Consider the following 144,179-nt stretch of genomic DNA (forward strand, 5'->3'; position numbering starts at 1 on the left):
TCGTTCGTGGCTCCAACATGTCAGGCCGGTTCCCTTCATTGCCCCTCACTCAAGCCAGCCAGGCGGGGGGGTGCAGGAGCCTACGTCCCGGGTCTGCAACCACCCTGGGGTGCTCAGGACCTACAGGTACAAGAGCGAGAGTCGAGTCCCCCAGCAGCCAAAAGGAGCGTTGCTCAGTGTACTCCAGGCAGGTCTTTTGTACGAGATACTGAGGCCCAGAGTCAGCCCTGTGGAAGGTAAACGCCGAGTGGGGTGTGCGAGCAGCCAAACCTCCACCCCAGAGGCAGCTGCAGTTTGGTGGGGCAGATTCCGTGTCCGTGGCGAAGCCCGGGGGGAGAAAAGTGCTGTCGAAACGTGAAAGACGCCCTTAAATCACAGCCTGGGAAGAGGGAATGCTGCAGAGCCAGGTGGGGAGGCCTAGTGTGTCACCAAACCAGGAGAGGATACAGGCTTGGCCGGTCTGGACACCATCAGAACCCAGCCTCCCAAACCGCACCTAGAGACAGTGGTCTTCACCGCGGCTGCCACGCTCCCTCCCCGACACTGCGGTCCTCAGGCGCTTCATCTCTAGGGCCCCAGACCTGCTCTGGGATGTTCTCCTGGGCTGCGTCTAGACTGGCATGATTTTGCGGAAATGCTTTTAACGGAAAAGTTTTTCCGTTAAAAGTATTTCCGCAAAAGAGCGTCTAGATTGGCACGGATGCCTTTGTGCAAAAAGTGCTTTTGCACAAAAGCATCTGCGGCCAATCTAGACGCGATTTTGCGCAAGAAAGCCCTGATTGCCATTTTGCGCATCGGGGCTTTCTTACGCAAAAAATTCCTTCCCTGTTTACACTGGCCCTCTTGCACAAATACACTTGTGAAGGGGGCTTTTTCCCGAGCGGGAGCATCAAAGTATTTGCACAAGAACACTGACAATCTTACGTGAGATCGTCAGTGCTCTTGTGCAAATTCAAGTGGCCAGTGTAGACAGCTGGCAAGTTTTTGCGCAAAAGCTTGCCAGTCTAGACACAGCCCTGGTGTTTCTGAGGCTCCAGGGATGGGTTCGTAACAGGGACCTCCCTGAATGCCCAGGCATGGGCTCTTCCCAGCCTGACCCCGGAGTAAGAGTTCTGGGGAACGGCCGTGCTGTTTGGGGCTCCTCCGCTTAACCCTTTCGCAGCCTGTCCATCGAAGGGGCTGGGCTTCTTCCTACTGGGAAGCCAACCCTGCCCTCCCCAAGCCAATGCCCTATCCTCCCTAGAACCTACCCCACCTCCCTAACTTCAGGGCATCCCTTATCCTGCCTTCCTCCATCCCTGGGGCAGTTCCATCCCGGAGCGCCCGTTCAGCCTCGCCGGGGCTCTGTTTAGCAACATGGAAAGAAAGGGCAGGGGGGGTGGCCCCCTTGAACTCTGTGCCCCCCCCCCCCCCGCTCCCGGGAGCTGTGATGTCCCAGGCTGAGATACCACGACCAACCCAACCACTCCCCGCACTCCCCCGGTTAGGAGCTGGGCTCTGGGCTGGAGCACCGGTGGGTCCCGCCCTGCTGCTGCTGCTCCCCACGCGCAGCCAGACGGAAGGAGGTTTGGACTCAGTGCAGATGCCTGTCGGGCACACCCTGGACACACCTGGGCAGGCGAAAGGCACGGTGGCCTGGATGCAGCCCCAGACCCAACCAACCACCCCGGCTCACTTCTGTCTGCACACGGACGTAGAAGAATACCCTGAGGGCCTCCCCGGCAGGCAGACAGACAGACAGACAGACAACCCCCCCGCCCTTTCACATTCAACAGGGAGCCGCCAGGCCAAGACGCACCGCCCTACAACATGCCAGAGCTGGGCCCCACCCGCCTGGCCCTGGGAGAGACAGTGCCGAGGGGCAGGGATGGGGGCCACATGCCCGGAGCCCCCGCCGCAGGCCAGGGAGTGCGTGCCCTCGAGGAAATGCGCTCACTCCTGCACTTGGCCTTGCCGCGCGTCTATTTTTATTTTACTTTTCAGGCCAGTTTCCTTTTTCCGGCTGTTTTGCAGCCATTCCCCCAGCGAACCGACCTGCCTTTTCCCCTCCCTCCCTTTCGCATTTTCCTTCCTTTCCATTCACTCATTCCTCCCTGATGGTCCATAACGCTCCGCCTACCCGGCGCTGGATCTGACCCTCCCCAGCTTGCTTCAGCCCCCCCACATCCAGCACACCTTGCTCAGGGGTGGCTGCCGTATTCGGCGGGGGTGGCCGCAGCGAGAGACACCCGCTTGGGGGAGGAAGGGGGTTGGAGGTGATCATTAGCTGTTCTTTCTTTCAACCGTTTTAAAACCCCAGCACCGCCATGGCTGGGCCTCAGACCTCAGCCCCCGAAGCTGGCGGGGCCGTGGCCTAGGCGACCCACTGGTGAGAGACATGTTCCGACGTGCCCTGGGGCAGGGAGTTCCACCCCTCCCTTCCCACGCACGTTCCCTCTTCGTACCTCGGTCTGCTACCGGCAGTGTAAGCCGCCTGCCGGCTCCAACTGTGCCCACCCTGCTCCCTGGTGGTCCTAGCCGCCTGCCGGCTCCAACTGCGCCCACCCTGCTCCCTGGTGGTCCTAGGGGGGGACTCTGCGGCCGGCCCTGAGCTGTGATGTCTGGATATAGCTCTCCGGCCAGGCCCGTCGAGGCTGAGCAAGGCCTTGGCTGTAGTGTCCAGGACAGCAGCAACCTGGGAGTTTCAGGGCTGCTCCATGTGACGCGCCCTGGGCCAAGACAACCGCAGGATCTGTCCAGTCCTTGCTCCGCTCTTTGGGACTGCGTGAGGCATTGGGGGAGAGGGGAAGACCTAACTCCACGGCTCCCAGAGAAACCCAAGTGAGTCATTTAGCCAGCACCAAGTCACAGCCCATCCTGTCACGCAGCCACCAGACCCCCCACACCGGGAGCTGGCGGAAAGGCATCTGGACTCCCCGTGGGAGGTGGGCGCCGAGCCAGAGCCCAGTGTCTTGCAGAGCCACTGGCATTTGCACACGGAGAACACGCTGCCAGCCCCTCGGCCCCGAAAGGCTCCCCCCGCCCTGCCCTAAGCGACTGATCTGCCCGCACGACTGAGGCTCAAACCAGCCGGCGCCACCTTCCCGAGCAGCCACGGCCCACGCTGCAGCCACAGCCGTGGGTCGCTCCCACCGGGCAGCCTTGATCAAACCCCTGGGCTCCCACGAAACCCCTTTTTTGCCACTGGCTCTGCAGCAGGGACGGGCAGCGTGTGCCATGGGGCGCGCTCACCTCGCCCTCCGACCACGGGGAAGCGTTCGCTCCAGGGGGGCCTACGTAGATCGCGCTGCTGGCTGAGACCAGGGACTTCTCCCCGCAACAGTGTTACAAAACCTGGGTGCAAACTGGCAAACTCATGTTGCTTTTGTAGAACGCGCCGGCGGGTGGCGGCTGCAGGCCGGGGTAGCTCCCCTCCCCCCGCCTTACTGCTTAAAACACTCTGTGCATTTGATCTTTTGTTTAGGAACGAAGCCCAAACCCAAACAAGGGTTCCAGTGCAAAGCCCCCTGCAGCGCCCGCAGCCCCAGGCTCAGCAAAACAAGCCGGGGTGTGTTCCCTGCGCAAGCCACAGGCGCCCGGCAGCCAAGCAGCAAACTCGGCCCACCCTGCCACCGCCAGGCTGCCTTTAGGGCTGGGAGGGGGGTGCCCGCGGGTAAGTGCTGCTCCCCACTGAGAGGCCACTGGGGGCACGTATGGGGGGGCTGCTGAAGGGGGCGCTGGGCGTTCTGTGGAGGGGCACGGGCTCCCTGCAGGGGATTCCCACCCCCGCTGCTCTCCAGGGCCCGTGGCGCAGGGCTGAAAGTAGCTCACGCTGCTTACGGGTCCTGTCGCACTGCAACCTGCCCTTGGGAGGGACCTGCGGAGGGGGGACTGCGATAGGACGATACCTGTAACTGTGGGAAGGAGAGCCGGGGCTGAGAGGTGCGGGGGGCTCACAGCAGGGGATGGGGTGCAGGAGTCAAGGTGGGGGGGCTCAAGGCAGGGAGCGGTGGGAGTCTCAGGGCAGGGGCTGGGAGGTGTGGGGGGGCTCAGGGGATGGGGGTACAGGAGACAAGGTGGGGAGGCTCAGGGCAGGGGTGTGAAAGGTGCGTGAGTCAGGGCAGGGAGTGGTGGGGGTCTCAGGGCAGGGGCTGGGAGGCGTGGGGGTCTCAGGGCAGGGGATGGGAGGTGTGGGGATCTCAGGGCAGGGGCTGAGAGGTGCGGGGGGCTCAGGGAATGGGGGTACAGGAGACAAAGTGGGGGTCTCAGGGCAGGGGCTGGGAGGTGTGGGGGGTCTCAGGGCAGGGGCTGGGAGTGGTGCGGGGGCTCAGGGGATGGGGTGTGAAAGGTGCGTGAGTCAGGGCAGGGAGTGGTGGGGGTCTCAGGGCAGAGGCTGGGAGGTGCGGGGGTCTCAGGGCAGGGGCTGGGAGGTGCGGGGGGCCCAGGGGATGGGGTGCAGGAGACAAGGTGGGCGAGGTGCTCCGGGCAGGGTGTGAAGGGTGCATGAGTCAGGCCAGGAAATGGTGGGGCGTGGGGGGCTGAGGGCAGAGGCTGGGGAGGGGGCTCGGGGCGGGGGTACTGTGCTGCCCAGCCCTGGGATCCCCAGCCCAGGCAGCCCAGGGTGCAGGCAGCATCCAGCGCCTGGCCTGCCAGTGGCCAGTCTCTTCCCGGGGCACCGCACTGAGCACACCCGCTCACCCTGGCGCCCTGGCACAGGCTGCAGCGGGAGGGAAGGAGCGGGACCCCGCCGCCGCGGCCGGGCCAGGGAATGGGCAGGCGGGGGGGGGGGGTGGAAGGGGCCAGAGACACAGGGGTGGGGGCCAAGAGGAAGCTAGTTTGGGGAGACCCCTGGGACCGCAAACCCTTCGCCAGGCGGCCACCCCCGCTCTCTCCTCCCGCCCGGGCCCCTGCCGCAGCCCGTCCCGCTCCCGCCGCTGGGCTGGGGAGGAGCCACACGCTACCGATTGGATCCCAAACCGGGCGAAACCGGAGCCCGCTCCTGGAGCAGGGGATGGGTTGCCAGCCCGTTTCCTGCCATTGCCTGCAATGAGCCGAGGGGCCCAGCCACCAGCCGGCCAAGGAGCCCCCGTTATTTGGGATCTCGTGATTTTTAAGCCTTTCGGGGGCTTGTCTCCAGCTCCCGGACGGCTCCGCTCGGTGCTGCCCCTGAGCGCGGCGCAGGGACATCGCCTGTCCCCTGGTTCTCGCACAGGGACTGCCCGCCCCCAGTGACTCGCACGGCCGTCCCTGCAGGGAGCAAGCCGCCGGTTTCCCTCTGACAAAGAAGATGGGGGGGGGCAGCAAGCTGGGATCCTGCCCAGGAGCCCGAATTCCACCCGCCGGCGCTTCTGCGGGCGGCCCGACGGGACGGCCCGGGCGTGGGTGGTCACAAGTACACAGCGGTCCCCGGGGCACGGTGAACGCGGCTCTTAGCACAGCTGTGCGGCTCTGCCCTGCCACCTAGCGTCGGGCAGGGGGGCCACAGCGCTCCCGAAAGGCCAGCAGGCCCCTTCCCGAGGCCAGGACGCTCTGGGCTCCCTTCCCTGTAGCGCCCGTCTCCCCTCACAGGCCTGGCTCCAGCTGGAGTCCTACCCCACCGTCCTCTCCCACGGGGGCTGCCAGCCCTTTGCAAAGGGAAGCTCTTCAGAGCATGGGCCGTGCCTTTGGGTGCACCCACCCAGCACACGGGGGACCCTGAGCAGGGCCTCCGGGCACTCCCTGACCCTGAAGATTATCCCCATTTCACAGATGGGAACACCCGGGCCAGGAGTGAGACTGGGGTTTGCCTAATGTACAAAGAGGGCCAATAGCAGCGCTGAGGAGATGCCCGCCTGCCCTGTCCTCTGTTTTAGAGCATGAGCAGCCAGACCCGGTCAGACCAAAGGTCCATCCAGCCCAGCATCCTCTCTGCCCACAGTGGCCAGTGCCAAGTGTCCCAGAGGGAGCGAACAGAACAGGGAATCATCCAGTGATCCCTCCCCTGGCACCCATTCCCAATCTCTGACAAACAGAGGCCAGGGACACCATTCCTACCCATCCTGGCTAATAAGTATTGAAGGACCTAACCTCCATGAATGTATCTAGTTCTTTTTGAACCCTTTAAAGGCCTGACCTTCACAACCTCCTCTGGCGAGGAGTTCCACAGGTTGACTGTGCGCTGCATGAAGAAAAACTCCCTTTTGGTTTAAACCTGCTACCGATTCATTTCATTGGGTGCCCCCCTAGTTCTTATGTTAAGGGACCAAGTAAATCACTTTTCCTTACACACTTTCTCTGTGATTTTATAGATCTCTATACTAGCCCACGCTTCCCCCCCTTGCTAGGGGGCAGGGCAGGGGCCTGGCTCTAAGAGGGAGAGTGCTTTCCCTTTCAGGGGAAGGAACCTAGAGGGGAGCCCCCCCCCCAAGTTTGTTTGGGTACCAGCCATAGCCAAAGGCATTTTGTGGAGTGGGGAGGGATGGGGGGTTGCCAGGACAGCACTCAGCAGCAGGGCAAAGAAGGGGGTAGAAGTGCAGAGAGGGGGTGGGGGGGAGCGAAGGGACATGCGAGGCTCATGGGGAGAGAAGGGCCTGGTGGAAATGGCTGCAGCCTGAGCCCTTGCAGCCTGCCCCACTCCACAGGGCACTGGCCGCAGGGCCCTCAGGATCGGGCCCAAAGGGGCTAGCAGAAGCCATTTTGTCGTCCCCACCCCCCAGGTGTGCTGCTGCCGGCCATGGGCAGGAGAGGACAGAGGCCAGCTGAGCGCATCCTCTAGCAGCCGCTCCAGCCTCGCCGACACAGGCAGGTTTCCACAGGGCAGAGCAAGGGGGCTTTGCAATGTCCCTGCAGAGCCCAGGCGTCCCCACCAGGGGGGCCCTCGGCCACTCGCAGCGCCGGCTTCTGCGGGAGCTGCCTCAAGAGGATGATCACTGACCTCGGCCCAGCCTCCCTCCCTCCCCAGGGCAGCGTGGCTTCCCAGAGCACGGGACGCTGGCTCTGTTCCCTGCAGACAGGCAGCAGCCTGCGGGCAGGGCCGGCCTTACCCATACACAGAATACGCAGCTGTGTAGGGCCCCTGAAAATTTGGGGCACCCCGGGTCTGAATGTCCACCCACCTCTGGTCTGTGCTCTGGAGAGGAGCTAGTGAACTGAAGTGACACAGCCTGCCAGGGTTACGAGCAGAACCTCAGGCCTGCAAAAGAGCCAGTGCCATGGTAACGAAGCCACTGAACAGGCACATGCCAGCCCATCAGGTCTGTACCGTTGGGTTCTGAATTTCCTGGGTGAAGCTGCAGGACCCGCGTGCCAAACTGGCTTTCAAACTATTTCATTGGGGTTTTGCCAAAGATTATAAAATCATCTCAAAAAAATTCATTCCCCACCACGTCTCGGCTGCCATCGGGCACAGCGGCACCAGTTTAATAGCTCTGCCCATAGATCTTAAGGACGTTGCCGCAGGCTGGCCCTAAACCATGCAACCATAGGGCCCCCATGCTCTGACCTACCGTCTCTCCAGGTAGCCCAAGGGACACTACATTTATTCCCCCTCTCCGGTTCCTAACAGACTGGTCTCATCCTTGCAGACTCATTTGCACGGCTCCCGTTCTCCCGTTCTGAGCAGTTTGGGAGAGATTCACTTCAACTGGCTCAAGAGTTTGTCTTTTTTTCACCTGGCGTGTAGCGCGCCTGTGGACACCCCTGCCACAAGATAGCACAGAGGCCAGGTGCCTGGCAGGGTTCAGAGCAGGGTCAGGTATGGATAGGGAAAGAACAGCAAAGATGAAAAGCTGCCAAGAGTTTTAAACCCTCGTGCTTCAGCACACGAGGCCACTTCGAAAGGACCAGGGTCAGGAGGAAACTCGCCCCGTGGGCAGGTTTTCCCTTGCCTGCCTGCTGCACCTTGCTGGGAAGCACCTGGCCCTATCCAGCATCAGGGACAGGATACCAGCCTAGATTGGTCCCTGGCTCAAGTTGTCTCCTTTCTGCTTTACAGCAGGGGAAACCGATCCGACAGGCTGGACGACTTGGCCCAGGCTGGCTCTGGCGTGGGGAGGCTCTGAGGCCTGCAAGGCGCCTAGAGAGCACGTCTCAGAAGGCACCCCCATTTCTTCCCACAACCGCTCTCTTGGGAGCAGCCTCGCTCGCTGGCAAAGGCTCCCCGTGGGGGGTTCTGCACAGAGAGAACTGAAATTGATCGGGAGCTGGTGTAAGAAGGGCCCTGTTTTCCTCCACTGCCCTCTTTGGCTCCCCTACCGCCATCCCATCTGGAGGCTCTTACTGCTTCCTCCTTTCCCCTAGGGAGTTTTCATTCTCAGCACCGTCCTATTCTAACATCTCACCCCCTAGGCCAAGCCTGGGCCGCCCCAGGCAGCCATGGGCACCAGCTCTGGCTGCAAGTTCCAAGAGGCCTAACACAGGGACATGCGACAAGCCCGCTTCTTAGCAGGGCTGTCCCTCGGCAGGGACACCGCTGAGCAGTCTGACTTGTCGGCTTTGCTGGAACTGGGCAGTGGGTGATGCTGGTTTCATGCTCCCCTCTCTCTCGTCATCCAGGCGTTCAAACAAGGACTGGGAGCCAGGAGATCTGGCGTCGCTTCTTGGCTCTGCTACCGACACTGAGAGTGACCTTGGGTATGTCACTTAGGGGATGGCTACATTGCCCAAAAAACACCCGGCAGCTGCTCGTCTCCAAGCCTGCAGGCTGAGGCTTGTGCTAGGGTGCTAAAAATAGTGGAATAGATGTCCCCCCGCCCCGGGCACAGAAATCTGGGGAGCAGAGAAGTGTGGGGTGGGGGGGGGGTTCATACCGTGAGCTGCAGCCCAAGCAGGAACACCTGCACCTGTACACGGGCCATAGTATTAGCCGATGTCTGCAGACACAGGCTCTGAAACCCGCTTGCTGCAGGGCTCCGTTCTCTCTGTGGATCCGTTCCCCATCTGCACTCCAGGGATTTCCAGCGTTTCTTCGCTCCCAGGCATGTTGTGAGCTGGGAGACACTGCGGCAAAGCCAGACCATGGAGATATCTAGCCAGGTCGCTGCTAAGGGTTCCAGCGGCGGAGAAGGGATTGTTCCCACAGGAGACAGGATGCGCGGATGAGCCTGTACTTCCTCCTTCCGCCAGCAGAGGGGGCTCTAGTTCAGTGATAAAATCTGGTCCCCAGCTGGAAGCGACATTGACAATTTTTGAAGCTAGGCAGGTAAGATGCGACTGTAGCTCAGACTGACCCGATCTGCAGCAGGTGTAATTCAACTGGCACAACTAAAATCAGCAGGAAAGGCACAGAGGCCCGGGCTCCCCCTCCGGCTGTACCAGTTCTAGAAGAGCATGGGGGAATCCGAGTTGTCTAGATAAATATCCAGACTCTGTAGGGGACAAGTTTTATTCCCCAGGAAGCCAATGGGACACTCATGCCCAAGACAGGAAAGCAGGAAGAATGGGCAGGGAGGAGAGAAAATGTGTTATTTGTGAAAAACTATCCACTCACCTCCCCCACCGCTGGTTGATTTTTAATTAGCACCATTGGGGCACTGCATATGCTGGGGATTTCTGTTTTTCCCAGGCTCGCAGATTAGAAGGTGCTTTGCTGGATGTCTGCAAAGGTTTTGCTGTGGGGCTTGGAAAACAGGCTCCGTTCTGCCGCTGTTCCTTCAGGGAGGCTTGTGTAAGTGTCAGGCAGTAAGGAACCGGCTGTTTCGTTCCGATCTGTACTGACGTTCGTCCGCATGAGGGCGGCTGATCCTCACGAGGGCTCATCTTCTACACAGCCTCGGTGCTTCTCAGGGAGCTGGAGGAGCGTGGTGAATCTCCAGCGAGCTCTTCCTGACCTCAGACTGGGAGCTGGCGTCTGTGGGCTCTATGCCACTAACCACAATGGAGTGACACTCCCTAATGCCAGCGGAGAACTTGGCCCTTAGCGTTGTGCTTCTGACTGAGTAGATGCCTCAACCAAGGGCCGCCAGTGCAAGTCGGGCTTGGCTGCCACCAGTCAGGAGGCAGAGAATAGCAGTGCCATTATCCTGTAATGAGCAGAGAGAAGGGGATTCATAGATTCGAAGGCCAGAAGAAACCACTGTGATGAAACACTGTTCACTCCTCCCCTGCCACAGCCACACCACTGACCTCTAGCAACAAGCAGGAGCCAAGTTCTGGGGCCCTCTCATACAGACACAAGGGTGCTTTCAGCAGCCACGGGCAAGGGTGTCCCTGAAGGTCCTAATGCACTGCAGATTATGAATTCAGCATCCTTTAGAGAAGCAAATGGGAGCACAGCAATCCCATAACACAAGAACTAGGGGTCGCCAAATGAAATGAATAGGTAGCAGGTTTAAAACAAAGGGAAGTTTTTCTTCCCGTACCATGCAGTCAACCTGTGGAACTCCTTGCCAGAGGATGTTGTAAAGACCTGGACTTTAACAGGGTTCAGAGAAGAACTAGATAAATTCATGAAGGATAAGTCCATCAATGGCTATTAGCCAGGATGAGCAGCAGTGGTGTGTCTAGCCTTTGCTTGACAAAGGCTGGGAATGGATGACAGGAGAGGGATCACTTGTAGATTCCCTGTTCTGTTCACTCCCTCTAGGGCACCTGGCTTTGGCCGCTGTCAGAAGGCAGGATCCTGGACTAGATGGACCTTTGATCTGACCCAGTCTGGCCGTTCTTATAAGCAGCTCTGCCTGGCAGGCTGGCACTGTACCAGCAACAGCCGCACAGAAAGCCGTAATTTTCTGCCGCTGATCAAAGGGCACGCTCTGCTGCCTCTTTGCTAAAAGCAGGGATCGGCACTGTGGCCAGTCAGAAGAGGACAGTAGTTATGACAGCACACGTGAAGAGCAATGAAAGGCTGGTCTGACATCCAGACAACAGCCTCCCCTTTTACCCCATGAGGGACGCTGCTTCAGCCCACACCTAGAAAGAAACGCTCCGCTTACTGAGTCATCAACCCCATGTCCAGCCGCACTTCAGCTTCCCGGTGGCCTCCTGCAAGCAGCCATCCTGCTCACCTGCCCGTCTTCCCAATTGCTAACGCACAGCCCCGCCAGAGCCGAGTCCCGGGTGCGGGAAAGCCCCACAAAGTATTCAGAACACAGGAGCAAATTCAAGCCTGACATCTGTGGATGGTGCTGAATCTGGCCCGGGGTATTTGCTCCCTGGAGCAGTAGCCGAGGGGGACGTGAGCACAGAGAAGGCTGAGAGGCATTGAAGCCAGCCCCGGCACTGCCTGCCTCACCCACCGGCAGAACCAAGCAATCAGAAGGCACGGAGTTGACATCAAATCAGTGTTGCTGGCTGGCTCGTGTGGAGCGGTTGGTACGTGCCCCAGCTTGCCCCACACCGCCTCCGCCCGACCCTATGTGTCCCAGTCCTTCGAGTGCAGCGAGAACAGCTTCTCCCAGCAGGTGACCAAGCTGTCCACCACGCGCGCCATCTCCCTCAGCTGCTTCCTCCTGCTGCCCTGGCCTCTGCGGCGCGGCTTCTCGGTCGCCGTCGACAGACTCTTCTGTTCGCAGGCAAGGAAAGAGAAAACAGTCACAGCCGGGCAACCTGGGGTCTGGACACGGGCAGCCGGCAGGACCGAGACCAGCTCCGGGCTGTTCTGACCCCCAGGAGCATGGGGGGAAAGCAGTAGGGAGGGCAATCACATGGGAATAGGAGGGCCCCCAGGCGTGTATGTAACCCACAGGGGAGGGGGTGGGACCTGCACTCCCCAGTGGGTTACGTGTGCTCTCCCAGGCACCCATCCCAATGGGCACATGCACCTAGAGGCGGGAAGCCAATTGTACCTTCAAGCATCACTCCCCAAGCAGGGTGGGTCTAGCCCAACCTGGTGGACCGTTCCAAGGTAAAACTTCCAAGGGGGGTGGTGGTTTCTACTAGATCTGTCTCTACCCATTCAACACCAGCCTCCAACCCTCATGAACAGAGCCGGCGTGGCATGAATTAGCCCATGTCCAGAGCCCACACCTCCTAGTACGGAGGAGACTCCTGTGGCAAGGGGAGATCACACACACAACGGGTCCCTCCCCCCCACGAGTCTCCATGCCGCGGCACTCTGATAGGCTGCTCAGACCAGTCCGCCACCTCTTCCCCGCCCCCGGGGAGACACCACCAAATACATTAATTTCCCTGACAAATGGGGCGAAGGAGGGGCGGAGCCAGGGATTTCCCGAGACCGTGTCTGGTAACCTGAGCTCCTGGGCCGAGTCTTGCACAAGGGCTTCAGACACCAAATGGATTCCCTCGGCCTCCCCGTGACTCTCCTAGGGAAGGAGTATCGGAGAGTGAACCCTGCCCTACAGCCAGATGGGAGAGGGCGGCGCTCAGCCCGGGCTTTCCCCGGGGTTCTCCCACAGGAGACGGCGGAGGGAATTCGTTCGGCGCTCATTTCAGACAGGGTGAGGCCTGGCGCAACGGGGCAGCTCGTTCTACAGGGATCCTTCTTCTGGGAGAGCCGCGCCATGCACCCGCTGCTGGGAACGACCCCTTTCCCCGGACTGCGTTGCCCCGACTGGGTGCACGTCTGGCTGCCCGGGGAAAAGCTTGGGAGTTCTTCAGGCTCCGTTGGCTGCTTTCAGCGGGGAGGAAGCGTAGCACAGGTGTACTCCTGACTCAGCTAACAGCCCTGATCTTGGTCAATCGGGATTGTGAGCACGGATTTACCCGCTGCTCTGTGCCCGACACCCCAGCTGCTATTTTTTGCCCTGGCCGAGGAGAAAAAAAGCAAGCCCCCACCTTGTGGATTTTCCTGCAGTTCTGTCTGGTCACAGACTCTGTGTTGCTGGTCACCTTCGTCACAGCCACCACCTCAGGATTCTTCCTCGGGCCTCTCACCATGTCCCGGAGAGACAGGCTCATGGTAGAGATGGACAGCAGAATTTTCTGCTCCTGAGAAAGGAAGGAGGCACCATCCGGGTGGGCAGGGCCGACGCAAGTAGAAAACAGGAGGGTTTAGTCGACGAGCCAGCGCTAGCTTCAGACCAGCGTGGCGTCCTGGAGTCTTAACGCACTGGATTAATTAGGGGCCCAAAATGGAGCCGTCACCCCGCCCTGCAAAAAACAAAACCCTCCACCCCCCGCAACCTTCCTCCCTCAGGCTGTGCCTCGCCTGCCAGGTCAGCGGTTTTCAAACGACAGGTCACGACCCAGTACAGGGCGGTGGGATGTCGGGCGCTGGGACTCCTTGCTGCAGGGGGATCAGGTGAGCACTGGGGGGGCTAAGGTAGCGACCCACCTGTCCTGGCACCGCAGACGGGGCTGCATCCCAGAAGCGGCCAGCAAGAGGCCTGGCTCCTAAGTGGGGAATGAGGCGCACAGCTCCGTGCACTGCCTGCCCCGAGCACTAGCTCCGCACTCCCGTTGGCTGGGAACCTGCTGCCGGCTGCTTCTAGGCACAGCCTGGTCTGTGGTGCCAGGACAGGCAGGAAGCTGCCTTAGCCCTCCCTGCTGCACCGCTGACTGGGAGCCGCTCAAGGAAAGCCCCTCCTGCCCCAGCCCTGCCCCCCCCCCAAATCCAGACACCCCCCCCCCCACTCCGAAGCCCGCACTCCAGTCCGATGATGTTGGGTTGCGGCATCAATAATTTTCTTCAGCTGGGTCATGGGGAAAAGTTCGAAACCCGCTGGCCTAGAGCACAGCCCAGGGGAGCTGTTCTGCGGAGGGAATGAGGCTGTGGCCCCAGACAGCGCCGCTTTGGAAGCGGCACACGGCAGGGTGGGCCCATCAACCTGCCTCATCCCCTTAGCGCTGCTGCCCAGAAGCCTCCAGGGACCTTCAGCTCTGCCCTCAGAAGTCAGAGCCCGGGCACCTCCATTTTCCTTTTTGGATGACCCTCCCCCACCTGTGAGAGCCCTCGGCTAGTTGCCACACGAAAGCTGCAGGCCAGGAACCCAGCGCTGAGCAAGCGGCAAAATCCTCAGGGGTTCGGCGTCGTGGGCAAAGGGTAGGCAGCACCGTGGAGTGTGTGTGTCCACCGCTGCCTCCTACTGGATGGAAGCATCACTGCTCCCCTAGGGAATGGTAGTTCGGGGGCCCACGGGGTTGGAGTTCAGTCCCCCATGGTGGGGATGCCCTGGCATAAAGCCCAGCCACAGACCTATCGCCCCAGCATCAAGAGTGAGACTGGGACATCTGCGACTCTCAGACTCCTGGCGGGGTGGGCTTTGTCTAGCTGGGGGAGGGATCAGTCACTGCTCTCTTCGAGTGCAGCGAGGACCAATGGCCACGTCTCTGCTGCCACCACGTGCCAAAGGGCTGTGGCACGAGAATTAGTAACTGCCGAGCTGTTTGGGTGGCTACTCATGTACTCCCCGAGCCCTGGCTTCCTGGGACTGGCATGGGCCCACCCCACCGCTGGGACCTAGCAGGCGTGGCGCCGGTGAGGTCACGCTGCAGACGCCATGTTGAAGAGCCCGCCGCTCCACCCCGGCTGGTGCGCGCTCACACATATGGCGTGCAGGTTGCACGGGCGAAGAGCACGCCATTCCAACCCTGCCAGCACCATCGCGCATGCAAGGTCACAGCAGCGGGGGTGGAGCGTTGGACTCTCCAAAACGACACCCCCCCCCACCCCACACACACACACACACACACACACACACACACACCTCAGCCTCCACTTTCTCAATCTCTCTCTCACACACACACACACACCTCAGCCTCCACTTTCTCAATCTCTCTCTCTCTCACACACACACACACACACAACACATCTCAGCCTCCACTTTCTCAATCTCACACACACACACACACAACACATCTCAGCCTCTACTTTCTCAATCTCTCTCTCACACACACACAAACACACACGACACATCTCAGCCTCCACTTTCTCAATCTCTCTCACACACACACACACACGACACATCGCAGCCTCCACTTTCTCAATCTCTCTCTCTCTCACACACACACACACACACACACACACAACACATCTCAGCCTCCACTTTCTCAATCTCTCTCACACACACACACACACGACACATCGCAGCCTCCACTTTCTCAATCTCTCTCTCTCTCTCACACACACACACACACACACACAACACATCTCAGCCTCCACTTTCTCAATCTCTCTCACACACACACACACATCTCAGCCTCCACTTTCTCAATCTCTCTCTCTCTCACACACACACACACACACACAACACATCTCAGCCTCCACTTTCTCAATCTCTCTCACACACACACACACACACACCCCACATCTCAGCCTCCACTTTCTCAATCTCTCTCTCTCACACACACACGCACACACACACACACACACAACACATCTCAGCCTCCACTTTCTCAATCTCTCTCTCTCTCACACACACACACACACACACCCCTCAGCCTCCACTTTCTCAATTTTTCTCACACACACACACGACAACATCTCAGCCTCCACTTTCTCAATCTCTCTCACACACACACACACACACCTCAGCCTCCACTTTCTCAATCTCTCTCTCTCTCACACACACACACACACACACGACACATCTCAGCCTCCACTTTCTCAATCTCTCTCTCACACACACACACACAAACACACACGACACATCTCAGCCTCCACTTTCTCAATCTCTCTCACACACACACACACCTCAGCCTCCACTTTCTCAATCTCTCTCTCACACACACACACAAACACACACGACACATCTCAGCCTCCACTTTCTCAATCTCTCTCTCTCTCACACACACACACACACACACACACGACACATCTCAGCCTCCACTTTCTCAATCTCTCTCTCTCACACACACACACACACGACACATCTCAGCCTCCACTTTCTCAATCTCTCTCTCTCTCTCTCTCTCTCACACACACACACACACACACACACACAACACATCTCAGCCTCCACTTTCTCAATCTCTCTCACACACACACACACACACAAACACATCTCAGCCTCCACTTTCTCAATCTCTCTCTCACACACACACACACACACACACACACCCACATCTCAGCCTCCACTTTCTCAATCTCTCTCTCTCTCACACACACACACACACACACACTCACTAGCCTTCCGCTGCAAAAACAATGCTCCTCCAGCTAAAGGGAAGTACTGACTGGCAGCTAGCAGTACGGGGCTGATGACACACAGTTGAGCAGTGCACGCACGCACACACACAGCAGAAAAAGCACCTGTCTCGCAGCCAGCATTTACCTTGTTAGAGTGGCAGGTGAGGCCAGCTCTCCCTCGGCCCCTGCTTGGGCTTTCCACAGATCCAGTCAAGTTTTTCTGTGTGAAACAAAAGGATTGCAAGCTGCTCAGCTCCGGGCCTGCTCTCCCTCCCGCCATGAAGTGACAGGCCCATGCTTTGTGCATAGCGTGAGCTTTACGTGCGGGGGAGAAGCCCATTGTTCCCTCTGGGGGTTTTTCCACCCATGGGTGAAATGCATTTTGCTGTGTGCACCGAGGCATGTGTGGATGTGCACCACCTGTAGACACACTGGCTGCCAGCGGTGGGCGCTCGGCTAAGCAGCTGGGAGCACTGGAATGTCTCCTGAGCAGTTGCCCAAGCGCTCTGCTGCAGCTGGCTGGATAGCGTGGGGAGAGTGCCCCTTACAAAGCGATCCTGGCACTGTGCATGGAGGTGGGGGGTTGCTGCTGGCTTGGCAGCTGAACACCACTGGCCCTGGATGTGGGCGTCCCCTTCTCAGTGAACCCCCTTCTAACCCAGCAGTGCCTAACAGCCCAGACTGCATAGAGGCCCCATCCTGCTGGGCACTGTAAGCCCCCTTGGCCAAGCCACAGTCCTTGCTCCAAAGGGCCGCGGCAGCCTAAGGCCACATGGGGTCACATGGCCAGAGGGCAACATTTTCCTACACGCCTGCTCACCAGGTTCTGGAGCTCATCAAAGATCACGGCTTGGTATTGCCGCAGGATTTCCACAATGCTGCACCTCGCCTTGCCCTTGCCCAGCACCGAGACGACCAGCAGCAGCAGAACAGCGCAAAGGACAGTCCTGGGGAGAATCTAGAGGTGTAAAAATAACTCAGCTTCCGCCGGGCGCTGCAAGCCTGCCTTCCCCCTTTTGCCTTGTAGGCAGCCAGGAGGCTGGCTTCTCTGTCGGCTGTACAGGGAGGGGTCAGCATGGCCTTAGATCCCAGCCTCCTTTTTGCACAGAAGTGTGTTCGGGTTGCTGCTAGATAAGAAGTGGAAAGCATTAAGGCCTGGTCTACACTACAGCGGAAGATCAATTAAGACATGTTACGTTAATTACAAAGCTGGAGTCGATGTATCTTAAATTGTGTTTCCGTGTTGTCCACACAGCCGGTTCCCTTATTCCTTGTGACGAGCAAGAGAACTGGCACCGATGGGGATGCTCTCTGAGTTTGATTTAGTGGGTCTTCACTAGACCTGCTAAATCAAACTCCAGAAGATCGATCGCAGCAGCATCGTTCTTCCACATAGTGAAGACATGGCCTAAGAGTGCATTAGATTGCAGTATCAATCAGGGACCCTTCAGGGCTACATGCCTATGGGGCAGCTAATCAGGTTGTGCAGCCTTCCTGACAGATTTGGGCTTTGTCCGACTAGCGGAGAGGAAACTCTCAAGCTGGAGAACACACTGTGGCAGTTCCTTTTCCTTCAGTTCCTTTTCCTTCAGTCTGACCCCACCTTTGCCCCTTGCGGCCAGGAGAGAGATGCAACCTCAGGTAGGAAGATCTCAGGCCATTTCAGGCCAAAGACTTCATTCAGAATTAACGGCAAAAGCATCTGTTCTTGAGGAGACGAGGAGTGGGGAGTCACCGGGCCCTGCACCCCTATCTGCAGTCAGATCTGACTCTCAGACGGCCAGTAGAACAGAAGGTTTATCAGTCGACAGGGACACAGCGTAGAACAGATTTGTCAGCACAGGAACCAGAAGCCGTCAGTACAATCCACCTTGGGGAGAGGGGGGCCCAGAGCCAAGGGCCCTGCCCCCCATCAGTGCCCCCCAAGCCAGTGAGACCTGTCTTTCCCTGCAGCCAGCCCTGCCTCCGGCCTTTGTCTTGCTTTGGGGGCAAAAGGTGTCATCTGGTCACACATCCCTCCCAGTGTCAGGTTGCAGAAAGCACCTGCCACTGCGTATGTGGCACCGAAATTCCCATCACCCTCTCACTATCAGTGCGGTGCCCAGGGAAACCGAGGCACACACCCGGGGTTCCTCCAGGACAGTAGAGTTCACGTGCAACATAACACAGCCAACACAGCAGCTCAGTTTGGGGGGGGGGGAGGGGCGGGTTATGAACGAAACGGGAGGCAGAGGTTATGGGGGGCATAGGGACAGAAGGAAAGTCTATTTTGTCACATTTTAAGAATTTGCTGCCTAAAAAATTCAGGCCCAGGAAAACCCAGGGAGAGAGACAGGCTCTTCAGAGACTGTTCTGGGCTGTGGAGTGGTGCATTCATACCAGGTTATCAGAAAGTGCCTTTGTTCCAGGGGCTCGACGGACTCCCACCGGAACAAAACAGACGCGCTGGATGGCTCCCGGGGAATAAATAGCCCAACGCCACTCTCTGCTTTCAATGGTGCAGCACAGATCCCCAATCAAACCGTCAAGCTTCATGCTTTCCATGCAGTACGGAAACCAGCCGTGGCAGAGCCCGGAAGCCAAAGCTTTGATATCTGAGACTGCTGAGTGGACAAAGCCAATATGTTTTACCTTAGGGTGGGCCCTAGCTTGAAAAATCAATGACCCTCAGATGTGTCAAGGGATGGGTCTAAGGTTACTTCCTCCTACCCCAAGCCATGGGGAGAAATTTTTCATTGGGGGCGGCAGAACGTTCTCCTAAGCCAACGTGTTCTCTGCTCATTCCCCTTAGAGAAGAGAGGTATCACGCCAGCGTGAGCTTCAAAACAGCACTGACGATATAAATAATTCTCCGAGCCATGCATCCAGATGCAAGCTTTGCTGCAAAAGGAATATCCCCTTCCAGGCAGACTCCGGCCAAAGTTGAAGGGTTGCTCCGGAGGAAGGTTTCCCCACAGAGGAAAAGCGGCCATGGAATTTCACATGAACAGTTCAATACAAGAGCAAATTCCAGAAGAAAGCTACACTTGCACCATTTCCAAACAGCTGGGACGGGTACTACGCTGACAGTCCTTAATATGGGGAGAATTACAGTTTGTTGTTAAGAAGACAGGCTGGATACACCCTTCAAGGCCATGGCCCGCAATTCCCACAACTCACGTGACCAGCCTGACGAAGGGGTGCCTGTAAGAGAGTCATGCTTGGGGAAGGAAAACTATAAGGAACAAGCCGTGAGAACTGTTTTCTCTTAGCAATTGGCACTGTTCAGAGGTGGAAAAAAGTCACCACAGTCAATTCGCATGTGTGGGGATTACAAATTCCATGCCGGGAAGGCTTTGTGGCTTCCCTCCTAACACCCACCCACACAATCAGAATCAATTAATGTTTCTTAAACAAAATACAGGACTATGTAGCACTTTAAAGACTAACAAGATGGTTTATTAGATGATGAGCTTTCGTGGGCCAGACCTACTTCCTCAGATCAAATAGTGGAAGAAAATAGTCACAACCATATATACCAAAGGATACAATTTTAAAAAAATGAACACACATGAAAAGGACAAATCACATTACAGAACAGAAGGGGGATGGGAGGGGGGGAAGGAAGGTGAATGCCAGTGAGTTAATGATATTAGAGGTGGGGAAGGGGAAATGTCTGTGAGTTAATGTCTGTGAATGTTTCTTAGTTACACCCAGCAGAGGTCCCCCTGGGTTTAAAAGTCCCCATGCTCCTGGGAAGGACCAGGAATTAGGAGTAAGGGGAAGAACATGTCTTGCAGCCCCATACAAAAATGTCAGCATGTCCCATTCTGCTTTGCCATATGCCTGGAGGTGCTAATCTCTTCTTTCCTGCTTTAATCCTCCGGCAAACACTCAGAGATAAGGGAAACCACCAGGGATGGAGGGAGCAGTTCCTGGTGGTGGCCCAGGCACTACATTCCGAGCCATGCCCTGGAATCGGCTCCAGCAGAAATCACTTTGGTCCTCCTAGCCTGGGGGGAAGGGGGGGGACAATCAGGCAGCCTTGCAGGGCAGACAGGGGCTGGCTTTGCTTTGAACCTGACCAGAAGCTTCCTGAAAACTAAGTGGAGCCTGAAAGAAGAAGAGTCCAACATGCTGCTAATTAAGGCCAGAGCTTCCCCCCCTCCAGTGCCCTGATTTACATACCCCCCCCCCCGAGGGCTAGGACTTTATTCCCCCCTCCTCCTGCAAAGGAAGGGGGATGTTTCTGGCTCGGCTGCCCCCCCCCCCGCCTCCATCGCACCAGCAGCCTCCTGCCCTGTGGTCTCTCCCCAGAGCTGGGAAGAGCCCCAAGCCCCCCCCGCAAGAGCTACACACGCCCAGGCCGGGAGCTGGGGGGCGGGGGCTCCTGCCCTTTCCAGAAACAAGCCGCCGCTGCTGCAAAGAGGGAGAATTTACAGGAAAGGCTGGGCCGTGGGGTTTCTCGCTTGGCCGGGGACAGTCCCTGGGGACCGGGGCGGAGTGGGAAATTCCGGCCCCTTCTCCGGCTGGATCCAGCCGGGATCGGGGCTCCTCCCAGGCGGGGAAGGGGGGGCGCCCCCCACGGCATGAACGACCCCCCCACCCCGCTCCACTCCTCACCCCCCCCCCCGGGGTCAGCTGAGATCAACCCCCCCCCCCCCATCCCCTTCCCCTCCCCAGGGGACCACTCACCATTTATCGCCCGCCGCGCCGACCCCCGCAGCTGCGAATGCCCGGCAGGGAGGCGAGGCGCCGCGCGGCATGGCCCCTTCCAGCCCCTCGGAGGATGCGCGGCGCAGGGGGGTCCCCGCTCAACCCGCGCCAGCTGGGTCCCGGCGTTTGAACTTGGCTCCAGGACCCAGTGGGAGGGGAGAGCTGCAGCCTCCGGCCCCGCCCCCAGACCCGTCCGACCCACTTAGCCCAGCGGGAGCGCTCCACCTGCCCTCCCAGAGCCGGGGAAAGGGGGGGGAGAAGAGGGAAGCAGCCCCTTCCAGCCGGGGCAGGGAGTCGAATCAAGGCAGGTTCCCCTCCTCCTTCCTCGCCGCGGGTGGCTGGAACCAAGAGGCTCTGGGACAGAGGACTTAGAGTTTGCAGGGAAGGCAGCGCTCACAAGGTTTTGCGCACTCAGCACCCACCTCACTTCTGGTGCCTTTGCTACCCTGCCACTTTAGTAATAGGAGTAAGGGGGGAGGAGAGAAAAGGGGGAACAAACAAACGTGAGGCTGGAAACCAGCGGAATCTAGCAAGTCTGCACATGGGCCACAAATAGAGCTGCACTGAGCCACAAATAGAACCCCACTGGGTCACATGAGGCTGCAGGTTACCCACCCCTCTTGTAACTTATTTTAAGCTGGAGCTGGAGAAGGTGCCATCACTTGCTTCCCAGTGCAAACTCCCGGGAAAAGAGCCACTCTGGGGAATCAAATCCTATGGCACTTGGTAAAACACAGAGGGTGCGATTTTTCCTCACAGTGGCACTTATGGGGGCTGGGCACTCAATGGACTTAAAATCATGGTGGTTTTCAAAGTTATGAGGGCTATAAAATCACGACTGCTGGGGGAAAGGTGAAGGAGGAAAAGTTCGACTTGTTCCCATAACAAGAACTAGGGGTCACTACATGAAATTAAGAGGTAGCAGGTTTAAGAAACAAAAGGAAGTCTTTTTTTATGCTGCACACAGTCAATCTATGGAACTCCTTGCCGGAGGATGTTGTGAAGACCAGGAGTTGAACAGGGTTCAAAAAAGAATTAGATACATTCATGGAGGTTAGATCCATCAATAGCTATTGGCCAGGATGGGCAGGAATGGTGTCCCTAGCTTCTGCTTGTCAAAGGCTGGAAATGAATGACAGGATAGGGATCACTTGATTGATTCCCTGTTCTGTTCACTGCCGCTGGGGCATCTGGCATTGGCCACTGTCAGAAGACAGCATACTGGACTAGATAGACCTTTGGTCTGACCTAGTCTAGCTGGTTTTATGTTCTTAAAAGTAGCCATTCTTCTACAAAGGAATTTCACAAGCCAACTACAGAGTGTGCAGAATTTACCTTCATGCAAATTTGACACTGTCTCCCTGGACCTGAACAAAGACTCGAACTGGTTAACATAACATCACACCAGCTTTCCTTACATTCAACATCCTATTGACATCAAAAGCTAAGTACAGAACATTTCCAGCCCACTCAATTAGCCTCATTAGCACAGGCACTACAATTGACAGGTAATATTTTTCTCCCCCTCTCCCTTCTTATTCTGAGGGTCCCCTTTTTTTCCCCTCTCCACTCAAGATCATCTTGTCTGAAGAAGTGGATTTTGCCCACAACAGTTCATACTACAGCCGCTCCCCGAGTTAAGTTATGAACAAGTTACGGACCAACACTTGGTCCGTAACTCAAAGTGTTCGTAACTTGGATCCCATAGAGTTCCATGGCGACCGCGCTGTTCGTAAGCGCGGATCGAAGTTCGTAACTCAGATCCGCATTTACGACCGCTTTGGTCGTAAGTGCAGATGGTTGTAAGTGGAGGTGGTCGTAACTCGGGGAGCGGCTGCATATACATGTTAGTCTCTTTAAGGTGCCATAAGACTATTCGTTTTTCAAGTCACAGACTAGCACAGCTACCCCTCTGAGACCTTAAGATGATGCTTTTTGACCTGTCCCTGGAGCCACATGAGCAAGTCACTTTTGGGTTTCAACTGAAATTTCAAACAGATTCTGAACTTTTTGGGCGCAGGGACCTTATTTTGTCTTTGCACGTTGCCGAGGCCTGGAGTCCAGGATAGGGCTATCCTAGTACAAGAAATAAATAGCTATCTTCCTCCTACATGTTTCGGACAGCACAAAGCATTGCAGAAAGTCCCCTGAAAAGCTGTTTAAACCTGAAGAGCTTGGTGCAAGCTCCTTCAGCCGGGCACAGGCCAGAGGACACTTCCAGAGCAGCATCCAAAACACTACAGATGTAAAAAATTATTAAATGCATTTAAATGTATTCATTTTTTTTAAATGAAAATTCACGTGGTAGACAGGTTTAGAAGAAAAGACTCTGTACACCTGGGTTCATGCTTGGAATACAGGGCGCCCCCGCTATAAGTCATCCCAGTATACATCCATTCCACACTAAAGTTGTTGACGCTTGTAGGAACTAATGCATTACAACTCCTCCCATTCCCCGCTCTTAAGTCATGCAAAAACCCCCCAAACAAACCCTATTTGCGCAAATGGAAGTCAGCCAGCCGCAAGACAAAAATTCCCTGCTTTAAGTTGCTTTCGCTGTAAGTCCAAGTTCTTTGGAACGTATCTTGGACTTATAGCAAGGACAGCCTGTATCTAAAATTAAAGGCCTTGTTTAGAAAGTCACAAGATACACACAGATGATCAGCGTCAACCCACATTTAGGTGTGTAAACTTAGAGGTATGGTTAGGTCATAGTGACTAAGCGTATGAGACCACCACCCCTGGGAATACTACTTCTGAAGACAGATGTGCTTCAGCCAAGCAGCCAGAGAGGTTTGAAGATCCTGACACACAAGCAAGAGGAAACACTTAGCTCTGCTTTGGAAAGGAGGCGTTGCTCCACCTTTGTCTCAGAACCATCTTTCAGGGCTGAGAATTATTGCCGTGGAGCTAACTGCTTCAATGAATGGACACAAATCTGATATTAGGAATGGCAGCATACAAAAACCTGTAGGGGAACACTTCAATCTCCCTGGACACACAAACCTGTAGGGGAACACTTCAATCTCCCTGGACACACAATTGCAGATCTAAAGGTAGCCATCCTGCAGCAAAAAAAACTTCAGGACCAGACTTCAAAGAGAAACAAGTTTGACACAATCAACTCTGGATTAAACAAAGACTGTGAATGGCTCGCTACATTTCTATCACTAACTACAAAAGCAGCTTCTCCTCTCTTGGAATTCAGACCTCCAGATCAGCTACTAGAAGTGAGCCTCATCCTCCTTGATTGGCTCCACCTCGTTATCTCCAGCCTGATTCTGGCCTGCATATTTATACCTGCCTCTGGATATTTCCACTACATGCATCTGACGAAGTGGGTCTTTGCCCACGAAAGCTTATGCTCCTACACTGCAGTTAGTCTATAAGGCGCCACAGGACTCCTTGCCGATTCTTCACACAGGCATCGTAAGGAGTAGCTGGTCTTTCATAGGTTACCCACTAATCAGATCCAATCACCCTGCCTTAACTCTTTGCCATGCAACAGTCACTGGAGGACTGGAGTCACTGGAGGAGATGACGGCCAAATAAAATTCAAAGCAAAATGTAAGACAGAGCTGTATTTTATAGCATCTCATTACATCTGTACAGTTTACCAGAAAAGTGACTGGCTTTCTTCAAACAAAATTTTATGATAAATGGACTTGAAAAAAAAAAGTCATTCCTAATATACAAATCCTATTAAAGGACGCAGAAGACATTTGTATCTTTCAGTTGGTGAAGAATAAAACAGACAATCTCTCTGCTAGAGGACTCTTCACTCCAAGGAGGACCAAGAAAATGAAAGTCCTCCCTTTACAGAAAAGAAGGGCACTTCTCCCGGGTTAGGAAAACCTTGTTCATGAACCAAGACAACTTACGGGGTTATAGAAAGAGAGATGGCTCAGATGATCTGGGAGCACATGGACAACAAGCTAGTTTTTCCAACCGAGCTTTGAGACGTTTTTCATATCCACCCTTCCTGGAAATCCGCTTCAGCTGTTAAAGCACATGGCTTCTTAATGGCTCTCAGAATAAGGGCTTTTCCTTTAAAGGGTTTTGAGCTGTTTATACCCTGTTTTAATACTACTGCTGTGGTCAGTGAAATTATTCTATTAAAAGAATATGCTTATATTATATATTTAAAACTTACAGAAAATATCACTAAAATAGGCTCTGGTTATTGAATTTCACAATATGCTTAATTAAAAAGACTTTCCACACACATATGACCAGGATTCTACCTCAAAAGTTAAAGAAGCGCTGTCACACCCTTCCACCGCAAAATTCCAAGCGTGTTGGTGACAACTGCGCTATTTACTTTAAGCCTCACTATACTTAAATATCAAGGAGACTGCTTTGTTGACAGATCCATCATGAAATGGGCCAAACACCAAGAAACTGAAGGGCTGGTTGACAGGAAGAGAACTCATGCCAGGGGGAAAAAAAAAAACAACCAGAGGAGCTCCAACTCATCAGAAACTGAACAAGTAAGAATTAAGGTTCAAATGTACAGAATGGGTTCAGACATCCAAATGACAATGCCTACCACACCTATGCAAAACTTCACAGCACCGACACCCGCCAGCAATGTTCACAGAAGTTATTACGATACAAACGCATCTGATTATGCCATAGCAAAGACTGCAATGTGCAGTGTAAAGGGCTGCCACAGGAGGGGAAGGGCTTGTCTCTGGTCATCATATTGTTCTTGGAAAACCAGAGGTCTTCGTTTGCTCCACCAACTTCCTTTGTTTGCTCCAAGCAGTTGTGTCACTGGCAAGGCTGAGGGTGCTGAAACTATGTACAACAAAGGGACCGTGTCCTCCGGGGATGACTCTGCAGCTGTTCACAGCATACTCTAGAAGGCATTTTTAATTTTGGCTGCCACAAGTACAAGGATTTCTCCAATTTTTTTCTGCCAGTTCTCGATATCCTTGGACACCTCGCACCACAGCTCTCCGTGGCGGGGCTCAGCATTCTCACAGCGCTTCTTCACCTCCTCCTGCTGCTCCTACAGTGAAACAAAAAGAACAGGCTGGGACTGAGCAAGAAGATCCGCTGATCCTAGTGCTGAAAGTCAAGAGCTTAAACAAGCCATTTTTAAAAGTGGGAATCAGGGTTATGAATAAATGGAGGTTATAGACTGGCAGCAACAGCCACTGTTCGGCTTCACAAAGAGGCTCAATAGGCTACCACAAATTTTGGGTTCCCCCCGATCCTGCAGCCCCATAGCAACAAGAGACTCTGCCAGCCAGTAGAATAGAGGGGGTTTATTGCTCCTCGAGGATACAACAGCATAGACGTGATGTGGTTACAGGAGTCAAGGCCAGGATGCCTCAGACCCCTTGGGTTAGGGGGTCCATTGCCCCTCCCCCCATCCTCAGCACCCAGCTTAGTCTGTTTCCTTCATGCTCTCTAGCCAGAAACTGCCTCGTTCTCAGATCCTGCCCCCCAGCCAGGTGTTCATCTCCGCCTCCCTCCCTTCGTCTCTCCCCCTGGGAAGGGCAGTGTTATCTGCTCACGCTGGGATTAGGTGTCTGGGCCAATACACATGTGGGTGAGTCAGTGAGAATCACGCATCACAGCACAGGGGAACCCCTGGTTACAGAGCAGACAGCCCCCCCACTGTCACATCACCATCTACCTTTGCTCCCACACTTCACATAATTGCACTTTAATGTGAATCGAAGATCTGTTTTGAGAGAACCCACAAAAAGTGACACTTTGTCGAGCTGAGAATCTAATACATTGTTCTATTGCCTAGACTTAGTACATTCTAGACTGCCAGCCAAGGGAACTGTTTCCCTACTCACAGCTCCGGCAGAACAAAGAAAGGATGGTGGATTCTTTCTTCGTGTTACTGACACATCAAGCATGTTGAGGACGACTGATCTCCCTGAAACTGAGCAGTCTCACATCAGCTCAGTACCAGACTTCTCGTAAGCATTACATAGGAACTGCCACACTGGATTGGAACCAGGGTCTGTGAGATCTGGTTTGCTGTTTCCAATCACAGCCCATAAAGGTATTTCAGAGGAGGGGGTGTAAGCCCCCATCCCAACAACTATAGGGAAGCTTCTTACTAACCCCAAGCAGTCAGTGGATGGCTTATGTCTGGAGGAATGAAGGTTGGTGTCATACCATTTTTATATCAGTTAATGTGACTGTGCATGGCAAAGAGGGGCTGCCAACTGTGTTGTTTATGATGGCTTGTGTGACACTGATTCCTGATGTGGAAATATCTTTGGAGCACCACATAGAAGAGTTAGTGGCAGAACCACAAAGGAAAAACAGATGGGGATCCACTTGTCAGAAGGTTGCTCTGATCTCTAATCAAACACTAAACCTGTACACAAGTGTTTCCCAGCCACCTACAACTGTCTGTTAAGATACATACTTTTGTTTAGCGCCTTGAGCCAGCTGCACTGAAAGGTTCTGGATTCATAAAATGATTAAGTCATTTGTGGGTTTACATTTTCCTTTTGTAAATAAAGGCAGTTGCTTGCCAATTTCTCAAGGTGAAATCTAAAAAGTAATTCCATCTACTAACAATGCCGCTATTTAAAACCATCATGTTTTAAGTCACACTGCTCATAATTATCTAGCCAACGTAGGTTCAGGGTCCTGAGGCTGTGCGCGCTGTGGAGACAACACACACTCTGCATGAACAGGGCGTTCTGAATGACTCGTCGTGGATTCCTGTTGCTGATTAATGAACCGTGTCTATGGGCTTCAAAACCAATCCTGTTAGCCAGCAGAGGGTGGGCAGGGAGACCACACCATTCCCCAGGAGATCACGGCCTCTCTCTCTAGAGAGATACTCTTACCTCAGTGCCATGCTGGAGCTCGAATTTGTAAAAGAAAGCCCAGGCATCCCCCAGGTCTGAATCTATCTTCACTGTCCGATGGAACCATTCTCGGGCCTTGGTTATTTTACGTTCGCTCCAGAACAACCTGTTGTGGGACAGAAAGGAAGAAAAAGCACAAGCGGGCTATTAGCAGGTCACTCTACTTACAGAGGCAACCGGCCACCTGACACTGTTTGATGAGTCAGCTCTTGGTGCTCGCCACGAAGAGGGGGCAGCTTTAAAAAAAAAAAAAAAAAAAGGAGCTCCTCCTGCCTGGGAAGACGGAGGGACTTCGGAGGTAAAAAGGAACATCCATAGTTTTGTTGCTGATAACTGACTAAATCTAAAAGGGTAAATTAGCCCCCACCCAAGGAAGGGTGCAGGGAGAGAGTCAGATGTTCTGAAGAAAGATGGGATTACTTTTGAAACCCAGAATCTTCCTCCCTCGCTGGCTTGCTGTCAGTCTACCATTGTACCAATTCATACAATGAGGGAATCATGCAGGCAAACAGATCTCCCATCCCCCATGTTCCTAATATTTTAAGATAATCTTGTAGCTATCTAACAAGCAATGTACTGCACCTATAGAAAAAGGTCCAGATTTACAAAGGCCAGGATCTGAAGCGGAACCTATAGCTCTGTACAGCAGAGCCATGTCTAGAAGTGCATGTATATGAGCGATGAACAACCAAAAATAGGAAGGAGGGAGGGTCATATGAGTGGCCCTACTTCACCTTAGCAGTAGCCCGTGGCCACTGGGGTTCCACCCGTGGGCCAACAGCACCTCATCTCCCCCATCTACACCCCTATCACACTGGGGCACTGGAGCCCTGCACTTTCTACTCCGTCCCTTCCTCCCTGCACTTTCAGAGCACAGCGAATCTGCTAATTCGCACTCCATTCCCCTTTCTTCCCCCTCCCTCCCAGAGTCGGGATGCCAGGTATCAGTTGTTCATGGCTGTCCAAGGTCTGAGAGGGAGAAGGAAGTGTGGGGCTCTGGTGCCCCAGTGCATGAGAATTGTGTAGGGAAACGGGGGGCAGACTGCCCACCTCTGATATATACAGTAAAATACTAAATATCTGAAAATAAGAATACTGAAAATCAATTTCAATGCAAAAGGGTAGGAGAGATTTAAGTGGATTAAACCCCAACTTTTGCACTCAAGTTGCCTGTCGCCATTTCTAAAATTTGCTCGTGCATTTCAAAACTACTCCCCCCACCCAAGAACTAATTAACGGCAACAATATTTTATGGGTTTGGTTTCTGCACATCAAATAGAGTTCAATTAAAACTAGCAAAGTCTTTATGAATAGTAGGCTGTGTGACCGGCCGAGCTGTTATGCTGTATAATTTTATGGCTTGATAACATGATTGTTTTTTAAGCCTTATGATACTTTTGATTGTTCAGTGTTAGATAAACTGTGATTTAAAGAGCATGAACGCTGATAGGAAACAGACAAAAACACCTGCAAAGTAACACTTTGCATAACTTATTTACTTTGAACAAAAAAGCTTCACAATCACATTACAGCCCTAGGTATCAGAAAAACGTACATAAGACTCATTAATGAGAGGCGGCAGCAACTTGTGCTGGATTTTGTTTAGTTACAGAATAGTCTGAGGCAGCACCAGAAGGGGCCTGGAACCAGTTCCTCTAAAGCGAAAGTTAAAATTCTTCTTTTGCTGACAAAACTGAACAAGTCAGCTGCCATTGTCTGGCAGACCCTGATGCCACAGTAACTGGAGTGAATCCTGTAGGATTTGCTTTGGTTTACAAGGAAAGTTGTGAAAGAGTTGGACACTGTTTTACACACTTCCTCAATTAAAGTCTTTTGGTATTTACAAAGGGAAAAAAACAGCTGGTTCCAATCACTATTGCACTGAAGTCAACTCTGCACTTGAATGGAGGACCTAATATAAAAAAACAAGAAAAAACCCCACGAGGCACAGTGGATTCAAGTACTGGCCTTTCATCATTGGAAGGCTCAAAACTTGGTCTAGGCAATGAGAGCAAATGACATTTGCCTGCTTGACAAAAGCAATTTCAGCACAACTGGCAACTTATACTCAGGAAAGGCCCAAAATGAAACAGCATGGGATGATGGATGCAGCAGAACTGGGAAAACAGAGTACAGCAAGTCAAGATGATGGGCCTTTGGTTGAATTTGGGGACTAAGAGGGCAGGAGAAGAAGAGAGAGGGAGTTTAAATAACACCTATCCACATTAAGCCTGGGCTGGCCATGGACAGGGGCTGCTGCTGGAGCAGTCTCTGTCCATGGCCAGACCAGGCTGCCACGAGCCAGGACTGAGCAGTATCGGCTTGTGCTGGTCCAGGACCACCGCGGCTCTGCGCCCAGATCTTACTACATTTAAATTGCAGAGCCACAGTGGTCCTGGGACCAGCTCAAGCCAGGACTATTCAGTCCTGGCTTGCACTGGGTCCCTGAGCTACCTCCACTGCGGCTCTGCAGTTTAAATGTAGTAGAAGGCGGACTGCCTGCGCACCTGGCTCCTACTACATTTAAACTGCAGAGCCGCAGTAGGGGTAGCTCCTGGACCAGCACAAACTGGGAGAGAGCACCTTCCCTTATCAACTAATCATGTAATTGATACAAATTGTATTGACTACACAATTAGTCAATTACCTGCCTCTTAACATCCTTACTCCCCACTGCACTCCTAGCTTCCCAGATGACATTAGTACTCTTAGAAAAGGCAGAGAGATTGTTTTCAACTGAAAAAAGCTGATTTAAATTAATGCTCAGAGGCAGCAATTCCTTGATTTAAGGCATATCAATGCTGTATTGAAGCAAAACTAGATCGTCTGCATGTGACCTTAACTTGTGTCCAGAAACAAAATGTCTATTTTTCTTCCATTACAATAGGAATAGCTTACTCACTTGGCTACAGCCAACAGGACATGAGGGTCGTGCTCACACTTCTTCAGGGCATCCACACTTTTGGTCTTTCGCTGTGGTCTTGCCTCAAGGAAAATTGCTTCTGACCATAGGATTCCTAAAAACCAACACACAAATAATTCAATGTTTTTTAAATTCCAAGATTAAACACTACATTGTCCATAACAAGTATGGTAGGTGTTTACATCCAGAATGGAACATGTAATTACAGTAGAACCTCAGAGTTACGGCCTAACTGATCAACCATGCACCTAATTTGGAACCAGATGTATACAACCAAGCAGTAGCACATGGGGCAATAAAGAGCAGCTACAATGTTATGTTAAATGTATAATAAAAATGAAGAGACAGTTTAAAAAAGATGTAACAAGGCATTTCTGTGCTTGTTTCATTTTACATTAAGATGGTAGAAAACAGAATTTTTCTTCTGCATAGTAAAGAAAGCTATATTAAGTTAGCGTTCAGTTATAAACTTGTGAAAGAACAACCCTTAATGTCTTGTTCAACGCTGTGAACGTTTCAGAGTAATGAACCTCCATTCCCAAGGTGTTCGTAATTCTGAGGTTCTATGCTACTGTCTCAGACTTTCGAGCCCGAGAGGAGCATTATAATGATCTAGCCTGACCTCCTGCATACTGCAAGCCACAAAATCTCACCCCTCCACTCCTGTAGCAGGCCCACAACTTCTGGCTGAATTACTGAAGTCCTCAGATCTTGACTTAGTACTTCCACTTACAGAAAATCCACCACTGATCCTAGTTCAAAACAGCCCCTGAGCTGTACCGCATGCTGCAGAAGGAGGTAACCCACTCTGGGTCTCTGCCAATCTTACTTGGGAAAAAAATTCTTTCCTGACCTCACATAGGACAGTCAATGAAATTTTGCTAACATAAGTCACGGATCAGCCTTATGTCATTGTAGGCAATCCTACCATCACCTCCATAAACTTACCAACCTCAGTCTTAAAACAAATTAGGTTTATTGCTCCCACTTTTTCCTTTGAAAGGCTGCTCCAGAACTTTCTTCTTCTGATAGTTAGAAACCTTCATCTAATTTCAAACCTAACCACTTACTGATGGCCAGTTTATATTAATTTATTCTCATGCCAATGTTGGCTCTTAACTTAAATAACTCTCCCTCCCTGCTGTTTATTTCTATGATGTACTTACAGAGAGCATTCATAGCTCCCCCACTAGTTCATTTTATTTGGCTAAACAAGCCAAGCTGCTAACATCCCGTCTTGTAAGGTAGGTTCTTAACTGAGCATTTTAGTAGCCCTTCTCTGCACCTACTGCAGTTTGAATTCATCCTTTTAAAGACAGGAGCTCAGAATTGCACACAGTATTCCAAATGAGGTCTCACCAGTGCCTTGTATAATGGAAATAACACTTGCCTACTTCTACTGGAAATACCTCATCTGATGCATCCTAGGATTACATTAGCCTCTTTCACAGCTGCATCACATTGGTGGTTCACAGTCATTCTGTAACGGACCAACTTAATGCTCAAATAGCTCTCATCAAAACTCACTCATTTTGTACTGAATGCTTGTTGTGTGTTCGTCCTGTATATTAAGTCTCCATCTATGAAGAGCTTCTAAAATACACACACTAACTTTCCATCTGCTTTGGTAATTAACACACTAGGTATGTGCCAGCCTGAAGTCTTTCAGCTGAGTCCACCACACAACCGGAACAGAACTATCCTCAACCCTCTTCTGGAGACCTTGTATCATGCAACACAGAAGACTGGTGTTATGTGGTAGCCACTGGTCATTTATAGATACATCTGAGAGTGATTTTTGAACAGCTATCCCACAAGTGCAAGTAACACTGTAGTTGTACAGACAAATCACATTCATTGTCTGCATACTAATTCAGTTAATTCACGAGTACCAAAGGTGCAGCACACCTGTCAACTTTCCAGTGGTTAGCATTAGAGATGTTAAATTTCAGTTAATTGAATAGTTGAGTAACCCTATGAATTCTTATTGGTTAGTCGACTATTCTATAGTCTCTGGGGGCGGAGGGCCAGCAGCCAGTGCACTCCAGCCCCACGCCACTCCATGCTGCTGCCTCTGTATCAGAGGCAGCAGCACAGGGTGCCAGGTGGGAGATGGTCCACAAAGGGAGCCAGTTTAAAAACCAGTTCCCCTCACAGACCAGCTGCCTGTCCCTGTGTGCTGCTGCCTCCGATAGAAGCAGAGGCAGCAGCGTGGGATGGTAGCAGCCCCTGTCTAGGGGTGATCTGAGCTCCCGGAACTGAGCCAGGCTGCTTGCCCGCCTGGCTCCTACTACACTTTAAACGCAGAGCCACAGTGGGGGTAGGTCCCGGACTCAGCATGAGTCAGGATTGAGCTGGGCAGGCAAGGATGCGCCGGGGGGGGGGGGGGGGAGGGGGGGGGAATGCATATAGTCTATAGCATTAACCTATAGGCTTCTGCTTATTGGTTAATCGGTTAATCAACTACACTATTACATCCCTAGTTAGCATGATGGGATAAACTAGCGAAACTTTCCTGAATCATGCACCCAGTGCAGTTCCCAACAACACTGCCAGCAATTAGAAACAAAGCTAAAATGCCTAAAAATAACTAAGTTTCTAGGAGTCTGTTACAAAGGGGCATTTAATGTGAAAATAACAGATCACCCATAGTCATTATTGACAGATTGGCCATAGCCAAACCTGAGCCGGTCTACACTACAAAGTTTTGCCTGTACAGTTTTGGCCAGGAATCCGGGGAGGGCAAAAATCACACCCCATAGCGAAGATAAGCTATGCCAGCAAAACACCATGTAGATGAAACTATGCTGACAGAAGAGTGAGGTGCTTATGCTGCATCTATACTACAAAGCTCTGCCAGCCCCGCACTTTTGCTAGGCAAGCCCATAGTAAACAGCCAAGACCAAAAAGGTTATCAAATCTCTTGAATAGCCAGGTGTGAAATTGCATGTAATTTGTAGGGGACTCACTACATCTATTAAAGAACTATCAACTCTCATCTCTTCAAAGCAAACACAACAGGTAACTATTCTCTGGAGGAAAAACATTAAGAGCTGTGATACATGCCACCTGGAAGCAGTCTGAAGAGTTTGACAAGAAAACTGATGTCCTCCCAAGGATACTGACTGTATACACTGTAGTCAACAGACCAGTCATAGTGGGACAAGAAAAAGTGCTCTCAGTGCCCAAGGAAGTTTAAGGTTACACATCCCAGAGAGTTTTTCTTTCCTTGCCAAAAGCTGAAAAGGAAATCTGCTCAAATGAGCATGAAATCTTCTCTTTCACATGTCAGCCAGCCACACTCGTCGAACGTTCTAGATCTGGGCAAACGTTCAGAAGTCTCACATCTGCCAGGATTCCATCGGGTGGTTCAGAGCAGTAGCTCCCTGTAAGTGGCAGCTGCTTATGCACCATAGGTAAGGCTACAATTTCGTCATGAATATTTTTAGTAGAAGTCACGGAGAGGTCATGGGCAATGAACCAAAATTTACAGATGCTGTGACCTGGCCCTGACTTCTACTACAGGTTGAGCTTCTATCTTCCAGGACTCCGTGGTCCAGCAGAACCCCAGCCACAGAGAATGCCAGTGGCTGGGAGCTCAGCCAGTCTGGCAGCCTGCAGGCCCAGTGGCCTGAGGGCAGCAAGCCCAGCCAGCGGGTCAGGAGCCAGAGTGGGATCGGCAACTGGGAGCACAGAGCTCCGCTAGTCACAGCAAACCAGCTGTGGCCCCCCAGCTATGGACAAGGAGACCCTCCAGCCAGGATCTAAGCTCCACTAGCCAAGCTGGGAGCTAAGCTCCACCAGTCACAGCAGGACAGCTACAAGGGAAGGGAGCCCCGTTAGCTGGGGACTGAGCTCTGCTGGGCACAGCAGGCAGACTGCTGGGGCAGAAATCACCACTGGTGTGGAGTGAAGCTCTGCCAGCCGGGGACAGGGAGCCGTGCCGGCCATAGTGGGGCTAGGGACCCAGACTGGAGCCCTACCAGCCAGCCAGGGGCAGCACACTGGCCAGGCTGACGGCCAAGAGAAGAGTCTCACAAGAGTCCCAGGCCTGACCTTCCCTGGTCAAGGACAGCTCAGGTCCCGAGGGTGCCAGACCAGGGAGGTCCAACCTGTAGAAATATTCCAGACAAAACAAGGGAGGAGGGTCCAGCACTCTGCCTTTTTCTTGCAACAGCTGGGGGGAACGGAAGGGCCCGCCTCAGCACAGTGTCTGGGAGCTGGATGAGGTCTCCCTGCCTACCTGCAGGGCTGGAGAGCTGGGAGGGGCTGCCAGCATCATCATCTATGGAACAGGCATGTTAAGAAGCGGGTATTTCACCAACTGTGCACTCAATGAATTTTTATCGACTACACAATTAGTCAATAAGGGAAGGTGCTCAGTTCTGGCTCACGCTGGGACCTACTCCCATTGTGGCTCTGCAGTTTAAATGTGGTAAGAGCCGGGCAGGCAGAGGGGGCAGAAAGCCCGGCACCAACCTGCTGCGGCACCAAAAGCCAAGGCTTTCATCACACTTTAACAACAATTAAGCATTTCAAAGCTCCAGTGGGATATGATGGATAAACTAGGCCACAGGAAGTTATCACTGGCTGATGTCAACTGATTAAACCACACCTACCATAAAATGTGTTAACTTTTTTTTTTTAAACTTAACATCTTAAGGACAATCTACTGATGGATGGAAATCTGTTGTGGATACAAACTCTTTAAATCAGTTCAGATGCACAAAACCTAATTCTTAGATAAAAGGCAGCTGCTGTAATAGTCTTCTGAAGAAAAAAACTACTAAACCAGCTTCACAATGCAGACATTGTCAAGGTGCCAACACGCTCCAACATAAGGAATTCTCTGCACGCCTACTCACAGGCGTTGCAAAGAAATCTCACCATTCTTCCACTAAACCATGCCCTGCTGAATAGTTCTACTCCACAAACGATCTCATAACCCAGAGTGCTTGCATTCAACCCCAGAACCCAGCACCAATGTTCCCTCTTACATTTTTCCCATGTGTGCCAACATGGAAGTGATGTGTGACACATCGCTTCCATACTGGTGCATATAACAAAATTCATCAAGCATAGTTGGGACCGAGAGGTTCAGCATGTGGGAGGGGACTCAGGGCTGGGGCAAAGGGTTGGGTTGCAGGGGGAGTGAGAGCTCTGGGACTCTCCCCAGCTTTCTCTTCTCTCAGAAGCTGCTGAGGGAGAGGTGTGTCTCCGCAGCCATGGCAAGTCCAGGGCTAGGAGAGAGGCGTCTCTCCTCACAGAAGTCCTTGAGCACCTGTGCAGCCTTTGATAGGCTGCTGCACAACCACGCAACTTAGAAGGAACTTAGGCCAGCACCTCTTAAACAGGAGACATCAGTTTAATTCTCAGATACTAAAAATCACTGTGTCCAAGATGCTCTCTCGAAAAACCAGGAACAAGATATTGGGCAGTCCTGGTAACAGAGCCCAAACACCATGTCAAGAAAACAATCACCTGTGAACAATCACGCCTTTCTCTTCAGGCAAAAGTCAAAGGCATCTGGGACTGCTAACAGATCTGTAATACTTATCATAATTTGACCAGTTCATAAGAGGCCATCACTAGTAGAAACATTTTAGAGAAATGAGGAACCCTCTTATCCATCAAACAAAAATAACTGCATTTCAGAAAAAAACAGCTTCTCCTTACCCGAGTTGGGACATTCCTGCAATGCCTTGGCCATCAGTGTGTTAGCAATGTTCTTCAGTCCGGCTCTGTATTCTAATCGCACAGACTCTAACCTGGTGTGGAAAAGACACCGTTTTAATATCTCAATCCAGTATCTAAGAAAGCAGGAGCCAATCTGAGAGATTTCATTAGAAGGAGATGGGACTTAAGAACACATCTACCACGGCTCTGTGCAGGTTCTAGGGGACTAATTTTGCTCGCTCTAATAAGCTCATTGGGCTAAATGTGTTCAGCACGAAATCTTGGAAGAATCAATGACAATTATAATTTCCCATCTAATTGGTTAAACGATAATTGTGACCCACATTTTGTAAGAGTCATCTTAAATAAAAGCATTTAGAGGAGACTGAATCAACATGTAAATCGAAAGACCTGGTTTCAGAAAGGTAGCTTTGCTTAACAGTTTCCATTAACAGAAAACAGTTGGCAACCAACTGCACACCCAAAACTTGTATGATGATGACCGCTGTGCCCTAGAAGAGCCCCCTCGGGGAGTGCAGGTGCGCAGAGAGGAATCGCTGTCCCCAAAGCAATATAGCGAGACAGTCAGGATTTCCTTCAGGATGCATGCAATAAAAGAGAATCTACGCTGGAATGGCAGGAGGTCAGGGAAGGGGGTGAGGTGGTTAGCATAAAGACTACATTGTCCTCATCGTACATGTGTACTCAAGTTCAGCTGCACGCTACTCACCACAGGTCTGGATTCTTCGGATTCTTCAAACGAGACTTCTCCAAGATGGCTCTTGCTCTGGTCAGCTGCCCGACTTTTTCCTCCAGCCTGGACAGCAAGAGCCAGAGAGGTGTGGAATGGGGGCACTTCTTCAGCTATTTAAAAGAAAGCAAAAGGGTTAGGGGCAACAGGGAGAGAAAACGATGATGGGGAGTTCATATTATTGCCTGCTTTTGACACCCAAGCTGCAGAGTCACTTCCAGAGAAGTGAATCCCCAATGAAATGCCATCTCTGGAGTGTCCGTGGAGGAGGAAATGGGAGGCACTGGTGTAATTTGATGTTTTTCACACCCTCTTGGTGAGTTTTAGAAAAGGAATCCCTGTGAAATAGCTGTTTGTCACTAAGTTCTAGAAAAAATAGAGCAATGCATTGTGGATTACTGAGTCGCCTCGGTGCTGTGAGGAAACACAGCTTGACTGAAAGGTATATTTACAATCTGTGCTGTGCCTTGAGATGAAACATGTATTGACGCACCAGCAGAGAAATGTCGTACCCAGATGAACGTTTCCTTTGACATGAACAGACTTTATGCCACTTTCAGTCTCCAACAACTAACATGTCTCCACATTAGTTTCAAGGCTAAATTTAAGAGCATTCACTTCTTTTCCACATGACACGTAGGATATGCCTCAATACATCTGAAGTATATGGCAACAGGCATCTTTTTGGAGGCAAATGCATTTCATTGAACTACATAAGCTCTCTTCTTGCACTTTGCTCCTCTTACCTACAGACAGACACTTTTTTTGATAGCCATAGACTATTAAATAGCAAAAGTATGCATTCTAAAGAGGAAATTCAATGTCCCCTTCCCCCAATCAAGAACAAACATATGGCCAGCTTCCTCCTAACACTGTCAATGTGCCCAAAATACTAGGTATCTCAGTTATAGCATAACAGCCAATCTACTTGGAGGTGTGGTTTGATGTTTTAAACTACAGAGCATGAATGTGTGGCAAAGATGAGATGAGTTTCTCATTTTACATAAGACAAATTGGAATGCACCATGAAATAAGAATATAAAAGTGGCCATACTGGGTCAGTACGTGTCTAGTATTGTGTCTTCAGACTGTGGCCAATGCCAGGTGCCCCAAAGGGAATGAACAAAACAGGTAATTATTAAGTGATCCATCCCCTGTTGTCCATTACCAGCCTCCAACAGAGGCTAAGGACACCATTTCTGAACTACTCTGCCTAGCTAATAGCCATTGATGGACCTATCCCTCCATGAATTTAGCTAGTTCTTTTAAAAATCTTGTTAAAGTCATCGTCTTCACAACATCCTCTGGCAAGAAGTTCCACAGGTCGATTGTGTTGTGGGACGAAATACTCCGTTTTGTTTGTTTTAAACCTGTTACCTATTAATTTCATTTGGTGACCCTTAATTCTTGGGTCATCTGAAGAAGTGGGCTGTGCCCATGAAAACTCATGATACCATCTACATATTTTGTTAATCTATAAAGCGCTACCAGACCATTTGGGTTTTTTTTAAGTTTATCCAATACAGACTAACTCAGCTACCCCCGAAACTTCTTAATTCTTGTGTTATAGGAACAAGTAAATAACTTTTCCTTATTCACTTTCTCCATACCAGTCATGATTTTATAGACCTATACCATACCTCCTGTTAGTCTCCTCTTTACTAAGCTGAAAAATTCCCAGTCTTATCTTGCCAGCCGTTCTCTGCCTCTAATCATTTTTGTTGCCCTTTTCTGAACTTTTTCTAATGCTAAGATCTCTTTTTCTGAGATGAGGCAACCACACCTGCATGCAGTATTCAAGATGCAAGTGTACCATGGATGTATAGAGAGGCAATAAGAGATTCTCTGACTTAGTCGCTATCCCTTATTTAATGATTCCTAACGTTTGCTTTTTTGACTGCTGCTGCACATTGACTGGATGTTTTCAAAGAACTAGCCGCAATGATTCCAAGATCTCTCTCTTGAGTGGTAACAGCTAAATTAGTTCTCACCATTTTATATGTATAGTTGGGATTATGTTTTCCAATATGTATTACTTTGCATTTATCAACCTTAAAATTCATCTATCATTTTGTTGCCCAATCACCTAGTTTTGTGAAATCCTTTTGAAGCTCTTCACAATCTGCTCTGGACAGAACTATCTCGAATACAATTTTATTTCACCTGCAAATTTTTGCCACCTTACTGTTTACCCCTGTCTCCAGATCATTTATGAATACACTGAATAGGATTGGTCCCAGGACGGACCCCTTGGGGACATGACTAGTTACCTCTCTTCATTCTGAAAACTTAACCATTTATTCCTACGCTTTGCTTTCCATCTTTTAACCAGTTATCAGTCCATGAGAAGACTTTCCCTCTTATTCCATGACAACTTTTTTTGCATAAGAGCCTTTGGTAAGGGACCTTGTCAAAGGCTTTCTGGAAATCTAAGTACACTATATCCACTGGATCCCAAGTTACGCTAGCAGAGAATAAATTCTACCCAGATACTTTAGCTTTGAGCAAAGGGTGAACATCTTTCTCATCACTTAACCATTCCTATGTGATCATTCTACACTTTTAGCAAGAGGTCAGTGTTTGGCCCACCAGTCTGCCAGGGACAGATTCCTACAAGTTACAGCGTTTGCTTTGAGGAAAATAGACAATACATGATTTCCCAATATGGAAGGCATGAAGCAGAACCAATCATGTCCATCCTTACCCCCTGATTATAGGCTTCCCGAGCCTTTTCTATTAGCTCGTCTTGCTCCTCTATCTGCCCTTTCATCATCCACAGCTTGGGGAAGTCTTCATAGTGCTTCAGGGCTTCCTCACAGAGCTCCTGGGCAGCAGCAATGTTCCCGAGCACCCATTCCAATTTCACCGATTTCATAAAGACCTAAGACCAGACAAGAAGGTGCTTTATCATTAGCAATTATTGATCCAGTATCGATTCCATGTTCCACAAGCATACCACTATTAAATGCACAGACTACATGCATATTTTTCATGCTTATAATTGGGACAATTCATTTAAAGCTAAAAAAATTCTGGGAGTCAGCAACAGCTAGAGATAACACAAAAGTTATCCAGGATTTGGAACAATACAATTAAATGTAACCCTTGTCCCAATTATAAGCAGAATGCAGATAGTGATATTAAGGAAGAGTTCTAGGCAAAAATATTTAGGCAGTAGTAGAGCAAATGAATATGAGTTTGCTCGATGGCTTTCCTATCACATCCACTTTCATTTTCCAAGTCTCTACCATAGTTGTAAATCTGACTCCCAGGACCTCTTTCCTTCCTTCCTCATATGCCAAAGCTCTAATCTCCAAGGCTAAGGCCCACTAGGTGCAGTTTTCAATTATTTCCTTTACCATCTAGAAGTACAGATGTTAAGTATCGGGTAATTGATTAATCAAATAGTCCATGCATTTTTGCATCAACAGTTCGATTAGTCAATAGGGCGCCTCTGCCTTTGAAGTGTAGCAACAGCTCTAGAAAAATATGCATTAGAAAGTCTTATCTACAAATAGGATTGTTTCATTTTTCAAAGTGAGAAATTACATGAAAAACATGCTTTATGCAACATGACTATTACTTGAACTGTCAGCTGTAACTGGGAATTTCTTGACTTTTGCCATCTGTGTAGCAATTAAAAATTGTAATGGATCCTAGCCTTTTCCTCATAATACATTTACTGCATGTTGCAATGAGTTGGGGAAGCCTCGTCCCGCAAAAAACAAATAGCAGGATGCCATCTGGTAAGTCTCTGGAGCCATGGAAGTGAAGGAGCTCCCTCTTCTTCCCTCCCTTCTCCCCCCACTCCAAAAGATGACTCTTTCCGCCCATCATGTGTTCTTACTCTGGCTGTGGGGGCACTGCTACGCGCTTTCGCCAGTAACCTCCTCGCTCTTTCATATTCATTGTTTTCAGACTCCAGCTTCACTGCAGCCAGCCAGATCTCTTCACTGTTGGGGTTGGCCTACAGAACAGAGCAACAGTCAAATATATACTCTGATTCATTAGACGATTTAATCCTTTGTTTGATTCAGATTAAAATTGTAATCCATCTACATGGGGATCCTTTCAGTTCAAACTCTTTCCAATCATCATGGCCTTTTAAGGTTACAAAGAGTGCTCCCAAACAGACCCACGATCCAAGGATCTACGCCAGTGTAGGAATTGGACCTTTCATTTCTAAACTGCTCAGAAGAGTTGCCCCTTGAACCTTCTTCTGAACTGTCAGTTAAAGTGGTGGAAAGATTATAAGGCCGATACAGGGAATCTTTTATTACCTCTGTATACAGTGCCTGTCAAAGTGAACCCTTGATCCCGGATCAGGGTCTGTAAGGGCTCCTGCAGTACAAATAACTTCAGGGCATCAATGCTGGGAAAGGTTCAGAGCTCTATGAACAATTAAAAATCCCCAGAACCTTGCTGTGAAATGAAAAATCAGTCACCACCACCAATAAGAAAGAGTCTCTGTTTGGAAAATCCATTCTCTACAGCACCAGCACTATGGAACGTCCCCCTCCTTCCAGTGTCTGGAGGGGAACTCCCTTCATCATGCAGTGGGCTGATTATACTGGTCTCAGCTACAGACTATTCCAGGGAGCAAGCATGAGGGCTCGACACTATCCGGGGGTGCAGTCCTGGTCCTGGAATCCAAACCTTTTATGGACTTGAATAAAATCTTCACTCATCTGTGTCCAAAGGGGAGGTCAAAAGGTGCAGTGGGTTATTATTATTATTATAACCCATACATACTGAGTCAAGCACACACAGTGGGCATGTAAGGCTGGTGCATATCGTTGTCTTGTTTTAACAGGGATTATGTGCGCGCAGAGGGGAACCGAAGGTTTCTAGCCGGCCTGCCCAAAGTCCAATGCATGCATGCAAGGCAGTTGAGCGGCTCTGTATAAGCGAGGGACACAGATGATCTGCAGAGTGTGTATGTGGGGGGGGGGGGGAAGAGTAGACTCATTCATCCAGACAGGAGCGGGGAACCTTTCTTGGGTTGGGGGCCACTGACCCAAAGAAAAATCAGTCAGAGGCCGCACACAAATGAGACGCTCCTGACGGAGAAGGAAAGAGACACTCCTCATATTCCCCTCACACACCAGATCCTAGGAGGGCCCAGGCTAGCAGACTGTGCGCACTCCAGCCCTGTGGGTGGGTGGCAGGAGGGATGGAGCACCAGTGTGGGCTTTCCAATGCGGGGGAATCCCTGAGCCTTGGAGGCTGGATCTAGGTAAGCCAAGGGCCACATCCAGCCCCAGGGGCCTGAGGTTCCCCACCCCTGATCCAGAGGAGCCTGCTTATCATAGGGAGACTGCTAATTCAAGAACTGGGCTGGGAATGGCAACTGTGAAAGGGTTGTCTCCTACAGGGTTGCTTCCAGCCTGCTTTTTAATTCTACCAGGGAAACGCAGACCCAAAAAGGAATGGAAGCGCTGCCATTGTGAAAGGCTGACTCTACTGCTGTGGGAGCTCAGAGCCGTCTAGAGAAAGGACCTACCCACTTGCTTTCCTCGGTCCCATCCTGGCAGTAATTAAATTATGCAGGTGCCACATGCTCAAGTCTGCCAAATGAAGGTTACACCCACCTGGAAAGCCAGGGCCAAAATGCTTCTGGCTGCAGGCACATCTCCAGCCAGCCACTTTGATTTGGCTCCCATGAGCCACAACACTTCTGCTTTAGGACAGTGAGCCACAGCTCTCTGCAAGAGAGCTTCCAGCGACTCCCTGAAAGAAGAAAAAAAGTGAGCTATGCTAACTCGAAGGCACATGAATAAAGCTGAACTGCCAGACTTCCATTATTACTTGATGTTATCAATAGTTATAGTTGCAAAGTCCAATGTTGTAAACTTTGATAAAGCAGGTCTTTTCCAACATTATCAGCTGAAGTAGCCTGGATCACACTGATAAGAGGTTATGCTTTCAGTAGAGTAAAAGTGTATTTCACAAGTGAAATGAAGGGGCTAAAAGTCAGTGACCACCAGGAAACTCAAAAGGCTATTGACACTCGTGGAGAGGGGGAAAAAAAAAACCTTGAGAAAATGCTTGAACATTACAAGCTTAACCTCAGAGCCAACAAACATATGAATAGTCCCATTGGTTTTAGTGGGATTACATGTGTGTGTTTATGTTTGTAGAATTGGAGCCATGGACATGTATATGTTTATCCCCTCTACCACCTTTCAGAGGAGAAAATATTAGATGCTTGTGACACAGCACACGCTTTAAGATGAGCCAAGCCACAGAGGTTTCTTTTTCTAAGTTTAAGTTCAAGAGAAATCTTAATCAGAACATTTATCTGATATAAATCAGCAAAACTTTTAATTAAAAAAATGACTGAGGATCTCCTTGTACACACAGTGAGTCACTGACCACCTGTTGTGCCTAGAGAAATTTAAAAGAAACAGATGCTACATTTCTAGGGGTATGTCTACACTAGGGGATAAGGTCGAATTAAAATACGCAACTCCAGGTATGTTAATTGCGGAGCTGAATTCGAAGTACCTTAACTTGAATTTTGGCACTATCCATATGGCAGGACATCAAAGGGAGCACACTGCCCCTTCGACTCCCCTTACTGCTCATGGAAGCAGGAGTACCAACATCAACTGCAGCACCCCTCTCTCTCAGTTCAAATTAGCATGTCTTCAAGAGAGCCGCTAATTTGAACCCTGGAAGATCGACTGCAGCAGCTTCGATCTTCTCTGTAGTGTAGACATACCCCATGTAATTTACCATCCTACCATTTGTAAGATGCCTCATTCCCAAGAGGCTTAGCCCATACCTCCATATCACACCCGCCTCTTTTTAATGACTCCACACCAGTCCTACCCCACACACTTCAGAAATCTAAGAACGCCCTTTTGGTAGCATCAGAATTTTTTCAGTAGACGTACCTGGTTCCATGGTTCTTTTCGAAGTAGGCTGCTCGCAACCACACACTTTTTTTGCTTGGGAAAACTTGTAAGGCATAAGCATAAATTGCCCGAGCACACTCTAAGGCATTGTGAGCAACACACTAGAGAAAAACAAAGGGGGGGGGGGGAGAAATCAAAATGGAGTTAGTAGAGGGTCTAGCTATGTAAAGTGCAGGATAAGGATGTTAAATTGCTTTATCTGGCTAAACATGTAGTCGATACAATTTGTATTGGTTACACAATTAGTTGATAAGGGCCACTCTGTAGAGTCGCAGGGGGGTAAGATCCTGCAGCCTCCCGCACTGCAGCTCTACATTTTAAATGTAGTAAAAGCCGCTGGGCTCTTGCTACATTTAAAATACAGAGGCGCAGTGACCCAGACCAACACGAGCCGGGACTGCTCGGTCCTGCCTTGCGCTGAGTCCAGCAGCCCCTGTTCACAGAATCCAGCAACCAGAGCAGCTTCCCCAATCTTCCTCTTCCCCCGCTGCCTCTATCAGAGGCAGCAGGGGGTGGGAGGCACCACCACAGAGACAGTGCTGGGAGGAACTGGCTTTTAGGCCGGCTCCCCCCAGCACTGGCTCCTGTTTCCCCCCCACACACCTTCCTGCCTTTCATACAGAGGCAGCAAGGGGGGAGAAGCAAGTAGCTGATGTGCTGGTCAACTACCCTGTGCTTACTGGGTAGTCAACTACTTGCTAACATTCCTAGTGCAGGATACAATAATGTACATATCAATGGTAGCAGAGCTCAAGGTTTTACAAGGATTCTATTGAGTGGTATTTACCAAATCCATATATTAGCAACAGGACAAAAATACTAACAATCACTTAGTAGATATTAATTATAAACTGGATTTGGAATAATTCTAAGTAAGGTGCAATGGTGGGATTCTCATCAGCACATGAGTGTCCCAGGAACATGTATGCTACTGATTTCCAATTGGGCTTGTGCTCTTAAAATCACTCAGGTGACTTTTAAAATTCATTATTTTTAAAATTGGCCATATATGCTTATATATGCACTGCTTACTTACAGAACTCCCTAGTGAGCATGCTTACATGTGCACAAATGTTTTATAGGCTCAACTGCAGGCCAACATATTGAAAATGTAGCTAGCAGACTCACCTTGGGGAGGCCAGATCTAGAATAGCAAGGTTGCAGCAATTCAAAATTGAGATGTGCTAACAGAATTCAGAGGCAAACTTGCACAGTGCTTATCTGCATCTGGCCAGCAGCAGCATCTCTTCATTTTCACAAAAACAGATCTAACTTCCCAATAGCCAGTCCCTTTTACCAACTGCACTTTAAAGAAGACAGAAGGGCCATAAGCAGACATACGCTATCTGCATCTTCCATCCAAGTATGTTTCCGATCTTCTTCTTCGATCCCAATTCCAATCACAGCTCGCATAATAGCCTGACATGTGGCTACACTCCCAGCTTTATCACACTCCTCAGCATCCTAGAAAAAATGAGAGCAACACTAAGACAGTCTGATTTCAGTCTGAAAAGCCAGCAAAGGAGACAGTACATTCTATAGCAGGCCTGGGAAAATATTGCCCCGTGGGCCAAATCCGGTACAACAGGGTTAGCCTCTGGCAGGATGCCACCACTATATTTATCTGCACCTCTGTAAAAATTACTTAGAAAACCTAGATGTCTTCAAGTCACCAGAGCCTGAAGAAATGCATCCTACAAAACTCGAGGAGCTGATGAAGGAGGTAGCTGAGCCTTTAGCTATCATCTTTGAAAAATCATGGAAGTTGGGAGAGATTCCAAAAGACTGAAAAAAAGGCAAATATAGTGCCCATCTATAAAAAAAGAAATAAGAACAACCCAGGAAACTAATGGCCAGCCAGTTTAACTTCTGTGCAAGGAAAGATAATAGAGCAGGTAATTAAGGAATTCATCTGCAAACATCTGGAAGAAAATAATGTGACAGGTAACAGCCAGCATGGATTTGTAAAGAACAAATCATGTCAAACCAATCTAATACCTTTCTTTGATAGGATAACAAGTCTTGTGGATAAGGGAGAAGCAGTAGATATGGTATACATAGACTTTAGTAAAGCATTTGTTGCAATCTTGCATGGCCTTCTTACCAATAAACTAGGGAAATACAACTTATGGGGCTATTATAAGGTGGGTGCATAATTGGTTGGATAACTGTTCTCAGAGAGTAGTTATAATGATTCACGGTCATTCCGGAAGGGCATATCAAGAGGAGTTCTACAGGGGTCTGTTTTGGAACTGGTTCTGTTCAATATTTTCATCAGCGATTTAGATATTGGCATAGAGAATATGCTCATTAAGTCTGTAGATGATACCAAGCTGAGAGGTGTTGCAACTGCTTTGGAGGATAGGGTCATAATTCAAAATGATCTGGACAAACTGGAGAAATGGTCTGAGGTAAATAAGATGCAGTTTGATACAGACAAATGCAAAGTATTTCACTTACAAAGGAACAATCCGTTTCTCACACACAGAATGGGAAGTGACTGTTTAGGAAGGAGTATTGCAAAAAGAGATCATGGGGTCATAATGGACCACAAGCTAAATATGAGTTAGAGTAACTGTTGCAAAAAAAAAAGTAACCATGATTCTGGGACTCATTAACAGGAGTGTTGTGAGCCAGACTCGAGAAGTCATTCTTCCGTTCTACTCTGCACTGATTAGGCCTCAAATGGAGTATTGTGTCCTATTCCGTGCACCACATTTCAAGAAAGATGTGGAGAAATTGGAGAAGATCCAGAGAAGAGGAACAAAAATGAGCTAAGAGGGAAGCCTGAAGGAACTGGGCTCTTTAGTTTGGAAAAAAGACGACAGAGGGGACACGATAGTGGTTTTCGGGTATCTAAAAAAGTGTCACAGGGAGGAGCAGGGAAAATTGTTCTCCTTGGCCTCTGATGATAGGACAAGAAGCAATGGGCTTAAACTGCAGCAAAGGAGGTTTAGGTTGGACATTAGGAAAAGCTTCCTCACCGTAAGGGTGGTTAAACACTGGAACAAATTGCCTAGGGAGGTTGTGGAATCTCCATCACTGGAGATATTTAAGAGCAGGTTAGACAGACACCTGTCAAGTATGATCTAGACGGTGCCTGGTCCTGCCATGAGGGCAGGGGACTGCACTTGATCTCTCAAGAGCCCTTCCAGGTCTATGATTCTAGGTATGGGAGATTGCAGCTCCTGTTGGCTGTGGATCGTTGTTCCCAGCCAATGGAAGCTGCAGGAAGCAGTGTTTTGGTCTGCACCGCTTCCCACAGCTCCCATTGGATGGGAACGGTGATCTGCAGCCAAGAGTTGCCATCATATTAATCTGCGGAGGTGCAGGTAAATATAACAGAAGAGGCCCGCCAGGGACTAACCCTGGTGAACTGCCACCATTTAATTGCCCACCCCTCTTCTATAGCATCCTTTGCACAAGAAGAACTGACAAAGCATGACCTCCCCAGTCTGGAAGAGCCCCCTCTCCATTTCATCAACTCTCTTTGGACTAAGCCAACTGTGGATTTTGCCAAAATAAAATGCTGAAACTATGTAGAGAAGTGGGGAGGAGGAGTGAGATGGGATGAGAGAGAGCACAAGATAAGAAATGCTCCAACATAGACTGAGCCATGAAATTAACAAAAATCATATGCATGAAAACAAATGCACAAATAGAGGGTGGTGGCATGAATGCTCAGAACCTCAAAATTACTGAGCTTCCTTTCAGTTTGGCTTGATCCTTAGATTTCAGTATTTAAATAAAACCCTGCTGGTCACCACTAAGTTAAGGAACATTTTGTACATTTATCAGAACACATGGGGGAGGGGGGGGGTTGTTTTAATATACACAACTCAAAAAAATTAAACAAAGTTTGTGCAGATTTGCCAAATTCTGCTTTTGACAAAACATCCAGCATTGAAAATTCCAGCATTATGTTAGTTTGAGAAAGAAAAACAGCAAGGTTTATAATGGAAGTTTATTTTCAACCTTAATTAGATTGGTTCCTACCTCTATAAATAAAATGGTATCTGTTTTCGATTAGAGATATGATAGTGAAAAAATGTAAATTGTTAACCAATGAGCCTGAGCTCATCAGTTAACTCACACAGTAATATGCAGGCTCCCCTGCCCTGCACTAAGACAGCAGCAGGGGGGAAGGCAAGAGTTGGTGCTCACAAGGAGCCAGCTTTTAAGCCGGCTCACTCTGAGCACCAGCTCCCAGGGAGTCACCTCCCCCTCACTGTCTCTGATACAGAGGCAGCAGTGCAGGAGGACAGGTGGGAACTGGTACACATGAGCAGCTGGCTTTTAAATTAAAATTAAAATTAATGTATTAAGGTAAACACGTAACTGCTGACAATTTCAGCCGCTACAGGTTTACATAGGGTATCAGAGACAGCAGGGTGGAGGTGGGCAGATGCCTCTTCCCATGTAAACATATAACTGCTGAAAACTTCAGTGGCTCTATATTTACTGAAATAAACACATTTTAACATCCCTCATTTAAATAATGGGAATGGTAGTTTTATAAATTACCAATGATTTTCCTTAGTGAAATTCTTCTGAGTGGTGTGCCAATTGTGCAATGCAGAGGTGAAAAAGCTGTGTGTAGCCCAAAAGCTTGTCTCTCTAACCAACAGAAGTTGATCCAAAAGAAGATCCCTCTCACTCTCCTTGTCTCAGTGCATATATGAGATCGAAATTAACAGAGGTAGGCTCAGACACTGCTTTACCTGAATTTTAGTTTTCATTCAAAACTAGAGCATGTTGTATGAAGACATGGTGCTGCAAAGAAGTGTAGTAGGCCAATAATATATTTTCTACTTTATTTTAAAATAATTTTCTGCCTTTAGGGCCATGGTTCCACTACTTTTTACTGTCCACAGGCAACAGTTACAACCATTTCTTATAATGTGTTGTCAGAAAAGGTTTCCTCCTGATGAATGGATGACTTTTAAAGCAATTCATCCGGGTGTAGAAAATACTCGAAAGCACAACTGGAGGCATGTGCCCCCCCCAACACCTTCACACAGCACCTGATTTATCATGAAGTAGAATATTTTTAAAAAGTGAACATCTGACACTAGTATACTACATTTTCCAGCTAGACTGTGTTATTCCCAGACATACCACTTAATTATGGCACCAGCGTGGCTCCTTACAACCTAGATAGTTATTGATCAGACTTAGATACATGAACACGGATAAGCTACACCAGAAAAAGCTCCATATAATTTATCTGCAGGAGGTTTCAGAACAGGAATAATGAATAATCTGAGATGTATGACTGTAGTCCAATACTAGCATGCACACAAGGTTTTTGTTTAAAAAGGGCACACACACAAGTACCTGGATCCACTGCTCTCTGTTGATTTCTACTCCATTTGCTCTGAGAGACGTGATAGCTCTGTCAATGATTTTCTCCACCATCTGAGTGTTTCCATTGGCTTCCTCCAGTTTGGCAGCAGTTATCCAAATGTGACGGTCTGTTGGGATGTTCTCACGGGCTTTATTTAAGACTTTACGAGCATTCTCGTATGTCTCCAGCCTTGCCAGAGCAAGCCACAGCTGGACACCAACAACAAGGTATATATTAAAACAAGGGCATAGCAACACTTCAAACAGTCAACATGGGAGACACAAGGTTTTGCACCATACAGATACTCTGGTAGACTTCTCTCCTTTCCACACTATAGGCAGGCTGCAAGATGCCAATATACAAGTAGTAAAATAATCAGAATTTACCACTGGCCTTCAAAAATTCAATACCTCTTATTCCAAGAATGTGAATATGTTGTCTCTGTAAGACTTCAGCAATAAAATTTTCTGTTGTCAGCCGGATTTATAGCTCAATATATGGTTCAGTGTTTTTAAATTAATAAAACAGCAGCCTAAGATATCAAAGTAATGTGTGTGTGGGTACACAATAATAAATGCATGTGCAAATTAGGTAACTGTTAAAGCAAATACACCTAACTGGCCATTTACGGGTACAATAATAATTTACATACACAATTACAGTAATAAGTACAAGACAAAATGAGGTGTAAACGCATGCTGAAAATCACCATCTGAGGAGTGCAAGTTAACCCAGAAAAATACTACCAGACCTGTCTTGCTGTCAGTTAAAATACTTGGCAAACCCCCACACTGCACTTTACAAGTACTGAAAAGTAAAGCTGACAATAAACATCAGCCACTTTCTATAGGAACATCCTTAACCCAAAGCAGAGAGAGATCTGTTGACTTACTTCCACGCTGGTTGGGCAGCATTCCACTGCTCGGCTCAGCATTATCCTAGCATCTTCGGGTTCTTCTAACTCCACTGCTGCCTTCCACAAGCGTACTGAATTTGGAACATGCTCAAGGGCTAGAAAGGTAAAACAGTACTATTAAACTTGGTATAGAAGGCTTTTAAAAGAAAAAAATGTTATACTGGCAATAATCACTACTGCAAACATAGCTATCCCCATTCTTTCATAATGAAGTACCTAGGGATGTAAAATTTCAATTAACTAGCTAACTGAATAGCCAATTCAATTTGCATCGACTATTCGATTAGTTGATAAGGGCACCTCCATCTTTGAAGTACAGCAACAGCTGTTGCTACAATTCAAAGGTGAAAGCAAAGAGAGAAGCACGGGGCCTCATGCTCCCTGTGAGATTTCAAAGTGGCAGCACCGCATGGAGCCCGGGGTCAGCTGGGGACCCCGAGCTGCACATGGCATTTCAAGGCAGCAGATCTCGGGTTCCACGTGGTGCTGCTGCTTTGAAGCACCCCCTCCTCTTCTCCCCCTTCGCTGCCTCTTTGCGATAGAGGTAGCAAGGGAAAGAGGGGAGCGACTAGTCGACTAGTGTGTCGACTATCCGATAAGCATTTGCTTATCAGATAGTCGACTAGTTGTTTACATCCCTAGAAGTACTAGAAGGTCTTCTTGTTTCTCTTCAGCCAGTACAAGATGAACTGGTAGAAAATCTAACCTGAAATTCCACAACTGCAAAAGTTTTAACTGGTAACATCTGTATTAATTCTTTCAGAAACTGCTTTAATGGTTGTCAGAACACAAAAAATCAGGAAAGCAAGGAAGCTATAAAGCACTGTTTCCCCCAATTCAAGCTAAACAAAAATGATTTTCAGACAACTTTTGAACAAGTTAAAGGCTTTTCCACTTCATCTTAACTGTGCCCAGTTTGAGATTTTATATCTGTTAGATATTACAGGTCTAAGTAGGGTTCAGATCAGTTTTAGAACATTATGACAAATGTTTTATCTCCTTAGTACAGTCATTTTGTTATTACAGTAATAGAAATGTAGCCGTGTTAGTCTGGTGGAGCTGAAGCAAAATACAGGACTATGTAGCACTTTAAAGACTAACAAGATGGTTTATTAGATGATCAATCTGATCTGAGGAAGTGGGTCTGGCCCATGAAAGCTCATCATCTAATAAACCATCTTGTTAGTCTTTAAAGTGCTACATAGTCCTGTATTTTGCTTCATTTTGTTATTACATTTTTCACTCAAGTATAAAAACAAGTATATAGGGATTTGTCCTGACAAAGGCAAATATGACAGGGTGTTCTATGTGTTTACAATCTTCGGCTCTGCTGAAGTTGGATTAATACACGAGACATATATTGCTCTCATCCATCCAAACAAATCTGGTCCGCTCCAGCATGTAACCCAGAGCACCCTAAATCCTCTGTCCCTGCCACACAGACATCTTGGTGTGCAAGTATATGCAGTACACCCTGATATTGAAAATTCCTATGCAAGAGTCAAGTGCCTCAGACACCAGTTTAGATTTTATTCAAGAGCAAATTGGTTCACTAGTACATCATGCATTGGATACCATTGTAATTGTCAAAAATCTCCCTCAACAATTACTCTCTTTTAAGCATTTGCTGACTGTTTAATTGACACAGTTTAGCTTTCCCCAAAGCTATCAACCAACATGGTGGTTTTGGAAGAGCTTTGAAAAAAATGTTTCAGACCAACACTGAACAGATACAAGGCACTGAATTCCAAGTGCCTTTTCAGTAACATAATGATTCCATTTAACCAAGAACTTTTCATCTTGTTTTAAACTCGTCAAAACATTTTTTATCCTTGATAGAAACTTATTCCAGAATTTCCTGGATCTGCTGTGTGAAACATTAAACTTCAAACAAAAAACTTCTCTCAGCCTACCTTTGCAATTTAAAGTGTTACTGGGAACTTGAGAAAAACAAACAAACTTTCTTTTAAGTCTAATTACTATAAGCAACACCAAAAAATTACAAACAGAATATTTGTCTACTTTTCAGATGTTTATCAGCTGCACTTTGTGCACATTCAGTTCCACTGTTTTGTCAGGTTAGTTTTTCCCATGCTTATATGGCAATCTGTCAGAGCAACAGGAAAGAGAAACGTTTTTAAAAACAGGTGGTGTAAAATCACCAAAAAAATGGAAAGATAATTCCAAGGCAAGAATATCATCTGAAATTACTTTTAAACTTAGTTTTTGAAGTTGAGGTCTCAAATTAATCATGTTCCTTTAATTTTTCCAACCGAGACTGAGGGAAGACAAAGATTGTCATTCTGAGCTTCTTTCAGATTCAAAACCAGAAGGAAATACATATAGAAAAGTATCCTGATTGGGATGTAAATGTTTAACAGGTAAAGGCTGCCCCCGTAGGAAGAGGTTGCTCCGGTGTCAGGAGTAGCCACTGCCTGCAGGGGAGAGGGGTAGGGGACTGCTCCCTACAGCTCAGCTGAACTGGAGTGGCCCCCTTACCCCCTCCTCCCTTAACCAATTAAAACAGTATGTTTAACCAGTTAACCAATTAAATGGGATTTTACATCCTTAATTCCTGACTAGCTGGATGTTAATTATTCTCTTTCAAGTTTACAGTAGTGGGAGATTTTTTTAAAGCATTTTAAATGAGTAATGTCAGCCTTTGACAGCTTTAAGTGCTACTCGGCAGGAAAGAGCATGTCTTCATAGAGCATTAATTTCTACACCTCAAAATGAATTCAGGCACTCGGCTTGCTGCCTCACTGGGGAGGATAAAAGCATTAAAAGCTCTAAGTGCTTGCTGGGTGACAGGATCACACAACCCACAGAAATAAAAGAGAAACACATTATGGGATCATATTTAAGTGCTGCTACTTGGCACTTAGCCCTGATTATTTTCTGGTAAACACTAGTTAAAATTGCCAGTTTTCACATGATACCTGATCCAAACACCTCCAGCCATCAGTTTTGTGATGCTCCATAGGATGCAGTAGCCTAACGAACACCATGAAGTGGATAGCAACATGTGGAATTTAGAAGCACCATGGTAAACTCATACTCTTTTCTACCAATATAGATAGCTATAACCAAATTTTCCCCTCAGATAATACTCAGAAGTGAAAATAAAATGCTTTTTACAGAACATACAATATCGCTAATAATTTAAACAGAGGAGAAAAATAACTTGCATACTTAACATGTTCTAAATCATTGATGTAATCCAGCTCAAGTCAGATCCAGAAATCGATCATTTTCCCATGACTAACATCTGTTTTTCTATTTGATACTAATTGCAACTCTTATAGACACACACAAAGTTTAGCAGCAGCTGTGAATTCTTTTGCAGAATTTAATCCATAACTAAAAAGCCTCACACAAAATAATTAATATCTGAATTCTTGCAAGTTCCAGAACCACAACTGCAACCCTGAAATGCAAATCTTGTATTAAAATGTTGGAATAGGCAATTTACGCCTCTTGGTCCTAATTGCGGATGTAATCGTTCTAGATGCTATGCAGTCATGTAATACTGTGGATTGCTGCATATAAAAGATCTAGCAAAGACTTTAAAAGCTTTTTCTCCTTGGATACCTAGAAACTGCAGTAAAGACTTTAAATGCTAGAATTCTGCAGCTTGACAAGGAGGCAGCAACTGAAATGGGACTGGAGCATCGACTTCAAGCAGTCAAAAAATTGATGCTATGGTGCCATGGACAAGACCTCTAATTTCAGCACATCAGGATGGATCAGTCATGAGAGAGAAGTGCCAACCATACTGATACTGTGTGCTAGTTAATGAACAGGTATTATATGAGTTTGAGGAAGGCAATACATTTCAGATGGATGAGCCAAAGAAAGAGCTGCGATGGCAACAGCATAAAAAAATGCAAGCATTTGAATAAATGTAGAAAAAAAAGTGCGTCACAGAAACACAGGAATTTCTATACTGGAGAGACTCAAGGTCTGTCCAATCCAATCTCTGGATCCTCTGACCAGATGCTTCAGAGAAAAGTACATGATCTCACCCCCTGTAAGTCTGTAATAGTTAGAGACTGACTTAAGTCCTGAATCTCAAGATTTAATACCACTTCCACAATTTTTGTTGTCAAAACTATAACTGTATACTCAATCCCATTTTGAATCCTGTTAAGTTTGTAGCCTGAATTTCCCATAGCAATGAGTTCCACAGTTTAACAACACACTGCATGAAAGAATATGTTCTTGGTGATGCCAAGAATCACATTTAAATCCCCAGGCCATGCCCTAAAGCGTTTGTGTTTTATTAATTTTTAGAAGAACACTTACAGGAAATTGAAGGATTAGTTCTCGTATTCCTGTAGAACAGAAGTGGGGAACTTAAGGCCCACGGGCCGTATGTGGCCCCTCACTTGCCTGGATCTGCCCCCCAAGACACAGGGCTTCCCCCCCAAACACTGGGGAGCTTACACTGGCATTCTAGCCTCCTTGACATCCCCCCATGGGGGTGGAGCACACAATCTACTAGCCCGGGACCCCCTAAGCTCTGGTGTGTGAGGGGAACGTGAAGAGTGTCTTTCTCCTTCTCAGTCAGGGGCATCTGTGAGGGTTCGGTTTTTTGTTTTTGTTTTTTGCTTTGCTTCTTCCTTATGTGCGGCCCCTGCCTGATTTTTTCTGTGGATCAGTGGCCCCCAACCCCAAAAAGTTTCCCCACCCTTGCCGTAGAAAGTCTCACCTTTCCTAAGGACACGTTTCTTTGCTCGTATATCAGTCTCCAGTTCTGCTGCTCTGATATAAATCCGGACAGACTGTGGGAGGTGGCGGACTGCCTGGGCCACCACAGCCTTTGCCGTATCCCCAGGCTGCAGACGGGCAGCTTCTAACCAAACATCTTCACTCTGTTGGTGAGCAAATAGAAAATGTATACCCTCTCCATCAGAGCAAACACTGGCAAAAGTCCCATAACAAGTTTAAACTAGAACTTTTGGGTAAACACTCTTTCAGCCCCTCTGATAAGTTACAAGAGAGATATTAACCAATATTGAGAAGCTTAATGGAGGAAACTGTGCTTTTAATACAAGAACTCATCACACATTCTTCATATTTTTTGCAATAAGCAGCAGAGGTGCAAAACAACTCTCACCTTGGGGCACATTTCTGTTCCCTTCATGATGAGGTTTCGAGCTACTTGCAGTTTGCCTGTGACCTCTTCCAGTCGGGCTGAAGCTATCCAAGCTGGTGGATGATGAGGATTGGTCTCCCGTACAGATTTCAAAAGTAAACGAGCTTTCTTGATGTCACTGGTAAAGAAGAAAAAAAAGCCAAAGCTTTTAATAAGCTAAGGAACACCTCTCATTCACTAGTAAGCTCCCCACACTCAGTTCCTCGCAATCAAACTCAGATGCACATTAACTTGGACCTCACATTTTTACACAGAGATAACACAAATCTCTGTGGAGAATATATTTCAATGTAACTGAGGTCAAAGTGAAGATTGCATATCTAATAGGGCTATCAAGCTATTAAAAATTAATTGCTATTAATCACATGATTAATTGCACTGTTAAACAGAACACCATTTATTTAAATATTTTCCACATTTTCAACTTTTTCAAATATATTGATTTCAATTACAACACAGAATACAAAGTGTACAGTGCTCAGTTTATAATTATTGTTGATCATAAATATTTGCACTGCAAAAATATTTTTCAGTTCACCGTATACAAGTATGGTAATGCAATCTCTATCATGAAAGTTGAACTTAAAAGTGTAGAATTATGTGCAAAAATAGCTGCATTCCAATATAAAACAACATAGACTTTAGTGCCTACAAATCCACTCAGTCCTACTTCTTGTTTAGCCGATCACTCTGATAAACAAGTTTGTTTACATTTACGAGAAATAATGCTGCCCATTTATTTACAGTGTCAACTGACAGTGAAAACAGGCATTCACGTAGCATTTTTGTAGCTGGCATTGAAAGGTATTTACATCACAAATTGGTCTGCCCCTCCATGCTTCAGCCACCATTCCAGAGGACATTTCCATGCTGATGAGGTTTGTTAAAAAAAACAAATCTGCATTAGTAAATTACACTTTCATGATAAAGAGATTGCACTACAACACTTGTATGGTGTGAGCTGAAAAATAGTTTGTTTCATTTTCAGAGTGCAAATATCTGTGATTAAAAAAAATATAAAATGAGCATTGTACACTTTGTGGTAACTGAAATCAATGTATTTGAAAATGTAGAAAAACACCCAAAATATTTAATACGTTTCAATTGGTATTCTATTGTTCAGCAGTGGGAGTAAAACTGATTAATCATGATTAATATTTCCCAATATGATGAATGTTTTGAGTTAATCAGGATTAATTGACAGCCATAGCTTTTAAGTAAGGTTTTGAGGAATTGCACATGTGCACTAAATTTTGTTGCATGCTGGAAGCAAAAGCTTGTTGTGGACTTGACAGGTGTGTAAGCATTTTTGGCTACACAGGTTGGATCTCCCTGGTCCACCACAGTTGGGACTAGACTCGTTCCAAACAACAATTTGCCAGATCTGGGGAGGTGTCCCCTGCTATGGGCCCCAAGCCAGCAGGCCCCCTGCCTCTGGCCTCCTCTAGCCTCCTGCCTGTTCTGCTGCCTTTGGCGGCCGAGGTTCTCCGGCCCTGGCCTGCGTTGCTGCGTGCAGCCAGATTTCCCCAGCCCTGCGCTGCTGTGGGCCGCTACACTCTCCAGCCACCAACCCCGCACTGCCGCTGGCTATCGCGGTTCTTTGGCTCTGCGCCACTGCAGGCTGCCACGGGCAGCTGGGCTTCTCCAGCCCTGAACGCTACACTGCCACGGGCACCGAGGCTTCTACGGCCACGGGTGCCTGGAGTTCCCTGGCCTCTAGCTCCACGTTGCAGTGGGCTGCCGGGGTTCTCCAGTCCCTGGCCCCAGCACTGCTGTGGGACTCTGCTGGCCCTGGCCCCAGTCAGGCTGTTGGCCTCTTACCATGCAGCTCTGGGGCTCTCTGGTTCAGGAGCATCTGTTGCCAGACCAGAGAGTACCAGTTTTCAGAGATACAACCTGTATTAAGGCTTAGGATATTAAAAGGCAAAGGAGCAGAGATTCTTGCACATGTAAATTTTGGGTTTCACCTGACAACTTCCTGGATTTTTAGTGCTGGTGCTGAGAAAATGGACTTACACTTCCTTAATTGCAAGTATTCTTTGTATATGACTAAATACGGATGTCAAAGGATTGGGCTACAGATATTTTCACACAACCACCAGTCAAATCGAGGTCAGCACTGACTAACAGTGGTCACTGATCAGCAGTGTGGGCAAAATGTACTGGATTATTTCCTAGGAAATAGGTAACTGCACCACAAAGCTACCAGAGCATCTGGCCTGTTTATTGGTGGTCTACACAAGAACCAGCTGTGTGTTTAGACTGTACTCCTTTGAGCATAGAGGCAGCTCACCCTGACCAGAATCTAGGTATGTTGGTGAGGAGAAATTGCAATACCTAGCCTGTGGTACATAAGTCCCCAACGCTATCAATGGAGCAACTTTTACAAACACAACATATTAATGAGGAGTAAACAGGAGTTGACAACGGTCAACTAGAAGTCATTTTGGCCAAATACTTTAGAAATAAACATCCATTTATATGTAGAAGGGTCAACCACTTCTACCTGCCAAATCAATTCACCCCAAACTAGACTTACTTGATATCTCCTCCATGTGTAGGTATCATAGAATTCAAGTCCGTCAGATATCCCTTTGGGTCCACCACAGTTTGGCCACTCACAGAATCGGACACCTGGGAACGTAAATCCAAAGCTGATGAAATTGTTGGCCAGAGAATGACTATTTTGGCCCAATGAAAAATACATTAATAGTGAAAACACACAAAAACTGTTCTCTCTCAGTTTACATGATCATCTGGCATAAAAACCATGGAGTAAACTGGAAAACTTTGCTTATACTCGTGGTTTTTTTGTTGTTCTATAACAATTGACAGCTTTATTTTGCAGAGAATTATTCCTACGTAATATATTGCAAAACAATTTACACAATTAAGACATATCAGAGTTAAAGCAAACACAGGGGGATTAAAAGGTTTAATAAAAAGAGAAAAATGTTTGCATAAGATTAGAAATTAAAGGGAAATTAACTGAGGTAAAGATCCAGAAAGGGTATTCTAAATGGCAGCTGCAGAGGAGACAGCTTTTGTATCAATACTAGTAACTATGTAAAGAAACAGAGAGGAAAGGACTGAATAGAGGGGGAAAAAAATCTGTGATGCAGGATGGAGTCTGTCCATTGAGGATGCTTTTTATCTTGATTCTATTACAATCAGAAAATAGGTACTGAAACGAAAGTGATGCAAGCAAACTGCTCTACATGAGAGAAAGCAAGAAGAAACAGTCACACACGTGTAACTATGACAGACTGAATTTCCAGGTTACCACTGACCTATAATCTTGAAATCGTGTGCACTTAATACGAAATGCCAGATACAGAACAATATTTACATTTAATATTTTAACCCTTGGTCACCAAAAGTTTAATGATGTACATTTACCCCAAAAAAAAAAAAAAAAAAAACCCACCCACACATTAATTTCTTCAGTCAGCTGATCACATTAGGTATTAAGACAGGGGTGGGCAATAATTTTTCATCTGGTCACTCCAAGATTTTGGAAAGTGGTGAAGAGTCTCACCCTTCCATGATATTAATGGAGATGGTGTGGGGTCTAAGATGGAGGTTGGGTGCAGAAGGGAAAGTGGGGTCTGGGAGGGAGTTTGGGTGAAGGAGAGAGTTGTGACCTAGAGCAGGGGGACTGAGGAGCAGGGTTCTGGAATGTGACCTAGGGGAGGAGGGGGTTGTGATCTGGGGCAGGGGACTGAGGTGCTAGATATGGGAGGGAGTATGGGTGCAGGAGGGAGGGCAGAGGACTTGGGTATGTTGAGTGCGTGTGAGGGGCAAAGGGTTGGCAAAGAGGGGCTGGGGTATCAGAGGCAGGTTCTGGCCAGGATACTTACCAGCTAGCAGCCCAACCAACCTTACTGCCTGCAGAGTAAAATGCTTGCAGAACTTACAAAGTTTCTTAGCTAGCCAGCCTGCCCCATGCCTGCACAGCCATGTGCTTGTGTGAATAACTGAACCAGAGGGGAAGTGGAAGTGGTGCTTCCTGTTATTCAAACAGGCAGCTCCCCAATGGCCAGTTTCTGGCCAGAAGCTGGCTAATGGGATTATGCTGGGGGCAGGAGCAGTGCCTGAAGCCTTCCCCCACTCACCTCTGGGCTCACGGTTTTTAGAGAGAAATGACCCCACAGCCACTTTTCTGGGCAGTGTGCAGGACTGAGGGGCAAGCAGGGGAGTCTGTCTAGGGCTCCCTGCTGTATCCGCGGGCCATATCCAGTGGCTTGGCGGACTGTATCCATCCCATGGGTTGTATTAAGACCTTGTAGCCTGCCAAGCTTTATCTGTCCTTGCCTATCCTTTTTTTTTTCCTTGATATATTTTGATAGCATGCTAGTAATGCAAGGAGCCTACAGAATTAAATTTTCTGTATGATTGCTTCAGCAAAAATACGATAGTTAATGATAAGTTAAGATTTATTTCTGGTTATGTTTCAAGATATGTATCAGGTAAGAGCTTTTACAGTTGGCTTGACAGGCCATTATTTAATTCTGATCAGAACCAGCAAGCCGAATCCACCAACTGATTTTTCTTACTTCCGCAAAGGCTGATGCACCATATTTCCTGAACCTAACCGCAGATTCCCGCTCTTTCTGGCTGTTCTAGGATTGGGCCCAAGAAAATGTCACTTCTCTCTCATACATATGTATGGGCTACCCCCATATCTCTTCCAATCAGGTATAGGCACCCACAGAAATCTTAGGGTACCAAGCCCAACTTTAGGCAAGGGGTTGAACATCCAGGACATTTTGGTGCCATAAGAGCAATATCATCCCAGGAATTGGGGAAGCGGGGGCTGCTATATCCGTCACTGACAGAGCCTGCTCCAGAGTGTTACTTGTTTTCTCTTAAAGTCAGAAACAAAATACTTATCTCTATTCTATTTTCATATCTCTATCGTGTTTCTTATATTTTAAGTCTTGCTTTCAGGAATTTCATACTACACCTACTCCAAGACCTTTCAGGTGAGGGGAGACTGGTCCTTCCACGCCTAGCCTTGGGGAAAATAAGATCCTGTGGGTATGAAATGCTGTTAGATAATTAGTATCTGTGTACTTAGGTAAGTTTTAGTTTGATTTTGTTACTGCCATCTGGGGAAGAAATCCAATTAATGTGTGTTCTTACTGCCATATTCTGTGTGTTTCTTGAAATTGTTATTCCCATGGCAATAAAACTGATTTCATTGCATTTCCTGATTTAAAGTATAACTGTCAATTGTCTGCGGACCCTTACAAGGGGGAATCTTATGGTTCTACCCACTTGTAACCTGGGAGAGAGAGGACAAACTTAGACTCCCTGATCAGACTGATGAGTCTTACCCATCTAAATTCCTCTATATCTCCTTCCCAGGCTACAACCTCCAGTTTCGAGACGTTAAGGGCATCTAACATCACCTGTCCTCCTGGATGGATTTCAGCCAAGAGAATTGTCAGAGGCACAAGAAATTGCTGCAGGCACCAATACTGATAGTCACCCTAGCCATGAACAGTAATCTGTTATTACATTCACTGTTTAGTTTTATATTTTGAAAAGTTGACAAATAGCTAAGAACTGTTGACTTTGCAAAATATGGCACTGGTACCAGCGTGCGATTAAAGATAACATGAGGCTGGCTTGCTTAAGGAAAGGCCTGAAAGAATAAGCTCAGGAATGTAGCTGATGAGTAAAATAACAATATTTCATTTTACTAGGGAGAAGGGACAACTAAAGAGAAAAAAAGTTTTTGTAATATTGTCTATAGAAACATCCCCATGAGTATGTCACTAGTGGGCATTTGCTTTTATTGTAACTATTCATTCAACATTCTACGACCATGTAAAAACACCAAGTTATTCAACGTGCTCTATGTATTTAATCATAGATGATGTTAATGATATGGTGCATTTTACATCTGTGACAGCACTATGTATCTAACATCTGGAAAAGGAAGACAGAGTCTGTTCTGTCACTTGCATCAACAGGACTGTTAGTGAAGTTCCAAACATATGTCCAAGTTTTGCCTCTAGTTATATTGTGCAATCCCTCTCAGATAACAGGTTGGACAAGCAGAAGAGGGTGCAATTTAGCCTAATAAATCTTTACTGTTTGCAAATATACAACAGAGTCAAAAGCCATACAACTTGACTTTCAGATCCCAAGGGGAAAGTGTAGTGCCATGGCTTAGAAAAGTCATCTTTTCACATCTAACCCCAGAGCAAATTTGCTCTTGAAATATCTGAAACAAATATAAAAAGTCTCAAGAGAGAAAGCCATGTTGATCTATAACTTTAAAAACGAGCAGTCCTGTGGCACCTCATGAACTTTCATCATTATCTAATATATTTGTTAGTCTCTAGATGCAAAAGGACTACTTGTTATTTTGAAACAAATATAGAACTCTAGAATACCATTTCAGAAAAAGCGCTGTGTACTTAATGGCTCACTAATCAAGATAAGAGCAACAACCACCACATCAAACTACAAAATGACTCCGTAGGCCTGACATCCATTTCTGCCATGACTGGCAAGCTCAACTTCTCTGTGATGGTCCAGCATACACTGACCCATCTCCAAGAGAATTCCTCTAGAACAGATCTAGAGTTGAAGGTTCCAGCACATTCTTTTAATTATTATTGCCCTGCTTTTCATTTGTTTTTCATTATTTAAGATCCCAAAGAGAACATAACAATAGTTTTCCAAAACTTTACAAAACAGGTATACATAGATACACCTTTCAGGGTTATTATGCTCCTGTGTCCTTACCTGGCTCAGTCTCATATCCATCAAGGTATTCCTGGCTTGCCCAATCTTCCTCATATCTAGTTCACCTGTCCCAGGTGTCATTAGCCCAGGTGTCATTCCTCCTGGATAAGGAGTGTTCAAACCTCCTGGATATGGAGTGTTCAGACCACCAAATTGCTGCCAAAAAAATGACACACGAAGTTTTATACTGTGATTTTTAATATAACTGAAGGGAGTTAGGAGCTCAGCTCCTAGGAGTGTCAATAGGGGCTAGATATTTAACTCCCATCTAGGGCTTTGAAAATATGACAACACTGCAAGTACAAGTTGAACAACTGCTTCCTGAGTATGAATAGCGGTTCTTCTATTGGGAGTAGACGGTCTATAGGAAATTATTCAAATGGTACTATTCAATAAATAGTATGATCACTTTGTTTCATTAAGAAGTGTCAAACGATTATCATGTCAATATTAACTGAAAAATATTACATATAAATTATATAAGCATGTGGTGTCAATTTAAGTCCAATAAGCTTCTCTCCTATCAGCCAATCACAGTGCTCTGCATCCATTTAAACAATTATGATCCAAAAATGTCAACCAATGACCTCATTGTCAACTAGGAATGTAAATGGTTAACTGGTAAGCCTCACCCTTAATAGGTGAGGCTTTCTGGTTGTGGTTAACCAGTAGGGACTAGACCAGATCCCCACCTGCCCCAGGCAGAGGGCTGCTCCAGCCCCGTGGGGTCCACCACAGGTAGGGGCTGCTCTGGTTGCACAATCTGAGCAGCCGCTGTCCATGGCGGATCCCCCCCAGCCTCCCTGCCGCAAGTTATATGCTGACTCCCTGGGAGCAGGGCTAACAGAGGTTGCCAGCCCTGCTCCCAGGGAGCTGGCTGCAGAGTCCACAGCGAAGCTTCCACCCTGGGAGCGGGGCCAGCAGCCTATTTAAGCTTTATACTGCAGAACCCACAACGCGTATAACTGCTACGATTTTTAGCGGTTACATGATTACATTTAAGAGCCTTTTTACATCCTTACTGTGAACTGAAAGGGTACGTCTAGATTGCACTCTAAAATCGAAATAAGATATGCAATTTGCGCTACGCAAATTGCATATCTTATTTTGATTTTATTTTTAAACAGACTATTTCAAAATTTGGCACATTTACACGGCACTAAATTTTGAAATAAAGCACTATTTCAATACATCCCTTATTCCTGGTGGAATGTGGTTTATAGGGATGCCAAAATAGTGTGTCTTATTTCGAAAATAACAGCCTAGACATACCCAAAGTGAAATGTCTTAATTCTAGAAGAAACATCAGCCACTAGGGGAAGTTAGATTCCACTTCACATTACAAATTTAGAAAAGCATCAGCCAATAAGAAATTCAATGTTGGTTCATTGACCAAAATGAATTATGGCCATCCCTTGCCCAAACTGAGCTAAAACAAAAGGAATTTTAGAATCTTCCATTGCTAAAACAAAAGGCTATCCGATTATTTTTGCTCAAATTCTGCTCTCAGCTCCAGAGTTCGCTGAATGAAACAAAAGTTCCCAATAAGCCAGGGACTAACACACAGCAACCTCTTCTAAAGGCTCTTGTTCTAGAGGTCTCTCCATTTGCTATTCATTTAAGAAAGGGTTATATGCCTAGTGCCTTTGACTTTATTTTAATTTGACTTTATTTTAAATGGAATTACAGGATGTGTTCTAGGCTAAGAATAAGGTGTATTTCACAGCAAGTACTTGACTCTAGCTATTGTTGATCATTTTCTCCAATTTACCATGCGTGAAGTGGTAACTTCTCTATGTTGTTTTCATGCTTACCGTTTGTCGGGGATCCACAGATGTATGATTCTCCCCAGTCTGCAAGTGTTTAGCAAAGAAACTATCAGGAACAGGAGTCAGTTTTTCATAACGTGGATTCCTCTGACGTTTGTTCCTGGCATCACCAACTTCTGGAATACTCAGCCACTCTTCCTCTGTGACTTCCGCTAGCTTCCTCTGCATAAACAAAAGGTGTCATTACTGAAGATTGTGTTTTTAAAATTTATAATTTTTCTATTGTTTAGTGGTCTATCAATCTGTGGGTTTCAGAGAAGTCAGGGTCAGATGGGTCACATTTTGAAATAAAAGGTCAACGCTAAAGAACTTGTATACTTTTAAGAGGAGCCCTTTCTGTACAGACTGGGATCTTGACGTGATATTTTTATACTTATACCAATTAATAAGGCAATTATTTTTAAATGTTAATAAGGTATTGTAAATATATGTTTTCATTTAACTACTGTCCATTTTGCGTGTTAAAAAGAGAGACAGGACCCTCACGGAAATTAAACACTATACCCCCATTGAGATACTTGGGACAGATTATAGAAAAGCTGAAAGTCAGGACTACCATCTTTCTCCTTCCACATCAGTACATGCCAATCACGGTACTTTTTTTTAAAAGCAGAATTGCAACATAGCTTCTCAACTGGGTGACCAGATCAATCAACTCAGAGTGCCAGGCTTGTTAACACTTGGGAACCCAAAAAGATCAGATACCAAGTTTTGTGTATAGTTTAATACCCTAATATGTCCACCTGGGGGAGAGGAAGGAATGGCAATCACCACATACACTTGCAACTAAAAGGCTGATAAGTATTTAATTCTACAAGAGCGCACACACAAACTACTGATAATACAGATTTATTTAGTATTCTGGCATATTCCGCCAGGAATTTGGTTTAAATTGACACATTCTCAGATAGATAATTCTATAGAATAGGAACTGTGCAAACAAATCCTGAAAGTCACATCAATCTGTTCACCTTTAAAATGGACTATTTTCTTCATATCAAAATATAAGACAGTTATCTCCTTACTTTTAAATCTGAAAATTGCTGCTGAATTTTGGGACGTTCCATTCGGTACTTTTCAATCTCCTCTTTCTCCCGTTGTTCTCTACAAAATAAAAAATACTGAAGCCATGCTCACAGAAGCATCAAGCAGGATGTAAACCAAGTACCATTATTATAGAGGAACTGAGGAAATCTGTTTAGTCAGAGCTCTTAAGTCATAAGTCTGCATCCAATTGAAGTTATATCTCTATTTACAGATGAATATTAAATACCTAGTCAAAGGCGGCACATTTCAGGGGTCTCAAGCAATAATACTATAGAAAAAAATTGAACTTTGCATCCAGGTATAGTCTTAATCCCAGCTCCCTTAAGATCTGATAAAATACTCTGGTTTTAGCAACATTTATTAATACCGGTTGGCAGAGCTGCATGCTACCCGGCACGTCTCCAAGTGGCGGATAGGAGGGGGCCTCTTTTCAGAGGTTTGCTGCAAAATAAGTGCGCTTTGTCATGCGAATATGCAGCCACGGACCAGCAGCGGCAACATTACCAGGGTGTGATGGGACATTGGGTGGTATCCGATGCACTGACTAAAAGCCACAAGTGCACAATGACAATATTATGACATGGCGACTGCTACCCTACCCCCTCACTCTGTTGGTTGAGAGTCTGGGATACTTGGGTCCCTGGTTTACTTTGGATAATCTGATTGGCGAATCAACCATGATTGGTCACCGGCATCCAAGCGATAGTGACTTCTTACGTCAACCCAGGGAAGAGAATCCTGACAGAAAATTCCCCACTGCCTTGTGGGTAGGTTCGGGAGATCCGAAGGCTATGGGAGTAAACCCAGACAGATAATCCAGAGTGGAGACCCTAAGGCGGTTAACAGTGAGGTTTCATCCAATCTGTTTTTCCAGCATCTCCTGCAGTCACCTCAGTTCCTAAAGTACTGGCTTTTGTCTTTCCTTTGGCTCTAACTGGAGCAACCGAAAGGGGGATAGTGCCGCTTGGGCAACGCACTTTCCTCAAACACTAGCCTAGGCAATGCAGCACACAGGAGAAACACTTAGCCACACACAGCTACTACAGTTGATACAAAAGGCCAACTTGCCTCCGGCTTGGTAGCTGGAATGTGCGGACAATGTGTCCTTGACTTGAACCTGATCATGATCTTACAAACACGGATTCAATACGTAAAACAGCAGTTATAGACCAAGTTACATAAACTGAATGTTGACATTGATGCTCTCCAGGAGACCAGACTGGCAGATGTTGGATTAGTAAAAGAAACCAACTACACCTTCTTCTGGAAGGATTTGAGTTCAGAGAAACGCCGTCTTTACGGAGTTGGCTTTGCTGTTCGAAACAATCTGATGAACTTTATCAATACACCTATAGCTGAATCAGAACGCGTTATATGTTGGGAAACTAACACAGCGGGGCACAGGCTATCCAATAAGTTTCTGGACTGCATTGGAGACAACTTTCTGTTTCAGAAGGTTGAAAAAGCTACCAGAGGAGAAGCTGTTCTGGATTTGGTTTTAACAAATAGGGAGGAACTAGTTGAGAACTTGAAAGTGGAAGACAGTATAGGGGACAGTGATCATGAAATAATAGAGTTCATGATCTTAAGGAAAGGTAGAAGGGAGACCAGCACAATTGAGGTAATGGATTTCAGGAAGGCAGATTTTGATAAGCTCAGAGAACTTGTAGGTAAGGTCCCATGGGAAGCAAGACTGAAGGGAAAAACAACTGAGGAGAGTTGGAAGTATTTCAAAGGGACATTGTTAAGGGCCCAAAAGCAAACCATTCCGCTGTGTAGGAAAGATAGAAAATATGGCAAAAGACCAGCTTGGCTTAACAAGGAGATCTTGCATGATCTCAAAATAAAAAAGGAGTCATATAAAAAATGGAAACTAGGACAAATAACAAAGGATGAATATAGGCAAGCAACACAGGAATGCAGGGGCAAGATTAGAAAGGCAAAGGCACAAAATGAGATCAAACTAGCTACAGGCATAAAGGGAAACAAGAAGACCTTTTATAAATACATTAGAAGCAAGAGGAAGACCAAGGACAGGGTAGGCCCACTGGTTAGTGAGGAGGGAGAAGCAGTAACAGGAAACTTGGAAATGAAGGAGATGCTCAATGACTTCTTTGTTTCGGTCTTCACCGAGAAGTCTGGAGGTGTGCCTAACGTAGTGAATACAAGCAGAGAGAGGGTAAGTTTAGAAGATAGGATACACAAAGAACAAGTTAAAAATCACTTAGGAAAGTTAGATGTCAGCAAGTCACCAGGTCCTGATGAAATGCATCCCAGGATACTCAAGGAGCTGATAGAGGAGGTATCTGAGCCTTTAGCTATGATCTTTGAAAAATCATGGCAGACAGGGGAGATTCCAGAAGACTGGAAAAGGGCAAATATTGTGCCCATCTATAAAAGGGGGAATAAGAACAACCCAGGAAACTACAGACCGGTCAGTTTAACGTCTGTCCCAGGGAAGATAATGGAGCAGGTAATTAAGGAAATCATATGCAAACACTTGGAAGGTAATAAAGTGATAGGGAATAGCCAGCGTGGGTTTGTGAAGAACAAGTCATGCCAAACTAATCTGATAGCTTTCTTTGATAGGATAACGAGCCTTGTGGATAAGGGAGAAGCGGTGGATGTCATATACCTAGACTTTAGTAAGGCATTTGATACGGTCTCGCATGATATTCTTATTGATAAACTAGGCAAATATAACTTAGAAAGGGCCACGATAAGGTGGGTGCATAATTGGCTGGATAACCGTAGTCGGAGAGTTGTTGTTAACGGTGCTAAATCCTGCTGGAAAGGGATAACAAGTGGAGTTCCGCAAGGGTCTGTTTTGGGACCCATACTATTCAATATCTTCATCAATGATGTAGATATTGGGATAGAGAGTACGCTTATTAAGTTTGCAGATGATACCAAACTAGGTGGGGTTGCAACTTCTTTGGAGGATAGGGACATAATTCAAAATGACCGTAGCAAGTTAGAGAAATGGTCAGAGGTAAACAGGATGAGGTTTAATAAAGAGAAATGCAAAGTGCTCCACTTAGGAAGGAACAATCAGTTCCATACATACAAGATGGGAAGCGACTGTCTAGGAAGGAACATGGCGGAAAGGGATCTAGGGGTCATAGTGGACCACAAGTTGAATATGAGTCAACAGTGTGATGCTGTTGCAAAAAAAGCAAATATGATTCTAGGTTGTATCAACAGGTGTGTTGTAAGCAAAACTTGTGAAGTCATTCTGCCGCTCTACTCTGCACTAGTTAGGCCTCAGCTGGAGTACTGTGTCCAGTTCTGGGCGCCACATTTCAAGAAAGATGTGGAGAAATTGGAAAGGGTACAGAGAAGAGCGACAAGAATGATTAAAGGTTTAGAGAACATGACCTATGAAGCCAGGCTTCATGAACTGGGCTTGTTTAGTTTGGAAAAAAGAAGATTAAGGGGGGACATGATAGCGGTTTTCAAATATCTAAAAGGGTGTCACAAGGAGGAAGGAGAAAATTTGTTCCTCTTGGTTTCTGAGGACAGGACAAGGAGTAATGGGCTTAAAGTGCAGCAGGGGAGGTTTAGATTGGACATTAGGAAAAAATTCCTAACTGTCAGGGTGGTCAAATATTGGAATAAATTGCCAAGGGAGGTGGTGGAATCTCCCTCTCTGGAGATATTTAAGAACAGGTTAGATAGACATCTGTCAGGGATGGTGTAGACGGAGCTTGGTCCTGCCTTGAGGGCGGGGGGATGGACTCGATGACCTCTCAAGGTCCCTTCCAGTCCTATTATTCTATGATTCTATATCCCTATAGCTCAGCACCAACTCAAGATACGTTAACATCATAAGTACTTATGCACCCACACTAATGTCATGCACTGAAGACAAGCACTACTTCTATGGTAATCTTCAGAAAGTTGTCATTTCTTGTTCGTCCGGTGAACAACTGTACATCCTTGGTGATTTTAATGTAAGAGTGGGAAGCGATCACCAGTCCTGGCCCACTTGCCTAGGTCATCACGGCATTGGGAAAATGAATGAAAACGGAGCCGCGTAAGTCGGGGACTGCCTGTATTTTCTCTCAACGTAAGTGTGAAGAAAACTGTTGTGTTTGCTCAAGGTGTATCTCAACCACTCAAGGTCATTTTGAATGACAGTCCATTAGAGGTGGTTCAATAATTCTGTTACCTTGGGTCTATTATCTAAATCTCTCCATGGACAAAGAACTGAACATCAGAATTGGAAAGGCAGCCATAACATTTGGCAGACTTACGAAACAAGCATGGAACAATCCCAAACTGACACTGAAAACAAAGATACTGATATACCAAGCATGCATATTAAGTGTCTTGCTTTATGGATCTGAGACCTGGACTACCTACTCATGCTAAGAGAAAAAATTGAACAGTTTTCACCTTCACTGCCTTCGCAGAATCATGAATATTAAGTGGCAAGACAAAGTTTCAAATGTAGGTGTCCTATAAAGAGCTGGCATACCCAGTCTCATAGCGATCCTTAACAACAGAAGACTCCGGTGGCTTGGCCATGTGAGGAGAATGAGTGATAAACACCTTCCCAAAGAAATCCTCTTCGGTGAACTAACAAGTGGAGCAAGGGAAAGAGGAAGGCCAAAGTTAAGATTCAAGGATATATGTAAAAACACCATGAAAAGGTTTAACATAAATCCAGGCTCTTGGGAATCTACGTCATCAGATCACAACACCTGGCAACAATTATTACAACAGGGCATGTCATTTTTCAATAGGACCTGTGCACGTCATGAACTCTGTCTCAGAAAGAAAAAGTCTCAGACTCATAAAACAGAAGTAGACTGGCATGTAGCTATTGTAATCAACTGTGCAAATCCAATATTGGACGCATAAGCCATGAAAGAAGTTGCAGATCCAGGCACAACTCATAGGTTGTCACTGCTGCTGCTTACCACTGTCTCTCAAGACGAATGGGCCATATATATATATATATATATATATATATATATATATATAAAATACACACACACACACACACACACACACACACACAAATTAGACTCAGCATCTTTCACATTTCCACTCTTTCAGGCTTTGTTCTTTGACAGTCTCCAAAAACAACATTTTCAAAAGCAGTCACTGATTTTGGGTGGCAGAGCTAGAAAAAGAAGTCAGGGGTTCTGACTCCTACACTTAGCGCCACTAAAATCACCAAATAATGCCTCTCGACTGTGCAATAATTAATCCTACCTTCTCTCTTTTCTCCGCTCATCCATTCTCTTATCCAAAGCTGCATATATAGCATCAGCTTCTTCATCGTCTTTTTCATAAGGACCACTTGAGAACAAGCTCCCAGCATAGCCATTAAACTGAAAATTTTAAAAACAGGAACTTCAATTTAAAGATGCTGTTATATAGCAACTCTAGTTATCAATATCATTTGGGATAAAGAAAAGATTTTAATAAGCCCACTTCTAATATGAGCATCCAGCTAATATGGCACTAAATTAAAGCATCGCCTCCCTCTCCAAAACTCTAGGGATGTTAGCAGCTAGCCAGATAAATGTTTAACCAATAAGGCATTGCTTACCTGTTAACAGTCCCAGTTAACAGCAACAGGCCCCCCACCTCCTCCATGTGCTCTGCTTTTAAAACTCAGACTGGCAGACTGGCTCAGTCCCAGCCCGCTGGTCCGAGTTTTAAGTGAAGATCACGCAGGGGAGCCGTCTGCCCCCTGAGCAGCTGCCTGTGTATCAGAGGCAACAGCGTGGGGCGGCAGGACAGAGCTGCACTGGCATCCCTGCACACAAATACTGCTCCAGCATCCCACTACCCTCGCGAATCACCTCCCACTTGCCACCGCTAATACAGAGGCAGCAGTGCGGGGTAGCAGGGGACCACATCGGCTGCTGGCCTCACCCCCGACGGGCATCAAATAATCACGTAACCATTAAGAATTTTTGTGGTTACACAGTTTCTAAATTAAACCATTTTTAACATCCCTATACTCTATGAATTTCAACAGTAAAACCTTCAAGTAAAGAATAAAAATTCCTGTAAAGTGAAAACGTTTCCTTCCTTTAACAAAAATACGTAATACTGAAATCAAATACAGAGGCATCCCACAGAGCAGGAGGACTCATGTTTAATGTTGAGATCCCACCCAAAACACTCAGGGACAAACAAACAATAAGCAAACATCAAAATTAAAATGACAAATATAGCAATGGCATCTACACAATGGGTAGCGTGAAGTGACTCTACAAGGAATTCTGCCTTTGTATGCTCTGCTGAAGGACCGGGGTGAGGGAGAGAGAATCACAAGTAACTCCCTCCACCAGGAGGAAACAGCTAACTGGAATGCTACAGGCAATCTAAGCTAATTATCACCTCATCATAATTGGTGTCATTCAGATCTTCATCATCATCATCAGCTGCCTGGTTTTTCTTCATCTGATCTCCAACTGTTCTCTTCCCTGGCGGAGCATGACGATCATCCACTGGATCGTTGGCATCTCGAGCTGGACCAATATCAGAACGGGTGGTAAAACCTGTAGCACTACATTGAGAGACCAGTAGACATCATTTAGCCTGTAGCAATAGTGCTACAATAAACTGATGTGTGTTTTAAACTCCGAAAATAGGCTTTACAAATATTGTAATTCACAGGTATGTCACCAGGCCCCCATAGTTAAATGATGTCACTTCAGAACATCTGTCCTCTTTAACAGACAGTTCTATGTAGGAGGGACCCAGGATTTATACTCTCTCTCTGCCCTGCCCCTCCTCCAGGGATACCTCCTTTTTAAAAATACATAAGATGTGGGAAAGGGGAGTATGGAGTGAAAGAGAGCCTCCATCCTGTGTAACGCAAGGCTGTGCCTACTCAGAAACCCTAAATCCACTGTCCCCAGCATCTCTGTCCACCCACCTATGTGCATTAGAGTTACTTACATTGAGCTCCTATGGCCTTGACCACATGGGACAGTTGCATTGGTTTAAAATGTGATGTTAATTTAAATGGCTTTAGAGCTTGTCCACACCTACAATGCTGCAGCAAAGATGATACCTACACTGATTTAGGTGATCCACTTCCCAAAGGGATGGTAGCTAAACTTACACGAATGCAATCTATATGGGGAGTTAGGTCAGTTTAATTGTGTTGCTCTGGGGCATGGATTTTTCAACTCCCCGAGCAAGGTAGTTAAACCACCATAATTTTCTAGTGTACACCAGGCATTAGCTGAAGCCTAATCCGAACTAGCTAGTCCGTGCTGCGTGTAGCCGCGCGGCACGGGGTCCGAACTACCCGGCATTTAAAAATGGCGCCGGCTGGCTTTATGCAAATGAAGCCCGGGAAATTCAAATCCCGGGCTTCATTTGCAACTCCGTATGACTACATTACCCCCCCTAGTTCGAACTAGGGGGGTAGTGTAGACATACCCTTAGAAAGGAAAAGCTCTGCCATCACTATAGTATAGGTAGCAGTCTGCACTGGATGCTACAGCTGCTGTAAATGTAGACAAGCTCTAGGGCAGTAATGGGCAATCTAAGCTAACGAGTGGCCCTTCATCTCAGTGGGCTGCAAAATTGTCATAACGAAGACGGTCTCCCATGGCAGTTTTGCTAGTTGTGGTTGCCTAAAAAGAATTTGCAGTGTGCAGACTGAAGGGTAGCAGCACCACCTTAACTGGATGCAGAGGGAGTGCACGGCTCTCACAGGCACTGCTGAGTGCAATCAGCATGCACCTCACTTCACATGCCCCTGCTTTGTGTGTGCATCACTTTAACAACACCCGTGGGGGGGAGGGGGAACCTACAGACTCAAATTAGCAGAATTTGGCAACCCTGCGCATGGGAACAGTAACAACATGTCCCGAGGGGCCTCGCGTACCACCCCGATGGGCCGCAGGTTGCCCACCGCTGCCCTAGTAGATGACAGTCCAGCCCACTGGCCGTCCTGCCAAAGGGATTTTACTAAATCGGTTTAAATTCTCCCCAGGGGTGCCACGGTCCCGTGTGGACAAGACGGACAGCGCCAGGAGAGCGGCTCTCTTGGACCAGTGCGACACACGCACCCTGCAGCCAGCGAGGAGCAAGGACACCAAGCCCATGCCCCGAGAAGGGCTCCTGGCGGCGGGGGAGGGTCCGAGGGGGGGGTCTCCTGGCGGCGGGGGAGGGCGCGGTGGGGGGGCCTCCCGGCGGGGCGGGAAGGGTCCGGGGGGGGGGGGGCCGCTCCCGGCGGGGCGGGGAGGGTCCGGGGGGGGGCTCCCGGCGGGGTGGGGAGGCTTCGGGAGGGGGGGCTCCCGGCGGGGTGGGGAGGGGAGGGTCCGGGGGGGGGGGCTCCCGGCGGGGCGGGGAGGGTCCGGGGGGGGGCTCCCGGCGGGGTGGGGAGGGTCCGGGAGGGGGGGCTCCCGGCGGGGTGGGGAGGGGAGGGTCCGGGGGGGGGGCTCCCGGCGGGGCGGGGAGGGTCCGGGGGGGGGGCTCCAGGCAGGGCCGGGCCGGGGGGGCTCCCGGCGGGGCGGGGCGGGTCCGGGAGGTGGGGAGGGTCCGGGGGGGCTCCCGGGGGGCGGGGCGGGGGGGCTCCCGCCGGCCCGGCCCCTCGCTCACCCGCGGCCCAGGCCCGGCACGTAGCCCAGCGGCGCCGGCATGCCCAGGAAGGGTTTCTTCTTCTTGTTCATGGTGCCGGTGATGGCGGCGGTGAGGCCCGAGGCCCCGCCGGGCCCGGTCGCGTTGGGGCCCCCGGGGGCCGCCGCGGCGGAAGCGGAGGCCGAGGCGCTGCTGGCCGCCATGTTGGAGCCGAGCGGGCGGGAGGGCGGCGCTGCGGGAGCCAGGCGCGCGGCGGGGGCGGGGCGGGGCGGGTCTGTGCGTCTGGCGCCGGGCGGGGCGCGCTCTGCGCCGCGATCCTACACAGGCACCCGCAGCGTGTCTCACACACACACACACACACACTGCTGTCACACACCTAGACATACACCCACACAGTGTCTCTCTCACACACACACACACTGCTGTGTCACACACCTAGACATACACCCACACAGTGTCTCTCTCACACACACACACACACACACACACCTAGACATACACCCACACAGTGTCTGTCTCACACACACACACACACACCTAGACATACACCCACACAGTGTCTCTCTCACACACACACACACTGCTGTGTCACACACCTAGACATACACCCACACAGTGTCTCTCTCACACACACACACACTGCTGTGTCACACACCTAGACATACACCCACACAGTGTCTCTCTCACACACACACACACACACACACACCTAGACATACACCCACACAGTGTCTGTCTCACACACACACACACACACCTAGACATACACCCACACAGTGTCTCTCTCACACACACACACACTGCTGTGTCACACACCTAGACATACACCCACACAGTGTCTCTCTCTCACACACACACACACTGCTGTGTCACACACCTAGACATACACCCACACAGTGTCTGTCTCTCTCACACACACACACACACTGCTGTGTCACACACCTAGACATACACCCACACAGTGTCTCTCTCTCACACACACACACTGCTGTGTCACACACCTAGACATACACCCACACAGTGTCTGTCTCACACACACACACTGCTGTGTCACACACCTAGACATACACCCACACAGTCTCTGTCTCACACACACACACTGCTGTGTCACACACCTAGACATACACCCACACAGTGTCTCTCTCTCACACACACACTGCTGTGTCACACACCTAGACATACACCCACACAGTGTCTGTCTCTCACACACACACTGCTGTCACACACCTAGACATACACCCACACAGTGTCTGTCTCTCACACACACACTGCTGTCACACACCTAGACATACACCCACACAGTGTCTCTCTCTCACACACACACACACACCTAGACATACACCCACACAGTGTCTCTCTCTCACACACACACACTGCTGTGTCACACACCTAGACATACACCCACACAGTGTCTCTCTCTCACACACACACACACTGCTGTGTCACACACCTAGACATACACCCACACAGTGTCTGTCTCTCTCACACACACACACACACTGCTGTGTCACACACCTAGACATACACCCACACAGTGTCTCTCTCACACACACACACACACTGCTGTGTCACACACCTAGACATACACCCACACAGTGTCTGTCTCACACACACACACTGCTGTGTCACACACCTAGACATACACCCACACAGTCTCTGTCTCACACACACACACTGCTGTGTCACACACCTAGACATACACCCACACAGTGTCTCTCTCTCACACACACACTGCTGTGTCACACACCTAGACATACACCCACACAGTGTCTGTCTCTCACACACACACTGCTGTCACACACCTAGACATACACCCACACAGTGTCTGTCTCTCACACACACACTGCTGTCACACACCTAGACATACACCCACACAGTGTCTGTCTCTCACACACACACTGCTGTCACACACCTAGACATACACCCACACAGTGTCTGTCTCTCACACACACACTGCTGTCACACACCTAGACATACACCCACACAGTGTCTGTCTCACACACACACACACACACACACACACCTAGACATACACCCACACAGTGTCTCTCTCTCTCACACACACACACACCTAGACATACACCCACACAGTGTCTGTCTCACACACACACACACACACACACACACACCTAGACATACACCCACACAGTGTCTGTCTCTCACACACACACTGCTGTGTCACACACCTAGACATACACCCACACAGTGTCTCTCTCTCACACACACACTGCTGTGTCACACACCTAGACATACACCCACACAGTGTCTGTCTCACACACACACACTGCTGTGTCACACACCTAGACATACACCCACACAGTCTCTGTCTCACACACACACACTGCTGTGTTACACACCTAGACATACACCCACACAGTGTATCTCTCTCACACACACACTGCTGTGTCACACACCTAGACATACACCCACACAGTGTCTCTCTCTCACACACACACTGCTGTGTCACACACCTAGACATACACCCACACAGTGTCTCTCTCACACACACACTGCTGTGTCACACACCTAGACATACACCCACACAGTGTCTCTCTCACACACACACACTGCTGTGTCACACACCTAGACATACACCCACACAGTGTCTGTCTCTCACACACACACTCCTGTGTCACACACCTAGACATACACCCACACAGTGTCTCTCTCTCACACACACACTGCTGTGTCACACACCTAGACATACACCCACACAGTGTCTGTCTCTCACACACACACTGCTGTGTCACACACCTAGACATACACCCACACAGTGTCTCTCTCTCACACACACACTGCTGTGTCACACACCTAGACATACACCCACACAGTGTCTCTCTCACACACACACACTGCTGTCACACACCTAGACATACACCCACACAGTGTCTCTCTCACACACACACACTGCTGTGTCACACACCTAGACATACACCCACACAGTGTCTCTCTCACACACACACACTGCTGTGTCACACACCTAGACATACACCCACACAGTGTCTCTCTCACACACACACACTGCTGTGTCACACACCTAGACATACACCCACACAGTGTCTGTCTCTCACACACACACTGCTGTGTCACACACCTAGACATACACCCACACAGTGTCTCTCTCTCACACACACACTGCTGTGTCACACACCTAGACATACACCCACACAGTGTCTGTCTCACACACACACACTGCTGTGTCACACACCTAGACATACACCCACACAGTCTCTGTCTCACACACACACTGCTGTGTCACACACCTAGACATACACCCACACAGTGTCTGTCTCTCACACACACACTGCTGTCACACACCTAGACATACACCCACACAGTGTCTGTCTCTCACACACACACTGCTGTCACACACCTAGACATACACCCACACAGTGTCTGTCTCTCACACACACACTGCTGTCACACACCTAGACATACACCCACACAGTGTCTGTCTCTCACACACACACTGCTGTCACACACCTAGACATACACCCACACAGTGTCTGTCTCTGACACACACACTGCTGTGTCACACACCTAGACATACACCCACACAGTGTCTCTCTCTCACACACACACTGCTGTGTCACACACCTAGACATACACCCACACAGTGTCTCTCTCTCACACACACACTGCTGTGTCACACACCTAGACATACACCCACACAGTGTCTCTCTCTCACACACACACTGCTGTGTCACACACCTAGACATACACCCACACAGTGTCTCTCTCACACACACACACTGCTGTCACACACCTAGACATACACCCACACAGTGTCTCTCTCACACACACACACTGCTGTGTCACACACCTAGACATACACCCACACAGTGTCTCTCTCACACACACACACTGCTGTGTCACACACCTAGACATACACCCACACAGTGTCTGTCTCTCACACACACACTGCTGTGTCACACACCTAGACATACACCCACACAGTGTCTCTCTCACACACACACACTGCTGTCACACACCTAGACATACACCCACACAGTGTCTCTCTCACACACACACACTGCTGTGTCACACACCTAGACATACACCCACACAGTGTCTCTCTCACACACACACACTGCTGTCACACACCTAGACATACACCCACACAGTGTCTCTCTCACACACACACACTGCTGTCACACACCTAGACATACACCCACACAGTGTCTGTCTCTCACACACACACTGCTGTCACACACCTAGACATACACCCACACAGTGTCTGTCTCTCACACACACACTGCTGTCACACACCTAGACATACACCCACACAGTGTCTGTCTCTCACACACACACACTGCTGTGTCACACACCTAGACATACACCCACACAGTGTCTCTCTCTCACACACACACTGCTGTGTCACACACCTAGACATACACCCACACAGTGTCTCTCTCTCACACACACACTGCTGTGTCACACACCTAGACATACACCCACACAGTGTCTCTCTCACACACACACACTGCTGTGTCACACACCTAGACATACACCCACACAGTGTCTCTCTCTCACACACACACTGCTGTGTCACACACCTAGACATACACCCACACAGTGTCTCTCTCACACACACACACTGCTGTCACACACCTAGACATACACCCACACAGTGTCTCTCTCACACACACACACTGCTGTGTCACACACCTAGACATACACCCACACAGTGTCTCTCTCACACACACACACTGCTGTGTCACACACCTAGACATACACCCACACAGTGTCTGTCTCTCACACACACACACTGCTGTGTCACACACCTAGACATACACCCACACAGTGTCTCTCTCTCACACACACACTGCTGTGTCACACACCTAGACATACACCCACACAGTGTCTCTCTCACACACACACACTGCTGTGTCACACACCTAGACATACACCCACACAGTGTCTCTCTCACACACACACACTGCTGTGTCACACACCTAGACATACACCCACACAGTGTCTCTCTCACACACACACACTGCTGTCACACACCTAGACATACACCCACACAGTGTCTGTCTCTCACACACACACTGCTGTCACACACCTAGACATACACCCACACAGTGTCTGTCTCTCACACACACACTGCTGTCACACACCTAGACATACACCCACACAGTGTCTCTCTCTCACACACACACTGCTGTGTCACACACCTAGACATACACCCACACAGTGTCTCTCTCTCACACACACACTGCTGTGTCACACACCTAGACATACACCCACACAGTGTCTCTCTCACACACACACACTGCTGTGTCACACACCTAGACATACACCCACACAGTGTCTCTCTCTCACACACACACTGCTGTGTCACACACCTAGACATACACCCACACAGTGTCTCTCTCTCACACACACACTGCTGTGTCACACACCTAGACATACACCCACACAGTGTCTCTCTCACACACACACACTGCTGTGTCACACACCTAGACATACACCCACACAGTGTCTCTCTCACACACACACACTGCTGTGTCACACACCTAGACATACACCCAAACAGTGTCTGTCTCTCACACACACACTGCTGTGTCACACACCTAGACATACACCCACACAGTGTCTCTCTCTCACACACACACTGCTGTGTCACACACCTAGACATACACCCACACAGTGTCTCTCTCACACACACACACTGCTGTCACACACCTAGACATACACCCACACAGTGTCTGTCTCTCACACACACACTGCTGTCACACACCTAGACATACACCCACACAGTGTCTGTCTCTCACACACACACTGCTGTCACACACCTAGACATACACCCACACAGTGTCTGTCTCTCACACACACACTGCTGTCACACACCTAGACATACACCCACACAGTGTCTGTCTCTCACACACACACTGCTGTCACACACCTAGACATACACCCACACAGTGTCTGTCTCTCACACACACACTGCTGTCACACACCTAGACATACACCCACACAGTGTCTCTCTCACACACACACACTGCTGTGTCACACACCTAGACATACACCCACACAGTGTCTCTCTCACACACACACACTGCTGTGTCACACACCTAGACATACACCCACACAGTGTCTCTCTCACACACACACACTGCTGTCACACACCTAGACATACACCCACACAGTGTCTGTCTCTCACACACACACTGCTGTCACACACCTAGACATACACCCACACAGTGTCTGTCTCTCACACACACACTGCTGTGTCACACACCTAGACATACACCCACACAGTGTCTCTCTCACACACACACACTGCTGTGTCACACACCTAGACATACACCCACACAGTGTCTCTCTCACACACACACACTGCTGTGTCACACACCTAGACATACACCCACACAGTGTCTCTCTCACACACACACACTGCTGTGTCACACACCTAGACATACACCCACACAGTGTCTCTCTCACACACACACACTGCTGTGTCACACACCTAGACATACACCCACACAGTGTCTCTCTCACACACACACACTGCTGTCACACACCTAGACATACACCCACACAGTGTCTGTCTCTCACACACACACTGCTGTCACACACCTAGACATACACCCACACAGTGTCTGTCTCTCACACACACACTGCTGTCACACACCTAGACATACACCCACACAGTGTCTGTCTCTCACACACACACTGCTGTCACACACCTAGACATACACCCACACAGTGTCTGTCTCTCACACACACACACACACACACCTAGACATACACCCACACAGTGTCTGTCTCTCTCTCTCACACACACACACACACACACACACCTAGACATACACCCACACAGTGTCTGTCTCTCTCACACACACACATACACCTAGACATACACCCACACAGTGTCTGTCTCTCACACACACACACACACACCTAGACATACACCCACACAGTGTCTGTCTCTCTCTCACACACACACACACACACACACACACACCTAGACATACACCCACACAGTGTCTGTCTCTCTCACACACACACATACACTTAGACATACACCCACACAGTGTCTCTCTCACACACACACACTGCTGTCACACACCTAGACATACACCCACACAGTGTCTCTCTCACACACACACACTGCTGTGTCACACACCTAGACATACACCCACACAGTGTCTCTCTCTCACACACACACTGCTGTGTCACACACCTAGACATACACCCACACAGTGTCTCTCTCTCACACACACACTGCTGTGTCACACACCTAGACTTACACCCACACAGTGTCTCTCTCACACACACACACTGCTGTGTCACACACCTAGACATACACCCACACAGTGTCTCTCTCACACACACACACTGCTGTGTCACACACCTAGACATACACCCACACAGTGTCTGTCTCTCACACACACACTGCTGTCACACACCTAGACATACACCCACACAGTGTCTGTCTCTCACACACACACTGCTGTGTCACACACCTAGACATACACCCACACAGTGTCTCTCTCACACACACACTGCTGTGTCACACACCTAGACATACACCCACACAGTGTCTCTCTCACACACACACTGCTGTGTCACACACCTAGACATACACCCACACAGTGTCTCTCTCACACACACACACTGCTGTGTCACACACCTAGACATACACCCACACAGTGTCTCTCTCACACACACACACTGCTGTGTCACACACCTAGACATACACCCACACAGTGTCTCTCTCACACACACACACTGCTGTCACACACCTAGACATACACCCACACAGTGTCTGTCTCTCACACACACACTGCTGTCACACACCTAGACATACACCCACACAGTGTCTGTCTCTCACACACACACTGCTGTCACACACCTAGACATACACCCACACAGTGTCTGTCTCTCACACACACACTGCTGTCACACACCTAGACATACACCCACACAGTGTCTGTCTCTCACACACACACACACACACACACCTAGACATACACCCACACAGTGTCTGTCTCTCTCTCACACACACACACACACACACACACACCTAGACATACACCCACACAGTGTCTGTCTCTCTCACACACACACATACACCTAGACATACACCCACACAGTGTCTGTCTCTCACACACACACACACACACCTAGACATACACCCACACAGTGTCTGTCTCTCTCACACACACACACACACACACACACACACCTAGACATACACCCACACAGTGTCTGTCTCTCTCACACACACACATACACCTAGACATACACCCACACAGTGTCTCTCTCACACACACACACTGCTGTCACACACCTAGACATACACCCACACAGTGTCTCTCTCACACACACACACTGCTGTGTCACACACCTAGACATACACCCACACAGTGTCTCTCTCTCACACACACACTGCTGTGTCACACACCTAGACATACACCCACACAGTGTCTCTCTCTCACACACACACTGCTGTGTCACACACCTAGACATACACCCACACAGTGTCTCTCTCACACACACACACTGCTGTGTCACACACCTAGACATACACCCACACAGTGTCTGTCTCTCACACACACACTGCTGTGTCACACACCTAGACATACACCCACACAGTGTCTCTCTCTCACACACACACTGCTGTGTCACACACCTAGACATACACCCACACAGTGTCTCTCTCACACACACACACTGCTGTCACACACCTAGACATACACCCACACAGTGTCTCTCTCACACAGACACACTGCTGTCACACACCTAGACATACACCCACACAGTGTCTGTCTCTCACACACACACTGCTGTCACACACCTAGACATACACCCACACAGTGTCTGTCTCTCACACACACACTGCTGTCACACACCTAGACATACACCCACACAGTGTCTGTCTCTCACACACACACTGCTGTCACACACCTAGACATACACCCACACAGTGTCTGTCTCTCACACACACACTGCTGTCACACACCTAGACATACACCCACACAGTGTCTGTCTCTCACACACACACTGCTGTCACACACCTAGACATACACCCACACAGTGTCTCTCTCACACACACACACTGCTGTGTCACACACCTAGACATACACCCACACAGTGTCTCTCTCACACACACACACTGCTGTCACACACCTAGACATACACCCACACAGTGTCTGTCTCTCACACACACACTGCTGTCACACACCTAGACATACACCCACACAGTGTCTGTCTCTCACACACACACTGCTGTGTCACACACCTAGACATACACCCACACAGTGTCTCTCTCACACACACACACTGCTGTGTCACACACCTAGACATACACCCACACAGTGTCTCTCTCACACACACACACTGCTGTGTCACACACCTAGACATACACCCACACAGTGTCTGTCTCACACACACACACTGCTGTGTCACACACCTAGACATACACCCACACAGTGTCTGTCTCTCACACACACACTGCTGTCACACACCTAGACATACACCCACACAGTGTCTGTCTCTCACACACACACTGCTGTCACACACCTAGACATACACCCACACAGTGTCTGTCTCTCACACACACACTGCTGTCACACACCTAGACATACACCCACACAGTGTCTGTCTCTCACACACACACTGCCTTCACACACCTAGACATACACCCACACAGTGTCTGTCTCTCACACACACACTGCTGTCACACACCTAGACATACACCCACACAGTGTCTGTCTCTCACACACACACACACACACACCTAGACATACACCCACACAGTGTCTGTCTCTCTCACACACACACACACACACACACACACACACACCTAGACATACACCCACACAGTGTCTGTCTCTCTCACACATACACATACACCTAGACATACACCCACACAGTGTCTGTCTCTCACACACACACTGCTGTCACACACCTAGACATACACCCACACAGTGTCTGTCTCTCACACACACACTGCTGTCACACACCTAGACATACACCCACACAGTGTCTGTCTCTCTCACACAGACACACACACACACACACACACCTAGACATACACCCACACAGTGTCTGTCTCTCTCACACACACACACACACACACCTAGACATACACCCACACAGTGTCTGTCTCTCACACACACACACACACACACACACCTAGACATACACCCACACAGTGTCTGTCTCTCACACACACACACACACCTAGACATACACCCACACAGTGTCTGTCTCTCACACACACACACACACACACACCTAGACATACACCCACACAGTGTCTGTCTCTCACACACACACACACACACACCTAGACATACACCCACACAGTGTCTGTCTCTCTCACACACACACACACACACACACCTAGACATACACCCACACAGTGTCTGTCTCTCTCACACACACACATACACCTAGACATACACCCACACAGTGTCTGTCTCTCACACACACACTGCTGTCACACACCTAGACATACACCCACACAGTGTTTGTCTCTCTCACACACACACACACACACACACACACACCTAGACATACACCCACACAGTGTCTGTCTCTCTCACACACACACATACACCTAGACATACACCCACACAGTGTCTGTCTCTCACACACACACTGCTGTCACACACCTAGACATACACCCACACAGTGTCTGTCTCTCACACACACACACACACACACCTAGACATACACCCACACAGTGTCTGTCTCTCTCACACACACACACACACACACACACACACCTAGACATACACCCACACAGTGTCTGTCTCTCTCACACACACACATACACCTAGACATACACCCACACAGTGTCTGTCTCTCACACACACACACACACACCTAGACATACACCCACACAGTGTCTGTCTCTCTCACACACACACACACACACACACACACACCTAGACATACACCCACACAGTGTCTGTCTCTCTCACACACACACATACACCTAGACATACACCCACACAGTGTCTCTCTCACACACACACACTGCTGTCACACACCTAGACATACACCCACACAGTGTCTCTCTCACACACACACACTGCTGTGTCACACACCTAGACATACACCCACACAGTGTCTCTCTCTCACACACACACTGCTGTGTCACACACCTAGACATACACCCACACAGTGTCTCTCTCTCACACACACACTGCTGTGTCACACACCTAGACATACACCCACACAGTGTCTCTCTCACACACACACACTGCTGTGTCACACACCTAGACATACACCCACACAGTGTCTGTCTCTCACACACACACTGCTGTGTCACACACCTAGACATACACCCACACAGTGTCTCTCTCTCACACACACACTGCTGTGTCACACACCTAGACATACACCCACACAGTGTCTCTCTCACACACACACACTGCTGTCACACACCTAGACATACACCCACACAGTGTCTGTCTCTCACACACACACTGCTGTCACACACCTAGACATACACCCACACAGTGTCTGTCTCTCACACACACACTGCTGTCACACACCTAGACATACACCCACACAGTGTCTGTCTCTCACACACACACTGCTGTCACACACCTAGACATACACCCACACAGTGTCTGTCTCTCACACACACACTGCTGTCACACACCTAGACATACACCCACACAGTGTCTGTCTCTCACACACACACTGCTGTCACACACCTAGACATACACCCACACAGTGTCTCTCTCACACACACACACTGCTGTGTCACACACCTAGACATACACCCACACAGTGTCTCTCTCACACACACACACTGCTGTCACACACCTAGACATACACCCACACAGTGTCTGTCTCTCACACACACACTGCTGTCACACACCTAGACATACACCCACACAGTGTCTGTCTCTCACACACACACTGCTGTCACACACCTAGACATACACCCACACAGTGTCTGTCTCTCACACACACACTGCTGTGTCACACACCTAGACATACACCCACACAGTGTCTCTCTCACACACACACACTGCTGTGTCACACACCTAGACATACACCCACACAGTGTCTCTCTCACACACACACACTGCTGTGTCACACACCTAGACATACACCCACACAGTGTCTCTCTCACACACACACACTGCTGTGTCACACACCTAGACATACACCCACACAGTGTCTGTCTCTCACACACACACTGCTGTCACACACCTAGACATACACCCACACAGTGTCTGTCTCTCACACACACACTGCTGTCACACACCTAGACATACACCCACACAGTGTCTGTCTCTCACACACACACTGCTGTCACACACCTAGACATACACCCACACAGTGTCTGTCTCTCACACACACACTGCTGTCACACACCTAGACATACACCCACACAGTGTCTGTCTCTCACACACACACACACACACACCTAGACATACACCCACACAGTGTCTGTCTCTCTCACACACACACACACACACACACACACACCTAGACATACACCCACACAGTGTCTGTCTCTCTCACACATACACATACACCTAGACATACACCCACACAGTGTCTGTCTCTCACACACACACTGCTGTCACACACCTAGACATACACCCACACAGTGTCTGTCTCTCACACACACACTGCTGTCACACACCTAGACATACACCCACACAGTGTCTGTCTCTCTCACACAGACACACACACACACACACACACCTAGACATACACCCACACAGTGTCTGTCTCTCTCACACACACACACACACACACCTAGACATACACCCACACAGTGTCTGTCTCTCACACACACACACACACACACACACCTAGACATACACCCACACAGTGTCTGTCTCTCACACACACACACACACCTAGACATACACCCACACAGTGTCTGTCTCTCACACACACACACACACACACACCTAGACATACACCCACACAGTGTCTGTCTCTCACACACACACACACACACACCTAGACATACACCCACACAGTGTCTGTCTCTCTCACACACACACACACACACACACACACCTAGACATACACCCACACAGTGTCTGTCTCTCTCACACACACACATACACCTAGACATACACCCACACAGTGTCTGTCTCTCACACACACACTGCTGTCACACACCTAGACATACACCCACACAGTGTCTGTCTCTCTCACACAGACACACACACACACACACACACCTAGACATACACCCACACAGTGTCTGTCTCTCTCTCACACACACACACACACACCTAGACATACACCCACACAGTGTCTGTCTCTCACACACACACACACACACACACACCTAGACATACACCCACACAGTGTCTGTCTCTCACACACACACACACACCTAGACATACACCCACACAGTGTCTGTCTCTCACACACACACACACACACACCTAGACATACACCCACACAGTGTCTGTCTCTCACACACACACACACACACACCTAGACATACACCCACACAGTGTCTGTCTCTCACACACACACACACACACCTAGACAGACACCCACACAGTGTCTCTCTCACACACACACACACACACACTGCTGTGTGTCACACACCTAGACATACACCCACACAGTGTCTCTCTCTCACACACACACACTGCTGTGTCACACACCTAGACATACACCCACACGGTGTCTCTCTCTCACACACACGCACACACACTGCTGTCTGTCACATACCTAGACATACACCCACATTGTGTCTCTCACACACACATCTCTCTCTCTTTATCTTTCATAGACACACAAACACACATACTGTATCATATATCTGAATACACATCCAAACATTGTATCACATGTAGTGTTACATACACAGCTATGAACCCACACTGTGTGTTACCTAGACAACAAAATAGTGCATACATACAGTGTGTCATATACCAAGACATATACCCACAGCAGATGTTGCACACACAGTGTGTTCAATACAATGTTACACACACATAGACCTACACCCACAGAATACTGTGCACACACTGTGTGTTACATACATATCTACCACACACAATGCTACATATGCATGCACACACATAAAATATGTTACATACACTCCCAGTTCCACCCACATAGTGCGTTAGATATACAGTATTACATACACATACAGTTTGTGTCACATACATAACCATACACACACAGTAACACACATACAATGTATGTCACATAGTCATATACCCACAATGTTACACATACATCATGGTGTGTGTGTTACAATAGATATACACTGTGTATGTCACATATATAGACACACTACAGAATATGCTACACACAAAGACATATACACTGTGTTATCTATACAGACACGCACACTGTGTGTTACATACCCACAGTGTTACATAGACATACAGTATATTATCCACAGAATGTGCTATACACAGGCATATACACTGTTACGTACATAGACCCTGACATACACAGTATGTTGCATACACACACTATTATATACAGAGACATATATATACAGTGTGTTACATGTGCACGTACACATACGGAGAGAGTTACATACACACTCAGTGTGTGTGTGTGTGTGTGTGTGAGAGAGAGAGAGAGAGAGAGAGAGAGAGTTATGTGTGTGTGCACGTAGTAATTACCAATGCATGCACACAATGATATGCATGTGCACACACCATGTTGCTCTGCTTTTAAAACTCAGGACCTTGTCTATACTAAATCTAAGAATTTTTTCTTAAAATTTCCCACTGTTGCTACTTCTTGTTTGGGCTGCCAAATGGGTGCATGAGTGCTAACAAAGCTCCAAATGATCACTAATGTTTCAAAGGCTTGTCTACACTGGAAACTTGCATCAGCGCAACTGCATCTTCTATATGTCGTTAAACCGAAATAAAACTGTAGAGCAGACCAGGGCTGTGTTGCTTAGACCTGAGCTGGGTGTGCGGGGTGGTATTTGGGAGGCAGGAGTCTTTGGGCCGAGACACAAATAAAGCCACTCAGATTCACTGGAATGAATCTCTGCTGAGTTTCATAAAAATCTCGTTGGCAGAACTTTTCTCATACTGTATTTCTGGCCGGAATGACAGATTTGTTACCAAACCAGGCAGAAATGCTTCAAAGCTGCATTGGAAATACTGCCAGAGTTCCACAAAACTCCCACTTCATTGACGTAACTCTCAAGTGATCATTCTCCTAGGGTGTGTCTAGACTACATGCCTCCTTCGACGGAGGCATGTAGATTAGCCAGCTCGGAAGAGGGAAATGAAGCCGCGATTAAAATAATCGCGGCTTCATTTAAATTTAAATGGCTGCCCCGATCTGCCGATCAGCTGTTTGTCGGCAGATCGGGAGAGTCTGGACGCGATGCCCCGACAAAGAAGCCTTTCTTCATCGACACAGGTAAGCCTCGTGAAACCAGGTTTACCTGTGTCGATGAAGAAAGGCTTCTTTGTCGGGGCATCGCGTCCAGACTCTCCCGATCTGCCGACAAACAGCTGATCGGCAGATCGGGGCAGCCATTTAAATTTAAATGAAGCCGCGATTATTTTAATCGCGGCTTCATTTCCCTCTTCCGATCTGGCTAATCTACATGCCTCCGTCGAAGGAGGCATGTAGTCTAGACACACCCCTACTGTAAGAAGCTTTTTAGAATAGATGGAGGAGCAGAGATGGTTCTCAATGGCCTCTGATTGTGCACTTACCACAAGATGGAGCACTTTGCACATGAATTTATCCATCAGAAATAATCGTCTTTCTGATGAATAGCTGAAGAGGGAAAGAAAGAAGCTTTCTGCATGTCCACACTTAGCATTCAATCCCACCTTTCTGAATGAAAGCATATGAAAGTTGCAGTCCAGTACTTCTTACCAGAATTCATTGAAAACTCAAGGGGGAAAAGGTCTTCAAAGCTTGAGTAAATTTCTATCCACTCTTCAGCTTAATCATTACAACCTAGTATTATGAAGTGAACTGGTGTCTCATTTAACAGACCTTTGAGAAAATTAATTTTTGCTCACTGTGTGAAGTTAAATGTAATCTGTCTGGACATATTTTGCTATATTGCTTATTTAAGGACATCCATTCCATTGATGTATGCAAAGCAAATAATTAAGCTTGCTGTAGATTAAACGCTGAAGTGGAGCTGTGGCATTTAATCAACTGCAAATGCCATTTATTGCAAACATAGTTCAGTACCTTGACAATTACTGCCATTATGCTACCAGACAGCACTTTTGGGAATCTGTTCTTATTTCGAAAGGGTTTGCTACTGGTGTGTAGCTTTCACTCTCTTTCAAGGATTTTATAGCAATGTTTATGTCTGGCATAAATCTTAGCTGAACAGGGGAGGGGAATAAACTATCACTGTTGCATTTTAAGGTCCTCAAAATAAATGTAGCCCTCTGTCTCCCTGCATTCCTAGACAGCACCAAATTGCAAAACATTAAGGTATTTTACATGGGGTGTGTTGCTGTGTCAGGGTATTGATTACAGAGCAAAAGATAAAGGAGACTGAGAGGGATGCAAAGAAAGATTGTTTAAGGAGATTTATGGGGCATGTGGCGGGAAGAAATTCTGAAGGCCCCAACATGCCTAAAAAGCCCCAGAATCATAAAACTGGTTCCATTAAGCACTGATGAAGTACAGGACAGAAACCAAATGGCTGATCATGAGTGGGTCTTTATTGATCAAGTGTGGGAGGCATGTGTGGAGAAAGGATTGAACCCACTGGAGATACAATCAGAATGTCATAAGAGCGGCCATACTGAGTCAGACCAAAGCTCCATGTTGCCCAATATCCTGTCTTCCAAGAGTGGCCAATGCCAGCTGAACCAGAGGGAATGAACAGAACAGATAATCATCAAGTGATTCGGCCCCTGTCACCCATTCCCAGCTTCTGACAAACAGAGACAAGAGACGCCATTCCTGAATTATCCTGGCTAATAGCCATTGACAGACCTAGCCTCCATGAATGTATCTAGTTCTTCTTTGAACCCTGTTAAAGTCCTGGTTTTCACAGCATCCTCTAGCAAGGAGTTCCACAGGTTGACTTTGCATTGTGTGAACAAATATTTCCTTTTTGTTTTTAACCTGCTACCTGTTAATTTCATTTGTTGACCCCTAGTTCTTGTGTTATGGGAACAAGTAAATAACTTTTCCTTATTTACTTTCTATACACAGTCATGATTTTATAGACCTCTATTCTATACCCACTTAGTCTCCTCATTTCTAAAAAGAAAAATCCCAGTCTTATTAATCTCTCCTCATATGGCAACTGTTCCAAACCTCTACTCATTTTTGTTCCCATTTTCTGAACTTTTTCCAATGCCAAGATATCCTTTTTGAGATGAGGCAACCACACCTGCATGCAGCATTCAAGATGTGGACATATCACGGATTTATAGAGAGGCAATAAAATATTCTCTGTCTTATTCTGTATCCCTTTTTAAATTATTCCAAACATTCTGTTTGCTTTTTTGACTGCTACTGCACATTGAGTGGATGTTTTCAGAGAACTGTCCACAATGATATCCTTTGATAGGGTAACAAGTCTTGTGGGTAAGAGGGAAGCAGTAGATGTAGTATACCTAGACTTTAGTAAATTATTTGATACGTTCTCACATGACCTTCTTATCAATAAATTAGGGAAATACAACTGAAATAATGCTATTAAAAGGGGGTGCATAATGGGCTGGATAACTCTTCTCAGAGAGTAGTTATTAATGGTTCATAGTCATGCTGGAAAGCCATAACAAGGCTCGGTTTTGGGACCAGATCTGTTGAATATCTTAACCAGTGATTTAGATAATGGCACTGAGAGTACGCTAATAAAGTTTGCAGATAACACCAAGCTGGGAGGGATTGCAAGTGCTTTGGAGGATAGGGTCAAAATTCAAAATAATCTGAACAAACTGGAGAAATGGCTTGAGGTAAATAGGATGAAGTTAAATAACGAAAAATACAAAGTACTCCACTTAAGGCATGTGTACACTAGCAAATTATTTCAAAAAAACTGAAATTGAAATAATGTCTCCCAAAATATCTATTTCAAAATAATCTATTCCCCGAGGAATAAGATCTGTTTATTATCTAATATATAAAGGAGAATGTTTGTATGTTTGGGCTCTAGTAACTTGGACACTATCAGACCTACTGCAACCAAACTTTCCATGGGATAACCTTTCCTCCAGGGGAAGGTTTTAAGATAATTTTGGACCTGATCGGGCCCAATCTCAACTTGTAAAAATAACAAATAACCCGCTGCGCTGCTGGGGCAGCCCTGCCCACCCTAGGTCACGTGTCTGCCGCCTGCGGCCCCAAAGCGCCATCTGGGACTCGCCCCACCCCCATGCGGACAATGGCTCAGGCATCTGCCCTGCCCCCCGCAGCTATGGTTACTAGGTAGTCTAAAAAAAAAACCCGGCCACATTTGATGGGTGGGGGGGAGGAACCAGCTGGGAGGGGAGCGGGCTGGCTGGGAGGAAGCGGGGAGGGGCCGGGAAGCAGGGCTGGTCTGGGGCAGCGGGGCTGGCTGGGGAAGATAAGGGGAGGGGAGTTGCCGGGGGAGATCCGGAGGAGGAGAACCGGCCAGCAGGAAGTAGGGCAGGCGGGGGGGTGGGGTGGAGGAGCGAATCGGCCGGCAGGGAGCAGTACCGAGCAACACCAGTTAACTCCAGCTAGTTGCAAAATTAGGGGGATTATTTTGAAATAACTCCCTAGTGTAGACCAGGTTTTAGGAAGGAACAATCAGTTTCACACATACAGAATGGGAAGTGATTGTCTAAGAGGAAGAATTGCAGAAAGAAATCTAGGGGTCATAGTGGACCACAAGCTAAATATGAGGATGCAAGCAGCTCTTTGTGTAGACTCCTGTCAGGAAGGATACTATCAATTGACTTTGATTCTTATCTGCTTCATTTTAACTACCCAGTCTTCAGATACTTACTGATTCCCTCTAGCTCCCTGTCTCCCACCCCTTCCTTTTTTTCCTCCCCCCACCCTTCTCTCCTATTTATTTTGGGTCTGCACGTGCTAAACTCAAAACTCCAGTCATCTGAAGAAGTGGCCTGTGCCCACGAAAGCTCATGATACCATCTAATCTACATGTTTTGTTAGTCTATAAAGTGCTACCAGACCATTTGTTGGCTTTTTTGTACAGACTAACTCAGCTACCCCCTGAAGCTTCTAAATAAGAGTCAACAGTGTGACAGTGTTGTAAAAAAAAAGCAAACATAATTCACAGGATTGTTGTGAGCAAGATACGAGAAGTGATTCTTCCACTCAGATGATTATATCTCAGATGGAGTATCGTGTTCAGTTCTGAGCACCACATTTCAGGAAAGATGTGGAGAAATTGGAGAGTGTCCAGAGAAGAGCCACAAAAACGATTAAAGGTCTAAAAAACCTGACATATGAGGGAAGACTGAAAGAACTGGATTTGTTTAAATTGGAAAAGAGAAGACTGAGAAGGGACATGATAGCAGTTTTCTAGTATCTAAAAGGGTGTTACAAGGAGGAGCAGGGAAAATTGTTCTCCTTGGCCTTTGATGATAGGACAAGAAGCAATGGGCTTAAACTGCAGCAAGGGAGGTTTAGGTTGGACATTAGGAAAAGCTTCCTCACTATCACGGTGGTTAAACCCTGGAATAAATTGCCTAGGGAGGTTCATAGACTCATAGACTCATAGACTTTAAGGTCAGAAGGGACCATTATGATCATCTAGTCTGACCCCCTGCACAGTGCAGGCCACAGAATCTCGCCCACCCCTCTTAGAATAATCCTCTCACCTATGTCTCAGATATTGAAGCCTTCCAATACTTTGAAGGCCCCAGCATGCAGAGAGTCCTTCAGCTGTGATCTGTGCCCAATGCTACAGAGGAAGGCGAAAAACCTCCAGGGCCTCTGCCAATCTACCCTGGAGGAAAATTCCTTCCTGACCCCAAATATGGTGATCAGCTAAACCCTGAGCATGTGGGCAAGACTCACCAGCCAGACACCCAGAAAGTTCCCTATAGCAACTCCTATCATCCCTCCATTGACCTATTTCCAACTGGAAATGAATGGTCAATTAGTTACCAAGATCATGTTATTTCATCCAACCATCCCCTTATCATAGAATCAGAACTGGAAGAGACCTCAGAAGGTCGTCAAGTCCAGCCCTCCGCTCTAGGCAGGACCAATCCCATCTAAATCAACCCGGCCAGGGCTTTGTCAAGCCGAGACTTAAACACCTCTAGGGATGGAGACTCCACTACTTCCCTAGGTAACCCATTCCAATGCTTCACTACCCTCCTAGTAAAATAGTTTTTCCTAATATCCAATCTGGACCTCTCCCACCACAACTTGAGACCATTGCTCCTTGTTCTGCCACCTGTCACTACTGAGAACAGCCTCTCTCCATCCTCTTTGGAACCTCCCTTCAGGAAGTTGAAGGCTGCTATCAAGTCCCCCCTCACTCTTCGCTTCTGCAGACTAAACAGACCCAAGTCCCTCAGCCTCTCCTCATAGGTCATATGCTCCAGACCCCTAATCATTTTGGTTGCCCTCCGCTGGACCCTCTCCAATGCGTCCGCATCCTTTTTGTAGTGGGGGGCCCAGAACTGGACACAGTACTCCAGATGTGGCCTCACCAAAGCCGAATAAAGGGGAATAATGACATCTCTGGATCTGCTGGCAATGCTCCTCTTAATGCATCCTAATATGCCATTAGCCTTCTTGGCTACAAGGGCACACTGTTGACTCATATCTAGCTTCTCATCCACTGTAACCCCCAGGTCCTTTTCTGCAGAACTACTACTTAACTGGTTGGTCCCCAGCCTGTAACTATGCTTGGGATTCTTCCGTCCCAAGTGCAGGACTCTACACTTGTCTTTGTTGAATCTCATGAGATTTCTAGTGGCCCAATCCTCCAATTTGTCTAAGTCACTCTGGACCCTATCTCTGCCCTTAAGCGTATCTACCTCTCCCCCTAGCTTAGTGTCATCTGCAAACTTGCTGAGGGTGCAATCTATCCCCTCATCCAGGTCATTAATAAAGATATTGAACAAAACCGGTCCTAGAACCGAACCTTGGGGCACTCCACTAGAAACCGACCGCCATCCTGACATCGAACCGTTGATCACTACCCGCTGGGCCCGGCCTTCTAGCCATCTTTCTATCCATCTTACCGTCCATTTATCCAATCCGCATTCCCTTAACTTGCTGGCAAGAATATTGTGGGAGACCGTATCAAAAGCCTTGCTAAAGTCAAGGTATATAACATCCACTGACTTTTCCATGTCACTGAGCCAGTTACCTCATCATAGAAGCTAATCAGATTGGTCAAGCACGACTTGCCCTTTGTGAATCCATGCTGACTATTCCTGATCACTTTCCTCTCATTCAAGTGTCTCAAAATGGATTCCTTTATGATCCCTTCCATGATTTTTCCAGGAACCGAGGTAAGACTGACCGGCCTATAGTTCCCTGGATCGTCCTTCTTCCCTTTTTTGAAGATGGGCACTACATTTGCCTTTTTCCAATCATCCGGGATTTTGCCCGATCTCCACGACTTTTCAAAGATAATGGCCAAAGGCTCCTCAATGACATTTGCCAACTCCTTCAGTACCCTTGTGTGCATTAAGTCTGGACCCATGGATTTGTGTACGTTTAGTTTTTCTAAATAGTTCCTAACCTGTTCTTTACCCACCAAGGGCTGTCCATCTTCTTCCCATCTTGCGTCGCTTAGCACAGAAGTCCAGGAGCCGACCTTATCCGTGAATACAGAGGCAAAGAAAGCATTGAGTACTTCAGCTTTCCCCACATCCTCTGTCACTAGGTTACCTCCTTCATCCATTAGGGACTGCACACCCTCTCTGATCACCTTCTTCTTGTTGACATGCCTGTAGAAACCTTTCTTGTTATCCTTCACATCCTTAGCCAGTCACAACTCCATTTGCGCTTTCGCCTTCCTGATAACCCCCCGGCATTCTCGAACTATACATTTAAGCTCCTCCCTAGTCATTTGTCCAAGTTTCCACTTTCTGTAAGCTTCCTTTTTGTGCTTAAGTACACCAAGGATTTCCCCTGTAAGCCAATCCGGTCTCCTACCAGGTTTGCCTCTCTTGCTACGTGTCGGGATGGTTTCTTTCTGTGCCTTCAATAAGGCTTCTTTAAAATACTGCCAGCTGTCCTGGACTCCTTTCCCCTTCATGTTAACATCCCAGGGGATTCTTTCCATCAGATCTCTGAGGGAGTCAAAATCTGCTTTTTTGAAGTCCAAGGTGTGTATTTTACTACTCTCTTTCCTTCCTTTGGTCAGGATCCTGAAATCTACCATCTCATGATCACTGCTTCCCAGGTTGTCACCCACCTCTACGTCCCCTATTAGTTCCTCCCTGTTTGTGAGGAGAAGGTCAAGCTGTGCACGGCCCCTGGTCGGATCCTTCAGCACTTGTACCAAGAAGTTATCCCCAACATTCTCCAAAAACTTCCTGGATTGCCTGTGTACTGCCGTATTGGTTTCCCAACAGATGTCAGGGTGATTAAAGTCCCCCATGAGAACCAGGGCCTGCGATCTGGAAGCTTCGCTCAGTTGTTCGAAGAAAGCCTCATCTACCTCATCCACCTGGTTCGGTGGCCTGTAGCAGGTTGTGGAATCTTGGACAGCCATCTATCAGGGATAATCTTGATGGTGCTTGGTCCTGCCATGAGGGCAAGGGACTGGACTTAAATGACCTCTCGAGGGCCCTTCAAATTCTAGTGTTCTATGATTCCAAAATCTTTCTCTTGAGTGGCAACAGCTAATTTAGTCCCTATAGTTTTATATGTATAAGACTATGATTATTGCAAAACAGAAGGCCCTTTGTGGCTCTGAACCCTTCTAAAATGTTTCCAAGGTTGTTTTGACAGGACTCCATAGTACATTTTGCTATGGCCCGCTAGTTGTTCAGTGGACTGGCTGTGCTGTACCTCTGTCAGGCTTCCATACACTGACTTGATGTTTTTCTTCTTTGTCAAAATTAGGACAAGTATCCAGAGACAGAACAAGGTTTTATGGGGTTTTTTTTTTTATTATTTATTTATTTCTTCCTCTTGGTGCAGAGCAATATTTTCAGTTTTGGCTCGGGGCAAGAGAAAGGACGTACCCTCTGATGATTGTAGTTTGTGTTGTACATGCCTCTTAAAATATTTTTGTTGTGTAGTCATTTCACTTTTACAACGTGTGCTTGTGGTATTGTAAAAACGGAAAATACACCCATGTGAACTCTGCCTGGGACTAGCCTGGCTGAACTTAATCTAATGCAACCGAAATAAGTCCTTTGACAAGGACTTTAATCACTCTTCCGCACTATTGCTTTGCGGCACCTCCGTTCTGCTCAGAAGGTAGGAGGAGATTGTAATGCTGGTCACACAGTTGCATGGACAATCCCTAAAGGTATAAGCCACTGATGGGCAACCTGCCACCTGTGGGCCGCATGCAGCCCACTGGGGCTCCATCTGCAGCCTGCAGACCCCCTGTCTGCTCCCCTCCCCCACCTGCCTCTTGCACACTGGAGCCCTGCACTTCTGACTCCTCCCCCTTTTCCCAGCACTTTCAGAGCACCAGTGAATCTGCTGAGTCACACTCTTCTCCCCCTCCCTCCCAGAGCAGGAATGTTCCATCTCTGGGAGGTGGGGGGCAGGAGCAGAGACGGATCATGACTCAGCAAATTTGCAGCGCTCCAAAAGTGCAGGAAGGGACGGGGTGGAGCAGGTAAGTGCGGGGCTCCAGTGCCCTAGTGTGCAAGAGGCTTCTGGGACGCGGGGGGCAGACAGGGCGTCTGTGGACCACGGGTAGAACCCCAGTGGGCCGCGGCCCACTGAGATGGAGGGCCGCTCACTATTCAGGGTTGCCCATTGCTGGTGTAAGCCCTCTCTCCCCATCAATACTGTCATGGATGGTGCACACTGCCCAATTGGGACTGCTTCACGGATGATGCCTGTCGATGCAAGCCAATGCAACCGAGACCGCTGCAAGATGGGTGACACAAGACACTCAGTGGAAACTGCTCCTGGTTAATAGCAATTGGAGCATTTCCAAAGAGTTCTGCTGGGAACATAGAAAGGACAAATTTTAGCTTCTCCAGCCATGTAATGAAGACTCCTTGGTGAATGAACCTCTTTTCTGCTAACTATAAGTTAGGCCATCCCAGCCTAAATGATAGCTCTTCTCCATTTCATCCCCAAATATTCACGCTCAGGCATCTTTCAAAGTTTTATGCTTCTCAGGAGCTTTAATAAATATAAAAGAAGGGGAGTCCGGGTTGCCTAAATATTATTTAAAAAAACCCTCTCAGTGCTTTGCTACATAAACGGCACAATAGCTGAAAATACGTATGTAGGACTAGATCATTACCAGGTGCAAATCAGCATATTTCCACTCAAGAAAATGGAGCTGTACCAGTTTACAACAGTAGAGGATCAGGCCCATCAGAAAGAGCAATAGCGCTTTTCCTTCTCATTTGTGTCTAATAATGAGAAACTCTTAACAGATTCATGCCCTGCTAAACAAAAGATGTGTGCATGCATTTAAATATCTTGGATCTTTTTCGCTGATTAATTACAAACTGGGTTCTTCCTGTTTTGCATTTGCAATTAAGAGTTGGAACAGATGGTGAAGGCTTAAATTAAACATATGTCCCTAGAAATAATCAGAATCTCCCTGAGCTGGCATTTTGGCTACATCAAGAGGCTTTAAAAAGAATCAGGACTCTAGGCATATGTCTACACCGCGGCGCTATTTCGGGATAATGTCTGTTATCCCTCAATACCTTTCTCCACGTCTTAACAGGAAGCCTATTATTTTGAAATACATTCAAAATAATGGGTTTGTAATTCCAACATACTGTAAACCTTGTTGCATGAGGATTAAGGGACTTGTTGGAATAGTGCTCTATTTCATAATTTGGCACTCTGTAGACAGCGCCAAATTTAGAAATAGTCTCTCTCGAAATAAGCTACACAATTTGCGTAGCTCAAATTGAGTCGCTTATTTTGAGCAACACGTGACAGTGTAGACGCACTCTCAGTGAAGTCATCTTTGATGAGAAATTTACAAGTGGGGATGCATCTCTCCCACCTCCGCACCCTTACTTCCCACACCTACTCTGCTTTTAAAAGAGTAACATCCAGAAATTTAAAAAAAAAATTAGGCTTGCAAAATGGGTGTGCGATCGCATGTCATATTCATGGATGCAGACACCACAGAGGAGTGTGCAAATTGGGTAACTGAACATGTAAATGTGCTTAATTATTGTTTGCATGGGCAGTTCCCCAATGCGCGGACACGGTTGTGCCAACTCCTTGCACAAACTGGAAGTGCAGTTGATCTTAATGTTCTTTAATCAATCTGCCTGCGAGATTACGCTGCTAACAGTCGTACCCCTCCCTGTAGGTAACTAGGTAACAGAGAAGATCACAAACTTAACTGGAAGCAGTTAAACTGTTATGGTGGAGGTTGTGGCCACAATCTTTGGACAGGGAGGTGTTTAACCCAGTACGGGGAAGGTATACAATTGTCAGGAACAGGGAGGAGGGAAGCTTGAGTGGATGACTGCCTCTGCATGTGGCATGTTCTGCACTGCTTGGAATCTAGTGATTAAAGGGACGTATGGGAAAAGGAAATGGGCTGTATGCTATGGGCTCTGCCATTAAAAACAAACAAAAAAGCATGCTTCTCCCTTTGGCTGAAGGGAATACAGCTACTGAAAAGAACTCAGAACGGAACTGCAGTGTGAGAGGATCAAAAGGCTTCACCCCAAGGAAGCTATTGGGCTGGGTTACTGTCCTTCCACGTCCAAAAGTGAAAAGGCAGCTGTGGAACGGTGAACAAGAACAAGCTTTCTTTGGTGGGCAACTTGGTCAGTCTTGTCAGAGCGGAGTAGCCAGAGAAAAGCCTGAAATACGCAAACATAAGAACACAAGAGTGGCCAGACTGGGTCAGACCAGTCGCTATGGGGATAGTTGAAATCCCCCATTATTATTGAGTTTTTAAGTTTTTGTTGCCTCTCTCATCCTCCTCAGTATTTTGCAGTCACTATCACCGTCCTGGTCAGGTGGGGCATGTCTACACAGCTGTATACTGGTATACCTCGTTCTATGAGACTCATAGACTCATAGACTTTAAGGTCAGAAGGGACCATTATGATCATCTAGTCTGACCCCTGCACAGCGCAGGCCACAGAATCTCGCCCACCCCTCTTAGAATAATCCTCTCACCCTATGTCTCAGATATTGAAGCCTTCAAATACTTTGAAGGCCCCAACATGCAGAGAGTCCTTCAGCTGTGATCTGTGCCCAATGCTACAGAGGAAGGCGAAAAACCTCCAGGGCCTCTGCCAATCTACCCTGGAGGAAAATTCCTTCCTGACCCCAAATATGGCGATCAGCTAAGCCCTGAGCATGTGGGTAAGACTCACCAGCCAGACACCCAGAAAGTTCCCTATAATGAATGGTCAATTAGTTACCAAGATCATGTTATTTCATCCAACCATCCCCTTATCATAGAATCATAGAACTGGAAGAGACCTCAGAAGGTCGTCAAGTCCAGCCCTCCGCTCTAGGCAGGACCAATCCCATCTAAATCAACCCGGCCAGGGTTTTGTCAAGCCGAGACTTAAACACCTCTAGGGATGGAGACTCCACTACTTCCCTAGGTAACCCATTCCAGTGCTTCACTACCCTCCTAGTAAAATAGTTTTTCCTAATATCCAATCTGGACCTCTCCAACCACAACTTGAGACCATTGTTCCTTGTTCTGCCATCTGTCACTACTGAGAACAGCCTCTCTCCATCCTCTCTGGAAACTCCCTTCAGGAAGTTGAAGGCTGCTATCAAGTCCCCCCTTACTCTTCGCTTCTGCAGACTAAACAGACCCAAGTCCCTCAGCCTCTCCTCATAGGTCATATGCTCCAGACCCCTAATCATTTTGGTTGCCCTCCGCTGGACCCTCTCCAATGCATCCGCATCCTTTTTGTAGTGGGGGGCCCAGAACTGGACACAGTACTCCAGATGTGGCCTCACCAAAGCCGAATAAAGGGGAATAATGACATCTCTGGATCTGCTGGCAATGCTCCTCTTAATGCATCCTAATATGCCATTAGCCTTCTTGGCTACAAGGGCACACTGTTGACTCATATCTAGCTTCTCATCCACTGTAACCCCCAGGTCCTTTTCTGCAGAACTACTACTTAACTGGTTGGTCCCCAGCCTGTAACTATGCTTGGGATTCTTCTGTCCCAAGTGCAGGACTCTACACTTGTCTTTGTTGAATCTCATGAGATTTCTAGTGGCCCAATCCTCCAATTTGTCTAAGTCACTCTGGACCCTATCTCTGCCCTTAAGCGTATCTACCTCTCCCCCTAGCTTAGTGTCATCTGCAAACTTGCTGAGGGTGCAATCTATCCCCTCATCCAGGTCATTAATAAAGATATTGAACAAAACTGGTCCTAGAACCGAACCTTGGGGTACTCCACTAGAAACCGACCGCCATCCTGACATCGAGCCATTGATCACTACCCGCTGGGCCCGGCCTTCTAACCATCTTTCTATCCATCTTACTGTCCATTTATCCAATCCGCATGAGGAGTAACAGTAGTTCGAATTAGAGAGCCTAATTCGAACTACCTACTCCGTGCTGCGTGTAGCCGTGGGCACGGAATCCGCACTACCGGGGATTTAAAAATGGCAGTGCCTGGCAAGATGCAAATGAAGCCCGGGATATTTAAATCCCAGGTTTCATTTGCAACTTCGAATGCCTACATTAGCCACCCTAGTTCGAACTAGGGTGGCAGTTTAGACATACCCTAATAGATTAGTAAAACATGATTTCCATTTACAGAAACCATATTGATTTTTGCCCAACAAATTATATTCTTCTATGTGTCTGACATTTTTATTCTTTACTATTGTTTCAACTAATTTGCCTGGTACCGACATTAGACTTACCGGTCTATAATTGCCACGGTCGCCTCTTTAAATATTGTTGTTCTGTTAGCTGTCTTCTGCTCCTTGGGTACAGAAGCTGATTTAAAGGGTAGGTTACAAACTACAGCTTTGAATTGGTAGGATTTAAACTTCAAAAAGTTATTTGTTTTATTGAATAATTACCATACATCGTACATTTGATTTGGAAACTCAAAGCTTCCATGGCACTTTCCGTACTTAATTGGAATTATTTTATGATTTTTAACTATAAAGATTTTCTTTGCACTAACATGACAGTTGAATGGATGACTCGATTTTAATTTTGTTAGGAGGTATTTTTTATGAACTCTAATCATAATAGTCAGGGCCAGACAAACCACTGAATCTACTCGCCCGTGGCGGTCGCTCCGAGTGCCCCATTCACCGGCGCGGCGTGCATGCGCAGTGCCGGTCTGGCGCATGCGCAGTGTGGGGCTGGCGAGTGGCCTGATAATAGTCATGACTTTTTTCCAATAAAAAACAAAAATAATAATTTAAACCTTTCACCCAGCATATTCCGGTGTAAAAAGTAGAAGGGATGTCAACATGTAGTCAACTATATGATTAACTGACAAGCCTTGGCTTATCGTTTAATCTTGTCGACTACATGCATTCCCCCCTGTATCAGAGGCAGCAAGGGGGGAAGCAGGAGCCAGTGCCTGTGAGGATCTGGCTTTAAGCCGGATCCCCATGAGCACCGGATCCTCTTCCCCCCCCCCATCTCCCGTGCTGCTGCCTCTGATAGAGAGGCAGCAGCGTGGAGGGTGAGAGGGGCAGGCTGGAACAGATACATGCGGGGAGCCAGCTTTCAAGCCAGTTCCCCATACCTGTTGTATCCATGAATTTGCCTGCCCCCAACCTTGCTGTCTCCTACACAAGTGGAGGGGCGGGGTCAGGCAGGAGTTGGTGCTGGGGGAAGCTGGCTCAAAAGTCAGTTCCCCCAGCACCAGCTCTGTGGTATCACCGGCCCCTTCCCTCCTCCCCCCCCACACACTGCTCTATCAGAGGCAGCAATATGGGGTGGGGAGCAGAGGAGACTGCTGCAAAGCAGCCTCTGTCCGCGGCAGGCCCGAGTTCCCTGTGGACAGAGACTGCTCTGCATTCCACAGAGAAGCCTCTGTCTGTGGGGAGCTCAGACCCCCCCGCCTCACGGACACGGGCTGCTCCCACCATGCACTGCTGCCTCTGATATAGAGGCAGCAGCATGGGGTGGCGCGCAGCCAGTCCGTGAAGAGAGCTGGTTTGGAAACTGGCTTCCCCTGTAGATTGGCTTCGCCTGCCACCCACGTGGCAAGGGGCTCCCTGGGAGTGGAGCCAAGAGCACACTGGCTGCCCCCCCTCCCCACCCGGGGATTATTGAACAGTTGTGTAACCGCTAAGATTTCATGCAGTTACACGACGATCCAATTCTATGACCGCGAACAGAGCACCTAATAAATAGCGCTTTCCGCTCATTTAAGTGGCAGGCTCGTTTATGCAAAATTTGGTATCTGTAGGCAATTGCGAAGTACGACTATTTTGCACAAACAAACTCTTCAAAATATAAAGTAGATTATAGCTAGAATAATGCCAAATGCCAAGTTCCTCTGTGCAGGTGTGTTTGTTTATGGGCTATTTGAAAGGTTTAAAAATAATATTCTCCTGGGAGCCATATTAACAACCACCCCCCTGCCCTGATCTCCTTTACCACCTGAGCTCTAGTACAGAAACATCTTCGAGTGCAGCACGTTCAGAACAGAGACTATGAACCCCCAAAGCAATTGTCTGTCCCACCCCCATCCCCAGAAGAAGCAGCAGCTTGTCGACAGGTGCAATCAGCTTTACTTTTCAGTTTTCTCTTCCCACAGGCGCAGAGGTGTCTGCAGAATGACGGCCTGTTGAAAAGCGAACAGAAATGGAAAATCAGCTTGTCACAGGTAAAGCTCTGCTCCACCAATACCTTTACACAGGGCTATTTTGCAAGGGTTCCCTCGACGGAGCCATGTAGTCTAGACGTACCCCAAGACTGGGGAAAACGTAGAAGGGTTACTGGTAAGGTGAGCCTGTTTTTTCAAACAATATTTGAAATATCTATATTACAGAACACACACTTTTGGGTGGCACCAGCTTCTTTTTCAGACAAGACCTGAACCACGTCATGCCATTTTAAAAAATACTTTACTTTGGCTTCTTGCCAACTTTGCAAAATGGCAAAACACAAATCCCTTTTCACGGATGCATTTTCACAAGATCTTTACAGTAAACAAAAGGCATTTTGCCGTAGTGAAAGGGACTCCATGTGACATTTGATATAGGGCCATGTAACAGGGCAGCTGCCCGGTACTGGCCCTTTAAGAGCCAAACCCTGGCCTGGAGCAGGCCCGGGGAGTTCAGCCCAGCTGGGCGGCATTGGCCAATTAAGGCCCAGCTGGGAGCTATAAAGGGGAAGGGCTGCTTCAGCACAGGCAGTGTGAGCCTGGCTGCTGAGGGAGCAGGACGCTTTCTGGAGCTAGGGCAGGGCTAGAGAGCCAGGCTGGGCCAGGGCGCTCGGGCAGACAAAACAGCCAGCCGGCCAGCCTGCTAGGCCTGTGGCAAGGCCTAGCTGGAGAGACACCAGACCCCCGGAAGGGGGGCTCAGAGCGAGTGACTTGGGCACTGCTGGAGGGCAGTGTGGCGAAGAGACATATGTGACCAAAAGGGGTCCAGAGGGGAAACGCCCGTGAGCGGAGGCCTGGCCAGACGGAATGGACTGATTCCGGGGACAGACGACGGACCCCCGCTATGGTGGTGAGTGACCCCCTCGCGCCCCCTCACAGGCCACAAAACTTTTGCCACTGCAAAAGTATCATGAAATGTTTAAGTAAACCAAAGCGAATGCAACCAAAATCGATATTGCTGCTCAGCTGAGAGGAGGGTGACCAGATATTCCGGCACGAGGTATTCAGGATGTGGGTGTACCATGGATTTATACAGAGGCTGTATGATATATCTGGTCCCTGAGTTACGAACGCATCGACTTACGACCGTTCATATTTACGACCAACTTCCTATACAGCTGGTCCCCAAGTTACGAACAAAATCCTCACTTACGAACAGCACGGCCATACATAAGTGAATGTAATCCGACAGACGAACAGATCGAGTTACGACCATATTCTCTATCCCTTTTTTTAAGAATTCCTAACATTGTTTGCTTTTTTGACTGCTGCTGCACATGGAGTGGATATTTTCAGGGAACAATCCCCAATGACTCCAAGATCTCTCTCTTGAGTGGTAATAGCTAATTTTGTTCCCATCATTTTATATGTATACTTGGGATTGTTTTCCAACATGCTGCCCAGCTGATTAGCAAAGCACTCGCAGCTGCCCACAGCCTGCAGCATGTTTTTTTAAGGGTGGTGCACATCCACACATGCCTTAGCGCACATAACAAAATGTATTCCACACCAAGGGCACCTATAGATTACATGGCTCCATCGAGGGAGCCATGTAAAATAGTTTACTTGGCATAGTCAAAGAAGCAGGGATTTAAATAATCCCTGCTTCATTAAAATAAAAATGGCCGTCGTGCTGTGCTGACAATCAGCTGATCCGGCACAGCGCAGCAGTCTAGACACGGCGTGGATGACAAGGGAAGCAGTCTCACAGGAGATATGATAGAGGTTTATAAAATCATGACCAGTGTGGGAAAAGCAGACAAGGGAACAATCATTTACTTGCTCCCATAACACAAGAAGTAGGGGTCACCAAATGAAATTAATAGGTAGTGGATTTTATTCCTTCACGCAGTGCACAGTCAACCTGTGGAACTCCTTGCCAGATGATGTTTTGAAGGAGAACTTTAACACAATTCAAAAAAAGAGCCAGATAAATTCATGGAGGATAGGTCCATCAGTGGCCATTAGCCAGGATTGGTAGGTGTCCCTAGTCTCTGTTTGTCAGAGGCTGGGAATGGGGGATAGGAGGTGGATCACTTGATGGCTGCACCTGGCATTGGACACTGGTTGGAAGACAGGATGTTAGGCTGGAGGGAGCTTTGGTCTGACCCAATATGGCTGTTCTTGTGCGCTTATTTGGATCTTTTTTGGGTGGCCACCCAAGGGGAACACTGCCCTTTACCCACTTTGTGTTTCTGTTTTTAGGAATCTGTACAGCTCTTGCCATTTGCTGTTGCTATAATCGGCTAATTACAAAAGTTGCAGAGCACGAATGGGGAAATTAATCCTATTCAGAGGGCCCCGCATTAGGCTTGTTAATAGGTTTAAAGTGGCCCATTAGCCATCTGCTGGCCTTCTGCATGGGGTGAATTTTACCCCAAATAATCGGGGCAATTCAGAAGGCCAGCCTCTGATGCTGAGGGCCAGTGCCTTAGACTCATAGACTCATAGACTTTAAGGTCAGAAGGGACCATTATGATCATCTAGTCTGACCCCCTGCACAGTGCAGGCCACAGAATCTCGCCTACCCCTCTTAGAATAATCCTCTCACCTATGTCTCAGATATTGAAGCCTTCAAATACTTTGAAGGCCCCAACATGCAGAGAGTCCTTCAGCTGTGATCTGTGCCCAATGCTACAGAGGAAGGCGAAAAACCTCCAGGGCCTCTGCCAATCTACCCTGGAGGAAAATTCCTTCCTGACCCCAAATATGGCGATCAGCTAAACCCTGAGCATGTGGGCAAGACTCACCAGCCAGACACCCAGAAAGTTCCCTATAGCAACTCCTATCATCCTTCCATTGACCTATTTCCTTGATCTGAAGGTCCATATTTCCTGCCGAAGACCTGTCCAGTTTGGCCAATATACATACTGGACAGTCTTTGTGACAAAGGATTAACAGATACAAATCAGATATTCAAAATGGTAATACACAGACCTGTAGGGGAACATTTTAACCTGCCTGGGCACTCAATGGATGTAAGAGTAGCTGTTCTTCTACAAAAGAATTTCAGGAACCAACTCCAGAGAGAGACTGTGGAACTGGCCTTCCTATGCAAATTTGACCCCCTCTCCCTTCTGCTTTAAATTGGGAGATGTTTCCTTTTTTCTCCACTCATCTGAAGTGGGTTTTCCCCACAAAAGCTCATGATACTCGATCTCTATATTTTTGTTAGTCTCTAAGGATGCGTCTACCCAGCAGGGCTTAACTCAAAATAAGCTTTGGAAATTGAGCTATGTCAATGGCGTAGCTTATTTTGAAACAGCTTATTTCGAAATTGGGAACGTCCACACAGCCCTTATTTCAAAATAGAGCGCTCTTCCTCCGACTTCCCTTACTCCTCGTACAATGAGGGTTACAGGAGTCGGAGGAAGAAGTCCTCCAGCTTGACAGTATTTCAAAATAACATTATTTCGAAATAACTGCCTGCTGTGTAGATGCGGACTAAGTTATTTCAAAATACTGTTGCTGCGTAGATGTACTCTAAGGTGCTACAGGACCACTTGTTTTTTTTAAAGATACAAACTAACACGGCTTCCCCTCTGAGACGTATGGGGACTTGACATTCCCCCAAGGTCACGAAAAGCTTTTGTACAAGAAATTCCAAAGTTTGTTTCTAGGCATACGGGAGAGAGAAAGGTCTGCTGTGCCGTTGCCCTTTGATGTATGGGTTTCATCTCCTGACTAGGCCAGCCTTCTTTTCTAAGGCTATGTCTACACTACAGAGTTTTGTCGGAAAAACAGTCGTTTTTCCGACGAAACTTCATTACGTCCACACTACAAGCACATTCTTTCAACAGTAAATCGAAAGAACCAGAGGGCTTTTTGCGCAATTGGTAATCCTCATTCTACGAAGAAGAAGCCTTTTTGCGAAAAAGCTCTTTTGGAAAAAGGCGTGTGTGGATGAGGTAGTGGCAGTTTTTTCGGAAGAGGAAAAAACACAGATGCCCTGGTGGCCATTCTGTCCATAGCAATCACAGTTTACATGCGAGATGGTGTCCAGACTGCCCGGATGCTATCTTTCGAAAAAGTGGATCACGTTTTCTATGCACTTCTGCAGTGTGGACGCTCTCTTGTGCAAGTAGTTTTTTCGGAAGATCTCTTCCAAAAAAAGCTTCTTGCGCAAGAAGCCTGCAGTCTAGACGTAACCTAAGAGGGCTTGGTCCATAAATGTATGCTGGTTGTGTAGAGCAAGACAACTTTGCTTCTGCTGGGCTGTAGTGCTTGTAGGGAATAGCCTCATTTTTTTTTCCTCTGCAGCATTGCACAGTGCTTCAGAATCATATCTGGAGACGTAATTAATTGGGAATGAGCTACCGGGCTACCAAAGCACAAGGCAATAATCTGAGGAGCGCTCAATGATTTAAACATCCAAGTGAAATATTTTGCATTCATCTTCCAGCCTTGAGATTGTCTCAGCTGGAGCTCACAGCTCCTGGAGAAGCTATTAAAATTGTCAGTAAAGGATGGAAAACAGAGAAGGTTTTTAGTGCACTGAAGGGCAGGACTTAATGTCCCCTTTTCTTCCCACTGGGCAAGATTGATACAAGAGCGGTTTACATTAACTAGCCAGAAAGGCCTCTGCAAGACTCCCGGGGATATTAGAAACATCAGCTCCTTTCACAGCATCTTGCTGCAGCCGCAATGACCGTGGTGTCACAAAGCCTGAGATTATTACTTTGCTTTAGCATCAGAAATGTAGACTAAGAAGAATTTCGTGGGGTGGTGCTGTTTACTTCCCAGGGACAAGTGCAATGAGTTCAGCTGTCTCAATCCAGTCCCCAGAAGATGGCTGTACGCATCATCTCTGCTAGATGTCTCAGAGCTCCAGAACTGAATGGGCATGAAGACTTTTACTCCAAGATCGAGGCAGATCGGAGGATCCAGGTGTGGACTTTTATTGCCATACACAGTTTACCTGCTATGTTAAGGTGCATCTGCCCTGCACTCGCAGCATGAAATAAGCGACGCAATTTGAGCTACGCAAATTGCGTCACTTATTTTGAGTTAATTTTGAAATCAGTTATTTCAAAATTTGGCGCTGTCTACACAGTGCCAAATTTCAAAATAGAGCGCTATTCCGAAACATCCCTTACTCCTCGTGGAATGAGGTTTACAGGGACGTTGGGATAGTGAGCCTCTTATATTTTGAAATAACGGGCTTGCTCAAAAGATGCAGAATAGCTATTTTGGGATACTTCCGGTATCCCAAAATAGCGCCGCAATGTAGACGTATCCTAAGTGTCCAAAGCAGTCAAGTCACCTTATTTCACCAGTACAAAATTCGCACCAGAAAGGTCTTTGAGAATCTGTTTGAAATAATTGGATTTACAGGAAAGGAAACCAGAAGAGAAACGATTATTACACAGATGGTGGATCAATGTAAGATTGCGTAAAACCCGGTGAGATCTATTCCACTAACATGGAATTTAGATTACTTAGGGCTTGACCTAGCTTGCTCGATTCCTGTTGGACTCCACGAGGTCACACAAAAATCACTAAAATATGCAGGATTTAGATCTTCGTTTTCAGCATCCACGTTGAAACATCCGGAGAAAGTAAATAAAAGGACAAGCGATGCCAGACTGTATATCTGAAACAATGTTATCTCTGGTTCCATATTGTCTACTGAAATGCAGTAAATTATTTCAAACATAATGAATCTCTAGCTGCTCTGTGTCACTGGGAATAGGGTGTAGTGGGTAGATCAGAAGACTGGGAGTCAGGCCTGTTGCAGGCTTGGCCTATCTCTGCCACTGGCCTGCTATGTGCCCTTTGCTGAGTACCAAAGCTGCTTTCTATTTCCCCACTCATGAAAAGAGGGCAATCGTATTTACCACCCGCTGGGCAGTTGTGAATCCTAATCTATGTCTCCAAAGTGCTTTGAGATCCTCAAATAAAATGTGCTGCATGGGATAAAAGAATGGTGGCCAGGTTTATCAAAGTGATCAGTGACTTTGGCTGCCCACTTTGAGATGCCTCCAAGAGCCTTGATTTTCAGCAAGTGGGCACTTGGCACCTTCTGAAAATCAAATCTCTTAACTTGTCTCAAGATGGGCCCACAGACATGGTGGCCCCCAGAATCACTAGTCACTTTTGAAAATCTCGGCCGTTAGTTTTATGACTCTTATGAATTCAATACAGGAGGCAGCCTGGCATTCAGACCCTCAGTCTGAACAATCTCGCTGTCAACTAGAGTAGTTCAGACTCCAGGGATTGGACTTGCAAATAGTCCCCTATGTTTATAAAGCGATTGAAGCAAAATCTGGATCTAAAGCCTGCAGATCACATGACATCTCTGTATTTTAATGTTCTGCATATTGGCTTCAGGGGCTCCCTGGATTTCAGAGGATGGGGGAAGAGCATGTGATGAATTCAGCTGTCGTCCAAGTTAGTTTGCAGACAGTCTGGTGCTGGTGCTGACTGGCCTAGAGCCTCTCTCTGACAGTCTTAGTTAGAGGAGACACAATTAGGGACCTGTTTACGGAGGTGAGTCTTCGATGACTGTGACACCAAGATGCAGACCAAGATGGATGTCTACAATGCCATAGTCATCCCAACGATGCTCTATGGAGCTGAAGCCTGGACTCCCTATAGAGGGCATATTAAAACTCTGGAGAAATTCCACCAAAGGTACTTGAGGAGAACATTGGGCATCACGTGGCAGGACAGACAGACCAACATTAGTGTCCTCGCGGAGGCCGATTGCTGCAGCATCGAGGCAATAATCACCCACAGGCAGCTCCGATAGGCTAGTCACGTGCTCACAGTGCCTGACACATGCTTGCCTCAGATTTTCTATGCTCAGTGAAGGACCAGGACGAGATCTCGTGGTGGGCAGAGGAAGCGGGACAGAGATGTCCTCATGAGCACCTTGGTAAAGTGCGGCATTGACGCTGACACCTGGGTGAGACAGGGGGAGGGTCGGGTAAGCTGGAGGACCAACATCAAGAACGGTGCCCAACACATTGAGATCAAGAGATGTCTCCATGAAGATCAGAGAGCCTGATGCCAGGAGTGTGCCCAGACCCGTACGGGTGTCCTGGTGTTGGCGCCGCCGGAGATAGAGACCTCCCGTGTGCCCACTGCCAGAGTGTTCCTCGCCAGAACTGGCCTAATTTCTCATCTACGTACTCATCAGTTATCGGCGTCCAAGGGGGAATCTTACTTGCTTTGAGGGATCCCAGAGAGAGATGTACAGCTCTGGGAAATATCCTCCTCTCTCATCTTCCCTTTTCCCCCAGAGATAAATGAGTACGCTCCCTGGAAATGACTCCACAGAGGCTCAGAGGCAAGAATTTATTGCAGAATTCGACCGCTGCCGTGTCCCTGTGATCTTTACGCGTCCCATCTGTTCAAACAGCTGTGTCATCACAGGGTGGAAGTAGGAGCCATGCCTCCAGGGGACGGAAGCAAAGGCTTAGCCAAAAGGCGGAGAGGGGGAAAAACCCTATTCTCACCCTCTCTTTCAGGAAACTCCTGCGGTTCACCTTAGCCCGTCCCAGAGCCGCTCACCTCCTGGAGGCTTCCGGCCAATTCCACTCATCTGCCCAGCCCTCTAATTACAAATTTCACGGTTTAGTGAGTTAGCACAGACAACTCTGGGCCTCCGAAGGGGCTGCAGCCGAGTAAGATGATTGTGTGTGTAATCTCTTTAAGCCACTGGCACATACGGCGTCCGTCCTTGGGCACGAGACTCGATTATAAATGTATTCCCCTGACTACAACTGGAACAAGCCGAGGTCCCGAAGAATCAAAGGCGCTGATGAATTCTCAGTGGCATGCGGCAATTTTGCACACGGAACAATTTCTGTTGTTTCCATTTAATTTTTAAGTTGTATCTTTCAGGCATTGTGTCCATTTCCCTCTAGATGTAGCAAAGGTAACGCAAATGGAAACCTGCTGTGGGCCCAGCTCTTCCATTTAGGCATCTAACTCCCCAGGGACTCGATGAGAGTGAGCTGCTTAAATCCCTTCGAGCAGTGTTTCTTAAACTTCGTAAGACCGAGGAACACTGACCAATATTTTTTTTTGTATGAGGAACACCAAGGATTTTTTGTTAAGAGAAAAAAAAAAAAGGGGCCGGGGGAAAGTTATTGACAGCCTCCCCCCCTCGAAGAACAAGGGCCAGGGGAAAGTTAGACAGCCCCCCCCCCCTCGAAGTAAAAGGGCCGGGGGAAAGTTACTGACAGCCCCCCCCCCCCTCGAAGTAAAAGGGCCGGGGGAAAGTTATTGACAGCCCCCCCTCGAAGTAAAAGGGCCGGGGGAAAGTTATTGATATCTCCTCAAAAAAAGGGTCAGGGGGAAAGTTATTGACACCCCCTCTCAAGAAAAAGGGCCAGGGGAAAATTATTGACCACTCCCTCAAGAAAAAAGGCCGGGGAAAAGTTATTGAGAAAAAAAAAAAAAGATTGCCTGTTCTCCACGGCACACCTCCGACTGCCTGGTGGCACACTGGTGTGCCACGGAACACAATTTAAGAAACGCTGCCTTCGAGGATCTGGGCTTGTCTGACCAGGGCTACAAAAAGACCGATCACCCCCCTCTTGTGGCACATAAGGTGTGCCGGTTTGTGCACCCCAGAGGCATGGGAAGCTGTAGCTGGTTAGGGCTCCCAGAGGGGTTCCTCCCCCACTCCAGAAGCGCTCCGCTTCGGTACACAGTCCTCACACCACCAATTGCGAAGTAACCGCACTGGTGAGCCTGGGAACGAGCCAGCTGGCGTCAGGCACACGCTTCATTCTTTGCCCTTCTGCTGCGTCTTTCATCCCCGCACCTTCAAGTGTTTTGCCAATGCTAAGGCAAGAGAGCTCTGGGCGATCCTGCTTTGCAGAGGAAGAAACTGGCACCCGGCCGTGAAGTGACGCACCTTCATAGCCCACACCTTCATAGCAAGTCAGTGGCAGCGCAGGGAATAGAATCCCCAAACCCCGATGAGCCATGCAGCCTCCCCTCCTCCCTCCTCGCATCACTCCATCACACTCCCCCCTTTCTGTATCACGTTAGCTTTTGTTTTCTACTTGCTTTCATGTATAAAGCCTGTCTCAGAAGCTAGAAAGGGACATCTTTAATCCCCTACCAATTTGTTCGCTCTCATTTGGCAGATATTGATTTTTCTCCCCCTCCCTCTGCCGCCTTGTATTTAATGGTGCTTGAAATTAGCACGCTTCTATTTTGCTTCCCGGTTGGGCCATGGTGAAGAGAACAAAGCGCAAGGCCTGGCACACGGTGGCTTGCCATTTTGAGAAATGTTGGGAGGGAAGGCTTTCCGTTTCGGGACTGACATTTTTGTTCATGTGTTAGATTCCTCTTTTCCCTAGGATAGGAGTTAAGGCTGCAAGGGTGCGTCGACACAGCGGTGCTAGCTTTGCAAATTGCTTAGCTCATTTTGAGTTTATTTCAAGATAGTCTACACAGTGCCAAATTTCGGAATAGACCGCTATTCCGACAACTCCCAGAACGACGTTTACCGGGGCGTTGGAATAGCAAGCCCATTATTTTGATTGTGTTTTGAAATAACAGGTGTGCTGTTAAGATGCAGAAAATGTTATTCTGAAATAGCATCGCTGTCTAGATGTACCCTAAGAGGGTAGCCATTTAAATAGGTAACGGATAAGCACAAGCTTATCCGTTACCCACATGGTTACATGCAGCTCTCAGTCAAGCTCCCAGGGATCCAGCTGCTGCCCCATGATGCTTCCTCTGCACCAGAGGGGCACCAGCTGGCTCCTGGGAGCAGAGCGGCAGGTGGGAGCTGGTAATTGCCCAAGGAGCAGGTACCAGCAGGGAGCTGATAATTGCTCCTAGGGAGCCGACTGTCACCCTGTGCTGTTGCCACTGTATCAGAAGCAGCAGCACGGGACAGCAGGTGGGAGCTGGTACATGCAGGGAGTCAGCTTTTAAGCTGGCTCCCAGCACACCCCGGCTCCCAGGGAGCTGGCTGCCACCCTGTGTTGCAGGTGCATGTAACCGTGTATCGCTGAAATTTTCAACAGATACCCCATTACCCAACTGCCTGCATTTTAACATCTCTAAAAGGTGCCTGTGTCTGTGGGTCAAAGCAGAGCGCAGAGCTGTTTGTGTGCCTCTGCCCGGGAGCTGGGCCTGATGCGGGCTGCTTCCAGGGCACAGCGGGGTCCGTGGTGCCAGGAGAGGCAGAAAGCTGCCTTAGCCCCCCCCCCCCCCCGCTGGGCCACTTACCCGGTGCCTCAAGAGGTAAGCCTGTGTCCAACCATGAGCACCAACCCCATTCCCCCACCCTGAGACACCCCGCCAGCACAGATCCCCCTCCTGCACCCCAGCTCCTTATTCCTGGCCCCTCCCTCCCAGAGTGCACACTCTAGTCCAAAGAAACATTGGGACATGAGCATCAACAATTTTCTTCAATTGGGTTGCGAGAAAAAAAAAAGTTTGAAAAACACTGGCCGAGTGTATCAACCTACATTCCTATAAAAGGAACCACCAGAAGGCAGGGGGAGGGGGCTGCCTGGCTCCTATTGTCTCCTACAATTATCCTTGATTAGGTCACAGCAGGTGCCATGAATTCACAATCTCTTGGAACCCGGTCTCAGGAAGTTCAGGAATAGAGAGAGGAAACTTAGCTAAGGACGCTACCATGAGAGAGTCTCATACAAGAGCTGGCTAGAATACCCCATGCTACTTTTAGTCTAAATGACTTGACTTATGCTAATTTTTTCTGCTATTCTTGTACCTTTGGCTCCTTGCTCTCTGGTAAGAGGTATTAATAGATGAGATTTTACCTTGCTTGGTCTGGGGCACCCTTTCTTTCTCTGCCACACCCACCTTCTCCTGCCCAAGCTATCCTTCTTGGGACTTGGACTGCTTGTTCTCTATTGATCAGGAACTGAACTAACTTCTGTTTTCTGAAAGCAATTTAGATCTTGAGGAGCAGTCTTATAGCCTTAGATTACTTAACTGATCACCTTGAGTCAGACAATCACAGACAACCTGTGGAACTCCTTGCCAGAGGGTTTTGTGAAGTCCAAGATTTTAACAGAGTTCAAAAAAGAACTAGATTGATTCATGGAGAATAGGTCCATCAATACTTATTAGCCAGGATGGGTAGGAATGGTGCCACTAGCCTCTGTCAGAGGCTGGAAATGGATGACAGAGAATGGATCACTTGATGGTTCCCTGTTCTGTTCAGTCTCTCTGGGTCACCTGGCATTGGCCACTGTTGGCAGACAGGACACTGGGCTAGATGGACCTTTGGTCTGACCCAGTATGGTCGTTCTTATGTTTTGATTTTGCTCCAGTTCTACAGTCTCTAGCACAATGGGGTCCTGACAGCATTCCCTTTAAGCTGAGTGTTTGGGTGGCCATCCGGAGAGATTCAGGTGCCACTCAGCTGATTAGCAGAACACCCATAGCACCTAGAGCCGGCAGCTGGTGTTCCTACTGGTGGTGCATGGCTTCACATCTCAGCACACAGAACAAAATGTATTCCATGCCTGATGGAAAAAAGAGGGGGAACTTTGGGTCCTGAGTCCACAACTAGTGTATATTAACTCCATATAGTGAATAATTCTGGTTGACTATATAACTTTGCTAATGCTAAGGAAATCGAGATCTTATTTAAGACAAACTTTTTTAAAAAACTTGCTTTCTTGTTCATTAATCTTTTACGATTCATAATTTTAAGCTCTTCTTCTAACTGTGAGGACTGGACCCCGGCTTTCAAATATCCCAGCTCAGAACCTGAGGGGTAGCAGAATTTAAAAAACCACCACATCATGTCAGATTCAGGTGACACTAAGCGGAGTTGGCAACTGTGGCGGGGCAGCCTCGCCCCTCCCTGAAACTTCCGCGCCCCCGCGACAGCAAGGGGACGGAACCCCCCTGAAGGAGGGAAGTATAGCCGCCCACGCCCCTAGAGCGAGGGGGGAGACGTGCCGGCTGGGTGACGAGCCGGAGCAGACGGGCCACGGGGGCAGAGAACGGGGGGGGGGGGCGGAAGAACGAGGGTGACGTCACTGGCGTGCCGGCTCGTGGAGGCGCACGAAGATGACGTAGGCGGGGACGTCATATGCCTGCGGCCGGCGGGCAGTTTAAAAGGGAGTCCTGCACCAGCGAGAGGGGATGACTCTCGGGAGACATGGGGCCGGGGACGGATTGTCGGCGGAGACCGGTATTGGAGACCCTGGGTAGGGCCGCACCGGGAAGGCCTCGGATGTGAGGCAGCCTAGGACTGGGGAAGAAGTGGCCCAGGGCGGGGACGTGGACCCTGAGAACAGGGGAGTTTAGGGTTCTCGACCCCTCCCCCCCCCCGTTAGGTGAGGATATTTGTCCTGACCTTAGGGCCCTGGGCCGGGGTTCGGAGTGAGGGAGGGCCCGGACCCCCTTCCCCAGCAGGTGGAGGGCAAGATTACCTAAAGCGCCAGAGGCTGGCGACTTAGGCGCAGAAAGGGGGGCGGTGGCCCCAACCGGGATAAGGGGGGGCACAGCCAAGAGAGGGGGCGCAGCCACAAGCGACACCATGAGCCGGAACCCCCACAGCAACACAGGGCTGTCAATGGCCGTATTTATAAAATGGAACGATGCCCGTGACTCTACCTAAGTGATGTGTAATTATCTAGTTGGAGTTAAAACATAATCAAGATGCCTCTCCAAGGCATTAGGTACGTGCATGTAATGTATTGCCCAATAAAAGCAATTAAATTAAAACGCAGCAGCAACAAAATCAATCCCCCAGGAAGTTGGGTTAACTGGCTATCCCTCTATCCTCCAGGTAGTAGAGCCCCAGCCTTCTCCAAAGACCCTGTCAGACAGGTGACTCTCAGGGTGCAAGGCACCAAACTGGGGTATGTGGGACCCAGGAGGGAACAAACTGTAAAGTCTTTACAGAGAACATCCTGCCAGCCGCCTCCTTGCTTTAAGAACAACTTCCGTGGCTTTCGGTACTGGTATCATCACGGCCCAGAACTAGCTGGGGTGCTCTGAATGCTGTAGGTTTCCTTTTACCTTGGGTTTTTTTTCCCCCTTGGTATAAAATATACCAATGACTTCAAAAGCAAATTATCCTTGTGAGTGTGAAGAAAGGTTTGCGCTGACTGATAGCGGATGTGTGAAATGGTTTCATCAGGCCCTTGTCGGCTGTTCTTTGCTTTGCCAGATTTCGGTCTCAGCACACGGCGGGTGAGACAAAAGTTGGGGGCAGCTGTGGATTTGAGAGCCAACTGTTTAGCAGGTTGAGGGGCTAAAATCCCACCATGGGAAGAGTTCATCTAAGCGAAGTAAGGAGGGTGGGAGGACCCTTAAAGGCTTGGACTATCCATAACTACTAAGACAGCCCTTGAAAATTCTCACATCTCACCTCTTTAGAGCAGGGCTGGGGGCCTTTTTGGAGTTGGGGGCCACTGAGCCCCCCAAAAATCAGTTGGGGGCCCACACACAAGTGGGAAGCCCCTGACTGAGGAGAAAGATGCTCAACATCCCCCTCACACCCCAGAGCCAAGGGGGGCTCAGGCTAGTAGATTTTGTGTGCTCCAGCCCTCTCGCTGGGGGGCTAGGGCACCAGTGCTGAGCCTCAGGGGACGGATCCAGGCAAGACTGGGGGCCAGATGCAGCCCCTAGGCCACAGGTTCCCCACCCTGCTTTTAGACAAAAGCAGGGTGTTTTACTTAACCCAGCTGGAGTCTGATTCGGCCTCTCTTATGGGACAAATAGTAAAGAACCCCCCAACATGAGTAAGGGTTTTAGAACTTGGCACTGAAGTGCCTGTCGCTAGGGTTACCAGGTAGCTTCAAAAAAAAATACCAGACACACTTGATTGGGGCGGGGGAGGGACGGGATGGGAGGGGAGATCGGGGGGGGGGGGGGGAGAGTGTTGCTCCGCACAGTCATCCACGTCACCAATGTGGACACAGTGATCAAGGGGTTTGACGGCCTGGGCTTCCCCAACTGCAGGGGGAGGGGGAGTGCGCATTTGATGGGATGCACATCCCCCTCCATGCCCCGGAGCACCCGGTCTCCCTGTACATCAGCCAGCAGGGATACTTCTCAGCCATCCTGCAAGCTGGGTCTGACCACGGGGGCCAGGTCATGGACATTAACATGGGTTGGTCCGGCAAAGCAAACCACGCGTGGGTCTACCACAACTCCTCTGTGTGCCAAAGGCTGCACGCTGGGACTTTCTTCCCCAACCGCCACATCAGGGTCGGGGATGTGGACATGCCTGTTGGGGGCAGGGGAGAATATGGCCTATCCCCTGCAACCCTGGCTGATGAAACCCTCCATGGGACACCTCAACCTCTCCCGACAGGCCTTTAATGCCAAGCTCAGCAGGGCCTGCACCATGGTGGAGGGGGCGTTCGGCCTGTTGGAGGCCCATTTTAGATGCCTCCTCACCTGTCTGGGCCTATCTGAGCGGAATATTCCACACGTGGTGGCAACGTGTTGTGTGCTGCATAATTTGTGCAAGAGGAAGGGGGAGGCTTTCCTACCGGGCTGGATGGCAGAGGCCAACCACTTGGCTGGCCTGTACACACAGCCCCGCACTGCTGCCAGCCAGGAAGCCCATCGAGGGGCTGTCCGTATCCAGGAGGCCCTGCGGGAGAGCTTCCACCCAGAAGAGGAGTGAAGTCTTCTTAGCATGCCCCACTGGGGCATTGTGCCTTATTCCACCCTCACCTCCTTCCACTTTCCCCTCCCTCACCCCCCTTCCTGATGTCAAATAAAAACACACGTGTTGCTAAAATACTCTATTGACCATAACTGGGCTGAGGGGAGGAAGGAGAGTGGGAGAGGGAAGCCTGGGAGGAAGGAGCTGGAAGGGGGAGGAAAAGCTCAGGGTTGGGGGGGTCTTGCTGGCCCACCTGTCTCCCAGCACTGCAGAGGCAGGGGCCTCAGCATCCCCCAGAGGGGGGGGGAAGAGCGGGTATGGAGGGTGGGTTGAGTTGGGTGGGGAGGGGAGAGAGGAAGAAGCGGGAGGGGGAGCAGGAATGGGAGGAGGAGCAACATCTGGGACAGCCACAGGGGCTGGAGAGGCACCAGGCAGCAGTCTCTGCACCAGGGTCTGCAGGTGATCGCAGATGGCACGCCCCTGGTCACGCAGCTCCTGTAAGCTCTCCCGCCGCAGCTGCAGGTCTTCATGCACCCAGTGCTCCTGGCAGCAAACCTGACTCCGCAGTAACCCCAGGTGCTGCCGCTGGTACTCCTCCTGGTTCCAGGTGAGCCTGCTGGCCCAGGTGCGGGAGGATATCCTGGGCGGGGCAGTGCGCCCTGCACTCACAGCTGGTGCGGCTGTGGAGAAACCAGAGAAGTGGTCAGTTATCCCTGGGGACACAGTGGGTGAAATTCAATCCACCTCTGCAAGGTGAGGATGGCAGGTCTCTGCACCATCATGTCCTGCTATCCCTGGGAGTGAGAGCTGGCCCGGGCTTGCACCCAGGCCCCTGTGCTGTATATAGTGTGGAGGGGCGGGGAAGGGAAGATGTGCCCTGCCTCTGTATAGAGGGGGCTTCTGGAGGGAGGGCATTGTGCAATGTCCCTCCCCGGGGTCAGGAGCATGTCATGTGCCTTCATACATACATGCATGTGGGTAACAGCTCAGGGCCTCTGTGTGGCAGCCAGCCGGGGCCACATGTCCAGGTTGCTGTGTAATCCATGGTCAGCAAGGCCCACATGCGCGGTCTCTGGGTTCCCTCTCCCCACGCCGCATAAGGGGACAGTGATGGCACTCACATGTTGAGGCCTCCTCGGCCTCGGAAGACAGCAGTGACATGGCTGCTGTGACAGCTCAGGGGTCCTGGGTGCGTGCCACACTCCCTCCAGGCTCCTGCAACTGCTGGCCGTCATCGTCCTCCTTCTCAGTCTGGTCAGAGCCCTCTGCTCCAGGATTGATGACCACTGGGGGGGCACAGACCATCCAGCCCCCCAGGAGGCAGTCCAGGGCGTCAAAATAGGGGAAAGGGGTCTGGGTCTGTCCCTGGTTGGGAGCTGCCCCCTATGGCCCTGGCATAGGCCTGCCTCAGCTCCTTTATTTTCATGCGCACCTGCTCCCGGGTGTGCATGTGGTTGTCAGCCATCCAGTTGTAGATGGCCACATTCCTCTGCCTAGTGCAGAGATCATGGACGTTGGAGGCATCCCCCCCAAACCTCAATCAGGTCCATGATCTCCGCACTGGACCAGGAAGGCACCCGCCTTTTCCGGACCCTGGGAGCTGCCAGACTGCTCCTAGGGAGTGGTGGAGGGCTGGCCGGCACTGCCTGACTGGCTCATGCTGGTAACTGGGTCAGGGGCAGCATCTGCGGGCTCTGGGCTAGCAGGCCTGGAGCGGGCACAGGCCCTGTGGCGGTACAGACTCTACCCCTTTAAGGGCTCCAGGGCTGGGGGGAGGAGGGAGAAGAGTTTGCCTGGTTTGGCCCAGAGTGGCCACCAGGGCACCCTGGGAAGGGCTGGAGGCCCCCTATTTCGAAATAAGTGTCTACACAGCTATGCAAATTAGCTATTTCAAATTTGGTGTTATTCCCCGTAGAATGAGGTTTACCAACTTCAAAATAAGTGCTCGGCTATTTCAAATTAATTTCGAAATAGCGGTTCGGCTGTATAGACGCTAGGAAAGTTATTTCGAAATAAGTTTGCGGTGTAGACATACCCTCTGGGATCTTGTCTAGACTGATGATTTTCCCAGTTTCAGCCATTACTTGCCCAGCCGTTGTCATAACCCTGAGTATGGGCAGGCTGGATTTGCACTAAAGCAATTTGTGGCCAATAGCAAGGTCACCTGCCTACGTTAGAGGGTTGCGCTGGTGATTGAAATAGGGGCAATTCATTGGTGTAGACTCGCCTTGTCAGTCCCTCTCTAAGTTTTGTGCAGGTCACGGGGCATCTTCCCCCCACGGGCATTCATGCTGCCTATGGCCGGGACTGACTAACTCATCCTCTTCCTCATCGGGCCACACGGCTGGAGTCAATGGTAACACCGCTCTCCATCGGGCCAATGCAGCCGAGCAGCCAGAGTCCGTAACACCTCCCTCTCTCAAGGCAGCGAGGACTAGTGGCCAAAGCCTATAGTAACAACCCTCTCCTGCCGGGTTGCACAGCCCAAGGGCCAGAGTCTAACACCACCCTCTTCTTTCAGGGCAATGCTGCCTAGTGGCCAAAGTTTGTAACAATGCCCCTGTCTCAAGGCAGCACAGCTAGGGTATCATAGAATCAGAGAATAATAGGACTGGAAGGGACCTCAAGAGGTCATCGAGTCCAGTCCCCTGCCCTCAAGGCAGGACCAAGCTCCGTCTACATCATCCCTGACAGATGTCTATCTAACCTGTTCTTAAATATCTCCAGAGAGGGAGATTCCACCACCTCCCTTGGCAATTTATTCCAATATTTGACCACCCTGACAGTTAGGAATTTTTTCCTAATGTCCAATCTAAACCTCCCCTGCTGCACTTTAAGCCCATTACTCCTTGTCCTGTCCTCAGAAACCAAGAGGAACAAATTTTCTCCTTCCTCCTTGTGACACCCTTTTAGATATTTGAAAACCGCTATCATGTCCCCCCTTAATCTTCTTTTTTCCAAACTAAACAAGCCCAGTTCATGAAGCCTGGCTTCATAGGTCATGTTCTCTCGACCTTTAATCATTCTTCTCGCTCTTCTCTGTACCCTTTCCAATTTCTCCACATCTTTCTTGAAATGTGGCGCCCAGAACTGGACACAGTACTCCAGCTGAGGCCTAACTAGTGCAGAGTAGAGCGGCAGAATGACTTCACGAGTTTTGCTTACAACACACCTGTCTAGACTACAGGGTTTGTCTAGACTACAGGGTATGTCTAGACTACAGGGTTTTGTCAACAAACGTGGACTTTTGTCAACAAAAGTATACCTGCGTCCACACTACCGCTGAGTTCTGTCAACATAACGTCGACAGAACTCAGCAGTTTTGTCAACGCTGGTAAACCTCATTTTACGAGGCATAACGCCTTCTGTCGACAGAGTTTGTGTCGACAGAAGGTGTTATTGCATGTAAACTGTCCTTTGCGTCTACACTACCATGTCGACAAAGCAGCTTGCTTTGTCGACAGAACTCAATGTAGTCTAGACGCTCTTTGTCGACAGAAGTTTTGTCGACAGTGTCTGTCGACAAAACTTCTGTCGACAGAAGCCTGTAGTCTAGACGTACCCCTAGAGTCCAGAACACCCTCTCTCATAGGGCAGCATGGCTTAGCAGCCAGAGTCCCCAACAACAGGGGTGTATCCCCTCATGGGGTTGGTGAGGAGGGGTAGAGGGACCCAGACCCACCTGCTCTACTGGGTTCCAGCCCAGGGCCCTGTCAGCAGTGGAGCAGACCACTAGCTCGGCAGGGAATCCTGACAAAACACACCAAGCTCCCTGCCCTGGGCTACTTCCTACCAGTGTCCTCCGGGTCGCCCTCTCCATCTCTCCCCTCCGGACTGGGTGCCTCATCTACAGCCTCCCACTGGCTGTTCTCCATGGTGTGGTCCACTAGTAGCGCCTCTTTGAGCACTCCAGCAGCCCAAACGTAGCAGCTCCACCGGCCTTTATAGGTGGCCTCCAGCTGGAGCATGCCCAGTAGGGCTGTGGGGGCAGGGCCTCCTCAACCCGGTGGACCCCCTCAGCCCCAGTGCCGGGTGGATACACCCCGTCACAGTGCAGAAAAGCAAAATACCACACTGTGAGAGAATGCTTCCTTTGGTGCAGCCTGCCAAAGCAAGTTCCACCTGGGCACAAGGGGGGAAGGGCAGTTCAATTTATCTTCCTTCTGGCTGGAGCCCGGGGTGCTGGCATGGCCATTGAACCCATGCCTGGGTTATGGGGAGTGAGTGGAAGTTTCACACAATGTCCCCCAATGTCAAAATGATCCTCATTCTGTCCTTCCTAATGAGACTGGAGTTTGGAACAGTCTGTACCAATTAGCAGCCCATGAAAAGTAGAGGAAATTTACTGCTTTGCTGGGTGGATTTGTCTGAAGGAGACTCAGGCTTTGCTTACCCTAAAGATTTGTTGCAGCTGGGAGGGGTAAATGGGGCCTAAAACAGCAAACTGGATTCACATGAAGACTTTTCCCAACCGCAAACAGCAGAGTTTATTTTAATGAAAGCTCCGACTTCAAAGAATTGTGCGTGTGAGTACATAAGGGAAGACACTAGTTACACAGCTCAGCAGTCTAAGCAAAGGGCTGGCAATCAAGGGCCTTCAGATTCTGTTTCTGACACTAATTCCCTGTGTGGGTGTGAGTAAGTCACCTAAGCTCGCTGCCTCAGTTTCCCCAGCTGTAAACATGAAGCTATTATTCATTTGCCTTCCCCGGACAGCTGCTCTCAGGATCGGCGAGTGAAGCTGTGCCGAGCGGTTTTGAAGATGACTGCGCCAAAGGTGATGCTCTCATCAATGTGTCAGTCTTTAAGGTGCCACTGGACTCCTCGTTGGCTTTGCTGAATATGAACGTGGCTCTGCACCGATTGAACAGGCGGCGGAGTTGAGCGGCCGTCTGACAACACACGGAGCTCCGTGGCTGTCTTGGCTCTCCACAAAAGGTGGGGGCCTTGCCTGGGGCCACGGGAGCAGTGCTCCTTCAGGCTCTGCAGAATCTGGGGCTGGCATCTGTTTGCAGTCCAGAGGCAGGAGTAACACGAACAACTGAATTTTAGCAGGGGAAACGGGAGGGGAGGAAAAAGATGATCTGAAAGGAAAAGTACCAGGTGATTTTTCTTTCTCCAGTCGGCCAGCACAACCTGGGCCATTCTCAGTGTCGAGAAAGTGTTTCTCAGCTCTGCAAACCTCACAGCTCCCCCTCTCTTGGGAAGTCCCTGCCCTGCCGGCTTGCTAAGCTCTGGGCTTTGAAGTGCAAACCAGCTAGGACACATAGCCCGGTGTTCTCACATCCTAATGGAAAAATACCTTGGGCTTCCCGCTGATCTATTATGCAAAAAGGCGGGGTTGTGTGAGGCTCATGAATGCTGGGCCTGGAGCGGCAGGGTGCTGTCGGACTGGCTGGATGGATCTGTGACTGCGAACAGCCTGCCAGGTGGAGGACTCCTAAGAGCACAAGGGCTTCCCCAGTGCAAGGAGCAAAAGGCCATGAATTGGCTGGTGGGGAGGCAATCGAGTCGTGAGTTGCCCGTGTTCTCACGCCGCCACAAGCCCGGTGCCTCTTGCCTCCTATCACGTTCCTCCCACAGGGAGAAGAAAGGACACCAAGAATTGCTACGTCATCACAGGAGCTTCCAAAGTGTCCCCCGCCCCCTAAGGAGATCTCTTACTTGCGCCCAAATCAAGGCCAGCCCTGGAGAGGACCACAGAGATCTCAGGCTGGTCCTCAGACGGTGGCTTATCTGGAAGCCTTCCCCTGGGAAATCCCCGAGACCGGAGCAGACATAAGAAGGCTCTGCATGGGAGATGAGTCCCTCCGTGTGCCAGGCCTGCCTCCAGCCAAGGCAATTAGCCACTTCCTTTCAGGAACACAAAGGTCTCCTAGCTGAGGAAGAAAATAAAGGCGCGCTGGTTCCCAGAGGGAATCCCAGCTCTGTGGGTCTTGCTGCCATTCGCATAGATGTAGGGAACTGGGTGCTGCTGCTATTTCCGTGTCCTGTAGCCTCCTGTGCGCTAGTCAATTAGATCTTCGGAGAACAACACCAAGAGCAGAGACGAAAGCAGCCTCTCCCTCCCCCGCCCCGGGTTTGGCAGGGTCAGACCACTCAGCGTGATGTTTTCTACCCTCTGACACCATCGTCTAGCCCAGCAGGTTTCAAACTTTTCCACTCAAGACCCAGTTGAAGAAAATGGTCGATGCTGCAACCCAACATCATGTGACTGGAGTGTGGGCTATGGGGTGGGGTGAGGAGGAGCTTTGGGCTGTAGGAGGGGGCTCTGGCTTTGGGGGAGGGGTCAGGGCTGAGGTAGGAGGGGCTTACCTTGAGCGGCTCCCCAGCCGGGGGAGGGATGAGGCTAAGGCAGCTTCCTGAAGCAGCCGGCAGCAGGTTCCAGCCAGTGGGAGTGCAGAGCTAGTGCTCGGGGCAGGGGCAGTGTGTGGAGCCCTGTGTGCTCCATCCCCCCGTAGGAGCCCGGCCTGCTGCTGGCCGCTTCTGGGGCGCAGCACAGTCTGCAGTGCCAAGACAGGCAGGTCGCTGCCCTAGCCCCCCCATTGGACACCTGATCCCCCTGCAGCAACAAGACCCAGCGCCCGACATCCCACCACCCAGTCCTGGGGCGTGACCCGGCATTTGAAAACCTCTGGCCTAGGCTGTCTCCCCTCACCGCCTCCAGAATCGGCAGAGCTCATGGAAGAGCAAGGGGCGGGGGGAAGCTATGCGCATAAAAGGCAGGGAGACTGGGTGTTATGACAGACATGCAGATTCCTGAAATGGCTATTTGCATGCTTCCTTACCAGCCTGGTGCTCCCAAATGGACGTGTGCAGTTGCAGGCGTGGGCCTGCAGTTTTCACGTTTGGCCCAAAGGGGGCAGGCTGGCCATGCATGAGACGGGGCAGGGTTGTCTTGAGGTTACCTCACAGCACTGGGAGACAGCTAGTGGCTTGGCCACCGACTTCCCTGCATGGCCATGGGCAAGTCACCTAACCTCTCCTTGCCTCGGTTTCTCCCCCCAGAGAAGGTTAATGACACGGGACGGCCTCCCAGCAGGAGGGTGCAACTGGATTTGTTCATCGTTTGGTTCTGAGAGCCTTGGAGGGAAAGGGCCAGCCAAGTGCAAGGTGTTACTGATGCAGCAGGGCTATTTTTAGGGTGCTCTAGCTGGACGGATGGGGTGGGAGATGAATCCTCTCTCCTCAAGGAGTGAGGTGGGGGCTGCTGGGCAGTCGACAGTTCACTCTCCCTGCTCCACAGTCATTGCCTCAAATGCTGGGAGCTAATGTTTAGGTCTGGGCAGGGCCAGCCCAAGCCCTTTTGGCGCCCTGGGCCCGGGCACGCGGTGCTGCACCCCGGGGTGCACTGCTGGCGTGCGTGCCGGGCTGTACAGGGTCCCGTGGTCGTGGGGGGAAGGGTGCTGCTGGCCGGCTCGCCCCCATCGATTGGCGCCCCGGGCAGCTGCCCGGCACGCCCATGTCTCCATCCGGCCCTGGGTCTGGGTTGTTCCACCAGGGGGCTGACTGGGGGACTGTCAAAGTGTGCTCTCCAAGACAGCGGGCCTACTGTGTTGGGGACAGGAGTGGACTTACCATCTTGGGACCCCAGACAAGGACTTAGGGCCATGAGGAGCAAGGCACAGAAGTGAAGCGCCTCCCTGCCGACAATGTTCCTTCTTATTTTTTCCATCCATATGCAGAATAAATTTTGTTACGTGCACTGTAGCATGTGTGAATGTGCACCACCAACACACACACATGCTGTGGGAGGCTGCGGGTGCTCTGCTAATCAGCTGGGTGAGTTTTGAATCTCTCCTGGGCCGCTGCCCAACTGCTCCGCTGACAGGGAACACGGCCCGCCTGCCTTACTGCTGTAGCTGACCATCAGGTGGTGGGTTACCTCCCTCCTGGGAAATCAGGCTGGCCAGGGGAGGGAGCCCAGTGCGGTGTCCCCAGAGGTACTCTGCACACTTGCATTGCTTGTGCAAGGCTGTGGCGGCACCGCAGTGTGGCCAGCTATCTACCTTCCACCTACACGGGGGACGGGTCACGTTCTGATCGGTTTCTGGGCAGGGAACACCTGGCTTTCTTGGGGAGGTCGGTCGGTTCCTGGTGTTGCCAGCTTCCTTCCTCACAAGCCTCCAGGTGAGCTGAATGACAGGGGGTGGGATTAGTTGTGTTCAGGCCCACAGATGGGAGGGGCAAAGGGGGCAGTTGCCTCGTGTCTGGCGATTCAAAGGGGTCCCCAGCTCCCATCCGCTGCGGCTGTTACTGGTGGCTGGAGCCTTGGGCCCCTCTGAATTGCCAGCTGTTCCGAGGATTGGGGGAGCGAGCCGCAGTACAGGCGGTACCCAGGTCGGACTGCCCTCAGCTTGGCCCTTTGCCCCCAAGGCCCTGCTCCTTCTGAGGCGTAAAGCCGGCCTCCGCCCACCGTGCCCTGGGGTCCGTGGTGGCTGTCGGCCCTGCTGCCTGCACTTGCTGTTGGTCCTGGGTCCGTGGCAGGGGGATTGTGGGCTGTCTGGGCTGGATAAAAACCAAACCAAATGAATGCGAGAAGAAGGTGCCGGGAAAGAGGAGAGGGGAGGATGGATGGGCTCAGAGGAAGGGGGGAAGGGGGCGGGGGATGGAGCAGCACAAAGAAAGGAGGAGACAGCACCAAGAGAGGGGAAAGCGAGGAGGAGGAGAGAGGCAAGAGGACCAGGGAGGGGAGGGGAGGAGAAGAGAAGGAACAAATTCATCGCCCCCCCCCTCGTCCTTCCCCACATCCAGCAAGGCGTCTCGGCCTAGCACCACTTCCTTTCCACAGAGGGGCTTGGCAGCAGGTTGAGGACAGTGTGAACCTGTCATGACTTCAGGAAGCCACCAGAGGATCCCTTTGCATAAGGCAGGCGGGTCCCGGCTGCGACGGGAACCGCAGAGGTGACCTTCCCTGTCTTTCAGCCGGCTCTGCAGGTTGGGGGCACGGTCCATCCCCAGACGGAAGCGGGGCCACTGCACAGATGCCTCGGGGTGGAATCTTAAAAGCCTGGTTCCGTTTCACTGATCAAATGACGTAGCCAGACCCACTCCCCGCTCTGTGCTGCTCCCCGCTTCTTCCGCCCTGCTCCTGGCAGGCTGCAGCCACCAGGCGCTGGGCCGGAGAGTCCACTGGGAGGAGATCGAGTCGCGTTTCCAGACATATGGGACGATGTCTTCATCATCGCTGTGCGCAGCAAGTGACCTGCGGACTCTCCCCAGTCACTGCGTCTGTCTGCAGGCAGATTGTGTTGGTGCGTGTGTGTGTGTGTGTGTGTGTGTGTGTGTGTGTGTGTGCACGCGCGCACAGCATTCCTCTTGGGTCTGGGCTCTGAAAAGACCCTAGTGTTCTACAATACAAAAGGTGGAGGCATATGCAAGGGGTCTGAGGCTGGAATCAGCCAGGACTTGCAACTCTGTACCTCCCATGGGAAAGGTGGCAAACAATCGATTCCCGAGAGATCTGGAGGGTCGGACTTTCCACAGCCAAATTAAGAGGAGTTGAAACTCTTGACACAGCTGCCTGCTTTCCATGACGACTCGTACCTGGTGGGGCAGGCCGGGTGTCCTTTTCAAAAGCAAGCAAAAGGGCAAAGCCCACAAAAATGCACGTCCGCCGCCTCCATCACATTCACATTGGGGCCTACAGCCCTCCACTGGTGTTAGAGTCACAGCTGGAGGAAAACCTGGGAGACAGAGTGGTCTAGCGAGCAAGGCACACAGCTGGGTGCTAGGAGATTATTCCCATCTCCACTAGCACATGGAACAAGTCATGTCACCTCTTTGTGGCTCAGTATTTCCATCTATAAAATGGGCGTGATAATAGCAACCCAGTGGGGTGAATGAGGGTACATTATTAACTTGAAGGCTTTAATCCTCTGTTACTTGCCAGTTGGCCTGTTATTATTTTCAGGCACCCTTCTGTGTTGCTTTGATCCTGACTTACATTCAGAGCCCTGGTCTATATTAGGGCTTTATTTTGAAATAGCCCCCCCCTTCGGTTGAATTTATAAGCGGAGCATTCACACTACCAAGCCCGTTATTTTGAAATAATGGGCCGCTTGATTTGAAATCCATACTCCTGCTTTCCTTGAGGAATAATGCTAATTCTGAAATAGTTATTTCGAAATAGCGTTAGTGTGGGTGCTCTGGAGCCCCTATTTTCCACATTAATGGAGCCTGCCTCGGACTAATTTTGAGGCTTCCTCGTAGTGAGGACATGTTAGGTCAGGGGTGGCCAACCCATTACAGGCAAAGAGCCAAAATAGTTATGCATATAGCACAAAAGAGCCGGGGGGGGGGGGGAGGGATGGGGAGGGAAGTTGTCCCATCTGTTTTGCTTTGCCATACCGGACAGCTCCCCAGCACCTGGTGAGCTCAGGTCATTTCTAGGGGTGCAGGGGCGGCTTCACGAGCCACGAAGGAGGCTTCACAAGCCGCACTTTTAAGGGGGGAAGAGCCACATGCAGAGCACAAGCTGTGGATTGGCCACAGCTGCGCTAGTTCAATTGTGTTGTTTTGAGAGTTATTAAATCGATGTTAGTTATTTCAACATAGCTTCCTAGTGTAGACATGCCGAGAGTGACGTAATATCTTTAAAGGGTATGTCTACACTGCAAAGTTAATTCGAAATAAACAGCCGTTATTCCGAATTAACTTTAATAGCGTCTAGACATGCAAACCGCTATTTCGAAATTAATTCGAAATAGCGGAGCGCTTAATTCGAATTTGGTAAACCTCATTCTATGAGGAGTAACACCAAATTCAAAATAGCTATTTCGAATTAAGTGCTGTGTAGACACTCAATTCGGAATAGGGGGCCTCCAGCCCTTCCCAGGGAGCCCTGGTGGCCATCTGGGCACAACCAGGAAAACTTACTCTCCTCTCCCCCAGCCCTGGAGCCATTAAAGGGGTAGACCCTGGCCACAGTGCCTGTGCCAGCCCCAAGCCGGCCAGCCCAGAGCCAGCAGTGGCCACCGGGGCCCCTGACCCAGTGGCCCCAAAACATGAACCAGTAAGCCCTCCACCGCTCCCCAAGAGCCTGACGGGCTGGAGAAGGCGGGCGCCTTCCTGGTCCAGGATGGAGATCATGGACCTTATTCAGGTTTGGGGGGGATGCTCTTCATCACCATCCCTGTGCCCTTGCCCCACCCCCCACTGCCAGAGCCCTTGCACCCCACATCATCTCAACCTTCACAGTGAGGGTGGGGGAAAGCAAGCAGTGGAGGGAAGGGGGATGGAGCGTGCAGGGGGCAAGGCCTCAGAGAAGGGGCAGAGCTGGGGCAGTGATCAGGGGCAGGGCAGGAGTGTTACAGTTTCCAGTCATTAGAAAGTTGGCCACCCACGCGCTGACCCTCCTTCTAGCTCCTTAGCAGCAAGCTCCATTTCCCCCTCTTCATGGCTGCCTCTGGTACATCTTTCCCCATCCCAAGGGCACACCAGAACCAAGCTTAGCTCTCTTCGGCCATGTCTACACTAGGAAATTATTTTCAAATGACTTAATTCAACTTAAGAACTCCCAAATTAACACAATCGAACTTGCGTGTCCACACCACGGGGAAGCCTTGAAACGAGTCCGAGGCAGGCTTTGTTAATGTGGACATACTACCTCACACTTAGCGCCCCAGGAAGCACTGGGGAGTAATGCGTTTGAATTACTCTGGGGAGTAGTTATTTCAGAGCGACCACAGCACCGTTATTTCGAAATAATTATTTCTGAATTAGCATTGCTCCTGATGAAAAGAAGGAGTGCAGATGTCCAATTAAGCAGCCCCTTATTTCAAAATAACAGGTTTAGTAGTGTGGACACTCCACTTCTAAATTCAACCGAAGGGGGGTTATTTTGAAACAAAGTCCTAGGCTACGTCTAGACTGCATCCCTTTTTCGTAAAAAGGATGCAAATTAGACGTATCCCAATTGCTAATGAAGCAGGGATTTAAATTTCCCCCGCTTCATTAGCATAAAAATGGCTGCCGCTTTTTTTCAGCACGGAGCTTTTCCGGGAAAAAGCGCCGGTCTAGACGCGGCTCTTTTGGAAAATAAAGCCTTTTCCGAAAAATCCCTTATCCCTTATTTTAAGAGGCACAGGGAACTCCCAAACACTCAGGCTACATCTACACTACAACGTTTTTGTGCAAAAACAAAAACTGGCGGAGCGTCCACACCTCAAGCGCGCTTTTGTGCAAGAAAATCAACAGGATAGAGGGCTTTTGCCGATAGAGTTATTCCTCTCCCCACAAGGAATAACTCCTTTTTCCCTACAGCTCTTGTGCAAAAAGGCAGGTGTGGATGTTCTGGAGGGGTTTTTGCACAAGAAACCCCTATTGAAAAAAGCACTGGTGCTCTGATGGCCTTTCCGTGAACGGCCATCAGAGCTTTCTCGTGCAAGAGCGTCCATGCAGTGTGGACACTCTTTTGTGCAAAAGCACATCATTTTTGCGATGCGCTTTGAGGTCTGGACGTGCTTTTGTGCAAGAAGTTTTTGTGTAAGGCCTCAAGCTTCGTCTACACTGCAGGGCTTTTGCGCAAGAAGCTTTTTGCGGAAGAGATCTTCCGCAAAAACTTCTTGCGCAAAAGCGCGTCCACACCTCAAAAGCGATGTGCTTTTGTGCAAGAGAGTGTCTGCACTGCATGGATGCTCTTGTGCAAGAAAGTTCTGATGGCCACCTGGGCTTTTTCTGATAGGCTCTTTTTGCACAAGAAACCCCTGTGGAGCGTCCATACATGCCTTTTTGCGCAAGAGCTGTAGTGCTAAAAGGAGTTATTCCTTATGTGGAGAGGAATAACTTTACCAGCAAAAGCCCTCTGTTCTGTCGATTTACTGTTGTTGTTTTTTTGTTTTGTTTTTTTGCGCAACAACGCACTTGAGGTGTGGACGCTCTGCTGGTTGTTGCGCAAAAACCATGTAGTGTAGACATAGCCTAAGGGTGTTCAAGCTTGGCCTTACCAGGGCGTCACGCTGGGTAGCTGCCAAGAGCAGAAAGGACAGTGGAAAATGGGACAGACTAATCTCTCTGCTACAGAGGGCACGGTCCATGGAGACGGAAGGCCGCACTTTGCAATGCTTTCCTCCTGGAAAAAGCATCTGTCCTCTTTACCAAGAGGTACAGACCACAGGGAACGTGGATGCCTCATCCCATGCAGCCGTCTGCTTGGCCTGAGATGGGGCACCTCCTGTGTGTTGGGATCCCTCATCTCTGCGGGCAGCTATTAAGGCTGAAAGCAGCTGGGAGCCAGGCGGTTGCATTTCAGGCATGGAGCCGCAAGTCGCATGCTGGCTGCTCCCACCAGACTGAAATGAACACAAAGTCATTTCCAATGCCCCTTTATTACACAGGGCCTCTGAAAAATCCAAGACCAGATGGGCACAGGCCTTTTCTTTTCCATTGAACAGGGCTATTTCCAGCCTTTCCAACAGAGGAGGGGCCACCGAGTCACTGTCCTCTCCCAGGGCAACAGAAATACAAGGCGGGGAAGCCGGGGTGGGCATAGCGGGATGGCATCCATCTGGCCTCGGCCCACGCTGTTCTATTCCAGTGCTTTGAGGGCACAGGCCAGCCGGCTCTTCCGTCGCTCCGCTGCACAATGCATGCTCTGTTTCCATCTGTGAGGAGGGACCTCTTGGTTTTTTGCAAGTTCCTCCAGTGTTGCAGGCTTGTTGACGGGGCAAGTGGCCTGAGGAGTAGCCCCGTGTCTCTGTGGAGACAACCAGCAAGGACACTTTCCAGGCAAAGCCAGCGTGTCCCACGCGCCCGGTGTCCCTTTCTGTGCTGCGGAGGGTATTTTCTTACTATCTTTTGTTGTAAACAGTGGAGGGGTTATAACCAATGTTCCCTCTAATCTTTCCCATCCACATGGGGATTTTTTCCATCCAGGTGTGGAATAAATTTCAAGGCATGTGAAAATGTGCACCACCCAGAGAAACACCAACCTAGCGGTGAGCATCGGAATCTCTCCCTGAGCGTCCGCACAAGCACCCAGCTTACAGGGAACCCTGGTTAAAACCAGGTTCTGGGAACTCCTCATCCTTTCCTTCTGGCTTGCAAACCCGGCTAGCATTTCATGCAACAGGAGGAACCCCAGACCTCTCTCTATGCAAAGAAAGCAAGGCAGCTAGAGTACCAGGCACTGCAATGAAAATGGATAATGAGGGATTCTCTCTTCCCCCAAATCAGGGAGTAGCTAGCCAGGTAGTTACTTTTGGCTCCCCTGGGTACAGCTCCAGAGCAGAGATGGGCAATAATTTTTGATGGGGGGCCACTTCAAGATTTTGGTAAATGGTCAAGGGCCACATTTTTCTATGGAGGAGGTGCAGGGTCTGGGATGGAGGTTGGATGCAGAAGGGAGCTTGGGGCAGAGGACTGGGGTGGAGAGGGTGTGGGGGCTGAGAGGGAGTTTGGGTTAAGGAGGGGGGCTGTGACCTGGGGCAGGGGATTGGGGTGCAGGGGAGGGGGTATAGGTGCAGGAGAGAATTCTGGCCTGAAGGAGGGACATGGGGGTGGGTGCAGGAGGTAGTGGGGTGCCAGAGGTAGGCTCTTACCTAAACCGCTCCTGGCCAGCATCATTCTTGAGCAGGCTTCTCTGCCTGCCAGCAGCCCGCAGCGGACTGTTCCATGTGGCTCTCTGCGCTGCAGGGGGAGGCTTCATGCACTGCCCCTACCCCTAGCAAAAGTCTCTCCACTCCTATTGGCCAAAAGCGTCCAATGGGTTAGGGTTCGGCTGGCTTTCAGCCAATAGGAGCTAAGTGATTTTGCTGGGGGTGGGGACAGCAAGGGAAGCCTTCCTCCCTCCCCCTGCAGCGCAGAAAGCCACAGGGAGCAGCCAGCCACTTTGAGCAGTGCTGCTCCCTGCCACAGGGGCGGGTCACAGGCCACATTAAAAGGCTTGGCGGGTCGTATCCGGCCCATGGGCCCTATCTTGCCCACCCCTGCTCCAGAGGTATGTCTACACCCCAAAAATAATAGCAGCGAGGGCACCACAGGGTAGGTTTCGGCACAAGTAGAACGATTCCAGGGTGGACCCCTGGGTATGTACTCAGGGCGGCGCATGCTGACGAGCCATCCTTGATGCTGTAATTACTCCTAATAGCTGACTCAAGCTTGCTCAAGTTGCCCAGCTTTTGGTACAGGCTCATGGAACTTACTGAAGACCAGATTCTGCTGTCTATCTGAGCAAACCTCCCATGGCCAAGGCGTGGAGGTGCAGGGCACTTCTCCGCTGACTTCCGTGGGAGGACAGAAGCCAGTGGCAAGTAGCCTCCAAGGAGAGGGGTCTCAAAGAGTGTATCAATTACCGGCTGAATTTGCGGGTGTTGTTCCCAGGGCAGTACAGGCAAATAGAATCATAGAATACTAGCACTGGAAGGGACCTCGAGAGGTCATTGAGGGTACGTCTAGACTACATGCCTCTGGTGACAGAGGCATGTAGATTAGATTACCCGGCATAGGACAATGAAGCGGCGATTTAAATAATCACTTCTTCATTTAAATTTAAATGGCTGCCGGGCAGAGCCGATCAGCTGTTTGTCGGCTCAGCGTGGTAGTCTGGATGCTCCGCGGTCGACATCAAAGGCATTTGTTGACCTCCCAGGTATGCCTCATCCCAGTCCAGTCTCCTGCCCTCATGGCAGGACCAAATACTGTCTAGACTATCCCTGATAGACATTTATCTAACCTGCTCTTAAATATCTCCAGAGATGGGGATTCCACAACCTCCCTGGGCAATTTATTCCAGTGTTTGATTACCCTGATAGTTAGGAACTTTTTCCTAATGTTCAACCTAAACCTCCCTTGCTGCAGTTTAAGCCCATTGATTCTTGTTCTATCCTCAGGGGCCAAGATGAACAAGTTTTCTCCCTCCTCCTTATGACACCCTTTTAGATACCTGAAAACTGCTATCATGTCCCCCCTCAATCTTCTCTTTTCCAAACTAAACAAACCCAGTTCTTTCAGCCTTCCCTCATAGGTCATGTTTTCTAGACCTTTAATCGTTCTTGTTGCTCTTCTCTGGACCCTCTCCAATTTCTCCACAGCCTTCTTGAAATGCGGTGCCCAGAACTGGACACAGTACTCCAACTGAGGCCTAACCAGCGCAGAGTAGAGCGGAAGAATGACTCCTCGTGTCTTGCTCACAACACACCTGTTAATGCCTCCCAGAATCATGTTTGCTTTCTTTGCAACAGCATCACACTGCTGACTCATATTTAGCTTGTTGTCCACTATAACCCCTAGATCCCTTTCCGCCATACTCCTACCTAGACAGTCGCTTCCCATTCTGTATGTGTGAAACTGATTGTTCCTTCCTAAGTGGAGCACTTTGCATTTGTCTTTATTACACTTCATCCTGTTGACCTCAGACCATTTCTCCAATTTGTCCAGATCATTTTGAATGATGACCCCATCCTCCAATAGCCAGCCTTGGTCATTTGCTAGTGCAATGAACTAGTGCCTGCACAAAGTGATTTTGTGGAGTAGTAAGGCACGTAATTATATGGTTAAAGGCTTTAAACCCAGGCTGGGCTGGTCTACACGACAGTCCTATATAGGTATAAAGGTGTTGCTTAGGGGTGTGAAAAATCCACATAAGAACAGCCTTACTGGGTCAGACCAAAGGTCCATCTAGCCCTTGTGGCAAAGTCCTTCATCCCAGGGTCCTTCAACCCTGGGGCACCTTCTTTGTCCACAAATCAGCCAGAGACCCTTACTGGTGCAGTCACCCCTGCCTGTTATTGTCAGTTTTCCACCACCCTCTATTTACAGAACTTTGGATTACAGCAAACTCAGCCAGCCTCTCCTTCTGCCTGGGGAGCAACGTCAGCCACACCCTGGCTCCCTACTTCCCTTCTGGCTGCCTTATCTAGTCCTCTGGCCCAGATAATGAGGCCCACAGCTGCTTCCATTAGCCCTTCAGGCCTGGGCTTGCTCAGCCGGCTGAAATTGACCTTTTCAGCCAGGCCGCAGAAGCTGAGCTCTGGCTTAGCCAGCCGTCCGTCACACCCAGTGTCCTGTCTTCTGACAGTGGCCAATGCCAGATGCCCCAGAGGGAATTAACAGAACAAGGAGTCCTCAAATGATCCCTCCCCTGTCGCCCATTCCCAGCCTCTAACAAGCAGAGGCCAGGCACACCATTCCTACCCAACCTCGCTAATAGCCATTGATGGACCTAATGTCCATGAATCTATCTAGCTCTTTTTTGAACCCTGTTAAAGTCCCGGTCTTCACAACCTCCTCTGGCAAGGAGTTCCACAGGTTGACTGTGCGCTGCGTGAAGAAAAACTTCCTTTTGTTTGTTTTAAAGCCTGCTACCTATTCATTTCATTTGGTGACCCCTAGTTCTTATGTTACAGGAACAAGTAACTAAGTTTTCCTTATTCACTTTTTCCACACTTGTCATGACTTTATAGAACTCTATCCTACCCCCCCTTCATCTCCTCTTTTCTAAGCTGAAAAGTCCCAGTCTTTTTAATCTCTCTTCAGATGGGAACCGTTCCAAACCCTGCATCATTTTTGTTACCCTTCTCTAACCCTTTCCCAATGCCAATCTATCTTTTTTGAGAGGAGGCAACCTCACCTGTACGCAGTATTCAGGATGTGGGCATACCATGGATTTATAGAGAGGCAATAAGAGATTCTCTGTCTTAGTCTCTATCCACCCTGCAAGTCGTATTGTGACAACCACCCAACCCCCTGGGTAGACGTCACGATGTCTGTGGGAGAGCTTCTCAGCCAGACCGCCACTTCTCAGACCACTCGTGCTAATTCTCCTTGAGCTACCACCAGGGGTGGCCGCCCTGGGCCCTGCGCTTCAAGAGGCCCCGCGAAATTGTGCTGCCCTGGGCCCCGCAAAATCGTCATCTGACCCTGGCTACCACAAGTCTGTGTCCACCAGCAGGGGAATCTTCCCCTACTTCGTAGCTTAGGTGTAGCCTGCAGGCGGCTTCTTGGCAGGCAAGATAAGTCTGCACCCAAAAATGGCAGAGGTCTCTCCTGCTACAGAGGGGGCTGTGTCGCCCAGGATGTAGCGCAAAGCCAAATCTGGTCATTGCAAATCTGGGGAACTTTGCACCTGCACTATGCAGGTCTCTGGCTCGGTCTGGGTGTTGCTGCTTTGTAAGCCTCAGTGTGATGCCGACTTAGTTGTCAGCTAGGAAAGTGAGAGAAAGAGGCTAATAAAAAGGGCTTGTTTTTCAGCTTGCGTCTGCCTCATCAGCTACTAAATTAACACTTCGAGAAACGATTCGCACTTGATCAGCTCTGCCGAACCCTCTGAAGACAGCGTTGGCCTACTTAGCGAAATCAACTCCGCATTAGGTAAATATACATCCTGAAATATTTAGTAGTCCCAAGCAGCAAGCCTCACCCCCTCCCCTCCCCCAGGATACAACTAGCACGTCTGTTTGCTCCAGGATGGGAAGCAGATGCTTTACACTTGCCAGCCAGAGAGGAGACTTTCAAAAGGTACAAATGGGAACTAGCCACCTAATTCCTATTAATGTGCAGAGATGATTTGGAGCCTTTGAAAATCTCCCCCTCAGCCCAGTGGCAGAGTTAATAAGTGGCTTCCAGGTGTACATGCGGCACCTTTTCAAGCATATTATGGAATTAATGGGTGGCAGGTTTAAAACTAATAAAAGAAAGTTCTTCTTCACACAGCGTGTAGTCAACCTGTGGAACTCCTTGCCAGAGGAAGCTGTGAAGGCTAGGACTATAACAGACTTTAAAGAGAAGCTAGATAATTTCATGGAGGTTAGGTCCATAAAAGGCTATTAGCCAGGGGATAAAATTGGTGTCCTTGGCCTCTGTTTGTCAGAGGCTGGAGAGGGATGGCAGGAGACAAACTGCTTGATCATTGTCTTCAGTCCACCCTCTCTGGGGCACCTGGTGCTGGCCACTGTCAGCAGACAGGATAGGGGGCTAGATGGACCTTTGGTCTGACCCAGTACGGCCGTTCTTATGTTCTTATTACGCAACTGACACAAGGAACTGTCCGATGCAAATTGTCACCGTGGCTAGAAAGTGAACCTGCCCCATGCCTACCTGGCAGCAGTGGCTCCTGGCCTGAGGGCAATGCCCAACTTGCTGTACGGAGCATTGCAATTTGGTGGAGAGCAGCATAGAATCCTAGAACTGGAAGGGACCTCAAAGGTCAAGTCCAGTCCTCTGCCCTCATGGCAGGACCCAGCACCATCTTGATCAACCCTAACAAGTGCCGATCTAACCTGCACTTAAAAAACTCTAGTGACGGAGATTCCACAACCCCCCTAGGCAATTTATTCCAGTGTTTAATCACCCTCACAGGCAGGAAGTTTTTCCTAATGTCCAACCTAAACCTGGCCTGCCTGGCCTGCTGCAATTTGAGCCCATTGCTTCTTGTCCTATTTTCAGGGGTTAAGAACAATATTTCTTGTAACAGTCTTTGATGTGCTTGAAAGCTGCTATTGTGTCCCTCTTCTCCAGACTAAATAAACCCAATTATTTCAACCTTCCCTCACAGCTCATGTATTCTAGACCTTTGATCATTTTTGTTGCTCTTCTCTGGACCTTTGCCAATCTTTCCTGAAATGAGGTGCCCAGAACTGGACACAATACTCCAGTTGAGACCTAGTCAGCACAGAGTACACATCTTACAGGCCAGGCTCAGTGCCTTCTGCTAGCATCCCTCATAGGCTGCATCTACACTACAAGGTTTTTGCGCAAAAACGGATGTTTTTGCAAAAAAAAAAGGCGGAGCGTCCACACCTCAAGTGCTTTTTTGCGCAAGTAAATTGGCAGAACAGAGGGCTTTTGCTAGTAGTTATTCCTCTCCCCACGAGGAATAACTCCGGGTATGTCTACACTACCCTCCTAATTTGAACTAGGAGGGTAATGTATTAATACCGCACTTGCACATGAAGCCCGGGATTTGAATTTCCCGGGCTTCATTTGCATAAACCGGGCGCCGCCATTTTTAAATCCCGGCTGGTTCGAACCCCGTGCCGCGCGGCTACACGCGGCACGGACTAGGTAGTTCGGACTAGGCTTCCTAGTCCGAACTACCGTTACTCTTCGTGGAATGAGGAGTAACGGTAGTTCGGACTAGGAAGCCTAGTCCGAACTACCTAGTCCGTGCCGCGTGTAGCCGCGCGGCACGGGGTTCGAACCAGCCGGGATTTAAAAATGGCGGCGCCCGGCTTATGCAAATGAAGCCCGGGAAATTCAAATCCCGGGCTTCATTTGCAAGTGTGGAATGTCTACATTACCCTCCTAGTTCAAATTAGGAGGGTAGTGTAGACATACTTTCCTTTTTGCGCTACAGCTCTTGTGCAAAAAGGCAGGTGTGGACGCTCCAGAGGGGTTTTTGCGCAAGAAACCCCTATCGGCCAAAGCACAGGTGCGCTGATGGCCATTCTGTGAACGGCCATCAGAGATTTCTTGTGCAAGAGTGTCCATGCAGCATGGACGCTCTCTTGTGCAAAAGCACTTCTCTTTTGCGACGCGCTTTGAGGTGTGGACACGCTTTTGCGCAAGAAGTTTTTGCGGAAAATCTCTTCTACAAAAGGCTTCTTGCACAAAAACCCTGCAGTGTAGATGAAGCCTTAGTCTGTTTTTCCACTCTGAGAAAGAGTGGTGCCCCCAGGGCTTCCCCTCCCAGAGACAACATCCTCACCCTTACCTCAGGGCTTTATATATCTAGCAGGGCCTACCATAGCTCATCTTCAGTAGCTCTCCACAGCGAGCTGCCTGTGGCGCTGCCACTCTGTCAGCGAGACTGCATACCTTCTGGTCTCCAGCTCCTTTTATAGGCTTTCCTGGCCCCTGATTGGCTGGTTCCTCCAACAGCCGCTTGAGCCTGCTTGGAGGACTTCTCTGTGACTTCACTTCTGGGGTGGGGTGTGACAAAGCCACACACCTCCAGCAGGGGGCACCAAGGTCTGGTCCACTCTGTCACAACATCCCAGTATGATTTTTTTAGGGGGGAGGGGGAGTTTTTGGTTTTGCTATTGTGTTATCCTGTTGGCTCATATTTAGGTTGTGGTCCACTATGACTCCCAGCTGTCTTTCTGCAGTACACCGTCCTAGGCAATCATTCTCCATTTTGTATGTGTATCACTGATTGCTCCTTCCTACCTGGAACACTTTTCTTTGGTCCTTATTAAACTAGGTACTTCAGACCATTTCACCAGTGCATCCAGATCATTTTGAATTTTAATCCTATCCTCCCAATGAACTTGCAACCATCCCCAGCTTGGTATTGTCCACACACTTTATAAGCGTTTTCTCTACACCTTTATCCAAACCATTGATTAAAATATTTAACAGAACCCGATCCGGCACTGATCCCTGCATTACCCCGCTCATTATGCACTTCCAGCATGACTATGAAGACAACTACTCTCTGGGAATGGTTCTCCAGGCATTTTTTCAGCCACCTTGCAGTGGCCCCATCTAGGTTGCATTTACCTTGTTTGTTTATGAGAAGGCCATGCAAGACTGTATCAGATTCATTACTAAAGTCAAGATATACCATGTCTACTGCTTCCCCTCCTCCCATTCCCAAAGCTTGTTACCCTGTCCCAAACAAAAAGCTATCAGGTTGCTTTGACACAATTTGGTTTTGACAAATTCATGCTGACTGTCACTTATCACCTTATTATCTTCTAGATGCTTGCAAATTCCTTCATTATTTCCTCTATTATCTTTCCTGGCACAGAAATTAAGCTGATTGCTCTGTCATTCCCTGGGTTGTCCTTATTTCCCTTTTTATTGATGGGCACTAGATTTGCCCTTTTCCAGTCTTCTGAAATCGCTCTGCAAGTTGTGTGTGGGGGGGGGGGGGGGCGGTTCTGCATCCTGGAAGGGGCGGAGCCTTGGGTAGCAGGGGCAGGGCCAGGGCAGTCAGCCCTCAGCGCTGGGGCACCCCTCAGCCCGCAGAGCTGTTGGGAGCATGTGGCATTCTTGTAGGTTTAGGCAGCAGCAGAGCTGCTGGGAGCATGTGGCATGGTGCTCCGGCAGCAATTTAAAGGGTCTGGGACACTGGCCACCACCACTACTGCAGTAGCAACGGCCGGGAGCCACAGCCCTTGGAATCACCAGTTCCCGGAGCAGCTGCCTCCATCCGTCTCCCCATCCCCGTTGGTGGGCTTGCTGACAGGGTAGCCCATTGCGCAGCAAAGCCCCGGATGGACTAAGGTCCGAGGGAAGGACCGATTCCAGGGATGGAGCTCCCAAAGGGACAGAGTGCGTGGATCGCTCCTCCAGGGAGCACACATTCCAAGTCCTTCCAGGAAGCCACTCAGATTGTATCCCCTCTGCCTTGGCATTGCAGCTGCCAGGTGCCCGAAGGCAATGAAAGCAAGGAGGAGAGAGCCAGCAGGGTTATTTAACTGGACTAGGACGGACGCTGGGAGGAGAAAGAACGTGCACGACTCTAGTCCGACGGCAGATACAAATAACCTCTCTGCACATTTTTGTTTGACAAAAATGCCTCTTCCCCTTTGCCAGCGCCATGCAAGCAGGGAGCCACCCTTTTGTAGCCTGCAGCGAAAGGCAGAAGCTGATAAGATCCCCTTACCGAGAGCAGAACTCATTTCTATTCAATGGGATTGTTTATTTGTTTTTGCTGCCTTGACATAATCCCTATTCATTTTTCATAGGCCTCGGCACAACAACCTCGACGGTGATAAAGCTGGAGTTAGAGGGGAACTTTCCCCTCCGTGAAGCTTGGTGAGTATAGAGCGCTGATTTTAAATACAGTTTTCTGACCTTTTCCATGCAGTTGTTGTTGATTTTGGCTAGGAGCAAATTCTCCAGTGAATGTAACTCCTTTTTATGTTGCTAAAATAGCCGCACCTCTCTACTAACCTACCTCATCATCCAGCCTTGGAATCATTCCCAATTCTATGTTCTCTACATCTCTGATACCAGCAGTTGAAATCACCCATCGCCTACCTGGACAATAGCTCTCCAACACCACCTTTTGGCTTTCTGGTCCTGATAGGATAGTCACCAGGGCTGTTCGGATGAGGAAAGGGATCACAGGTGAGGCAGAAGGCCACCAAAAGGGGCATGTGGAACCTGATCGTAAGCTGGGACAGAGGATGAGTTGTTGCTTCTCAGGGAAAGGAAAGTTCTTCTTCACGCAACACAGTCAACCTGTGGAACTCCTTGCCAGAGGATGTTGTGAGGGCCAGAACTCTAACAGGGTTCAAAAAAGAGCTAGATAAATTCATAAAGGACAGGGACAGGCCCACGCATGTGCCGTGCGCCCGGGGGCAATACCACGCATGCGCCGTGTGCCCGGGGGCGGCACCGTGCACCCAGGCCCAGGGCGCCTAAATGGCTCAGGCCGGCCCTGCACTTAGCATTGGCCACTGTCAGAAGACAGGATACTGAGCTAGATGGATCTTTGGTGGGACCCAGTATGGCCATTCTGGTGTTCATATGTTCTTAAGGGACCCCTCCCGCACCAAACTTCAGGCTCTAACCTCTTTAAGTACAACAGAATAAAAATGAGACATCTAATGCCTCTGAATCATTATTAGCACTGACGGACCTTGGCATGGTATTGAACTGCAGGTTAATAATATCCTTTAGAATCTAGATATCCTTAATGGCCTTTTTGATGTATTCCCATTGTGTGCTATGATTTTTTTGGCTGATGAGAGTTTTCCATTAATGAATGGGTGAGGGAAGTAATGGTGAAATTATCCACTCCTGCTCTTGCATTTTTCTCCTTATACAAATAACTTCCGGCAGAAATCTTTTTATCTCGTCTTCCTCCTTTCAAGATTGCATCAAGAGCTTAGGCTGGAGGAAAGCTGGTGTTTAATTACTGTCTTTCTTCTATACAAAACAAACTTGCTGATTCATACTGTTCTTAAGCCTTTCCCGGTAAGCCAGTCTAGAGTTGGTGAAGCAGTGTGGTCTAGGGAGTAGAGAAGGGGAAATAGGAGTTAGGAAAGTCTAAGCCTTGAATTTTAGAAATGTGCCTGCATTTGCATGTAGGCAGCTCTAAAAAAATCAAAACCCTAGGTTTTACTGGGTACCCTGACTCATTGTCTGAGCTGGGGCGAGTCATATCCACTTTGTGCTTCCATTTCCCTGTCTTTGAAACAGAATCAATGAATACTTACGCACCTTTATGAGGTTACCTCTAATGAGGGGGTTTTGTGAGCACCTGGCTTTAACAAAAATCTGTGTAAATGATCCTAGGATGTATGTATGGAATTACGCTGGCATACAAACGGGGGTACCACAATGGTGAATTAGGCCCTTTGTATTTACTCACCTTTCTTGAACTCACCGTTCATGCACTCTTAGTAAACCTCCATGGCTACGTCTAGACTGGCATGATTTTCCGGAAATGCTTTTAACGGAAAAGTTTTCCGTTAAAAACATTTTCGGAAAAGAGCGTCTAGATTGGCACGGACGCTTTTCCGCAAAACCAATGTTTGCGGAAAAGTGTCCATGCCAATCTAGACGTGCTTTTGCGCAAAAAAGCCCCGATCGCCATTTTCGCGATCAGGGCTTTTTTGCGGAAAACAAATTTCAGCTGTCTACACTGGCCCTTTTGCGCAAAAGTTTTGCGCAAAAGGACTTTTGCCTGAACGGGAGCAGCATAGTATTTCCGCAAGAAGCACTGATTTCTTACAGTAGGAAGTCAGTGCTTTTACGGAAATTCAAGCGGACAGTGTAGACAGCTGGCAAGTTTTTCCGGAAAAGCGGCTGATTTTCCCGAAAAACTGGCCAGTCTAGACACAGCCCATGAGTAACATACGTCATATTGCACTTCCCGGAACGGCCTCACCAGGCTCCTACTCATTCCTGGGTTCAGTAGAGACACAGTTAATGTAAACTAAGTAAACAGGCTTGTATGATTCTCAGTCACTCAGTTTTATCGATTTATTTGCCACTGAAGGTCTCCCTAAAGTCAGAACGGGTGAACCTCCCCGGTTATAGTTGGGGGTTTTGAAGACAGATTAAATTCACAGGCTTTTATTTTTCTTTAACACGTGATGGGGTGGCCTGTCCATATAGGTGAACTAGGCGGTCGCCTAGGGCGCCAAGTTAAATGGGGAGCCAAATGGTGGCACAATATCATTGAGGGGTTTGGAGGTGGGGGCGCCGATTGCATGTTTCGCCTAGGGCGCCAGTTGCTGGCATCTAGTCTAGGGCCACCCCTGCACGTGATTGAGTCACAGGAGTAGCGAGGGTGTTATGTGCCATGGGGCAAAGGCCAAATTTGTGCTCCCCCCCCGCTGCCGCCACAGGGCAGGGCCCCGAACCTGACACAAGGCTGAGCCCGACCCTGGGAGGAGGGGGAGGAGCTTGTAGTGCGTCTTCCTTCACCCCCTCCAGTTTGGGGCCAGGCCCCTGCACGCGCTAACCCGCCGGCAGAGATGAAGGAGGGTCGGGCTGGGGGCAGAGAGGCAGGGAGGAGGCTCCAGCCGGCAGAGGAGGAGCAGACAAGCCGAGAGATGACGGGGGAGTGGAGAGAGACTAAATTGGAGCCCCTCTAGCATGGTGCCCGGGGGCAACTGTCCCCCTCCGCCCCCTGTTGCTATGGCACTGGATTGAGTAGCCTAACAGATGCTTTTCTAGCTCAAGAGGAGCCCAGCAATATTGTATGATGCGCAGACTATTATTCCCATAAGTGTGTCTGGTAACCAGTACGGGGACTTGTGACATTCCCCAGGATACAACCAGAACTGCTGTGTCCCACGAGCTCTCCAGCCCCGCATGCCGCACTTTGCTAGTGAACAGCCACGCTCTGCTCACCAGCAGCCAAAGTCACTCTCAGCAAAATACGGGAAATCTAGGCCCAGCCATGCATTAATGACATATAGGGCAACACCCACGTATTCCTCAATACCAGCCTTGCGGCCCCAGAAATATGTGTCTTGTACTGTTCATTAGCCCTCTGGATTGTACATGGTCTCACACAGTTCACCATTCCAACAATGGGTACAGAATATGCCCCGGCCTTCTTGTCTCAAGTGGAGGTTCCCAAACGCTTCCGTCAAGCATACTGGTTTTGGTAAAACAATAAACAAGTTGATTAACTAAAGAAAGATAGCTGTTAAGTGACTGTATGAGGTAAGGCATAAATATCAGCATTGGTTACACAAGAAATAAAAAAGATAACAGCACACGCTAAATCCTAAACTTTGCCAAGCTAAATACAATTTGAAGCAAACATCATTCTGACCATATCAGGCAATTCTCAGTTTGTAGTTCAGAGTTCACTGGCTGGATGGATTTCCTCTCAGCCTGGAATCATGTTCCTTAGTTCAGTGTTTTTCAGATATTCGTTGATGTTGTGAGCAGAGAGACGTAAGATGGAGAGGAGA

General features: G+C 48.9%; 2 protein-coding genes across 2 annotated transcripts; both read right to left on the reverse strand.

The window, feature by feature from the left end:
* Window positions 1–4,905: 4,905 nt before the first annotated feature.
* C17H20orf204 (chromosome 17 C20orf204 homolog) lies at window positions 4,906–24,087 on the reverse strand. The gene is made up of 5 exons (XM_075901013.2): window positions 20,657–24,087; window positions 16,803–16,940; window positions 16,128–16,202; window positions 12,691–12,843; window positions 4,906–11,458 (listed from the first exon to the last, which is right to left on the reverse strand). The coding sequence occupies exons 1-5, from the start codon at window positions 20,657–20,659 to the stop codon at window positions 11,309–11,311; spliced, it is 519 nt and encodes a 172-aa protein (XP_075757128.1). The 5' UTR covers window positions 20,660–24,087; the 3' UTR covers window positions 4,906–11,308.
* A 156-nt stretch (window positions 24,088–24,243) lies between these two features.
* Window positions 24,244–73,652, reverse strand: PRPF6 (pre-mRNA processing factor 6). Its single transcript, XM_075901012.2, has 21 exons — window positions 73,441–73,652; window positions 71,221–71,389; window positions 70,081–70,199; window positions 64,836–64,914; window positions 63,796–63,972; window positions 61,982–62,137; window positions 57,759–57,853; window positions 55,181–55,337; window positions 54,773–54,935; window positions 50,038–50,156; window positions 49,136–49,354; window positions 45,140–45,262; window positions 43,778–43,899; window positions 42,470–42,608; window positions 40,726–40,845; window positions 39,583–39,759; window positions 36,858–36,991; window positions 36,128–36,219; window positions 30,431–30,545; window positions 27,508–27,634; window positions 24,244–25,691 (listed from the first exon to the last, which is right to left on the reverse strand). Exons 1-21 carry the CDS (start codon window positions 73,620–73,622, stop codon window positions 25,539–25,541), a joined length of 2,937 nt encoding a protein of 978 aa, XP_075757127.1. The 5' UTR covers window positions 73,623–73,652; the 3' UTR covers window positions 24,244–25,538.
* Between the last annotated feature and the right edge of the window lie 70,527 nt (window positions 73,653–144,179).

This window comes from Pelodiscus sinensis, chromosome 17 (assembly GCF_052426305.1).
Source record: "Pelodiscus sinensis isolate ZL-2025 chromosome 17, ASM5242630v1, whole genome shotgun sequence".
Lineage (NCBI taxonomy): Eukaryota > Metazoa > Chordata > Testudines > Trionychidae > Pelodiscus > Pelodiscus sinensis.

What these genes read in the sequence shown, in the direction of transcription:
- C17H20orf204 (XM_075901013.2), bottom strand. An exon ending in TCACCTGCCACTCTAACAAG is followed by an intron (nt 12,844 to 16,127) that starts GTAAATGCTGGC and finishes TTCCTTTCTCAG; the next exon opens with GAGCAGAAAATTCTGCTGTC. An exon ending in ACTGCAGGAAAATCCACAAG is followed by an intron (nt 11,459 to 12,690) that starts GTGGGGGCTTGC and finishes GCCTGCGAACAG; the next exon opens with AAGAGTCTGTCGACGGCGAC.
- PRPF6 (XM_075901012.2), bottom strand. Translation starts at nt 73,622, where the DNA reads ATGGCGGCCAGCAGCGCCTCGGCCTCCGCTTCCGCCGCGGCGGCCCCC. An exon ending in ACAGAGAGCAGTGGATCCAG is followed by an intron (nt 45,263 to 49,135) that starts GTACTTGTGTGT and finishes CATTTTTTCTAG; the next exon opens with GATGCTGAGGAGTGTGATAA. An exon ending in CCGAAGAATCCAGACCTGTG is followed by an intron (nt 36,220 to 36,857) that starts GTGAGTAGCGTG and finishes TTTCCACACCAG; the next exon opens with GTTAGAGTCTGTGCGATTAG.